This window comes from Xiphophorus hellerii, chromosome 21 (assembly GCF_003331165.1).
Source record: "Xiphophorus hellerii strain 12219 chromosome 21, Xiphophorus_hellerii-4.1, whole genome shotgun sequence".
Taxonomy (NCBI): domain Eukaryota; kingdom Metazoa; phylum Chordata; class Actinopteri; order Cyprinodontiformes; family Poeciliidae; genus Xiphophorus; species Xiphophorus hellerii.
In genome coordinates, this window is record NC_045692.1 from 764,955 (window position 1) to 909,133 (window position 144,179).

The window sequence follows — 144,179 nt, forward strand, 5'->3', positions numbered from 1 at the left end:
AACAAATTGATCAGTTGAGCTGCACAGATAAAAGAACAGTGTTTGGCTTTTATTAAGATTCAGCCACTTAGTGTCATCCACCTCTGAAATAATGGCTACATCACATTTGTAGCTTTTGTGTTCATAGACATATGTTTATTTCCCATATGAGCAACGTATACCATATTTTTATGATTAATATGTGTTATTTTAAAACAGCTAACTAATTAAATAAGCCTGGAATTCTAAAATCATCCATAGTGTTAGGGGAAAGTACTTGTGCCCCTAAAGAGCCTTTCTTCTTCTTACAAATTTGTTTCAGAATTGGAAGCATCCAAGTTTGCAAAACAACCCAAAAAAGGTTTGCCTGAAACAAGGCTAAGTTATTTCAGACAAACACAATGATAAGAAAAAAGTTGGAATAAAATATTTGTGTGAAATATACACTTGGTTTACTTTGATTTAATCCAACAAGCAACAGTAGCTGGTAGAGTTCCTTTCCTTTGCTTTACTTCATTTTCAGTCTGTGCTTAATTTTCTAGTAAATGGCTGTCTTTTCTGAGAAATGTCATGAGGACTTATTTTTATAATTAATTTTGAAGGTTACCTGCTCTCATCACAGTCCACACTGTTAATTCCAAAGAGGCTCAATAATTAATCATGTTGGCATCAAACTTCTGTTTGTTATCCTGATTTGTTTCCAGCTCTAATTTAAAACCAGTTGTAGATATTCTTGAAACGGCTGAAAAATTATCCAATCTCACAATGTCATCCATTTGTTCATGCAAACCCTTCAGTGTGTGAACGACTTTCAGCATAGTAAAGACTAAGAAATGTATGATAATAAGCACAACATGTGGGGGTGTGTGGGGGTGTTTATTCATATCCAGCTGTGTATACACTATGCATACAAATTCTATGTACAGTATCAGTAAAACATTTTTCTCTTCAAAAGTTTACTTCTAGTAGTTTCCCAATATCTGATCAAACAACTGGCTGTATGGGTTTTTTTTCTTTCTTTTAAAAAGTTATATAAGCTGGTTCGGGGACTACTGGTGGAAATTGGCACTTATAGTACATCCCTCGTCTTGCAGTTAATGTATACTGTATATTGTACCTGTTTTAAATAAAATAAATCACAAATTGTACAGTAGGGAGACGGAGTGTGTGTGTGTGTGTGTGGACGGAGGAGGCGTGTACAGTTGTGCAAAGGTTTGGATCTGGTCTTGGATTCCTTATGAACTTTATATTTCATGTTGAGCTCCTACTTCCTGCCCCTTTACAGAGATTTTCCCATCCACCCTTAGCCTCGGCCACGCCCTTATGTTATCCACCTGCATGTCATTGTGTTTTTTTTCATTTGTTTATTTATACCACACCTGGTACTTCTCTTCCGCAGCACTAGCCTTAACTCTGTCTTCCATTGATTTTAACTCTGCTGGAACAGACCACAAAGAAGACTCAGAAATTCACCACGACACAAGACTTGGCAATTAAAAGAAAATTTATTTTTTTCACAATAATAAATGTATGCTTTCAAGCTGCGATTCATCACTCACAAGACGGTGGAGAAAAAGGGCAAATCAGCAGTAAGCAGAAGACGTCACTATGGCTGCCATAGTGACGTCAGAGAGATCCAGAGAATAGTCTGAATCACTGAGGGGACTCACTGCCCCCTACCTACCCCACTACTCTTCTGTTTATACAGCGTTTCCACTAGAGAGTCACAAACATCGAAGCACTCCACACTTGGAAGCACAATCCAGAATTCAAACTTGATGGTCAAAAACAAACATAACATCTACACAGAAAAGTAGAGGTTGTTATGCATGTAGGAGGGCCAGAGGCGGTGATGCCTCTGCTTGGAGAAAGTTTTTTTCCAGACTTCAGGCTATATTAAAGTATTGTTGATTTTATGCCACTGCATTAGATCTTGCCTTCCAACAAGTAGTGTGTTGCTTTTGTACTGCTTTGCTCTAGCAGGACAGTGATCCAGTGCACAACAGCAATCAATAACCTAATATCTCAAAAAGCAAGCAAACAAATGAAAAAGCCCAAATTATTATGCTGGTTCTTAAATTTGCAATGCAATTACCACAAATCTGTGGAATGATTTCAGTAATGTATGACCTTGAGGCTCAATTAAAACAATCCTGCCAAAAAGATGGGGCCAAAATTTCTGTACAGTGGTATGCACGTCTTATTTCCAGTTAAAACAAAGAGGTGCAGCATTTATTGCTGCCAATATTTGCACCAATAGGTTTACAAGGTTTTACTGTGTTTTACAGCACCCCACATTCCTGTGGGGTGCTGTGGCGGTGCAGGGGTTAAGCAAAACCCACATATGGAGCCCTTAGTCCTTGACATGGCTGTCGCAGGTTCAATTCCCAGCCTGGTGACCATTGCCGCATGTCTTCCCCTTCTCTCATTACCCTCTTTCCTGTCAATTCACTGTCAAATAAAGGCCACTAGAGCCAATAAAACCTTTATAAAAAAATGCACATCCCAGTGACTCATTTGCACTTTTTCTCTTTTGAGAATCCCACAGACTGCACAGTCCTGATTAAAGTCTACTGACTGAGTTAATAAGCTGAACTTGAAAATAGTTTTGAGATTCAAAACAATAATTTGAGCTGCAAACTCATTTTAGCTGTTTTGATAATCAGATCATAGAATATGTTGTACAGATGAATTGAATATCAGATTCACAATAGTATTTCGATTCAGGGAGGGAGTGAAGAGCGTGAAAGAAAAATTATGCTGGCAGAAAGTCATTGAGTAACACTGGTTTAAAGTGACTGATATTTCATTTATAGGATGCATGCCAGTGTGCAGCAGATAGCCACTGCAGCTGTTTAAATTTACTGATCAGTGATTTTTAAACTTCATGCTTTTATTTGATCTTATATTGATTTTTATTATAGCAGACAACTTACCAATTGTCATTTTGTGAAAAGCAGATTGCTGCTTATGCTCTCACCCTGGTGTGAAATTTTTAGGTCTTTATATGCTCTAATTTAGTTGGCTTGTGTCCACCCCTTGCTAGGTGATGTGTAGTGTGTGCCTGGTTGGTTTTTAGAACATTACTACCCGTCAATCATTACTACCCGTTTATCACCTCTGTACCTTACGCTGATTAAGCATGTCTCCATAGGATTTTAGTTTATGTCATTTGGTATTTATTTTTTTATGTAACATTGTTTGTGCCATTTTTTGTGTTCATACTAATTTGGTTTTTATTTGCTTAAGTTTCAAATTGTTTTAGCTAATTTTGCCTTTGGTTGCAGTTTCTAATTAGGTTTTAAATTTAAATAATAGTTTATTTTTAACTATTATAGCAAAATAAATTATTTTATATTAAATATACACTGCCTGGCCAAAAAAAAGTCGCCACCAAAAAATGGTCACACTCTCTAATATTTTGTTGGACTGCCTTTAGCTTTGATTACAGCCCGCATTCGCTGTGGCATTGTTTCAATAAGCTTCTGCAGTGTCACAAGATTTATTTCCATCCAGTGTTGCATTAATCTTTCACCAAGATCTTGTACTGATGATGGGAGAGTCTGAACACTGCGCAAAGCCTTCTCCAGCACATCCCAAAGATTCTCAATGGGGTTAAGGTCTGGACTCTGTGGTGGCCAATCCATGTGTGAAAAAGATGTCTCATGCTCCCTGAACCACTCTTTCACAATGTGAGCCCGATGAATCCTGGCATTGTCATCTTGGAATATCCCCGTTCCATTTGGGAAGACAAAATCCATTGATGGAATAACCTGGTCATTCAGTATATTCAGGTAGTCAGCTGACCTCATTCTTTGGGCACACAATGTTGCTGAACCTAGACCTGACCAACTGCAGCAACCCCAGATCATAGCACTGCCCCCACAGGCTTGTACAGTAGGCACTAGGCATGATGGGTGCATCACTTCACCTGCCTCTCTTCTTACCCTGATGCGCCCATCACTCTGGAACAGGGTAAATCTGGACTCATCAGACCACATGACCCTCTTCCATTCCTCCAGAGTCCAATCTTTATGCTCCCTAGCAAACTGAAGCCTTTTTTTCTGGTTAGCCTTACTGATTAGAGGTTTTCTTACGGCTACACAGCTGTTCAATCCCAACCCCTTGAGTTCCCTTCGAATTGTGCGTGTGGAAATGCTTTTGCGTTCACAATTAAACATACTCCTAAGTTCTGCTGTTGTTTTTCTTCGATTTGATTTGACCAAACGTTTAAGTAATCGCCGATCACGATCATTCAGGATTTTTTTCCGACCATATTTCTTCCTGGAAGACGATGGTTCCCCACCATCCTTCCAGTTTTTAATGATGCGTTGGATAGTTCTTAACCCAATTCTAGTAGTTTCTGCAATCTCCTTAGATGTTTTCTCTGCTTGATGCATGCCAATGATTTGACCCTTCTTAAACAGACTAACGTCTTTTCCACGACCACAGGATGTGTCTTTTGCCATGGTTGTTTAAGAAATGAGGAGTTACTCATTGCATCAGCTGGGGTTAAATAACTTGTTGCCAGCTGAAAGATAATCGCCTATGCAGTACTTATCCAATAGGAGGCTTGTACCTATTTGCTTAGTTAAATCCAGGTGGCGACTTTTTTTTTGGCCAGGCACTGTATTTTGGTGAGTTTTTTTGCCTCTAAATTCTCGCCTGACTTGGAAGCGGAAACACTATGTATTTATCTTAAAACCAAACTTGGGCATAATGTAACATGCCAGAAAATCAGTTCTGTTAATACCAGGTATGCCTCATTCAAGGTTTCTGCCGAATGTAGTGAGGTGGCTGTCATGTACAACCCAGAGCTTTGGCCTGAGGGAACCAATATGAGAAGGTTTTATGAGACACACAAAACTATCATCGGCACAAATGCTACCCTTTCTTCCATAGACATGTGCGCGCCTATTGCTGGCGTGAGCACAAAGTCATAAATATTATGGACATTAAAGTCATCTCTTACAACTGTCATGGCCTGCACTTAGGGCAGAGAGCAGATGATAAAGCTCGCTGTTTGGTTGTCGACCAGTTGTTGCTGCACTGCGACATCTTGTGCTTGCAAGAAACATTTTTAGCCAAACAGGATTTAAAAGGACTAAACTCTATCAATGACAGTTTCCTGGGTGCTGGAGAATCTACTACTGATCTCAGTTTGGGAATTAAGAGAGGAAGGATACCAGGAGGGGTGGCTATATTATGGAAAGAAAGCCTGGACTCAGCGATAAATGTCATGAGATTAGGTGTGGATTGGTGTATTGCAGTACATGTGAAACAGCATGACAAAGAATTTATTATTTTAAGCTCCATATGAATGTCATCATAATGAAGAAGAATACCTTAGTAAACTTGCTTATATTAGCTCTTTTATGCAAAATGAGAAGCCAAAAAGTATTTATGTTATGGGTGACATGAATGCAGACACCTCAGATTAAAACTCGCTGTTTGCTAAACACCTGATTCATTTTTGTACAAACTTTAATTTAATATTGCCAAGTAAAGAACTTTTTCCAGCTGCAAGCTACACTTATACTGTATAAGTGAAGCCTGGCATACTACATCTTGGTTGGACCATTGTACCACTACAGCAGATGCTCATGCTGCTTTGATATATATTAATATCTTATACAATGTGTCCACTGTTGATCACATCCCCTTCAAGGTATCAATTAGATTTGATCATGTACCCGCAACTGTAAATGTGAACAGCATTCAAAATCAGACACATATAAACTGGTCTTCTTGAACAAATAGTCCGTTACTATGCCCAAACTGATCAATTGTTATCTACCATTAACTTATCAAGAGAGTCAGTTACTTGCACAGACTGCAACTGTTCTAATGTTGGACATAGAACCAATATAACTGGATTATATTCTGACATAATTGAAGCGCTACTGGGAGCTAGCCTGCCTTATAATAAAAGTAATGTAAAGATTAAAAATAGACCAGGTTGGAACACATATGTGTCTAAATTCCACAGTGAAGCCCACAAAGCTACTACTTCTTGGGCTCTAGCAGGTAAACCTAGGCAGGGCCCTATATTTGAACATGAAAAGTTGTCTAATGCAAAATACAAATATGCACTATGCTTCATTAAACACCTCTCCTTGGGCTGCCACCTTATCGTGGTGGAGGGGTTTGAGTGTCCCAATGATCCTAGGAGCTATGCTGTCTGGGGCTTCATGCCCCTGGTAGGGTCACCCAAGGCAGACAGGTCCTAGGTGAGGGACCAGACAAAGCGCAGCCCGAAGACCCCAATGATGAATGAAAACCTTGGACTTGGTGTTCCCTTGGTGTTCCTAACGGCTTACGGGCCGAACGACAGTTCAGATTACCCACCCTTCTTGGAGTCCTTAGAGGGGGTACTGGAGAGTGCTCCTCCTGGGGACTCCCTTGTTCTGCTGGGGGACTTCAATGCTCCCGTGGGCAATGACAGTGAGACCTGGAGGGGCGTGGTTGGGAGGAACGGTCCGCCCGATCTGAACTCGAGCGGTGTTCTGTTGTTGGACTTCTGTGCTCGTCATGGATTGTCCATAACGAACACCATGTTCAAGCATAAGGGTGTCCATATGTGCACTTGGCACCAGGACACCCTAGGCCGCAGTTCGATGATCGACTTTGCCATCGTTTCATCGGATCTGCGGCCGTATGTCTTGGACACTCGGGTGAAGAGAGGTGCGGAGCTGTCCACTGACCACTACCTGGTAGTGAGTTGGCTCCGGTGGTGGGGGAGGAAGCCGGTCAGACCTGGCAGGCCCAAACATGTTGTGAGGGTCTGCTGGGAACGTCTGGCGGAATCCCCTGTGAGACGGAGCTTTAACTCCCATCTCCAGCAAAACTTCGAACACGTCCCGGGGAAGGTGGGGGACATGGAGTCTGAGTGGACCATGTTATGTGCCTCCATTGTCGAGGCGGCCGATCGGAGCTGTGGCCGCAAGGTTGTCGGTGCCTGTCGCGGCGGCAACCCTCGAACCCGTTGGTGGACACCTTCGGTGAGGGATGCCGTCAGGCTGAAGAAGGAGTCCTATCGGGCCTTTTTGGCCTGTGGACTCCGGAAGCAGCTGATGGGTACCGGCGGGCGAAGCGACATGCGGCTCGGGTGGTTGCTGAGGCAAAAACTCGGGCGTGGGAGGAGTTTGGAGAGGCCATGGAGAAAGACTTCCGTACGGCTTCGAGGCGATTCTGGTCCACCATCCGGCGTCTCAGGGCGGGGAAGCAGTGCAGCACCAACACTGTTTATAGTGGGGATGGTGTGCTGCTGACCTCTACTCGGGACGTTGTGGGCCAGTGGGCAGAGTACTTCGAAGACCTCCTCAATCCCACCAACATGCCATCCATTGAGGAAGCTGAGCCTGGGGATACGGGCTGTCAGGTCCCTGTATGACCGGTGTCAGAGCTTAGTCTGCATTGCCGGCAGTAAGTCGGGCTCGTTTCCGGTGAGAGTTGGACTCCGCCAGGGCTGCCCTTTGTCACCGATTCTGTTCATCACTTTCATGGACAGAATTTCTAGGCGCAGCCAAGGTGTTGAGGGGATCCGATTTGGTGGCCTTAGGATCTCATCTCTGCTTTTTGCAGACGATGTGGTCCTTATGGCTTCATCAGGTCGTGATCTGCAGCTGTCGCTGGAGCGGTTCGCTGCCGAGTGTGAAGCGGCCGGGATGGGGATCAGTGCCTCCAAATCCGAGGCCATGGTCTTGAGCCGGAAAAGGGTAGAGTGCCTTCTCCGGGTCAAGGGGGGTGTCCTGCCCCAAGTGGAGGAGTTCAAGTATCTCGGGATCTTGTTCATGAATGGGGGAAGAAGGGAGCGGGAGGTCGACAGGCGGATTGGCGCAGCGTCTGCCGTTAAGCAGGCGCTGTACCGGTCCGTCGTGGTGAAGAGAGAGCTGAGCCAAAAAGCGAAGCTCTCGATTTACCGGTCGATCTACGTTCCCACCCTCATCTATGGTCATGAGCTTTGGGTCATGACCGAAAGAACGAGATCGCGGATACAAGCGGCCGAAATGGGTTTTCTCCGTAGGGTGGCTGGGCTCTCCCTTAGAGATAGGGTGAGAAGCTCAGTCATCTGGGAGGGACTCAGAGTAGAGCCGCTGCTCCTTCACATCAAGAGGAGCCAGTTGAGGTGGCTCGGGCATCTGGTCAGGATGCCTCCTGGACGCCTCCCTGGTGAGGTGTTCCGGGCACGTCCCACCGGGAGGAGGCCCCGGGCAAGACCCAGGACACGCTGGAGGGACTATGTCTCTCGGCTGGCCTGGGAACGCCTCGGGATTCCCCCGGAAGAGCTGGAAGAAGTGGCCGGGGAGAGGGAAGTCTGGGCCTCCCTTCTGAAGCTGCTACCCCCGCAACCCGACCCCGGATAAGCGGAAGAAGATGGATGGATGGATGGATGGATGGATGGATGGATGGATGGCTTCATTAAACAGAATGAGCAAACCATGAGGGCTGATTCCTTGGCAAAAAAGCTTATAGGTAAGGATACAAAAACCTTTTGGAAAGAGGTTAAAACTATCAATAATAGTAAATCCTCCCTCCCTTGCACTGTCGATGGTGTTTCTGGGGTGAATATGATTGTAGATTTTTGGCAACACCACTACAGCAAGTTATTTACCTACAGTGTACAGAGTGAACCCTTCCAGGCTGACAAGGTTAGTACTGTAGAAACTATCAAAACACACGAGGTCTCTCAAGCAATTAAAGAACTGTCTGTAAATAAATCTATAGTTATGGATCTTATTTCAACTGAACATCTCAAATTTGCCAGTTCAAAGGTCGTCCCTCTTCTTGCCTTGTGTTTCACTGGTTTTATTCCTGAAACCTTGATGAATGTTATTCTACTTCCTGTGATTAAAAACAAAGCTGGTAAAATTGGCAGCTCTGATAACTATAGACCTATAGCCCTAGCTAGTACACTGTCTAACGTCTTTGAACTAATTCTTTTGCCAAAATTTGCAAAGATAGTTATGTCCACTGACAATCAATTTGGGTTCAAGTCCAAACATGGAACTGATATGTGTATATATGGCCTAAAAGAATTACTGAAAAATTATAACAGCAAAAATTCTACAGTTTTTCTGCTTTTTAGACGCCACTAAGGCTTTTGATTGTGTAAATCATAGAAAACTATTTTTAAAATTGTGCCAACTTGGTGTGCCCAAATATATTTTCAGATGTCTGTCCTACTGGTATGCTAATCAAACTATGCAGGTGAAATGGGACAACTGTGTGTCTGCATCCTTTCATGTCAGCAATGGAGTCAGACAAGGAAGCATTTCATCTCCTATGTTGTTTAATTTTTATATGAATGACCTCTCTAAGCAGCTAAACCTGTGTAGAACTGGCTGCATGGTTGATGATACTATTATTAATCATTTAATGTATGCTGATGACATAGTGGTTTTTAGTCTAAGTTCAGCTGGTCTTCAGGAGCTGCTTAATGTCTGTTCAGCATATGGTGAATTACTTGATATAAAATTAAATCCATCAAAAAGTATCATCTTGATTTGTCGCACTAAAGAGGACAAAAATAGAGTATTTTCAAATTTCAAACTGTCTGGGACTTTATTGAATGTCTCAAATGAAGTAAAATATCTTGGCCATGTGTTGACAGACCATCTGTCTGATGATGAGGACATTTACCGTCAGGTTCGAATGTTATACACTCAGGCAAATATCCTTGTCTGTAAGTTTGGATTCTGTTCTGATGAAGTGAAACTGAACTTGTTTAGGTCATATTGTACATCACTATATACTGCACATTTGTGGTGCAATTTTAAAAAAGCCAGTCTTCAAAGATTGAAGGTGGTTTATAATGATGCACTGAGACTTTTGTTAAATAAACCCAGATGGACCAGTGCCAGTGAACTGTTTGTATCTGCTCGCGTCAGCACTTTGATGGCTGTTTTAAGAAAGCTTATGAATAAATTTATTTGTCGTTTAAACAAGTCTAATAATAGAATTATCCTACTGTTGACTAATGTTAAATATAGTGCAGTAAAATACTCATCTGTACTCTGGAGACATTGGTACGATTGCCTTCTGAATGGTTAGAAGTCGTTTTTTATTGTACTTTTTATTCTTTTATCGTCTGTTTCCTTTTTTATGTAATTTGGACTCTGAGTCTGTAATAAAATGTATCTATCTGTACACTATTTCTGTTTTTGTCTTCTGGATACTTTTTGTAGGGAGACCCTAGATCACATGTGTCAAACTCAAGGCCCGCGGGCCACATGTGGCCCGCTATGTCATTTTATGTGGCCCTCTCCCCCCTACCACCGTTTTACAGCCCCATTGATTGACTTAAAATAGGTTTTGAGCACGAATTGACTACAAACTACATATCCCATAATGCCTTCCGATTCTTACCAACCAACATTACGGCTTCTCGCCACTAGAGTGCAGCAGAGTCACCTCAAGCTGATTATTAATTTTCCCAGCGAATAAAACTGAAACATCGACAAGCTAACAAGCTAAAGAGCGAAGTCCCGTGATGTTTCAATCGAGGACTTTTACCGTCTACTGCCCCCTGATTTGATGCCACAGCTTCGACTCCATGCAGCTCGTGTTTTGTCCACGTTTGGAAGCACCTATCTGTGCGAACAGATGTTTTCAATAATGAATTTAAACAAGACCAAGCACAGATCGCGCATTACTGACGAAAACCTACACGCCGTTTTGCGGATTGCCACAGAATAGAACTAAAACCAGACATCGACGAACTGACCAGGGGAAAACGGTGCCTGACATCCGGCCAGAAAACATTGGTAAGCACAAACAAACTAAATTTAAATAGAATGAATGTAAAACCAAAACTCAGTATACTGGAATATGCATATAGTTTATTGATTTTGCTTGTGTTTTGTTTATTTACAGAACACAACACAATGAGGATGTGTGTGAGTTGGTGACAGGGTGAAGAGGGATCAGCGTTGTGTTCAAGGACAGGCAACATCACCTCATTGTTTTGTTCTTACGTGAAATGCATGTTCGTTGTGTAATAAATAACGAAAAAGTTTTGTGAATGAAGTTGAGAGTTAATATCAAAACTTGTTTTTTATTATTTGTCTGCTTATCTTTAAAGCAGACAAAGATTAATTTTCCCAGCGAATAAAACTGAAACATCGACAAGCTAACAAGCTAAAGAGCGAAGTTTAGCTGAGCAGTTTAAAAATACTGAGCATATTTTTAAACTGCTCAGTTTAAAAATACTGTAATTTTTAAACTGAGCAGTAATTTTACATCCATGCAAACTCAAATGTAATATTTAAAACTTGAATACATAAAATCAGTTATTTAACAATATGAGGTGTTGTTTAATTTATTTTTAACATTGTATTTTCATACATTTATGCTAGGGTTGACCAAGTCTAGTTTTCCAGACCTATCACTCTGCAACTTTAGATGCGTTCTTTCTCTAACACACCTGGATCATTGACTCATTCATAGGCCTCTACAGAACTGAGTTGCTGCTAATGAGGGAAGTCAACTTTTTGTCTGGGGTATGTTTTAGCAGGGACACATCTAAAAGTTGCCGTCTGGAGGACTGCACTTGGGCATTCCTGATTTATACCGTCAATGTGGCCCATTGAGGGTGGCCAATATGCTGAAGTGGCCCTTGGTGAAATTGAGTTTGACACCCCTGCCCTAGATGTTTGAGCATCATTTAAGAGGTCTACCAGGTGACTTTAGAGTCGGAGTCAGTCAAGGTCATTCACCCCGTGTTACACATGAAAGAATCAAAGCAACACTCCAGATATGTTTTTGATGAGTTAATAACATTATAAAACCACATAAAGCTCAAAAGCCTTGATTTCACTTAATGCCCAAATAATACAGTGAATTTTAATCTCTTATTGACAAAGGGAATACTTGGTAACACTTTATTTGACGGGTTGTGAATAAGACTGTCATGACACTGTTATAAACATGACATAACATCTGTCATGAACATGAGTAAGTCTTCATGAATATTTATGACTGTTGTCATAAAGTGTCATTTGGTAAATTATGATACTTTTAATACAAAGTTGACATTATTCAAAATGTCTTTGTTATGACAACTAGACATTAACCTAGACAAAAGTGTCTCTGTTATGACAACTTGACCTTGACCTAACCTAGAATCATCTTATGTCATAAATATGTCATAATAGTAGTCATAATAATGTCATTAAGTGTTATTGCACTGTCAAAATCTTTTAACAAAACAGTAATATTTCCCCCTATCTGAAATAAAGCAGAACAAGTAGGACTAACAATAAAGATTTCATTAAGCTTTATTACACTGTCAAATGATTTATTGACAGAGTCATTAATAATTCCTCTTACATCAAGTGGAACAGTTATGAAGGTGTCATTAAGTGTTATTACAGTGTCATTAATATTATCTCTTACCTCAAGTGGAACAAGTAGAAGCAGTTATGAAAATGTCATTAAGTGTCATTAATATTAACTCTTACCTCAAATAAAGTTAAACAAATTCCTGCTCCCCCTTCCCCACTTACCTGTCCCTTTACCCCCCTTCACCTGGAGAAAATAGTAACACAAAAATGACTTACCTAATTTTCTTGGGGAATATTTAATCTGCTTCTTTCTCTTTGGTCAAACAAGGATTTCTTTCTCTCTTGGCTGGTCCTCATTATCATCCTCCACACCTGTAGCATGTCTTCATTAGCCACCTTTGTCCATCCCACTCCCCACCATGTGTCCTTAGGCTAAAACGGATCTTCAAGTGGCTAAAGTTGACAAAGCAAAGAACACAAGCACATGTAACAAGTTGCAAATTAATGCACATAAAGGATAACTTTGACTAACATATTAGATTTTAATTTGTTAGATTAAAATTGGAAGGAAACAAATCTATTTGCCTGCCTTTAAAATATGTTTAAGATTAAGGGCTAACCTTACAGTAATGGAGTTTAATAACTTTAGCTAACATTAACTCACAGCAAGGTAGCATTAGCTTGAATGGCTCATAGTTAACACTATAAAGAAAGAGAACATAGTCAGTGTTATTTTCTCAAAGAAAATGTAAAGTTAATAAGAAACATACCTCATATGTATTAGGTGACAAACTTCGGCTTCGTTTTAAACAGGAGATCTGGCCGTTATAACTTGTGTTAGGTTGGCCCCACAAGATGTAAGATTTCTTCTTCACCAACACTCTGCATGCCTGTTCGTGCACTGCTGCCTCTCACTGGTGGAGATTGTGTATTGCACTACTTAAAATAGCCTGAAATAATGTTTCAATTGCAAAGTTCATAAGTGCTTTGTAGACATCTTGCTGTAAAACTTTAGATCAATTAGATCAAATGGAAATTTAATACTAAACAAAATGGCAGAGCAATATAATATTACTAGACAAAGCTACATAATTTTTAAAGTTTAATTGGTAAAACTTTTATAACCAATTTATGGCAGATCACGATTTCTTGTCAAGTTGTCATAACAAAGACTAGTAAGTCAGACCCGTTCACAGCTAATCAAGTAAATTTAATTTCTGTTTTTGTTACAAACAAAAGTATTACACAAACAAATAGTGCCTTGTTAAATATATGAGTGGTTGGAAAACATTCACTCACTGAGAGAAGAAAATCTGTCTGTCTCTGTGTTGCCCTGTGACAGACTGGTGACCTGTCCAGGGTGACCTCGCCTCTCGCCCAAAATGTCTCGCAGGAGATAAGCACCATCACCCCTCCTGACCCTAGAGGACAAGGGTGTATAGAAAATGGATGAATGGGTGGATGGAAGGAAGAAGATCTATAATTTTTTTAGATTTTTTATCTCTGCTTTGAATTGTGGCTAAATCGATTAATCAAATTAATTGCGATAAATCAATTATTGAAATAATAGTCAACTAATTTAGTCAGTAATGTCAGTAAGAGTAAAACAAAACTGTCCTGAACAAAGACAAAAAGGCCATAAAAATGTTCAGCTATTAGTTAATCAGATGACTTGGCAGACATGCCAGACTTTAGGGGCAGAGAGGCTGCTATGGCCTGGAGCCATACCGTTTAACAGATAGCAGCAGAGGATATTTAACTGGCACTGAACTGAACAGCAGTCTGGGTCCAGGACGGGGGCCAGGACTGGGCACAAGGACATGCTGAGGAAATCAAGCCAGAAGCTGTGAGCTTCCCAGAAGTACAGCAGGGGGCCTCTCTCTTTAGATGCTTGTCAGTTCCTACAGAAGTTGCCAATATGGCAGCCATAGTGTAATGGTTGCATCTTTTGTCTGTGGATTGCTTACATGACTCCAAATGAAAATGCAAAAAACTGCATTACAGTACAAAGAAAATGAAGCATTATGAATAAAAGTATTCAGTAACACTTTATTTGACAGGTTGTGAATAAGACTGACATGACAATGTCATAAACATGACATAACACCTGTCATGAACATGAGTAAGTCTTCATGAATATTTATGACTGTTGTCATAAAGTGTCATTTGGTAAATGACATTTTTAATACAAAGTTGACATTATTCAAAATGTCTTTGTTATGACAACTAGACATTAACCAAGAAATCATGATCTGTCATAAATTTGTTATAAAAGTATTACCAATTAAACTTTATAAATGATGTAGCTTTATCTAGTAATATTATATTGTTCTGCCATTTTGTTTAGTCTTAATGTCAGGATCTGTGTTTTCCTGTGTGTTTATTTAGAGTTTTTCTGTGTCCCTTAGTCTCCGTGTTGTCTTGTCTATCCCTTGATTGCTCCCTGGTGTGTCTCGTTTCCTTGATTACCCTCTCTGTATTTAACCCCACCTGTGTTCCTCGTTCCTTGTCGGGTCCTTGTCAATTCAGTGTCATATGTGTGAGCTGTTATACTGTCGTCTTTCATTGCTCCAGTGCTACTGACGTTGAGCCCTGGCTTCTGCTCAGTCATGCTGCCTGGCTGTTGGTTATTTGGTTTTGTCTGGACTGTGTCATCGTGGATCAGTATTCATCATTAAATCACCATCTGTTCTCATTTTACCTGGGTCTCAAGAGTCTGCCTCATCACCTTCCACCACACATCATGACACTTAAATTTCTAATTGATCTAATTGATCTGAAGTTCTCCATTTAAATTTCCCACATATTCTCTTTTTTATGTGTCAAATTTACAAGTCTCTAATTATTTCTTGTGCTGAGTTCATTTTTGTCTTAAGACTTGATTCCAAGTTCCCCTGTTTGTTTACTCTCCATCGACCTCTTGGCCACTCTCTCCCTCTCAGCCTGCAACCCGTCAGCTGGTCATCCCACTCTGTTGTTCCAGCATTCACTCTCCTATAAACCCTCTTCCTTTCACTCTTTGATAGATCCTCCTGTTATTTTTTGTGTTATTCTCAATTACTTTGATGTTACCTCCTCCCAGCTCCTTGTGTCCTCCCTATTGTATAGTCATTTCTTGTTTTATTATCATTTTCATTAAATAACCAACCATCTGTTCATCACCTCAGCTTGTCAGTGTTTGGGCCTCTCACCACCAGCAACACAAAATGACAGTGGATGTACTTTAAGAGGGGCTTGAGCTTGAGCCCCTGCCCCTTTTTATCTTTGATGCCCCAAGTGCCCTTTTTTTCATCTTTATTTATTTAGATTTTTTTTATTTACTTTATCTGTGCGTCAGAAGGCCTGCTTGTTCCCCTAAACAAAAGTATTTAACTAAAAATATCAATTTAGCTAAATAAATTAGTTTGGCTGCCCTCGGTCTAACAATGACTGAACGGTGCCTCAGCCTCCATGTTGTTAAGTTGCCCCAGTGCTGGTGCTACAGGCAGCCTGAGTTGGTCCCACCACTGATATCTTGATATGAAGAATGGGAACCGTGACTGTCACCACGACGTACCACCTGCTCACTGTTCGCTCTCTGCTTCACCTCAACCGAACGTTACTACCAGTCGGTTCACATCGCTGCTGACGGGATCAGGACTGGAAGTGAGCAGCTGTGAATAGAAGTTACTGCAAGAACCTCAACTGATAAAGAAAGACTCAAAATATCACACAAACACTAGTTTGTGTGATATTACTGTACTAATACTGTACTAATATTGGACTGCAGCATAAAGCCAAACATGCCACAATTAAATAAATCAAGATGTCCCAAAAGCAGGGTTGAACTGGCATATGGGGCTACCGGATGGGTTTCTTAGTGGGCCAGTGGCCGGTGGACCGTCCATGCAGCTCTGTGCCAAAGCGGACAACTTGCAACATCCTCTAGTTTTGCGTTGCCACAATACCTCAAACTGCGTCATATCAAATGCCTTTTCTACCTAGCTTCTGCTGCTCCAGTCAGATTTCAGCAGTGGCAGGCGAGTGGACCTGTAAATTAACCTTTTGTGCATTAACCAGCACAAAAGTCTAACAATGAAGAGCGGCGATGTGAAAAACCCACCCCATAAAACCAAGGCAGCCAAAACAGCCTCTGTGGCTCAACAGTCACGATACAGCAAAGCCTCGTCTGCAGGTCTGTCCCTGATAGTGCCTTATAAATTCAATCTTCCTATTGGTCCCTGGCATCCAGCAGAGACATACACAGCCCCACACATCCCACCTCTCTTCATTTAACCCCTCTGAACTTTTACAACCTTTAAAGCTGTCTGCAGGCAAGTTGTTATGGAGATTAAACAGTCAGATATTATGAGGGTTTAGTAAAATAGCAGCAAATTTGCTTATTTCATTATCAGCAAACTTTTCTCCTCTGGTCTGTTTAACAACTACAGTCTCAGATCAACACAGCCCTCCAGCTGTCAGCACCAGAAACAGAAACATTATAACTATCAGGGAAAACACTAAGTTTGCTTTGCATTGTCCACACATGATGGCAATGTTAGTATGATCCGATTAAATATTAGATTCTTGATTAAAATGGGTTGTTGCTATGGTGTTGTATGGTATTTTAAGAACTTGTTCAGTGTGCCCCTTTTTAACTTTGAGTCCCCGACCCTCCAAAGGTCTCTACACGGCCATGATCTTGAGACTGGTCACATTTAAAAGTAAAATAAATTAAGAGAAAAAAAATATATAGTGGACAATTTGTATGTTTAACTTAATATATGTAGGGTAAAAAATTCAAGCATTTCTTGTATCAAGTTTTATTTTATTTAGTAATATCTGCTGGATGGTGCAATATTTTGATTTGCTGGATTTGATCGGCTATCTATCCAAGTGAATGCAGTATATGCAAGAAATACTGGTTGAAAAAGACCTTTCTGTAACTGACTGGTGTGTTTCATTTACATTAACATTATCAAGTTCCAAGTGCTGCCAGAACACGTATTGACTGTGTGTGAGATGTAAATACACACGCCACACGTTATTCTTTATTCTCCAAGGTATATGCGCTCACTGCATGCTCAATGCAAAACTCTAAAAGAGTGACTATATGATAAATTATGTTTGGGGTTCATATTGATTATAAAAAAACTATCTAAAATAAGTAAACAAGTGACACTTAGCCTGGCTGTGGGACAACTAAAACACTAGTTTTGTTAATTGCCTTCTGCCTTTATTAACAGTTATTCATGGCCAAATAAACCTGTTGCACAACTTAAAACAGTAGGCCTGCCTAATCAGGGCGACAGTTGATCACTTGTACTGTACTTCATGAAGTTATACTTTTCCTAAGTTACAAACTCAAATTGGAAAAAAAGTTTTTGCCTCCCTTTCTTTAGATTCTAAATTTACAAAGTCGAGACCCAAAAACAAAAGTGGTATTTTCTCTTCCAGATTGTCTTCTCAATGCCCTGCTGATTTCCCAAACAGGCCCCATCTGAGTCAATGGCTTCTCTGATTTTTTTATCATCTGAGGAAATATCCTCCCTCTTTCTCCACAGGTGGTGCAGATGGTGTGATGGGAGCGAACACGGTTTCCGGCCCAGTGGGACTGTAGGCAGACGGTACATCCTGGCCGGACACTGGCTCTGCCAATCATGTAACATATGGCTCAGATGCTCTGGTAAGTGTTTGTCTGAATTGTCATTAAACTGATACCATCTAACTAAAACTCTGAACACCCATGGAGCAAAATTGGTGGTGAAGGCAATCCAAGTGGTGTAGCTGGGTTGGGTGAGTGTGATGGTCTAAGGATGTAAGGCTGAGAAGTTTCTGTTGCAGCAATGACAGATGGTCCTAATCTTTCAGTCTCCCAGGAGTGAAACGGGACAAAATAGAATAAATAGTTACTAACTAAAATGAACATGCTCATGTCTGAAGTTTGATTTTCTTCTGACTGGTTTTACAGAGCAGGATCACATTTTTAAAAAAAGCCACAGCACAGTGCATTGTGTGACTAGATAAACATAATTTATGAGTACTTTAGAAGGTAATTTTAACAGTACATTTTTATTAATTTTTATTAATTGTTATTTGTTTTTTGTTTTTTTTTACAAAAAATCTTTATCCAAAAGAGTGTGCTGCTGTTGCCTTGCAGCAAGAAGGTCCTGGGTTCCATTCCCAGCCCGGGGTCTTTCTGCATGGAGTTAGCATGTTCTCACTGTGCATGTGTGGGTTCTCTCTGTGTACTCCGGCTTCCTCCCACAGTCCAGAAACATGACTGTTAGGTTAATTGGTCTCTCTAAATACTCCTTAGGTGTGAGTGTTTGTCCTGTCTGTCTCTGTGTTGCCCTGCAATGGACAGGCGACCTGTCCAGAACCCCACCTCTCACCTGTTGACCTGTGGAGATAGGCACCAGCAGCCTTCGTGATCCCACTAGGGCTAAGAGTGTAGGATAATGGATGGATGAATTATCGAAAAGTTCTCTAAGGACTAGAAACCAGGACCATAGACCTGAGGTTTATGTTCTTTTCTTCACAACTTAGTATCAAAACCTATAAATAAGAAACTCTTCAAGAACTCCATCAACGACACTGAAAAATAGTGCAGGTCAGTGGGCTGATTTTTTTTATTATTTATTAAAATGCATGTACAATATAAATTCTAACAATTTTAAAGATTTAAATGATTTCTTTTTTTTTTTTAACCAGGAAACATAACGTTGATTTACTGGTTGTTTACAGTACTCTGTAGTATGATCATTTTATTTACCATAAGCTCATTCATGAGTTCTCTCTTTTTTTAATATGTTTATGCTTCTTTCATCTTGCTTGTTCACACAATGGAGCTGACTGTTGTTGGACTACTGTGTTTTTACTTTGAATAAAAATGTAACATTTTTGGCACTTGTGTCTGGAGACTGCATGAGCGGCCATATGCCCAATGTTTACAGCAGGGATCAGCTGCTAGCGCTCGGTATGCTGCCTCCCACTGAGCGGCCCAATACTCCCTGGGAGCTGAGAAGATGTGGAACTAGCTCTGTTATCATTCCTTACATCCAGAGAAAAAGGTACAGACGTGCCATCTCGTCCATCATCAAGGGAATGTGAGATCACATAAACATGGACAATTTTCATCTACTTATGGACTGACAGAACCAAAGCAACAGAGGAGTCGGTCTGACTGTGTTTGTGAATGACAGGTGGCATAACTTTAGGCAACAAACTACCTAAGAAAGGTTCTGAGGTAAGGACATTGAGCTGTTAGCTGTAAGCATAAGGCCATGATAGCTACCGTGAGAGTTAACATGTTTTCATAATGGTGTATGTCCCCTCTGCTAATGCTACAGCAGCCTGCTATGCTATCCACACTGCCACCAGCAGACTCCAGACATAGGAAAGTTTAAGCCCAACCCAAACCAGCTCCTATCAGTCACACATCCCAGATAGTTTGCACTTGACTCACCCTGCAGTTATAACAAGCCACAAAATGAAGATAGAAGATGCTCAACAAAAGCTAGAAACAAGGGAAGCTTCACTGCTAAATGTATGGAAATCAAAGTACTAGGTCTGGAAGTAATGTAAACTGGCAGCAGTTTAAAATAATATGTTGGATTTAAATCAAACTCAGGCCTTCAATTTGAGTTGAATAGTCAGATTGGTTTAGGCTCGAGCCAGGTTGGAGTATTTAGGCCTGATCTAAACTCTAAAAGCGCTTTTCCACTTGACCACCTCTAACCCCAGAAAGCAGTACCTCCTGTTGCAGGAGGACCCCCAAATAAAATTCTGCTTAGTGCCTGGAACAGTCCCAAGCCAGCTCTGATCAAAAATGTTCCCCTGTGTCCCTAACACATGTGTGACTCTGTGAGGTCTCAAAGTGGGCAGAGCTTTAACTGCAAATGGCTGAATGGCTGCACCAGTCAGTCAGAAGCATGGAGTCATCTTGGATTAAATGTGTTCTAGAATAAAACACAAAGCTCTTCTCTGTTTAAGAAAATTGACATGGAGTGACACAAAGATGGTGAAGTTATTGTCTGTTCAATTCCTGACAAGAACATAGTGACCTCAGGGCTCATTTGGAAGACAAGCACAGGTGCATTTCAAATATTCACAGATATTTTCCCACTTTCTCACTGGTGAAGAATTATTTTTCTTCTTGATTCAATATTGCATCAAATAGAACACTTTAGTTGGACTTTTCTTTCATTTAAAAGGCAAGTGAAAAATCTCAGTGAATGTTACTAGAGGTAACTCATGCTTTAAATGGCAAAATATGTTTTTCTTTTCTGTTGTGAAGTTTGGCTTGGGTAGAACTTCTACTCCAGAGTTTCTGGTCCATGACTGTCAATAATTCAAAGATCTGCAACCCTCAACATCCCAAGTATCCACTGTAGGAGCATGACAGCTGAAGTAGTGATGTATTCTTAATGTTATTTATGTGTCACAGCAGTGACAGTGTGAGACTTTGCCAGTCAGAATAACCGGTCTAAAAATGGTTTTGTGTTATTTTTGTATTTTTGGCCTGTATTATTTTCCCGACCCTTCGGTCAACTGCTTCTTTGCCTTTGGTGATAATTAGTTCTGAACACCTCATTTAGGTAGAAAAAAAGGTTTTTGTTTTATTTCCCCTTATATATTTCTTCCAGTGTTCAGTGTTCCAGCACCCGGGCCAATAGATGCAGTGGTGGTTCCTTTAGGAAAAATAGCATTAAATATTGATGGAGGCTGTCGGAGTGCCATTTCATTTTTGACTAATTAAAAAAAAAAAATCTGAAAAACTGTGTTGCTTTAGAACCAAACTTTGACTGTAAAGTCAGGTAAAAAAAAAAAAAAATTAGGACCATTTCATATATTCAGTTATTTCAAAACAAATGTTCTCATAGAAATGTCCAGTGTTTTCTTTACATATGTGTTTATCTCTTGAAAAGAAATAAACTTCATTACAGGCAAAGACCATTAAATAAAAGATATCTATACAAGTCTGAACTTTAACAGGCTGTGGGGGGATTTCATACCTTAACCTCCAAATAGCTACTTTTGCCCTTTTTACCTGAACTAACTTCAGCAAGCTGCTTCTTTAGCCATAAACCATCTCTGACATCAGAGGTGGAATGTTTTGTAAAAGATGCTCACTGTCATTTCGTCTAGTATTGCTTCAACTAAAATGTATTGCAATCGGTCTCAAATTTTCCTCAGGCATTCTTCAATACACATTATAATTTATTGTGGATTCTGTGATGGTGAACTCAAGAGGTTTTGAGTATTCCCAATCCACATCACCTCCTGCTTCCACAACTCCCATTAGGTAAAATAGTAGTGATGTTACGTGATGTGCCGAGGCTTCGAGGCGTGTGTCGAGTAATGGAGGGGTCGTTTCCGTAAAGCGCGTATCGAGGCTTGCTTCATTTAGGGGAGGAGCCGAAAACGATGACGTCCGAAGCCTCGCTGCCCGGCTGTACCACGTGACTGCTTCGGGAAGTGGCTCAGAGTTTGGCGCGGGGTTTGACAGCTTTAGAAACCCCACAGGCTCCATTCAAAATGTGGGTTGTTGTAGGCGAGTTGCGGTCAGTTGAGAGAGTGGATAGAGTTTTGATAGTTTGGATAGCAGAGTTTGGATAGTGGTTATTTAGTTTGAGACAGTTAGTTTGGTGTTTGGAGAGTTTAGGAGAGAGATAGATAGATAGGAGATTTAGGAGCGCGAGGACAGGATAGGAGTAGGATGGAGCCGGCGAGAAAGAGGAGGATTTCCCCTATGTGGGAACATTTTGATTTGATAAGCCCTAACAAGGTAAGGTGAACTGAACATTTGCAGATGCATTAGGTTTGCTTATGAGGAACTGTATTTTTCACTGTTTCTTATTTTCTGTAAAGGTGAGGTGTTTATTGTGCTCCAAGGAGTTGGGGTACAATAATAACACCTCATCCATGCTAAGGCACTACCGTGCCTTGCATGAGAATAGGGAGGAAACTGGAGCTTCACCCAAGGTATTCATTACTATATTACAAACACACTATCACAATTTTTGCATGCTGATGTTTGCTTGTTGTGCAAATAAAGACAGGTAACAGACACTGTATTTATTCCCTTTTAACCAGCCACCAGAAAACAAGAGCTGGATGAAACTCTAGTCTCCATGATAGTGAAGGATACCCAGCCTTTCACTATTGTGGATGACGTTGGATTCAGGACATTTGTGTCTAAGCTGGATCCCAATTATGTTCTCCCTACAAGGCAGGTATGTGTGGGTCCATACATGAAACGAATGACTACATTATTGTATGTGTCACAATTCAGCAATATTATATATATTTCTTCCTTTAGGCTCTGAAGGCCATGGTGGAGGCCAGATATGAGTCTGCTAAGGAGCACGCTAAGGCTAAAGTAGAGAAGGTGGCTGCTGTTAGCCTTACATCACATATGTGGACATCCATCAACATGGATGCCTACCTGGCAGTGACATGCCACTTTGTGGAGGAGAACGAAAAGCTGAGCTCGGTGTTGTTGGGAGTGCAGGCATTCCCCCAGTCTCACACTGCTGAACATATTGCTTGTGTGAAAGCCTCCCTGATGGAGGAATGGGGAATCTCAGGCAAGGTGACATGCATGGTCACCGATGGTGCTCCTAATATGGTGGCATGGGTGAGAGAGCTGAAGCTTCGCCACCACATTTGTGTTGCTCACACCCTCAATCTTGTGAAGAGGGTGCTTGACCAGCACCCTGTGCTCTCTGGCCTCCGGGCCAAAGCAAGAAAGCTGGTTGGCTACTTTAGAAGCAGCACCACTGCTAAGGTATGCTCTTTTCTTTTATTCCAATATATAATGTTAATAGTTTGTCTGTACTCCTACTGCAGTGACTTAACGGCCTACTCTTCTGTATCTTTAAAGGAGAAGCTTACACAAGTGCAGCTTCAGCTGGGCATGCAAGCAACCAAGCTGATGCAGGAGGTGGAAACAAGATGGAACAGCACCTACTTGATGCTGCAACGTCTGGTGGAGTTGAGGGAGCCAGTAGGAGCGGCATTGGCTGGATTACACACTGACATTCCCTTTTTCACTGCCAGTGAGTTTGACATTGTTGTAGCGTGCCTTTCTTTACTCTCTCCTTTCTATGACGCCACCACGGAGCTCTCTGCAGAAGAACACGTGTCGGCATCAAAAATTATCCCCCTCGTGAAGATGATAGAGAAAGCCCTTCAGGAGGAAGACACCAAGTCGGCACCTGCAGTAGCAGTGGAAATAGGAGAGCAGCTCATCAGACAGCTCAGGGAGAAGCTGCACATGCTCCAGTCAATGAGCATCCTGTCGCTGGCTACACTCCTGGACCCACGATTTAAACTTATAGCATTTTTCAGCAACACAAAAGCTGCTGAAGCAGTGAAGCGCTTGACTTCAGAGTGTGCCACCGTCATCCGACGGAACACAGAAGAGAACACTCATGAGATTCCCCAGACTTCCACCTCTCAAGAATTCACTGGAGGTAATCTTTTATATTACATTTTGAGATTACAACACTTACTAACATGACCTGTGGTTTCCATTTAGGTAGCAGACTTTGGCAAAGATTGGACACTAGTGTCATGGAGGCAAAGAGGACTCAAAATGTGTCAGCAGATGCCACCGTAGAGGTCCAGCGCTACCTGTCAGAGGCAAACATAAGCAGGCTGGAGAACCCCCTGGAGTACTGGGCTAATCATCGGTCACTGTACCCCAATCTGTCCAAACTTGCACTTATTTATTTATGCACCCCGGCATCATCTGTGCCATGTGAGCATGTCTTTTCAAAGGCTGGAGAAGTAGTGTCAAAAAAGAGAAATCGTTTGAAACCAAAAACTGTGGAGAAATTGTTGTTTCTTAATAAAAATGCATGAAATCATCCAAGTTACACAAGCATTAGCCTATTCACTACCCCCTCCCTAGTTCCACAAGCACTTTCACTGTCCTCTGCCTGATTAAGCCCATGCCATTTTTCTAGAGTCACAGAAAAACATTATTACACAACATGCCATATCACATGACACTACTATTTTGGGAATAATTACACACTGTCATGGAACGGTGGGGTGTCGGGGATGGTGAGGCAGACGCAGCAGACCCAGGTAAGGTAAATGGTGAATTTAATGACGGGAACACAGTCCAAACAACGAGCAGCAGGCACATGGACACACTGACAACGAACGGACTAGACATTGACGAGGACCCGACGAGCAACATGGAAAACAGGTGGAGTTAAATACATGGGAGGGTAATGACAGAACGAGACACAACTGGGAACAATCAAGGGGAGGACAGGACAACGAAGAGACTCAAGGACACAAAAAACTCTAAATGAACACAGAAAACACAGATCCTGACAGTACCCCCCCCCTCAAGGGCGGCTACCAGACGCCCACAAAAAAACAACACAACAAGGGTGGGCGGAGGGGCGCTGGACGGGGGGCCAAAGTCCAGAGAAACAAAAAACAACCCACCAACGTGGGCGGAAACACAGGAAGGGCCAAGAGTCCAAAGATAAACAAAAAACTACCCACAGGGTGGGCGGAGGCAAAAGAGGTGGGGGACCACGGAGGTGGTCCGGCGGTCGTCCGCGGCGCTGGAGGCGGGAACCACGGAGGTGGTCCGGCGGTCGTCCACGGCGCTGGAGGCGGGAACCCCGGAGGTGGTCCGGCGGCCGTGCACGGCGCTGGAGGCGGGAACCCCGGAGTCGGGAACCCCGGAGTCGGGACCCCCTGAGGCGGTCCGGCGGCCGTCCGCGGCGCTGGAGGTGGCGATGAGGAGTCCCGGGGGCCGCCCACAGACGGTGACGACGAGCCCCCCGAGGCAGGGTCTCTGGTGGAGCACAGAGAGTCGGGATCTCGGTCGGAGCACAGGGGGTCTCAGGAGGAACGCTGAGGGTCTGGGTCTTGGGAGGAACGCAGGGGGTCTGGGTCTCGGGAGGAACGCAGGGGGTCTGGGTCTCGGGAGGAACGCAGAGGGTCTGGGGTCTCAGGAGGAACGCTGAGGGTCAGGGTCTCTGGAGGAACGCAGAGGGTCAGGGTCTCGGGAGGAACGCAGAGGGTCTGGGTCTCTGGAGGAACACTGGGAGTCTCGGGAGGAACACTGGGAGTCTCGGGAGGAAGTCCAGAGCGAAGCCTCGGGGCCGGCTGCGGAGGCGGGCCGGGGCGAAGCCTCGGGGCCGGCTGCGGAGGTGAGCCGGAGTGAAGCCTCGGGGCCGGCTGCGGAGGTGAGCCAGAGCGAAGCCTCGGGGCTGGCTGTGGAGGTGGGCCGGAGCGAAGCCTCGGGGCCGGCTGCGGCTCCAGAAAGCGACGAGGGGCCGGGTGCACCGGCGGCTCACGTCGCTGTCTCCGAGCGGGCAGCGGAGGTGGCGGCTCCGGAAAGCGACGAGGGGCCGGGTCTGCCGGCGGCTCACGTCGCTGACTTCCCGGATGGAGGTATCGACGGGGGCCGAATCCAGGGGGTGCCAACACCAGCCTTGTTCCCCGGAAAAGCTCCCGCTGCAGGTCAGAGAGAGCTTCAGCCAGTGTCCTCTCCTCCCTGCCGGATCTCCGCCTCGGTCCGCTCTGCCCCTTTGGAGGGAACCTCCTTAATACAGCTGGGTCCATAATTAGCAAGCCTCACCAATCGGTCTGGTCGGGTCCTTCTGTCATGGCACGGTGGGGTGTCGGGGATGGTGAGGCAGACGCAGCAGACCCAGGTAAGGTAAATGGTGAATTTAATGATGGGAACACAGTCCAAACATATTGATCTATGACCGCCGAACTCTTTTGGATCTTCGATCCTCAGCAGAGATGAAATTTCTTTATGGAAATCCGAAAACTTTGCCTCCGGTTCTCATGGGAGTACCGGATTACCTCCTCTGCATACTGGCCACACCTATCCGGAGAAAACGCCATTGCGTCCGGGGGAGACGCAGTGGTAGGCTGGTGAGGTTGAAGTTCAGCTTATCACGGATTGCCACAACTGGAACGAATCTTTTTTGGTCCCCTCTGGATTCTGCTTATACCTGGTTGGTGCCGCTGGCTGGCTCAGAAGGACGGGTTTTTCAGCAACGGCCCCGCTACCGTATTCAGAGACGCTCTAGACAGCAGGGAGTGAACTCGATGAACCTCCAGGCTCTACGTCGGGGTGTTTACAGCGCTAAAGACCAGAACCGACCGGCCCCTGTCAGGATCGGCTTGGTAAATGCCAGATCACTTTCAAATAAAACTTATATTCTTAAGGACTTCTTCATTTCAAATCGACTAGACTTCCTGTGTGTAACAGAGACTTGGCTGAGTGTTGGTGAGCTCACTGCATTCTCTGAACTTTTACCGCCAGACTGTGTTTACTTGAATTGTCCCCGAAAGTCTGGTCGTGGAGGAGGAATAGCAACCTTGTTCCGGAATGTATACAAATGTAAGCCGCTGCCCGCGTCTTTCTCCTCCTCCAGCTCCAGCTTTGAATTGAGTATGTTTGAGTTAGGTCGCTCGTACCCAATGCTGTGCGCTGTTATTTACAGACCCCCTGGATATAATAAGGACTTTTTGAATGATTTTTCTGAACTGTTGGCATATGTTTTGCCTCTATATGATCAAGTTCTTATTGTTGGAGATTTTAATATTCATGTTTGTTGCCCGGACAAACAGATGGTAAAAGATTTTTTAAATTTAATTGATTCTTTTAATTTCACTCAGTGGGTATTTGAGCCCACACATGAAGGTGGTCATGTATTAGACCTTGTTCTATCTTTTGGGTTGTCAATTTCCCACTTGATGGTTGGTGATGCTGTGTTTTCAGATCATAAACCGGTGTTGTTCAATATTGATATGCCTAGTAACTTTGTAAAACCCTGTGTTTCTGCACGGTGCCATCGATAAGCCAGCAAACGGCTATTCGTTTTTCTGAGTTATTTGAATCAAAAATTCCTATGCCATCATTTAATGATACGGAGACCCTTACCGCTTGGCTCTATTCTACATGTCAATCGGCTCTAGATGAAGTGGCTCCAATGAAACCCAGGAAATGGAGGACTAAAATGGAACCATGGCTCAATGATAGAACTCGTGCTGCTCAACGTGAATGCAGAAAATTTGAACGAAAGTGGAAAAAAGACAAGTTACAGGTGTCGTTCCAGCTGTTGAAGGATTCCTGGCATCGATATCAGCTAATAGTGAAAGACACCAAACGGGAGCACTTGTCAAATATAATTTTACTTAATCGTCACAAGCCTCGCTTATTATTTCATATTGTTGATAGTGTTTTGAATGTTCCGCATTATACGGGCTTTGAGCCATCTCTGGAGGTATGTGAGAAATTTCGCGTTTTTTTCGAGGACAAAGTGGCTGGTGTTAGGGCCAATATTATGTGTTCAGCTTCTGACCCTTCAGTTGCTGTCAAATGCTCCACTGCTTTGTCTCAGTTTGAAGCTGTTACTTTGTCTTTAATACATGAGACTGTAGGTCATCTTAAGGCCTCAGGTTCTGCAGCTGACATTTTACCCCCACGACTTTTTAAAGAGGTTCTTCCTGTTTTAGGGATTTCTATTACGGCTATTATAAATAGTAGCCTGATCACTGGTGTGGTTCCAAAACCTTAAACAGGCATCAGTTCAACCGCTGATCAAAAAACCTGGCTTAGACCCTTTTCTGTTATCTAATTTTAGGCCTATTTCAAAGCTTCCATTTATGTCTAAAATTTTAGAGAAAGTTGTTTATAATCAATTAAAGGCCTATCTCGATGTACATAATATTCTTGAGGATTTTCAGTCTGGTTTTAAAACTTTACACAGCACCGAATCTGCATTGTTGAGGGTGTTTAATGATATCCTTTTGGCTACTGATGCTGGAGATCCAGTGATTTTAGTTCTTTTAGATTTGACTGCAGCCTTTGACACGGTGGACCATGATGTTTTACTTTCCCGTTTAGAGCATTATGTAGGTCTCAAAGGCACAGTCTTAGTGTGGCTTAGGTCGTATTTGATGGATAGGTCTTTCTGTGTTGACATAGATGATTTTAGATCATCGTCTGCTCCTTTATTGTGTGGAGTACCGCAGGGCTCGATACTTGGACCTCTTTTGTTTTCTTTATATTTGCTTCCCCTTGGGTCAATATTTAGGAAACATAATATTGCTTTTCATTGCTATGCGGATGATACACAAATTTATGTGCCTCTCAATCGTAAGGGAGTCAATACAGTACCAATTTTATTGGAGTGCCTTGATGACATAAAAACTTGGATGGCTCTGAATTTTTTGAATTTTAATGAAAGAAAGACGGAAGTTATTATTTTTGACCCTGGTACTACCTGCAAGTCCACTCCTGTGGATTTGGGTCCGCTATCACATTACGTAAAGCCATTTGTTACAAATTTGGGCTTTGTAATGGACGCAAATTTTAAGTTGGATAAACAAATCAGTGCCGTTGTGAAAACGAGCTTTTTCCATTTGAGGCGGCTTGCTAAGATTAGGAATATTGTACCAGTGGATTATTTTGAAATATTAATCCATGCTTTTATCACAACACGACTGGATTACTGTAACTCCTTATATGTGGGTGTCAGCCAGTCTTCTTTGTCCCGTCTTCAGCTGGTCCAGAATGCGGCTGCTCGGCTCTTAACTGGATCGCGGAAGAGAGAACATGTTACCCCGATTTTATATTCTCTGCACTGGCTGCCGGAACATTTCAGAGTGCATTTTAAGATTCTTTTATTTGTATTTAAATCTTTAAATGGCCTTGCTCCCTCCTATCTCTCTGAGCTGCTACATATACACTGTCCTCCTCGAGCTCTTAGATCAGCGAGCCAAATGAACCTGGAGGTGCCGAGGACTTCCAGGAGGCAGAGAGGAGACAGGGCGTTTGCTGTTGCAGCTCCCAAACTTTGGAATTCTTTACCTATGTTGATAAAACAGGCCCCCTCTTTAGCAATTTTTAAATCTGCTCTTAAGACTTACCTTTTTCGGTTGGCCTTTGATTCAGTTTGAGATGCTGCTTTTCTGTATTTATCTGGGTATGTTTATGTATTATATAGAGTGTTTTACGTCACTGCATTGTTGGTTTTTATGTGCTTTAATTTTGATTTTTATTTGTTTAATCTTGTGATTGTACAGCACTTTGGTCAGTGGTACTGTTTTAAAGTGCTATATAAATAAACTTGCCTTGCCAAACAACGAGCAGCAGGCACATGGACACACTGACAACGAACGGACTAGACACTGACGAGGACCCGACGAGGAACAAGGAACACAGGTGGAGTTAAATACATGGGAGGGTAATGACAGAACGAGACACACCTGGGAACAATCAAGGGGAGGACAGGACAACGAAGAGACTCAAGGACACAAAAAACTCTAAATGAACACAGAAAACACAGATCCTGACACACACAGAGAATACATTCAAACAATATTTTATTATACACATATGTGTATACATAATTTATGTAAACAAATGATTTCGTCCTACACCTTTTGTGAAGTCATTCCCAAGAGCCATAATAGACAAAAATTCAATGCATCACACGTGTTAAGATACAGCTGGCTGTGATTATACACCTGGCCAGTAGGTGGTTTCGTGTGCACATGAAGCTTCAAGAAATGAACCCTTTCTGAACCAGTTGGCTCAAGTGGTTCAATGCCTCATGAGGCTTCATCTCACCATCACTATAAAATAGGTAAAATTCTGTATCTCTTTCTGATTTAATGGCCAAACACTTTTTTATCAACAGCAGCAAGATCCTGATCCTGTAATGATACAAAAGAAGGCAACTGCCACCCCTGATTTACCCACTTGAATCATTCACAGCTGCAATCAGTTAACTCATCAACCCAGGTATTTCGTTCAGCATTCAACATCCCCTGTGTATAAGCTTCACATTCTCAGTCATTGCTCATTGGATTCTCTCAACTTCTGTTATTTCCTCATTTGTTCCCTGCTGTCAGCTGCCCTTAGATTTATGGTTTGTGTTCTTTTTGGATTCCTTGTTTTCTTGTGAGGTTTCATAGTTTTTTTTTCTAGGGATGCAATTAGGATGTCCCATCAGCATGCATATTATCAAAACCACCAAAAAATAAAATAAACTTGTGAAAGTGGCAGAAAGGTCAGCCTGACCTCTCCAGGATGGCTCATGAAGGGAGGTGTATCCAAAGCATAGAAAGAGTTTGTCAACCTTTCACAAGCTTGATCGTGCTTTCTCTTAAATTCTTTTGCAGTGAATGTGCAAGAAAGCTGGTGGAGATGACATTATCTCAGGAATAAACGCACATTCAATTTCCAGTGTTCCTTGGCTCTTCAGCAAGCTAAGCTATTATTTTTTCGAGTCGTACTTTACTCCAATTAGTTGGGTTGTTGACATGTGGACAGAATTTCATTTCAATGGCCCCTTTATGAATCTTTAAGAATACCTCCAAAATGCTGTCATGTCCAATACTTATTTAACATACCATGTCTAAAGAAAAACTACCACTGCACATTACCAAAATAACCCAATTACATGCAACACATGTTAGTTTAACACAATGAAAAATGATGATGGAAGCATCATGTCCCAAAGATGCTTTTCTTCAGCTGGAACTGAAGATTTAGATTTCTAAAACTTTCGGGTTTCTGCTATAAGGGAGGAGATAAAGGTGGAGTTTTATGTTTGGAGTGTTACTATGAGTCCAAACTCAGCATACCTCCACTTCAATACAATAATTATGTAATGAGAGGAAAATGTAAATCATAGAATTTAAGTCTTTAAAGCCAGTGTCCAGAAATAAACGAAAATCTGTGCAACTATCTGATGAGGGTGGTAGGCAAAATATGAATATGTCCTTCCAGTCAAAGAATAATTTTTGCAAGGCTAGACTTTTCCACTTATGAAGGATAAGTAGATGCAATGAAACCAGTCAGTACCAAAGTAAGTACAACTATTTTCAAGTAAAGATAAAAATGCCAAAAGAGTCCCTAAAAAAAATAACTGAATGCTGAATTGAAATTAAACAGTTTGTCAATAAAGGAGTGATATAAGCATCTGCACATTTGTATGTACCCAGGTCAGGTAGTAATATGTTCATTCCATTAGATGTGTGCATTTTCAATTTGAAACGTACAGAATTTAATGTGAATAGGAAATTGGGTTTGGAAATAACTCATTCTGGTCTGAAAACGCTGAAATATTAACAAGGGTTTGTTCCCTCAAACTGTATGTTATTTATCAATGATGTAAAAAGTTTGGCAGTTACAGGTTTCAGTGAGAAACAAAAGTATAAAATAATTTTTTGTTATTGTTTATATTTATATTGTTACTTTAATTATTTGGATTATTCTGCTTTCTGATTTTTTCCCTTTTGTTCTTATTCTTACTAATTTTATAAAGTGTTTCTATATGGCTAAGATGTTGTTTGATTGCAAGTGAACAATTGAGTATGTCATCTTTGGGAAGGTCTGCTGCCCAGAGTCATGATGCAGTGATCTTTGTTCTATTTCGTATAGGCTTTGCCCTTTAAGGCTATCGCTAGTGGGTTTATCCTTCACGCGCAGCACAGCATTGAAAAAAGCTTAGTCCACGCCCACCTACTGGGTGGGCCCCTGCCTGGTCTGTATAAATAACGTCAGACCGGACAAACAGCTCCCTCTTTTTCTTCAGCGCAGCGACAGTAACACTGTCTAAGAGCATTCTATTCTTGGAGTTATGACAGAATAATTGTTTTTGTTACGTGCTGACATTGTCTCACCCTTGCATGTAACACAGGGTGACATGATGTTTTTCAGTTACGATTCGTGTCTTCTGCTGTCATTGGTTAAACCTCCCAGGTTTTTCCCGTGTTGTGTCCGTTACACACTGAGTGGCCTTTTCTGCTGCGTCATAATGCATGATTCAGCTGATGTTTATTACCATTCTGTTATTTTTTCCTGTGGAGTTCTATGTCTATTTAAGCATTTGAGAACAACATGGGTGTCCAAAATGCTGTATAATAAGTTGCCTGCTCTTTTAATCGTTACATTGTTGCAGTTTGTAACCTTCGTCGTTCCTATTCGCAGCAGCAGGCCTGTTTATCTCAACCTTTCTAACCAGAAGCTATTCTTTTCTCTAGTCTTCTGCTGTATGGGAGGCCGGGAGTGCGTAATTACACACTCTAGGCTGAGACTGATTTTTGTTATATGCGAGCAGATGCTTCATGGTGGTATTGTGGATGGACCCTGTGAGGCATAGACTGCATTCTGCTTCGCAAAGCCTATACGAAATAGAACGTTGGTTACGTATTGTAACCCCAGATTCTATGAGTATAGGCGCAGCCCTATACTGAGGCTGTGGGCCTCACTCGTTCCTGAATAGCTGAAGAGAAAGCCTGTTAGGGAGCCGTTTGTCCGGTCTGACCATTATTTATACAAAGCGGGGAGGGGCTTACAATACGTAACCAACGGTCTCCTTCCTACAGCAACATTCTGTTGCAGAACATTTACTTTTTTATTAAATAACAGCCTGAAGTAAACAAAAAGAATTGTGAATGCCAGAAATAAAGGCCATGTTTGTGCAAGTGCAATGTGCATGTTATCTAACAGGTCAGCTTTAATGAGAGGTAAGAGTGTGAATGACACATCAATGAAATCGATAGTGGAATTAACACATTGACATGTTAGACTCATTTGCTTTCTGACATTTTCCTGGATGCAATTAAGCCGCTCCGATGTGCAAGCCAGATGTGATTAAAGCATTCTGCTCAGGTGCTTTCAGTTCCTTTCCAGCATAAGGAAGAAGACTTGTGAGGCAGCACAGAGGTGGAGCAGAGAAAACCAGCACATGTGCTGAAAAACCCACTAGCGATTGAATTGTTTTATCATCAACATGCATTTTGTTAGACTCAACTAGACAAATGTAAATACAGAAAGATTTATGAAACAATAAATCCAATCTTTGAGCTTTGAGTTTGGACTATGTAGGCTAAAGTTTTAAGTTCTGCAGTGAATGAATTTGCATACTAGTATACTTACATATCAGATCAAATATTATCTCAAGACCCTACAAGACAAACAGCAAATTCATACATATAAATATATATTCACATATATCCATAGTCTTTTACTTATTTAAGATTATGCCCTAGAGGGAAAAGATTAATTAGGAAATTCCTCTTCCTGCCAATGCTCTCCAACTCATTTACAGTAGAGCATCGCTGAAAAATATTATCATAGGATCCTATGATAGTTCTATGCTGCTCTTCTGGATAGTGATGGTTGTAGATGGAGACACTCGCAGAACCACATCATTTGCAAAGAGCAAAGATGAGAGAGCTATAAAACAATATCCAGGACAATGGGATGTGAGTTCGACCCACACTGGGAACAAGCTGCTTTGTGATATCAAACAGGCACTAAAGCAAGTGTCTGTGCATTCACAGACCTCTTTCTCTTTCTTCTTTAAGAAAGAGGACTGGAGTGTGTACACTATCAGGGACCAAACCTATCAGACAAATATGATCTAAATTTGCCAGGTGTTGTTCCTTTTATCAGTTAGCATTACAATCAAAGTACTCTCTGTTTATCTAGATATGTCCTAAAAGGAGGAAGAAGTTAGACTACAACTAAATTTTAGCTTCTTTTTTATTAGCAACTGAACACAACATTCAGGAACCATGAGACCCATACTTCAAGCAGCTAAAAGAAGCAAGGTTTGTTATCTTGGTTTTTAGAGAGAGGTGTCTTACCTGTCTAACCACTGAAACTCTTCTCCCATAACAAAAATCAATATTTATAATTTTACAAGATCAGAACAAATCCACTGCAATGCTGGTGTTATTACAACAATAAAAACATCCCTGAGACAGGTGTTTGCCAAGACCCCCAACTGGATTAAAGGTCCTGTTTTCTCTTTCTACCTCTCTTTACTTCTCTCTCCCTCTCCATCTTTTCCCTCCCAGCTATACAGTAAGTTTTGCTGTAAAATACTAGCTGTGGTTTTATTATCACTGCCAGTTTTTAAGTAACGGCATAAATAAAAGACTGCAATACAGGAGGTTCCTCAGAAACAGGGCTTTTCAAGTGGGCTTTATGATAGTATTTACCCATAAGATAGACCCAACGATCAAAATGAATCCAGCTAGTAAACAGGCTTTGCCTGAATGTTGGTCTGAATATTTCAAGTCATCTGATGACTTGAATGCTGAGTCAAATTTTATCGGTGTGGTAATGCCATGGAGCATTGCACTCCTGCAGAGCAGGTGCTCATTTCTGTTCAAGTAGAGAAACAGTTACAATGTAAGCTTAGTGGTAAATATTCAGCACAAGGTAAACTTTTAGCAAGATGCCTTTCAAACTATTAAGAGAAAGAACCAAGGGATGCATCATATTAGGAAACCATGAGATTGTGATATCACTACAATAATATTAAAATTATAATAATTGTAATGAACCCTGTCCCTGTAACCTAGTGGACATCTTGTTTACCAAGATCTCTAAAGCTTCCACATGTTGGTCCTCTAACAGGCCACAAATATTGCTGTAGAGCACTCTGTGAATGGCTGTCACCTGGAGTATTATGGGCTACCAAGCATTGTAATACTGAATTAACGTTGGAGGCCCTTGCAGCAAAGCACGCCTCCGGCCTTGTGGCAACTGTGGGGGTTCCAGCAACGCACGCTCTCGCCACCGCCTCTCTAGTGCAGTTCCCGCAGCCGTCCGCCAGGCGATACACACTGATGTCTTCGGCAGAGCTCCCTGACGACGCACCAAAAATCTGGTGCACATCACCTGATGTACTAGGAGACATAGCTGTTGGAATAAGCCAGGAGAAACAGTGGAGTTGAATTGCAAATTCAAGCTATTGGGCTATGTAGAGGCTAACAAAGGTCAATCCTAACAAGTTCAATGCAAATAGAATGATGCATGTATGATTTACAGCAGTCTTACTCAAACTGGACCATTTGTGATGCAAAGCCCCCCTCTAGTTGAAAGAATTATGAAACTTATGAAAAATTAGCCCCATGACTTGGGGCTGATTTTAAAAAATATTCTATTATCTTTAAAATAGTCTATTATCGCCCACCAAATATTGGACCACATTCCGGTTGGGGTAGTGGACAAGGATTGATCACAGTGAGTTTGGTGATTCCTGTTGAAAAATGGAATCTAGAGCCAAACGTATGGCATCGACGTGACCTGTCACTTCGCCACGGTCACGCCCTCCACTGAAAACTCTTGCCGCAAGAGGTCCAGAGAGTCAGAGATGGAGCTTTCCAGAAAAAAAGGCACTTCCTGTTCTGAGAGGGTGGGGCTTAGATGACGTCAGACTATGACGACATAGGATCGTCAGGCATCCAACCAGGATCACTCATGCCAAGTTTGGCAATTTAGCATTTTATGTGAAAGTTTTAGTGTTTCGTTTGTTTTTCTGCCACCCCCCCCCCCCCGAACATATATGAAAAGTCAATTTTTTTGATAACTTTTAAAGCCATATGCCTTACCTGCATTTTGACCAAGAATGTAGTCGATACGTCAAAATCCATAGGACAAGTTCGCTAAAGTTCGATGTGAGTAACAGTGAAAAATGGCCAAAATCTGACCTTTGACCCAAAATGGCAGCCTCCCTGTGCATTTTAGAGGGTATCTCCAAGAGACTTTTTTTCTTGATTCGGGGGGTGAGGGGGATCTACCTACATACCGAGTTTCAGATGTCTACGACCTACGGTTTCTCCCATCTCAAGTCAGGGGGCCATGTAGAGCAGTTTGGCCACGCCCACTTGCTAGTCCATCGGAATCCGAAAATTTTGGTTGGAGGACAATTTTGGGTCAAGTTTGGTGAGCTTTTGAATATGTTAAAGCCCCAAAAGGCCACGTAAAGTGACGGAAAAATAATAATATTAAAAAAGATAATAATAATCGAGAAATCTTGCAAATACAGTAGGCCTTCGCCAGCGCTTCGCTGCTCGGGCCTAATAATAATAATATAGGAGAAATCTTGCAATTACAATAGGCCCTGCGCCAGCGCTTCGCTGCTTAGGATTAAGTATAGAAATTGGGACTTCCCACTGATGTGAAGACATTTTTACTAACAGAGCAGGTTGGCTTACCTGTATCAAATATGTGTATGGTGAAAAAGCCAGCTCTATGGTTATTTTCATGCTCATTTAAGGATTGATTCAGTTTGATTATAAGCATAAGATGAGGTCAAATTTCACCGAAAGTAAACAGCTGTACACAAGTTTATAGTTGTGGAATTGTGGTGCAGCACAGGAAATCAAGTTGTGATGGACAAAAGTCCAGACTAATGAAAAATGAAGTTTAATAATGCAAAGTTTCAGAAAATGTGTTTATCGCGAGTTATATCTATCTACTGATTTTTACTTAGCAATTCATTTTCAGAAAGCTGTTTCTGTTTCGGGTTTTTAAACCGTGTGTGAACAATTATAGTTTGGAAGAATTTTTAACAGCTCCACCACAACAGAACAGTTTGTAACTAGGTGAGGGATACAACACCTCCTCTGGATGCAACAGTTTTGTTAGAATGATCAGCGGCTAAGTCAATTTCACCTTCCAAGCCATGAGTTGTGGAGTTGTGCCAAAAGGAGGCTAATCTGTTGCTCCAACACAAGCACTCTGCAAGCTGGGTTTTTCAGATAGCCAGAAGAGATGTACGAAGGCCACATTCAAACATGGCCCACTGGGGGGCACTGCAGTGAGCTACTACAGCAGAGATCTAAATCTGCCCAATAAACTGCAGCAGTGATAGTGGGTCTGATTCACCAAAATGTGGTGTCTATTTGGTTACAAAACTGATCACATGACAAGCACAAAATCTGATCTGTGACTGTTATGTTGATTCTATTATATTTACTCTTGACTTATTTTTCTATTTTAGTCCAATTCAAATGTATTTAATAATAAGTAAGATGTATTTATTATAAGTACATCAATAAATAAGTTTAATTAATACATTAACTAAATGAATTAATTAATACAGTAATACAAACCAACCTTCATTCTGTATCTGCAACAATCATGACATCTCCCAAATAGGGAGATGAGTAAATACTGTATATAGTCACATAATTTTATTTTATTTAGTTTAATTTTTATCATTGCACTGAACGTATGTATTACTAATCACTAACTATACACAGCAGAACACTGTGGTTTTAACAGTGAATAACTTTTTTATTTCAAAAATTTAGCATTTCTTGTTCATGTGTCATTAAAGTTTACCATTTACCATTGAAATTTAGCCAAGACAATAATACATCTTATAGATAAGTGCTAAAATGAGAATTATACACCTTTAGAATGAAAAAGAGGTAACTATTAATTTGGTCCGTGAGTGATAAGCAGTTCTGATGAATGGTAGAAATACAATGCAAGGAGTCCAGCAGCAGAGCCATTATACTTGTTGCCAGTGACCTGCTGAAAGCTACTCTCAACCCTCTTTAGGTCTCAAACCTGTCAGTTTAGTAATGCTGCATCAGACCATTCGGGCTGTCATGTCAGCCCAAAACTTGTTATCTCCACAGGAATACCTTGGCTAACAAGAGCCTAATGACTTCCCTTAACGACAAGTCTCCATGGAGATAACTGGACATCACCCACAAACCATGGCTACTATGCCTGATGGCTGGAAGGACAATTTAGGGCCATTTCACATCCACAGAATCGCACCAACTCCTGTGGCCAAAGTGTCTGTGTAAAGTAGAGACCTGCTAATACACACATTCACACAAGCACATATCTCTCCTCTCTCTTAGCTCAGTGGTAATGACCACACATTTTGCTCTGCAGACAGCCACAATTGGAACTATTTGCTCTGCTCTCTTTCTTTCTCTCTCTCAAATAATCTGTCAGCTGATATTGGAGCATAATCTGTGGAAATGAATAGCACAATGTCTTTGAATTTCAGTGTAATTTAGTATTTTCCTGTAATTGAGAGGTGACACTCTCTCACGAGTATGGCTCAGTACCCTCAGACTCATTCCCACATCACAGAAAACTAACTGTGAAGTGGCTGAACTGTGCCTGTGTCCAATGACAAATCCTTGCCTCTTATCCCAATATTTTTATAAGCCAGCGGACACCAGCTCTTCAGAGTATGGTGGCATTTTGTAGGACAGAGAGGTTTTAACCTTGTCTTCATGGAGGAAGGTATTGTTACTCAGTGTCTTATTCCTGTGCCAGTGGGAATGAAAAAACTTACATCTATAGATAAAACTATATATATACATACACTGCATAAAAGGCAAACTAGTTTATTCAGACTAACATCTTACCAAATATTATTTTCTTAATGAACTCTAGAGGGACATTCTGTTGTAAACTATGTTCTTCCCCCCTGCCAGGACATTACTGTACATACGGATAAGTTCTTACAGCTCACCTGGTTAAATTAAAAAAATGTTTTGAAGACGTGATTTGTAAATTGTAATTGTGAGAGATCAATGGCAAGAAACTGGACAAGGTTCACATTTATGTGTTTGCTGTAGTTTGCTGGCAGACCATGCCATGATGGAACAGAAAGAAAAACACAGCACTGCAGAGCACAAAGAAAAAACTATAGAAATGGGAACAAAAAACATATTTGTTAAAACTAACACTGTGTCATGACAGTATAAGTATGAGACACAGCCTCTGAAAACAAGTTCCTCTGCCTTCTCCTATGGAAATGCTGTCATCTGCACAAATACAGAACTTAATCAGAAACAGCCAATCATGGTCAGGAGGAGGGTCTTAGTGCTGTTAATCATTATTCTCACAAGCCCCCCCTCCCTCCGTCTCTCTCTGTTACAGCTACATCACCACAACACATCCTGCTATGAATGCTCAGGTTAGAAACCAAGATCACTGATGAGAGCAGATAATACAGGTTTTCCACAAAAGTAAGTTGTTTCACCACCATTAGCACATTAAACAGCGAGTACATGAGGTTGACTGACAGCGCTGATACCCTCCTCCTGACTCTGAAAGGTTATTTAGAATCTATATTTTTGGACTGATTGAATTTACTTTAAATTTTCTGTATGGACTGGAGGTATCAGTGCATTCAGAAGATAAGTTTTGTGAATTGGTGCTATATAAATAAAAATGATTCAAATAAAATCAAACTCCATCCATCCATCCATTCATTTTCTTCCGCTTTATCCAGGGTCGGGTCGCGGGGGTAGCAGCTTCAGAAGGGAAGCCCAGACTTCCCTCTCCCCGGCCACTTCTTCCAGCTCTTCCAGGGGAATCCCAAGGCATTCCCAGGCCAGCCGAGAAACACAGTCCCTCCAGCGTGTCCTGGGTCTTCCCCGGGGCCTCCTCCCAGTGGGACATGCCCGGAACACCTCACCGAGGAGGCATCCTGACCAGATGCCTGACCCAACTCAACAGGATCCTCTCGATGTGAAGGAGCAGCAGCTCTACTCTGAGTCCCTCCCAGATGACTGAGCTTCTCACCCTACCTCTAAGGGACAGCCCAGACACCCTACGGCAACCTACCCTAACCCTGACCCCGTCCCCAGAGATTGGAGAACCCAACTCAGAGTCCCCAGGCTCAGCTTTCTCAATGGAAGGCATGTTGCTGGGATTGAGGAGGTCTTCGAAGTATTCTGCCCACCGGCCCACAACATCCCGAGTTGAGGTCAGCAGCACACCATATGGCCGCAGATCCGATGAAACAATGACAAAGTAGCTCATCAAACTGCGGCTTAGGGTGTCCTGGTGCCAAGAGCACATATGGACACCCTTATGCCTGAAAATGGTGTTCGTTTTGGACAATCCGTGACGAGCACAGAAGTCCAGCAACAGAACACCACTCGAGTTCAGATCGAGGGGGCCGTTCCTCTCAACCACGGTCCTCCAGGTCTCACTGTCATTGCCCACGTGAGTGTTGAAGTCTCCCAGCAGAACAAGGGAGTCCCCAGGAGGGGCACTGTCCAGTACCCCCTCTAAGGACTCCAAGAAGGGTGGGTAATCTGAACTGCCGTTTGGCCCATAAGCACAAACAACAGTCAGGACCTGTCCCCCCACTTACAGGTGGGGGGAGGCTACCCTCTTATTCACCGGGGTAAACCCCAACGTACAGGCGCCGAGATGGGGAGCAACAAGTTTGCCCACTCTTGCCTGATGCCTCTCACCGTGGGCAATTCCAGAGTGTAAGTATGTCCAGCCCCTCTCAAGAAGACTGGTTCCAGAACCAGAGCCATGCGTCGAGGTGAGGCCGACTATTTCTAGCCAGAACCTCTCAACCTCACACACTAGCTCCGGCTCCTTCCCCACCAGAGAGGTGACATTCCACGTTCCAAGAGCCAGCTTCTGCAACCGAGGATCAGACCACCAGTGATCCCTCCCTTGGCCGCCACCTATCACACAATGCACCCTACTCCTTTGGCCCCTCTCATAGGTGGTGGGCCCATGGACCCATGTTTCCTCTTCGGGCTGAGCCTGGCCGGGCTCTATGGGAAAAAGCCCGGCCACCAGGCGCTCGCCATCGTGCCCCCCCTCCAGGCCTGGCTCCAGAGTGGGGCCCCTGTGACCCGCGTCCGGGCGAGGGAACACCAAGTCCAAAGTTTCCGTTCATCATCGGGGTCTTTGGGCTGCGCTTTGTGTGGTCCCTCACCTAGGACCTGTCTGCCTTGGGTGACCCTACCATGAAGCCCCAGACAGCATAGCTCCTAGGATCGTTGGGGCACTCAAACCCCTCCACCTTGATAAGGTGGCAGCCCAAGGAGAGGAACATCAAACTCAGTTGTCTAAAATGAGGTTAACTACAGACAATTCAGTTAACGGAGTGGATAACTTTATAAGATAGACAAGGTTGGTTTGGTAAGATGAATGAAGCCAAATTTTAAATGTCTGTTTTGTATTCACTCAGGTAATTCTTTCTGAACATTTCTGATGATCTGAATTATTTAGGGATGACTAAAAAGCAAAAATGTAACAAAAATTCTTTAGAGTTGAAATACTTTCTCGTAGCATTGTATGAATCTGAAAATAAATTGAAGCAATGTAACTTCTCACAAAAATACCAGTGGAAGAAATAAAGTCAGACAGAACATACACAAAATAAGCTAAAATATTTTATTTATTAAAGAAAAACAAAAATTTTAAAAAATGTATAAACTCCATCTTTTGGAGTTCAGAAATATGCCATGATCTGACGTATCCCAGTATAAAACAAAGGACTTGAGATCAGACATAAACTTGTCAGTGATTTGGACTCCCTGTGCTGTAAAAGCCAGATGCACAGACACTTCCTGCCCTTCCCCTCCCCCTGGAGGTATGAGGCAGTGAAAGCTGTGTATGGAGCTTCCACAGACTCACACACACACCTCAGGTTTATTGTGTTCAAATGAGACACATCGAAAGGCTATTAATTTACAAGGAAACGGTGCATCCAGCTTTTTGTCCTCTTTCTATTAGCATTGTATGAGAAGGTGGCAGTGAAGAGGAGAAGGCTGATTTGAAAAGCACAGCTCTTTCATGTCTTCAGTTGGACTAAATAGCACTTTCACAGCTCAAGTAAATGGTAGATATCCCAGACATTATATTGGTGACAGTCATTAACAGCAGACAACCAAGAGGAAAAAAAATACATTTGTTCTTAGATCCAGTCGCTCATCTAACTTCAGAAAGAGTAGAACAACAAATCAAGGTTCAGACATGCCATTTAAATGTTCTTTTGTCCTTTAGTTTGGCCATGTTTGAACTAAAATTTAGTAGGATTAGCACTGAAAGTATTTTCATTCAGGAAGTGAATACAAAAATCATCACACTGTAGCTTTTATAATTACTGAAAATTAACTAGGCTCACACTTTAACCATGACCGTGTGTATGCTTGCACCATGATACTGGAGACACTCATAGTAACAGGAACTAAGAGTGCATTCACATCAGCCCTGTTGAATCCATTTTAATCTAACTCTAGTTCATTTGCCTCTAAAGTCCGGTTTGTTTAGAGAGGTGGGAATGCGTAATCGAACTTCAATGTGGACTTAAAAACTGAACTCTAGTCCACCTACAAACTAGGGTAGGGTGGGTAGACTTACCCTAGTCTAGGTTTAGTTGAAGTGAAATTTGGTGTGGGTTTAATGCACATGTGGATGCAAGTGGACCAAAGACTGCTCCAAAAGCAGAAAGTAAATTATAGCACAAGGCATTCTGGGTAAATACAACCAAAGTAAACACATGAGTCTAGTGCTAGCGTGAGAAATGGTTTGTCGTCTTTTACCAAAGACAAAAGAGAAATCCCATAGCCACTAATATTTGACACCACTCCACTTTTGTTTACATTTTGTAAAAAAGGAAGTTGTGCTCTGTGTCTTCTTACAAGGTTTTGATGTCTGTTTCTTTGGTAGTTCTTGGTGCAGCACCCCCACAGGCGAGTGGGGAACAGGTTGCTCAAAAGGGTTCGGTTGGTTTGACAGTGCAATGTATAAGTGAACTGCACCATGAAAATGTAAATTTGGTCCCAAATCAAAGAGTATACTGAACTATCAGGAGGGGAAATACCCTCTCTTGACAGAAATCCCTGCATCTCTTTTTAACAGGTCAGTAAAGACCTCATAGATAAAGTAACTCCACCTGACATTTGAACAAAAATAGAGAATTAAGCTGTTCTCTAGTGGAGCTGTTAAACAGGCCAGCAAATAATGTCTGCAATTTCTTTATCACCCAGAGCTGCAGTGCATTTTACAGTATGTAGGGCTGTGGTAAGTGAGACAAGGTGTAACCTGTCCCTTTTCAGTTCCATCATCTGCTGGTCACTGAACACCCATTTGGAATGGAGCTAAGTGGAAGCTACGGTTCTCCCCACCCATCTAGTGAAACAGCCGAGGACCAACAAGTTTCCCCTTTTTTACTCCATTCTGTCCCGATCTTGTTGACTCAGCTGGATTATATTACACTTAATTTTGTGTGGTGGGGCACACTGGACAAAAGACAGATTTCCAGGCCTGTGAACACCTGTGGATATTGTCAATTCCAGGCAATGAACATCTGTTTATAAGCTGCAGCGTTCGTATTTGACTATGCCAGAAACTGTTGTTAATGAATCATAGGGAGAGTGTGACAGGGGAACAATTCACATTGTGAAGGTTCTAATTAGCATTTGAATCACATAAAACCTGAACACCCCTTTACAAGAAAAAATTGAAATTGGCTGGATCTGTGTCTGTGTATATTTATTCATGACAGGACAGTAAATTTGGTAGTAAACAGTAAACTCTGGTTCATTATTATGCAGGTCTGTGTAAATCTCCACCCTGCTGCTTATAATGCTGTCCTCACATTTCCCACAATCAAATAAGACAGAAACTAATTTCCACAAAGCTATTGATCTCTAATGATCTTAATTGAATGTGATCACTTTGCAGGATGTACTTAGATGTTTACATAACACAAGAAACATACTAAAATTTATAAATTCTAAATTATGACAGTATTTCCATTCTCTCTGCAAATAAATGTCTTTTTTCTTTTATTTGGAAGGAAGCGGTCTGTCAGACTTAGATTCCTAGTGATGTGTTTGGACAGGCATTCAGTCTGCTTTGCACATAATCAACTGCAATATATTACTTTCCACCCCCTATGTCAGAACCAAATATATATATATATATATATATATATATATATATATATATATATATATTTATTTGGTAAAGCAAAGTATTTTACTCAGTTCCATTTGAAATCATATCTATAAAGAGTAAAAATAAAACATAAGAAAACACCAGAACAAACAACTTTGATCTTTCGTCTGGGTTTGTATTGAAATCAGTTGTATGAATTGGAAGACAGAGGAGAAAGCAAAACCCATCAGGTTTAGTTGAAGTCAACTTCTCCTTGCTGTACGAAGGCATCAGTTTAGTTGTAGGTATGACAAAGACAGTAGCTTTATCATACATTGTAAATTTGAATAATATTTTAACCATAATTGTCAGTTATATCTGGCAGAGGTGTGACCAAGTCACTGTGTTGCAAGTCTCAAGTAAGTCTCAAGTCTCTGTCCTCAAGTCTGAGTCAAGTCTCAAGTAAAGACACGCAAAAGTCGAGTCAAGTCTCAAGTCAGGAACCTTTAATTTCAAGTCATTTCGAGTCGTTTTTATTTTTATTTTTTTAATAATTTGCAATTATACATAAAATTCAAATATTAGACCATTTGTTCTTTTTAAAATATGTATTTGAGGTTCATTTGTGATCCTCTTATTCATCTGGTATTCTTCAAATCTGTCAGAAATAAACAGATGTCAGAAAATAAATTACAGCCTTTCATGAATTACATTTGACTTCAGTTTACTCCTTCTATTCATAAATAAACATCAACACTACAACAATCATAGTTTTCAAAAAATGAAATAAGTATAAATGAAGTTATCACAAGTAAACTCAGGAAGGTCTGGTGCATTCATTTTTCTGCTTTTATTTCTAAGTATGTTAGTTTCAGTCCTCCGTAAATATGGGACAGATATTCTAAACACAAAATTTATTTGGGACAGTCACTGTATTTGGTCTTTTTTTTTTTTTTCCCAGCAAAGCTATACTACTTGGAAATGGGTTCTGTGCGACATGTGACAGTCATGCCGGTCAGTGCATTAAGTCAAAAACAGTTGACTTAATGCACTGACTGCAGTAAACAATATATTGTCAATATAATTTCCCAACGTAGATGTCTTCAAATACACCAACCATCCTTAGATGATACTAGACCCGGCTCATCATCATGATGGGACAGAGAGACTCTGTTCCCTGTGTTCAGGTCCAGAATCTGCTTTCTGTTCCGGAGCCCCGCTCACTATCCACCGGCTTCCTGAGCTAACACGGTGCACATTATTTGTGGAGGCATTTGAAGGACCGGATTTATGGTAAATCATCACCAATTTAACCCGGAGTACACATGCTAACACGAAGTTAGCTAAAGTCAACTATCTTACAGCAAAAGAAAAGTGCCACCTACCGATCTCTGTGAAGCTTCAAATGCCGGACAAAGTTGGACGTCGTGGCATCTCCATCCGATATTCTCTTCTTGCATGTTTTACAAGTTGCAGTTCGTTTTTTAGTCGAAAGTTCATAACCTACGTAGCCAAAAGAAATTACTCGCGGAAGCATATTCGAGCGGTTATTTCGTATTTCGTTCCCTGAGCTCTGTAGCTTTGCTGCGTTTTTTTAAACGTCCGAATCCTGTTAATTTGATTGGTTGTGCTGCAGCTACGTACACATACATACATAAGGAGAGAGGAAAAACATAGTGACGGTCTGCGCATATTGATACGGAATGAGTGAAATTAATTAATGACGCCACTTTATAAATAATGTGTTTTAAATTTTAAGACTTTGAGTAAAAAATATCAAGTCTTTTCAAGTAAACAGCTTCAAGTCGAGTCAAGTCCCAAGTCAATGGCATGAAAGTCAAAGTCAAGTCCGAGTCTTTGAGCATTTTTTCAAGTCAAGTCTCAAGTCGTGATTTTAACGACTCGAGTCTGACTCGAGTCCAAGTCATGTGACTCGAGTCCCCACCTCTGATATCTGGTACTTGTGATTAAAATTTGTATTGACTAAAGCTGAAAACAGAAAATCACCTGCTTGGTTTGGAGTCAATCATTTAAAACTATTAAATAGAAGGGACAGTAGAATATTGGACAAATGGCTTTTTCTTCCTAAGAACTGCTTGGTTCTGAAACAACATAAAACAGAACTCGATACTCTGCTTGTTTTTAATTATGACATTTTGTAACAAGCAGGCAGATGTTAAACAGAGTAGTGAACGTTTTGAAGGCTGGCTGTTGACGAAAGCTATGAGCTCTGGGGGCTGGAGAGGGAGAAGCTCCAGCAAACAGCACTTTCATTTCAGAAACATTTCGGAATGAGAAAAAAAGCTACTTATAAACTGATTGTTGTGTTTTAGACTATTGCTAGCAGATATATTCTGACTCAAAGTGCAGCCATTCTTCCAGTACTGAGTACAGGTGCAGTCTTTTAGTGGTATGCAGTACTGAAGCGTACTGGCTTACTTTCAGCCCTGCGTGTGGATATATTTTGGTAAACATATGCATACAGCTTCTGCACACAAACGGGACAGTCTGCTGTGTGTAGGCAACACTCAAAGTGTTTATGCTGCTTTATCTTCTCCAGCCAGGTCTCTAATCCTCAGCAGCACATTGAGTCATTTTTAGACAACAATGCATGGAGGGAATATTAATCCTAGACTTACACACTTTCACTAACCTATATGCAAATATACATAAACAGACCCAGACCATGTTTCATATTACAGTCAGTTGAATAGCATCTCAAGGTGGAAGAATGATTTCTCCAACATGTAGTGATCAAACTAAAAAGAAAGTACTCCCTCTGTCAGTTCTTGGGTTTTAATATTCTATAAATGATTTGATTGTAACCAGTTTTTAAGCTTGTCCGAAGAACACTCCTCAGTCAGAACTGATGAAGCCTCCTCTCACTCTGAAGTTAGAGTGCTATCCTTTTTACTGCAACTTTCTCATCAACATTCGTCCTTCCAGTCTGTTCGTTATTACGCAATAGTCAGCCCCGCCCACTCCTCACAACTCCTCTGGGTTGACTACTGTCCAGTTCTCTGTCTAACAGGTCCAGAATATCTCTAAGACCTGGGTCTTACCCTAAAGGAGGTCTATGAGAGATAATCATTCTAAACTGGTGGCCAGAGAGGCTCGTCTAGCTCCAACTACCTTCAATCCAGAAGTTACGACCCTCTAAAGTTAAGAAACAGTCAACTGAGTAGCCCTCACAGCTGCGTAGCTCCAATAACCACTTCTGTTAACGGTAGCCCTCTCTCTAAAATAACCTGCACTTGGAAACGGCTAGATTAGATTTAGTGACTTAGATTCAAGTCCCAGGGTCGTTATTTTTATACTCACTAAAGGAAAGTCCAAAGCCACCACTTTACTAGAACCATGTACACTAATTTTACTTTAACTGGAGAAACTAAAATAATTAATGACTCAATTAATTTCAATGTCCACCAACTCCTACAGAATTTTAAAAAGTATATTTATTAAGCAAGCTTTAGCAGGGGCGAGTGACATACAGATTAATTATTAGTGATTACAATACTATAGTAGAATGATAGAAATCAACATAAATCAACCACACTATCCTAACTTCTCTCTCTGACCTATGTCACTAATTAACTGAGTGAGGCTTTTGGGGAGCAGTTCAACTCATACCCAGATGGCAGTTGATCTCGGCAACAAAAATCTTCAATTCCTTGGTCAGAATCTTTGTCCTTGTGTGGTAAAATCCTCTTTAGAATAGAAGCAAAGCAGAATGGGTCATTATCCTTCGAACGCCCAATTCTTTATCCCTCCAGGACCTTTGTCTTTTCTCCAAGTCTGTTGCAGTGGGTTTGAGATCGTTGGGTTGAGGCAGAGTCGGCGGCAGAATCAGGAGCCAGGGCTGGGGGCTGAAGGATCTTGTCCCTTTTTGGCGGTGCGAAGTCTCAACCTCCCCGTGGCTCCAGGGTGCGGTCCTCTGCTGGTCTTTTCTCTGTGTCCTCCTGTTGACTCGTCTTCAGCGCCGCGGACTAAGAACAGTTTGTTCCTCTTTCTGCCATCTTTTATACTATCTCGACCCATGGTTGTGTATGGGGAGATGGTGTACTTGCCCTCTTGAACGTTCGATGAGACAATGGAAAGTCCCAACCTTCCCCAACCGTCAGCTCTTGCGTAACTTACAGCGTTAAACATCATATGACCTTCCTCTTTTCTGCTGGCCATCTGGTTATCTTTCTGGTTATCTTCCATAATCTTATTTCCTTGAACCTCCCCTGCTCCCCCGCTCTGCTCAGCTTGCCTATTGCGACACAGCCTGAGAACAGGACCTCACTCATTACTTTAACTCCATCCTTTTAAATCATCACATTTCTGTAATGCATTATAAATCATTAACACAATCATCTTGTCATTTACATCCACCATTACAGATCAAGATACAAAAATACATTTCAGAAAATCATTCAGTGTTTAAATGTGCACATACATATTTCTCCTTAATTATAATTAAATCAAACTGCAAGATTACTTTATTTCTCTCAGGCCTTTATGCTCTGTTTTCTGCGTGTACCTGGACAGATCTCACAACCCTATGCCAGTTTTCACGACAAATGTCTCAATATTCATCCCACATTCCATGTTTCCCAGATCAAGCCCGTACAGACCAGCTTTGTTTTCCTTTTGGCTTCTTCCCTTCAGAGTGACCTTTCAGCCAAGCAGTGAACAGAACTTGTCTCAATGGGATTGTCATTATTCACAATGAAATCCTGCTTAGCAAGCATCTTCAAACCAGTTCTTATCTGGGACACAGAACCAGTTTCATTCATATAATGTTCGTCCTTATGAATAACAGTTAAACAGATAAACGTGGCATCTGGGAATTTTATGAAAGGATAAACCAGAACTGTTGAGACATGACGTGGTTGATTTCAATCATTTTAACTGATGTCACACAATGACATTGTGTGTTTGAGATGTTTTCCAGGTTTGAGTCCACATTGTGTGACTCCAGCTAATTTAGATATTGTAACTTGACCTATTACAACTTTATAAACCATGACATCATCATCTTGCTTTTCCATAGGCATAGTAGTCATTAGGACTCTAACAAGTCTAACAATTCAACTCTAACAATGATCCGAGTACCTTGATTATTAAAATTCCGCAATGAAAATTTATCTGCCTTGAAGCTTCATTAAATTATGTTTTATTATTTGGCGCACTATGTTCCTGCCGGATCATTATTTGTGTTGGGCATCGCTCTCACTACCGCCTTTGAGTTGTTATAAGTGCAAGCAGCATAACGTCAAATGTTCTGGGTTTTCATTGTATTTTGTGGGTCCAATAAGCATTCATAAATTGACTAGCGTGATGCTTTGAGTACGACAGCCTTTCTCCTCATGGAACTAAGTGGTAACCATTTCAAAGCGAATGGTGGGAAGAGTGCTGCTTTATACAGGTGAGTGGATAAACAGAAAAGAGAGATTTTTTTGAGTACTCACTTAATCGTAAAAATAATCGATAGACTACTCGATTACCAGAATATTCTTTTTCAACAACCTTAGTACTCATAATCTAATCCTTATCCTTATTGACTAAAACAAGCAAGTACAGTCTGATGTAATGACAGACTTCAAAAACAGGCTATATGTTTTTTTAAACTAGTATCTAGATTCAAGTACTCATGACACTAATTTTCCAAAAGTTTGACTCTGGGACTTGGCATTGTCCCAGACACACTCAGGTGTCTAAAGTCTTTATCAGGATATTCCTACATATATACTGTATGTAATAATGTTACAGGCAGTTATTTCTAACCTGAGTTATACCTTTTAGCCATTTGCTTCATTTACCAAAGAGTTTGCTTTGAATCCTGGCACTAGCTGCTCAGTATTTTTGCATTATTACCATCCAACAGATTGTAGCCATTTGTCACTACTCCACGTTTGGCTCCCTTGTCCAGGATTTCCTGACACTATTCTTCTTTGCTTTCTGCAGCCAGTTCTCCCCTCACAGTCTCTTCCTCCATCTCTTTGCCTCTAAGTGATCAGGGGAGGTCAGCATTACACTGAAGTGAAGAGCAGATAATCCTAGTTATTATAGCCTGTAAAAGCTGCTAATTCCAAATCAAATAGTTAAGTATTCAAAGTCAGCCAGGGAAGGCTGACTGCCTGTGATCCCTATCACAGTCAGAAAAGACGGCCAAGCTGCATGCAGGGGCATTATAAGTGTTGCAATGATAACATAGATCCAACACATAGAGCATTGTGACTGCTTAAAACACTTTAATAATATTATTTGCATTTTTCTCTAAACTGTTACCAGGCGAAGTTTAGATTGGACCAAAGATTTTTCCGGGTAAATATCAAATAAACAGCTAATCCGCTGGTGTGGATATTGTTTAATTAAAGTTTAGGTGAAGAAGTTCCCATAAGAATATTCTTAATATGTTTGCTCATCAGTGAGCAAAGCAAAAGAATTCACCTGTAACACGACTGAATTTCCTAATTTTAGGCTAACCTCCTTTGTTCTTTCATTGACCGCTTCGTGAAATCACAAGAATTTTATTATGCTGCAGCTGGTTTAGAACTTGAAATAAGCCATGCAAAGAAATTATCAAATTGTTAGGCTTAATTTTAAAACTTTCAGAACAAATACTGTACAGTGGTTCACCTTAATTAAAATAATTTATGCCTTCCAAAGGTGAATTAAAGGGGCGATATTTTGTATATTCTAGGGCTGTTGTAAACAATTATTTTAATAATCGAGTATTCTATCAATTAATTAATCGAACAAATATTTGATTTAAAAAATATTGGTAAATTCTACCATAACAGCAGTATTACTATCGGATATCACCATCGCCTCAAATTTTTATTTGTGCATGATCCCTACAATTACTTTTCTGTAGTTTAGAAAATTTGCCTGTAACTATAATACCTCACATTTTCAGTTAACCTGGACAAAATTATACAAAAATCGGAAATTATATACAATTTAATAATAGAGGTAGAGTCACAAAGACACTTATAAAAATGTCTTTACTCCAGTCTTTAAGTATTCATCTTCAGTCAGTTTAATTGATGAACTTTCAACTTGCCCAGCCATTTATAGCTTTGTGTCCATGTAAATGAGTGGATTTTGCTCCTTTGTCACAAACAGAAACACATCCACCAGCTATGTACCCTCACAATGCGCTCCGCCACCCATTTGTTGTGACGAGGATGGTGGGAAATTAATTTTGCAGTTTGTCCGTGAAACTACACTTACGTTAAGCATCAACTATAGCTCAGAAGCCCGCCATGTTTAGTCTATCCACTCACCTGTATAAATACACTTGTCACACTCTCACCCGCTGTTTGCTCTTCACCGGCACCAGACAGGAGCTCTGTGGGGAGAACGGCTGCTGTACTCCAGGTATCACACCAGTCAAAATAAGGATGCTTATTGGTCCCCCAAAAAATTTTTGATTGATTTATCAAAAATTGATAAATCAATCAATTGAGGGGAGAACTGGCTGCAGAAAGCAAAGAAGAATAGTGTCAGGAAATCCTGGACAAGGGAGCCAACTAGAAAATTGGATGTTATGCTGCTAGCACTTAGCTTTCGTCAATAACTCGTATGCGGAAATAAGAGTTTTGCGCAACATAAATAATCACCAGGACGGAACACGGTGTGCTAAATAATAAAACATAATATAACGAAGTTTCTAGGCAGGTAATTTTTCTCGAGGAATTTTAATAATTGTAGTTAGTTGAATCATTCGAGGAATCACTACAACCCTAGTATATTCCAGGAACAATGTCATAATGTGCAATCAAGTAACTATGTTACAAAAATGCTGTATATATCAAGTATGACTTAAAAGAAATTTGACTTAGGTTAGGTTAGGTTAAACTTTATTATAATCCCATAGGGAAATTGAGGTTATCTTCATAATTTATTGCCTTGAAATTGGGCCACAGTGGGAGCAGCGGTGGTGCAGGTTTAAAGCGCAATCCATTGAAGCAGACGTTGCGCAGTCGAGTCCAGACTCGATGCAGGTCTGCCCTCTTTCTCATAGTCCACCTTCCTGTCTGACAACTGCAAAATAAAGACCACGAGAGTCAACAAAAAATTGTTTTTTAAAAATGGGCCTCTGTCTCTTTAAGAAGCTCCTGCTCTGCAAGACACTCCATCTTCAGCATGTCATCACATCAACAGCCCTCTATGAAGCCATTAATGTTTTTTATCAGCATTTCAGTGAGAAGTAGCTTGTATAATAATAATAATAATAATAATAATAATACATTTTATTTCAAAGGCGCCTTTCTGGCACTCAAGGACACCGTACAAAGAGCAAAAGTAACAGAAACAATAAAATGTAGCAATTAAAAATAGATAAAATAAATACACAACAATGTATCTATATGAAATCTATATATAAATCTATGTAAAAAATCTATATAAAGAATCAAGCAAACCAGTTGTGTCATATTGAAAAAGCAGATCTAAAAAAATAATGACATCAACAGATACACAGTTCCACCAGGTGTTTGCTAATTGCTGCTGCTGCTGCTAGTCTGGAGGAACTGATTAGGGGAGAGGAGCTGTGTGAGGCAGAAGGTCGGCTTGGAGACTGCAGCTTTGGGGTGGAGCTTCGTAGAAAAGGCAGCACTCTTTTTCTGCACCCAGAATAGTTGCCGTGGGAGACCAAAAGACTTCCCAAACATCCTTGAAAGTACCAAAGCACCATTCCAGGTATGATGAGAAAAATGTTATAACATGTTTTAAAGCTGGAAAAAGTCAATTTTACATGAGACTGCCCCTTTAATAGTTGATGTAACTGTATCACAATTCAACCAGACAGAGAAAATTTTAAAGGTGCAACCTGTATGTAACCCAAGTGAAATGTTGAGTTCCATTTTTTTGGTTCGCTACTATTGCCCTCCAAAATCTCGCGGTAGTTGATTATATAACTGCAATTCTCGCGAGATTTACTAAACAGCCAATCATTGTTGAGCGTCGGAGTCACATGTACCACCGTCAGCTCATTTGTTGGGTATATTAGCTGGAGCAAAAAGCATGGAGGATTAGAACAAGTTTGGGAGAGCAGAGCTGCAGGTCGGTTAAGCGCAACATTCTGTTTTTCTTTAATCTTGTATGATGCTGATAAAATTGTACTAACTTTAGGAGTCTCCGGTCGTAAGCTGAGGGATAAGAGAAACACAAAACCGCTTGTATGCCTTATGAACTGCGGAATTGGTGAGTCATTTTATGAAGACTTGGCGTTAATTGATATCAATTCGGATGCTCTATTGCGACTCTGAACAAACAAATTGGAGAACAATGAGATGCCTTAAATATTAAAAGTATTTGCTTATCTAGATGATTTTTGCATTGTTTGTTGTTTGTATGGAGCATATTTATTGACTTTTTATGAATAAGATTTATCTAGAAAATTTGTACTTGGAAATGCATTGATTAGGATTATTCATAGTGCAATGAGTGCCGATTATATTTTTTGTGTGCACACTGGAATGTTTGATTATATATATATATTTGAGACTGGTCCTGCTTTATTGTACAGGCCAGGTTCGATGGCGAGCTGAAGAATCAGGTCCAAGAGCCTAAAGGATTTCACCTGTGGTGTTAAGATTTGGTTTCCCCACCAGGCTGGTGGGAGGCTTCCTGCAGCCCATGAACAAAATTGTTTCCACTCTGATCTGACTTTTGTCAGCATATGAACTGTAACAGGCGCTCTAAACTCACCTGACCCTGTTGAACCGCCTCAGTTCAGTTTTCAGGAGTTTTATGAACTGAATGGTGTGGCTTGTTACTGGAACTGTGGAACTGATTTGTTTTTTTTTATTTGTTAATTTAATTTGTTTTCTTTGTGTATTTCCTTTTATTTTAATATGGCCATTTAAATGTTTTTTTTTCTTTCTTATTGTAATGTAAATAATTAATCACTGTGAATACAAGGCACTCACATCTGCAACTTCTAGTCTGTCTACTCCTTCCTGAGCCGTATCTAGACTTCTAAGAACTAGCCCATTGACTTTGTTGGTCATGATCTATGTTTAATTATCTAGAAATATAGTATACTGGTTACACAGATATGCTACATGTAGGTATCAGGAAACCTCATGAGAGATCGCAAGTAACTCTGCAGTGCGAAAGTACAGGTTAGTGACTACAAAGGAGATGGAGAAGTGACAGGGAATGAAACAAAAGCCAGTTTCCTTTCTGGATTTGTGGCAGCACATTGACCCAGGTGATTGACCTCTTTGGGAATTCTTTCTTTCCAGACTGACTGAACTATTATTCCTCTTCAGCCCTCAGGAGGGAAACCAGGAAACCACAGACCAAGGAAATCCACTGATAGTGACAAAGAGAAGCTGGGAAATTGTGTCTACTTTTTTTCTGTATTTTGGATTTATTTAGTAATTTTTTATTTAATGCCACTGTTTTTATCATAATATACTTTCTCCTCAATGTCTGAGAATTAGTCCAATAACGTCCAATAATAATGGACATTTAAGTAAACCCTTTCTCTGTGTTCTCTGGTCTGCCTTCCTACCTGAGTTAACTGGATTTTCCGCCTGTTGACCTCCCAGCAACACGTAGTGTGGATGCCTTCGGTTTGGTCCAAGCCACTCTGGTTCCAATACTTACCTGTCTGCCTGCTCTCTGAACCTCCATCTCTCTCTCTGTGAGTAATCCTCAAATTCTCACACTGGTCTCAGATATAAGCTGGATTCTTCCTGCCAAACTATTCAACCTAATCCACAGCAGAACCCAACTTCAAACAACTTTCTAGAATATTCTCTAGAACATTCTAGAAAACTTATCTGTGATCCTCCAGTGTCTACACCAGTCTCCCTTTCAAAACCTGCTGAATTGTACATTTCATTTATTTGTACATATAGTAAATAACTTTATTACCTTTCATCCTGTGTTCATTGTATGATTCTGTATGTGGGTTAAAAGATTTTCCCTTATGATAAAGACAAAAGTCACTCGAGAAAGATTTTTCCTTTATTTCATCCCCCATGTAAAAAAATCCTGGATCTTCAGCTCGCCGACTTGTTTGGTTGTTGTTGTTCAACTGTTTGTCTGGTTGTATTGGAAATTGTTGTTTCTGACTTATTGTATTAATCATTGATTTTGAATATTGTTCTGATAAAATAAAGTCTTTGTTCAAAAAAAAAAAAGATTTTCCCAAAACTTTATATTGTCTGTTTATTTACAGATTTCATTTTTCTATTGCTGATGATTTTTTATTATTATTTCCTTTATTTAACCAGATAAACCCTGTTTAGATCTAGATCTCATTTTCAAGAGGGACCTGGGCAGAAGTCTCCAATACATAGCCATCTGGTTACAAAACCAGTTCTTTTCCGTTTTCTTTTGACACTTTATAGGAGTTAAAAAGAAAAGGGAAGGGAAAGGAGCCAGGCGGGCAAAGTTTCAGTCAGGTAAAGTGATAAAAGGTAATAGGAAGAGAGTGAGGAGTAGGGCAGCGTCTCTCCTATTGGTTAACATCAAGATCCAAGCACTGTGTGCTGAGGGAGTCTGTGTCAGAGCTGTTGAGAGAAGCCAATAGATTAGTAGAGCTGGATGACACTAAGTTCTGCTCAATGTAATCTAATACTAATATTCTACTAATATTACTCCTTCCTCTAATGAATGGGGAATACTAAAGGAAAAAAATAAATAAATCGAGTATCTCCAGTAGCAGTCATTCTTACAATCAATGTGAATAGCATTACAGGGCCCTTCAAATTACAGGGGAATAAAGATTGTCATTGCTGAGCTGAAACCCATTGCTCTGCTGTTAATTTTAATCAGTCCTCTTCCTTTAACGCATTTAAAAATCTAATGATAAAATAGGTAAAAAAGCAAACAGATGCAAAAATCTTAGGGCAGAATGGAGCAACACTCTAACATTCTGTAATCCATTTTTGTTGTTGGCTTTTCAAATGCAGTCACCTGTTAAACAGCAGACTACATGTTTTTTCCCATTACATAGGATGATATGTCTGTCTTTTATTTCCAAAGATTTAAATTCACAGTATTAGAGAAATGAGAGCTTGTAGGTCCCATAATCACACAGAGTGGCCCCAAAGTCCAGACATTAATCACTATAAGCAGCGATGACAACAAAATCAAAGACTTGGCCCCTATAGCTCAGCTCTTTCCTTTCCTGGCCCCAGTGGACCCCAGATGCTCCAGCTTACTATTTGTAGACTCCAATATCATGTAGGAAGAAAAAGACAGACAGAGGCGTCACACAGCAGCAGATTCTGGGATTTAAGAACCCCATTCATCTTTGTCAACTGTACATGTTCCAGCACCTGTGCCATCATTAAATGATGATACATACTGCTCTGTATCAGTATGTACAGAACACATATATAGCGTTTTATGAAATATTAGGATGCATGTCAAAAATAGAACAAATGGGTACGTGGCTTTAAAAGATTCTAGAGGCCTGAGAATCAAATGCTTTTTGTGAATTACTTCCAGCAAAACATTAATCCATTGAGATTTTAGCCATGCCTACATTTAGGTAATTTTTATGCAACATATGGGGACATTGTCTGGTTTATGTGACTTATGAGGGCAATAACCTCACACACAATTATTTCAGATCTAAGTGAATTGTGAGACCCGATACAGAGTATTTTCCAGTGCGAGTGACTTATAAAGACTAGATAAGTGTCAGTATTTGTAACAGGCCTGTTTGAAATATGTGCATAATAAGCATAGCTGGGTATTCATCACACTCATCTGCAAAGTAACATACAAATAAATCACATGTTCTTGTTATTACAAGACAGTAAAACTGATCTGTTCAGGGGCTTTAAAGAGACGTAGTCAAAGAATACGGTAATTCTACAGTTTAATCCTCATTGTATAGCATTTCTGAATTTTGCTGATGGCATTCATGTGGAAAGAGAAAAAAACAGAACACTGACTTTCTTGAGTATTTTTTCTTTTTTTAATTGCTGGCAAGAAATTTAAATTGAAGTAATGTGATTCCTTGAACATTGTGCTATTCAAAAACATTAATGAATTAAATAAAATAAATAAATAAAAGCTTCCACTATGAAACTGAAAAATATGTTTAGACGGTTGTGTTATATTTACTCAAATTAAAGTAATGATTACCATTACGGAGGATTTGTTGATAAAAGCCCAAAAAACACATTCACAAACATCTAGTCAAGTTTAACACTTAGTTAATAATTAACCGTTTTTCCACATGCCATTCTTTTATTTAAGACTAAGCGAATAGTCTGAATTTCTATTGAACAATGTTTTCTGACAGAAATTAGAGCAGATGTAAATAAAACCACCTGGAAAAATATTTTATTTTTTTTCTCCGAAGAGTTTTTGCGGCACTAGTGGCTCGTATTTTTTCGACAGTGGGCAGACAGGAAGGAGGGTGAGGAGAGGGGGGAAGACATGCAGCAAAGGTCGTCGGGACCGGGAGTCGAATCCGCGACGTCCGCATCGAGGACTAAGACCTCCAAAGGTGGGGCGTGCTAACCCCCTGCGCCACCACAGCACGCCCCGGAAAAATATATTTTTGCATAAACACAAAATCAAATTTGACAAAACTGAGAACCTTACAAAAGCAGAGAATGAAAATAAAATTTCCTATCACTGATAAAATTGCACCTTTGTGAATTTTAAGATTGAATAGTTCTATTTATTCATCCTCCTTTTTAATGATAAAATTCTGTTGTGAATGTGGTATTTGACTGCAGCCCAGTCTCTGTGTTTTAGAGCTACTGGTTTTGCCTGGAGGGATGCATCACTTTTACCTGGTATTTCTCAGCTTGTTATAAAATGCAACATGCTGTTTGACTCTTTGCACCACATTGGTTTGCAAACTTGCAAAGGCAGTCAGAGTCTCTGTAATGGGAAAGTGGACCTGGACTTGCAAATAAGTACACATTCTATGTGGGGACTTCACACTCATTCCTGTTTTCCATGAATATGTTCATTGCTGTGATCACGTCAGGTGTCAGAAGAACAGCCACCATTCTTGTCCTTTTACCACAAATCTCAATATCGAAGTGATTTGCCAGCTTCCTCTCTAACAGCTCTGTGCAATTCCAGAATGTAAAAGATTGGATCTCCATTTGTAAACCTTCCCCCTGTTATTTTCTGTTAATTAGTACAACCTATGTTAAAGTTACCTTGGCAAGATTTCCAAAGTTAGTGTAGTTTTTCCACCACATCCTTCGTCCATTTAGCACACTCAGCAGCGAAACGTCCTGTGTAAGTCACAAACTGCTTAGCTGACTTAGCAACCTGATGGCACTGTGCCATGAAATCACTGCACATTTCCTGCAACTTTGCCTAACTGTGCCCCAATTTTAGAGACTAGGATGGGACTTTATGCATTTGCTTTCCAAGTCATAACCAGCTCTGACTGCTTGTGTCACGTGAGGAAAGTTGCTGGACATAACAAGGTCTTTCTCTCCTCTTCAAAGATGTCTTAGCTCTATCTACTATCAACAGCATTGCTATCACTCTCATTTTCTCATTTTGTATGTAATCGTTCCTTCTTTCAGGTGGTTTCTTGCTGCAGTAGAGTGATTCACCAAGGCGAAGAATGTCTCTTTCACTTTTTACAACCAAGGAAATGTTGTCCTGGTTCATTTCACAAGCACAGCTTCATGAACTTGATTGGACTTTGGCAAGTCAAACTGTACCCAACTTTCATCCAGTGGGAGAGTCTCCTTCAGCAGACTTCACCTTCTCACATGTCTCCAAAGGCTTTCTCTTGCATATAGTTCTTGACTAAATTTGCAATGATTGTATTCATTGAATTGCAAAACAATCAGACGACTACCGGATTCTCTAGCTCCTTGGACTGCCACAGTAGCATTATGTTCAAAGTTTCCCCTCTTTTTAAGATGTTACAGCTCTCTTCTTTTCAATCAATCAATCAATCAATCAAATTTTATTTGTATAGCACATTTCAGCAGCAAGGCATTTCAAAGTGCTTTACATCATTACAAACACAGAATCACAATGCAATATAGAATCAATCATTAAGTAAAGTTCCATCAATAAATTTGTAATTGATTACGTTTCAAATACAATCCTAAACAGGTGGGTTTTCAGTTGAGATTTAAAAGAAGTCAGTGTTTCAGCTGTTTTACAGTTTTCTGGAAGTTTGTTCCAAATTTGTGGTGCATAGATGCTGAAAGCTTCTTCTCCTTGTTTGGTTCTGGTTCTGGGGATGCAGAGACCAGAACCGGAACCTGAGAGGTCTGGAAGGTTGATACAACAACAGCAGATCTTTAATGTTTTGTGGTGCTAAGCCATTCAGTGATTTATAAACTAACAACAGTATTTTAAAGTCTATTCTTTGAGCTACAGGGAGCCAGTGTAGGGACTTTAAAACTTGTGTTATGTGCTCTATCTTCCTGGTTTTAGTGAGAACCTGAGCAGCAGCATTCTGGATCAGCTGCAGCTGTTTGATTGATTTGTTGGACAGACCTGTGAAGACGTTGTTGCAATAATCAATGCGACTGAAGATAAACACATGGATGAGTTTCTCTAGATCTGGCTGAGACATTAGTCCTTTAATCCTGGAAATGTTCTTCAGGTGATAGAAGGCCGACTTTGTAACTGTCTTTATGTGGCTCTGGAGGTTCAGGTCAGAGTCCATCACTACTCCCAGGTTTCGGGCTGATCGCTGGTTTTCAGTTGTAATAACTGAAGCTGTGCATTGACTCTAGATCGTTCCTCTTTAGGTCCAAAGATGATAACTTCAGTTTTGTTTCTGTTCAGCTGGAGAAAGTTTTGGCACATCCACACATTTATCTGTTCTAAGCATCTGTTCAGTGATTGGATGGGCTCTGAGTCACCTGGTGACATCGTAATGTAGAGCTGTGAATCATCTGCATAGTTATGGTAGCTAATATTATTTCCTGTTATAACCTGAGCTAGTGGGAGTATATAAATATTGAATAAAAGGGGCCCTAGGATTGAACCTTGGGGTACCCCACATGTGACCTTTGACCTCTTTGATGAAAAGTTTTCAATTGAAACAAAGAAATCCCTGTTTTTTATGTAAGATTCAAACCAGTTTAGCACTGGACCAGAGAGTCTGACCCAACTCTCCAGTCGATTCAGTAATATGTCATGGTCAACAGTGTCAAAAGCTGCACTGAGGTCCAGCAGAACCAGCACTGTGGTTCTGCCACAGTCCGTATTTATATGGATGTCATTGAACACTTTGACTAGGCCAGTCTCTGTGCTGTGGTGAGCACGAAAACCAGACTGGAAAGAGGTTGGTTATAGTTAGGAAACTATTTAATTGTTTACACACAGCTTTTTCAATAACTTTGCTGATGAATGGGAGGTTGGAGATCGGCCTGTAATTCTGCAGTAGTGATTTGTCCAGATTGTTCTTTTTTATAAGTGGTTTGATTACTGCTGTTTTCAAAGCCTGGGGGAAAACGCCTGATGAGAGCGATGAGTTTACTATTTGGATCAGATCAGCAGCAATAACAGGCAGAACTTTCTTAAAGAAATGTGTGGGTAAAACATCCAGACAGCAGGAACTGGAGCTTAGTTGACTTATAATTTCCTCTAGGATTTTATAATTAAGTAGTTGAAATTGGGTCATTTTTCCAGTATTTGTTTTGTTTGGGCACAGCATTGGTACTGGCTTTATAGTGGATGTACAGATTAATCATCTGATTTTTTAAATTTTCTCTGAAAAGAAACTGGAAAACTGGTTGCAGGCAGCAATACATTGGAATTCAGGCGGTAACGTCACAAGAGGGTTTGTGAGCCTGTCAACTGTTGCAAATAAAGCTCGAGCATTATTAATGTTTTTGTTTATGACATCTGCAAAGAAAGCCTCTCTTGCATGTTTTAGTGTTAAATGATAGTTACGTAGTCTTTCTTTATAGATGTCATAGTGAACGTGGAGTTGAGTTTTACGACATTTTCGTTCTGCCCTACAGCAGAGTTGTCTTGCAGATCTAACTGTTTGTGCATTTCTCCATGGAGATTTCTTCCTATCAGACACAACCTTCATTTTAATTGGGGCAATGGAATCAATAATATCTGAGACTTTAGACTGAAAATCATTTACCAACTTATCTACATCATTACAGATTAAGGGCGAGGAAGAAGAGTAAATTTGATTAAAAGTTTCTGCTGTGTTTTCAGTGAGAGAACGTTTTGTGATGGTTGCTGTTTGTCCAAGTGAGTTTCAAAGATAACAGGAAGTGATGCGACAGGCGACATCAGTTACAGAGACATTGGAAATATTCACACCCTTACTGATAACCAGGTCCAGTGTGTGTCCTTGAGTGTGTGTTGCTTGTTTGACATGTTGTGTTAGACCAAAAGTCTCTAAAATATTAGCAAGCTTTTTTGCCCCTGTCTTGGGGGTTGTCAACATGAATGTTGAAATCACCGACAATTAATAAACAATCATAATCAATACATATAAGAGATAGAAGTTCATTCAAGTCAATAAAGAAATTTTCCACAAAAGTTGGAGTTTTGTATAGAGTTACTGTCAAAGTTCATTTGTGGCCTTTAACCTCAATTCCAAGATACTCAAAAGAGGTGAAGAGACCCAAAGAGATTTTACTACAATTTATGGTATTCTTAAATATTGAAGCCACGCCTCCTCTTTTTTTATGTTTTCTATTCTCACTGAAGAAATTGTAGTTAGGAGGCGCAGATTCAATTAGTACGATCGATTCATTATTATCATTCAACCATGTTTCTGTCAGAAACATAACATCGATGATGAAATCATTAATTAATAGAGCTTTAGCACAGAGAGATCTTGTATTTAAAAGAGCTAGTTTAAGTGACTTGGAGGCCAAGAGTTCTTCAGTCTGAGGTTCCTTTAGGCAGGGGAACAGTCTGATGTTTGAATTAGGTCCCCTGTATTTTATGTTTCTGTTTCTTGTAAATTTTCTTGTAGTGATCCAGACAGGTAATGTCCTGTTCTGCAGTGCCGGGGGGCCAGACACATTCTGGAGCAAGAAGGGTGTAAAGATAAAGTCTGGACCCCGGCCTCAGACCTCAGAAACGCAGAGTGATGGATCCTCTGGGAAGTTAGAGTCAGGTGGCTTAAATGAAGTGAGGTCTGCTACGTGAGCGCTAAGGAGCGACGTCCCAAGTACAACCTGTTGATTCATTCCATCTGTAAATTTAAGAAACTCCGGTCCAGAAGACATTTCTCCATGTGTATCTTGTGAATCCTGTGAATGAGTGGGTGAGCAGAGAGGGAGGGAAGTAGGAGGAAGGGAACCAGTCGCTCCGTCTCCAGTCGATGTCGTATCAGCTTGTTTATGTTCCTGATAAGGTTTCTTCCTAGTCAGAAATCCTTGAGCCTGTTCTTCTGAAGCGATGATCATGTTGCTGTCCTTGTTGATAAAGTGAAAAAGATTTGCAGTGAGTAGCTTTATCCCATGTTTATTAAGATTGCGTCCGCTTCTTCCAAAAAGGTGAAAGCACTGCCAATAGATCCAGAGGTTATCGATGAAGGTCACTGAGCTGGCAGAGCAGCTTTTAATCAGCCGTTTGTTTATCATGTCCAGCCTGGAGTGTTTTTCGTCTCCCCATTGAGGTGATGGAATTGGACCACTGAGAAATAACTTCATTTTTAACTTTCCCATAGTGTTCAGAAGAATATTAAAGTCAGTTTTCAGAATCTCACATTTCTGCTTTGCCACATCGTTGGCTCCAACATGCCTAAGGACTCAATATCTGGCTGATCAGCGGTTAGCAAAAGAACTTTACGAGTTAAATCAGATACAGTGTCACCAGGAAAAGAAATCACTCTCGTTTTCTTGGGATTGCAAACATGACTGATTCCATTTACTGCCTCATCTCCAACAATAAGCACTCTTGGCATACCTTTCGTTTTCCTGGTAGTAGCTTTGTCCTTTGGAGCTTTGGGGGGTGGATGTGTTGGACTTGCCTCATTGTTGATATTTGAAGGCGAGGTTTCACTCAGAGGCTCAGGCTGGAGTACAGAAAATCTGTTTTTCAGTGGGATTCCCACAGAGTCAGAATATTTTGAGGCTCGGGCTGGTCGCTCTGTCCTTGGGAGCGGGGTCGGTGGAACCGTTTTGGTTGCAGCTGCTTGTTTGTTTTTCTTTGGTGGAGCAGGTGTTGAGGTTGAAGGTGGGTTTCGGCTCAGAGCCGGCCACGCTGATTCGTCCAGGTGAGGGGTTCTCCCTGTCAGTCGCCTCATCGGATCTGCGGTGTGAGACTTTTGCTTTGGCTTGGCACCCAGAGCGTTCCAGGGTGAGCTGCTTGATGCGAGGCGTACAACCTCTCCGTTGATTTGAGGAAGAGTTGTCTGATTTCCACAGTTAGCGTTGATTTCAAAGTTCACCTCCAGCTGTTTGATCTTCATTTCTATAGACTGAAGTCGTTGTATAATACTGCTAATGTCCTTGGGGTCGGCCGGAGGCATTTTGTCCTGGTTCAACTTGGAGATTAAGAAAAGTAACGTAAAAATAAAAGTAAGAAAATCCCCCAGTCCTTAGGTTTGTAGTAATCCAGTTATGATGTTGAAAATGTGAATATAACTATAAAAACTGTCACTTTAAAAATAGCTCAGGCAAAGTTATCAGTAAAGACAGGAGAGAGCAGGACAAGCTGTTCCTCCTTCAGCTGCCAGCGCACACAAAGATTCTTTTGTGGAATCTTTTAGTAAAACTGAAAGCCTTTGCAACATCAGGCTGGTTACTGTTGCAAGAAGCAATATTGTCAGTATTACAATACTGACAATATTGCTTCTTGTTGTTCTTGCTCTCCCATCCTCTTTTTGTCAATGCTGTGACTTTAACAGAGCTGCTATTGTGAGACCTGCTCACTGTTGAATCAGCACTGCATCTTATCACTTAAGAACTATGAGAATCAGTAATCTCCACACTGTGTGCTGTAGCTATCCCCAATGAAATGTCATGTAACTGGTTTTTTTGGAGCATTGTCTTGCACTCACTTCCTTACTATGTGTCTGAGGAGTTGTTACTTGAGTCTGGTGCATTGTCAATATTGTCGGTTAGAGTAAATATTTCCACTCAGGTCCTGTAATCCAGCGGTCCCCAACCTTTTTAGTCGCACGGACCGGTCAGCCCTTCACAATTTTGCTGCAGACGGGGTGAGGGGAGGGTGCACGCAGTACCCCAATGTTGTTTTGTTACTCATTCTGCTGCAAGTTGGCTTAATTTTGATGCACAAGACGTAACTGGTAAAATCCGGTTTAGGATTTTCAAAATAAAACATCCGGAAGTAGTTCATTATTTCTTGCGCGGCCCGGTACCAATTGGTCCGCGGCCCGGTGGTTGGGGACCACTGCTGTAATCCATTGTCCCTATGTCTCCTGTGTTCTACTTTACTCTTTTCAGTTTTTTCTGTCTTCTAGACACTTTGTACAAAACTCCCTTGATTAAAGGCACATGCATTTCCCTCCCTATGATTAGTGAATGACGTTAGCTTCCTTATTTATGTAAACGTCCCCGGATTCTATTGGGGACAATTTGATATACATTTCAATAATCCAAATCAATCAACGGGCTCCTGAGACATTGTGTAATGTACAATGTCTGAGTGGAGAACTGAATAGACACAGCACCTGAACCTGGGAATCTCCATCCTCCTCTTGTGGATCACATGGGCAGGCTTTGCTTTCCTGTCTTTATTAATTTGTAAAATTTGAATTTAAAGCGGATTAGATCATGCACATTACGGAAATATGGCCTGTATTTGTGTGGACTAGGTTTGTGCTATTTTATTGTGACATGCACATGATGCGCATAACGTGTTGGGAAAGTGGTTGTGCATTGATAGTATTGTGCGTACCCTGCGATAATATCCTGCAGGTGCCTCTCTGTCTACAGTTTAAGGCAGAGAAAAAGGGATATTTTTTAGTAACAAGGGATATTTAAATTCTCTTTAAACTCATTCTCACCTTACCTGTGAAACACGCCACAGAGCCGAATATCAAAAGTACTGTATGAGCCAAGGTAAAAGGAAGTTTAGTTTATCTAACGCTCTGATATTCATATCATATTTTCTCCATCAATTTCGAGACTTTGTAAAATAATTCCATACTGACAAATCCTACATGTAAAGTTATAAGATTACTATTGAACTTCTTTGTGTTGAAATCTGTTAGCCAGTCACCTAGCCTTTGGCTAAGTGGCTAAGTGAATGCCCAATCAGAGGCATCATTGCTGAATTTAGGAACAACCAGAAAGTTGTGTGATAGCAAAGTTCATATCAAATGCAAAAGAATGTCTAACACCTCAAGATGTATTCCTCTGCATAATTAATTTGATAGTTGTAAATATCAAAATATAAAATCCCCAAATACAAATTGACTAACTCCAATTTTTTCAGATTTTCCTTTGCAATTAAAGAACATTCTACAGAAAACAGTGCACATATACATATACAGCTCTGGAAAACATTACGAGACCACTGCACTGAACCCCATTGAAAACCTCATGGTTATTTCACCCCATTTTGATTTCTGTACTACTCCTGAGTTAAAACAATAGCATTGTTGTTTCTAAATGAGTATGAACTTGTTTTCTTTGTATTATTTGAGGTCTGAAAGAACTACATCTTTTTTGTTATTTTGACCATTTCTCATTTTCTGGAAATAAATACTAAATGTTTGCTTCATAGAATTTTTTGTTCTATGAAGAACAAAAAATTCTTCATAGAATACTCATTGTTCTTTTGAGTAAAAGAACAATGTTCATTTTACTCAAACATATACCTATAAAAAGTAAAACCAGAGAAACTGATCACTTTAAGTGGTCTCTTAATTTTGTTCAGAACTGTATATATATGTACTTCACGTATGTGCATATATCCACATACGCACATATGTGGATATACGCTATTTAGCATTTTCTACAAATTCAAAAGACAGTCTGGAGAGTCATGGAAAAGTCATTGTTTTTTTAAAATCCCAGTGGGAACCCTGAAAATTAGGAATGGAAAAAAAAACATCTACAGGAAGAAATATGGGGACAGTTGCAGCAGAGCAACATCATTCACCCCTACACTTCAGAGGACTTCATTCCACAACCCCTCTTCTCCACCATTGTCTTGTCCTTTTCAACACATCAGGTGAGGAATGAGCTATGAAAGATAAAGATGCGAAAGGCTACAAGTCCAGATGGCATCAGCCTCAGGCTCCTGAAGTGCTGCACACATCAAATGTGGCATCCTGGGATACATGTTCAACCAGAGCCTGAAGCAGGGGAAAGTAGTTCAGTAGTAGCTCCTGTGTGGTACTGATAGCAAAGACCAAACATCTAATGGTCTTCAGCCAGTGGCTTGTAGCTGCAGGCTCTTCCTCCTCAGCAGGCAGAATCTGTTCTGACCCTTTCTATAAAAACCATCAGCGTTGTGAGTCCACTCCAGTTTATTGTCCAGGTGGACATCCAGGTACTTAAGAAAGCCTGCTATTTCAATATCCGCTCCCTGGATGTTCACTGATGTCACTGAGATGGGTCTACACCAGCAGAAATCCACCACCAGCTCGTTGTTTTCAGCAACGTTGATCAGAGGACTGGTACCTGTCCACAAAATCCTGAGTCCACTCACTGTACTCCGAGTTGTCCTCACCTGTGATGAGGCTGACTATGGTAGAGTCATCAGAGAACTTCTGAAAGTGGCAGCATGGGGCGTTGATGGAGAAGTCTGAAGTGTAGAGGGTGAAGAGGAACGGTGTCAGCACAGAAATTCACAGTCACATAGAAAATGTTTTGGAGGTAGATTCCTTTATATGTGTTATAATATATCTGGAATATAAATGAAAAAAACAAACAGTTTTAATCTACATAAGATAAAAAGAACAAACGCTATTACGAGCTAATGTCACAAAGCTGACATAAAACAAAAACAGTTTAGTCTCTTAATGAAAAACGTAAAATGCCCATGAAATGAAGCAGAAGCATCTCTTTGTCACTGAGGTACATCTGACTGATCTCAGAACAAACTTCTAGATAAAGGTGCAGTTGATCACATAAGCAGTGAATAGACTGTGGTTAGCTGGCCTTTCAGCTGGGAGCTAATCACAAACATTTTACTCTACCAATTAGGTGTATTTAGAAATAGCAAACATGTAAGTAAAGCGCTAATGAGCCCACTGTTTAGACTCTCTGCCCTCTCTTTCTGTCCACAAGCAGGATAAACTGAAGTCCTAATTTGACAGATAAATATGAACTGCTGAAGTGTGACATTAAAACTTCAGAACAGACTCAGCTGGCCTGTTATTGAATGATCTCTTCTCTTCACTGCTGACCTAATTTAGCGATCAAACAACAGTAAAGATGAAGCAAAAATCTGTTCACACAATTGAATCAACACTCAGATGTTTGGAAACTTTAGAGAAACTGCCTGCACTAACCATTATTTTCACACATGAATGCTGGAGGATTTGGATAGTATATCATAAAGCAGAAAAATCATCAGCCAACAGAGTTTTGGTGCTCTGTTGTTAAGTACTGTTGACTAAAAGCAAGGCTGTTAGAAAAAATGGGTTTGCGGAATTGATTGGTACAAAAATGTTTATGTTAGAAAAACTTATTGCAAAATGCTATGTAGCGCAAACCTAATTGGTTATTAAAATGTAGTCAACATTCCCTTTAAATCCTGCCATATGTAGCACAACGACATCAAAATGAAATAAAAATTGGCAAAAATTAAACAATTCAAACAAACTTTAGTATACATAAAACTGGCGTAAGAGCAACTATACAAAACAAATTACACAACACAAAATAAAATAAAATCATCAACTCCTGTAATGTCAAAGGCCAGAGCAAAGAGACAAGTTTTAAGACGTGATAAAAACAACAGACATGAAAGAAGTCTGTCTAATTTGCAGCGACGGTTCATTCCACAATTTAGAACATTCAATCGAAAAGGTGCATTGTCCCTATTGTGTAGGCTTTGGTACACAGGAGCAGCTTATCTGTTGCCATAGATGTGGGTAGTAACTAGCTTCATTTACATAGTTACTTTTCTTTGACATTATGATGAAGTATCATAAATTTGAGTCTTAAACAGTGGAAATAAATAGGATGTTTTTAATATGGAGCCAGGAGTGATGAGGAAGAAAGTGAGCCCAAAGCATTAGCCCTGAGGGACACCACAGAGAAAGAGCGGTTGACTAAAATACCTGGTTTCCAAGGCTCTAACACAGGAAGTTTGATCTGCCAGGTAAGATCTGTTCTGCAGTTTCTCAGGATCTTTTTGTTCTAACTAATAGGTTTGATTCCTGTTGAGTGAAGTATATAAACTAGATGTTCCTGTTCTGGGTTGCAGGATAAGTATAAGTACTCCATAATTTATAAGCTAGAAGGAGTTTATCTGAATAATAATCTAAAAAGTATAATAAACTAGACAGACAGGGCAAAGAAATAACACATCAGGACAAATAAGCACATGTAGCAAGTTTTGAGTACAAGCATTACAAGTTTTGAGAAGAAAGACATGAAGTCCTGCTTTCAAACTGAAAATGTGTGCTCTTGACTTAAAATTCCCCCTTCAATGCAATTAGTATGTTGGGAATTGAAAAAATCTATAGTTTAAATAAAACACAGTAATTGCCAGACAGAACTTATCAGAATAGAGCATACTTTTCAATGTTACAGCTGCCTACAGTCCTCAGACATCTGCATCTGGTGTTTGTATTTGTGCTCAGGCATGAGTTTGATGGCACTCATGCCTGACAGTTTGAGTTGTGTTGTTCATCGGCCTGGACTAGGCAGAGTGAAATCAGAAGCTCCTTAGTTGTGTTTCACACAGATTCTGGAACAGAAACTTCTTGGATTATTTCTTCCATGACTGCAGTGCCTGAGCCTGCAGTCCAGTGGCCTGCATCACTCCCTGTCCTTGCTTGGCCTGGCAGCTGCTGTTCCTGTGAGAACCTATCTCCACGTTGGTCAAACTAGGAAATTTTCACAGTTATGCACCTCAAGTTGACCTATTCGCACTAACTCCTATTCCACACACGCACACACATGCAGACACACTCATGCCTAATGGTTAGAGTGGCCATTTCACCTAACATTGGTAGAAAGTCAGAGTAAAGGACAAGAACAGCACCCAAAATCCACAATGGCTGGGATTCAAACCCAGGACCTTCTCTCTGTTAGCCAAAAGTGAGAACAACTGCTATGCCCAGCAGCCACAGCAAAACTACAAAGTCATACAAAACTTGCACCCCTCCCTGGAAGGAAGGGTGCAAGAGAAGGTCATTTTCAACCTAGCTAGAGAGGATGCCTTCCCATTTTAAAAAATCTTCAAGAAATTATGTATTCAGTAAATGTGACAACTGCACATTTCTAAATTATTTGGTAAATGTTTTAGATACAACTAAATCATTTACCAAACCACTACAAGGGGGAAAAGAACAAAAAGTATAATTTTTTTTCCCATGTTCACCATGGTGAATTATTTAGATGTAATACACAGGAGTTTCTTAAGTGGATCTTAATACGTGCATTTGGGCATGAGTGGTGGTGTATGTGTGCTTAAATAGATGTGAGCTCCCCTCTCCGTATACAGCTCATCTAATTCCTCATTGTGTTTCATACAATAGAGGCTCGTGTCTTGTTCTATCATCTGGGCTTTGTGAAGGTTACTTACGCCTACGTACCTCCTAAACTTCATATCCCTTAGAAACAAACCTAATTAGTAGGAAGTGATGTTTGCAGTATGAGCTGTGCTGAGCTGTTGAGGGGGGTTACAAAGCTGGCAAACAGATGCTGATTATCACATTATATTTTTATAATCATTAAAGGGGGAGGAGTTGGGTATGAATTGCTAACAGATAACATTGTGTATGCCAAAAGTCACTTTTCCAAATGGATTATATTCACACATGACCTCAAGGCTATTATTATTAAAAGTAGCAAAGAAACTTCAATAACTTGTAGGGCTTTACTATTCTTAAATGAACTGAAGACAAGTGGACAAACCAGGAGTTGCAAATTACTTTCAGTGACAAAGCTTACAGATGCTTTCAAAAGTATTTATATGCCTTAAACCTTTTCATATTTTGTCACATTGCAACCACAAACTGAATATATTTCATTGGAATTTATGTAAAAAACCACACCATACTTTTCACACTACACTTTTCAGTTTTTTTATTTGCAAAAACATGTCTCGGATTATGTATAATTGTCTTTATACTTTACAATTGTATACCACTCTGTGTTGATCTTTCACCTAAAATTCACATAAAATGGAAAGGTTCATACGTTTGCAAGTCACTTTAAGTGTTTGTAATCTTCACAAAGTTCAAGTGAGTTCCTTTTCTCTAGTCTAATTCTTTAAACTCTTGAAATCTGGGAGAGTTCACATATTTAATACTGCAGCATTCTCTCTGGATGGAGATGGTGAGCCTGTGCCCAGAGAAGAGCCAACAACTCATTGAAGAACTTATTTTCACATTTTTTCTCCAGCATCAACACAGCGGTAAAAAACAGACCACTGGATGAAAAAAGGAAATGAACAAAAACAAACATCGGTAAGGTGCGGCTTGGCCACTCCATGCGTAACACCATATAGTGAGCTTTTACAATATCTGTTCTGTTCCTTGCTATTGTGGGAGGGACGTAAGCAGCAGCAGCTGTGGTCAACTCTCTGCTGATGTTTGCAGACACTCAGCAACGAAGAACCTCAAGGTTTTGGTTCTGATGGACTAAAATAAACCCAGATATTTCATTTTGCCTTATAGAAATTCCTTGCTTCATTATGGCAACAAAGTGCCATAATGAAAAAGGCCCTGATCAGCTCATTGTATCAATAAAAGTACATTCTGGCACTTTGTTTTTTAAAATGTGCAACCTTTTGGATTTTTGTAAGCAGTTAAAAGATGTAGACCAATAGCCACGCATAAATGTTAGTATTTTTAATCCAAATGAAAAATAAAATTCACATCACAAGGTAATATTATGTAGTTCTGGCGTTTCACACTGTCGACTGCAGCTCCATCAGAAAGTTGATCACATCTGGTCGGTTTTTCTCTTTTATATCACTGTCTACATTTTAGAGAGATGAGCTGCTAGCAGCGCTACTAATTCACGGTCATTCTGCTGCAAAAGTTACCGCATGTGTTGGTGGTGCGGCTCCTGATTAAACTCATAAATAAACTCCTCCATACTGAGTAGCTCTCTGACAGACGGCAGGTCCGCGGTCCACAGCTAAATCTTAAATGTTGTTTGCCGTTTTCAGTGACATAGATCACGAGCCAATCAGTAAATGCGGTCAGCTGTTAATCAAATGATTTCGGTGCTATACCCTACTCAGTGTTGCTAGTACTATTCCTGAAGTAGGTAGTAACATCTGAGAACAGCCGGACTGAGCCGCGCTAGATTTACTAATGGAAAACAAATCTAGCTGAGGCGGACCGAGAGACGGGATAGTCGAAAAGCGCCTTATGATGCCAACGTCCCACCTAAGGGGAGCAGAGCTCCTCCTTCACCATCTTTGGCTTGAGATGGGGTTTCTACTTTGCTTCTTAGCCTGAAATCCATAAACATTATGTTTGAATGGATTTGTAAAGGACATACAACTCTTTGTGTGAATAACAAGGTTCTGGTGACTGTCAGAGTAAGTACAAGTAGCAACATCCACGTAGGCAACATGCCCATCTTAGCTTGCAGATAAAAGCTAATTATGATATTTTGGTCTATACCGTTGCCAACAGTCCCACAAAAAATGAAATTATCTGAATTTCGGAAAAAAAGTATTGAGCTGAAACAGGATGCACTTTGTCCCGTATTATCGTCAGAATTTAAAAAAATATGTATCAATGTCAATATAGTTATTAAATGATGGAACACTCCATTTGCATCTTTACAGTAAATTAACTACTAGCCCTTAGTAGTTAGTCTACTAACTACTAGTGATGCACAGAGCATCACTGTGACCAGAGTGTACACACAAAACTACTTCTGTACTTGACCCACACAAGCACAACCACATCCTCAACACGCATCATGTGCATGGTGCACAAAACCAGCACCACAAAAACAGTGGATCTGGTTTATACAAGGACCAATGTGTGCAATGCAACACATGCACACACACACACGTATGTGCCTGAATATGCCTACTTTTATTAAAATTCAACTAAATAATAAAGACAGGAAAGAAAAGCTTACTGTGTGATCCATGGATGGAGGAGGATAGAGATTTCCAGGTTTAGGTGGTAAGTCTGAGACTTCCATCCAGAGGAGAAGGTGAAACAACATTGTTTGCTTAATTTCCACTCTTTCTGGCAAACATTTTGACAAGTTTAACTGTTTAACTCTTCCCTGGTCTTAGCTCAGGAAGAGCTTGGCAGATGTCACAGTCGATCATCGGAGAAGCGATGGGCGTGTCCCGCTCTTCAGTTTCAGAAACTATATAAAAAAACAACTTGCTAGAACTGCGGGAGGGATAAAAATAGGCTTATTAATTTCCGTGACTGCATTGTCACATTTAGCTAATGGAGTGCCAAACTGCCAAATCAACAAAAGTAAATTGACCAATAACATTTGGGTTTAGGAAGTACATGTTCCTAAGCCCCCACAGATGCACACAGATGTGGGCTACATACAGGATGTTTTGACACAAGACCTTTTTTTTTCTCCACAATTCGGTTAATTGTAAAGGTGGAAATTAATAAAAATATCCAACAACTACAATTTTTTTTTATCAGGAAAATCTCAAGGTACACATGGTGTGTACAGCTGTACACCTGCAGGTGCTACTGGAGTTGACAGTAGAAGGTTACTAAAGCGGGATAAACGGGGTTTACTTGGTGTGTCAGGGCTGCAGCTGGTCAGAGTGAAGCGAGCTGACAGCGAACTTCAGAGCATCTGCATGAGGGCGTAGTGTGCGATCCTGCAAGCTACAGGGCTTGAATTGACGTACAGGTGTTGTGCCAAACTAGTTATCCCTGGGGAATACAACAGACAACAGGCACAACAAACCCTGCTTTCCCTTGTAAGTGAGGAGGGAGTTAAGATATGGTCATGTACTCTTCGGAGATGAGATTTGTTAGATCAAGATCTGTGGGTTGTGTTGTGTTTAAGGTGAGAATGTGTCTTATGGTTTATGAGACTGATGGTGTGTTCCATTAATATTCTGTTACTCAGTATGGTGTGTCTTAGTTTTATTAGGGACATTGCTTTTATATTTTATACTCAGGATTTTCCACTCTGATGGTCACTTGGTTTTTCACCTGCTTTTTGTCACAGAAGTATCTCAAGAAAAGTCTACTCAATAAACTAGGAAAAACAGCTTTCCTCAGCAATAACATTTTAATCAACTTTTTGACCTTCTTCCCCTGCTACTCCTAAAGGCTTTGACTTCATTGTTTGGTTCTTGAAGTTTAGGCGCTTTGTGGACAACTGTCGGCACAGCATTTGTTTTTAGCTCGTAAAGGTAACAGTCACCTGTTAAGAGTCTTTGTCATTTTTTCTTGTACAAATGACTCAAAGTCTTCTGGAGAGAAATGCTAACAGCACAAATGTAGGTCCTTCAGGTGTTCAGGTCACTCTCACTGCGTTCTTTTTTTTCATGTGGGTTTTAAATTACAGTCTACATAGTGGAATTATTTACAATTACACCACTCAAATGCAATATAATAAAAAAAAACCCAACTCAGATAAAGTTAACCTTCCTGTGTTTATTCTGTAGATTGCAGTACAGAACGAACCCATCTGCGTTATCAACACAGCAGGTGAAAAAATGGCGACTTCCATGGGTGAAAAATGGAACAAAAGATATAAATTTTTTGAAGTGATTATGAGTTTTGGCATATCACAAACAGCAATTTTTAGTTAATAGAAAAACTACAGCAAATTTAGACCAATATGTTAAATTAATTTTGGATCCCTTCAAAATTAATGGAAATCTGATGCATTTGATTGACGTCTATAGTGTCATAGCAAAGGTTGTGAGTAGTTTTACCTATTAAGTTATTTTTGATTGTAAATTTAGAAAAAAGTCAGAAAACATTATTTATTTTTTGCAATGAGCTATTCTGTGACAGTTAAAAAAAGGAAAACTAGTTTTAGAAATGGCCTAAAAGTAACAAAAACCTGTAAGAGCAAATAGGTGTATTGTATGTACTTTCTGGTGTCACTGTAGCTTTAACACAGCCTTTTCACTTTATGCCTAACTATGCGGTATCCTTTAAAAAGAAACTTCTCTTTAAATGCAAGAATATCAGTGCTGTCATAACTAAACACACACACACACGCTAAAAGAAGCATATTACCTTGTAGTCATAAACAGATGGAATTTACAAACGCTCCTATCGGGAAGAATTTGGCCAGTCCTGTGCTGTTTCTTGTTAAAAGTAAATAGCATCAGTGGGACCTGGAGGTGAAATTACACTATATCATGGTTGAGAGCTCATTAAAAATGGATATGAGTGGTTGACTAACAGTGGCTCCCAGGCTAGAAACTGTCAATGGACCCGCCACTTCCCTTCCATGTTGTAAAAAATTCAAGCTGATGTGACACAGCGGGCACGTTGGTGCCAGACATTCACCATGATTTATGCTTCTCATTTCCAGCAGAGAACATTTTAAGTGAAAACAGAGGGAATTTGGCAGTTTTATACCAAGGCACTGCAAAAGAAAAAGTGGAACATTGTCTACTAAAAGAGATTCTCAGCACTGGTAGCATAAAGAGAGAGATGGCTGTATGGGGCATAAAAGCAAAACACCAAGAGGATAATATGGAGCCATCTGTGTTGAATGTTCTGCAACACAACAAACATGATAAAATACTATTGGGTGAACAGAACTTACAGCAGTCACCATTGTGATCACAATGCTGCTTTTGTCTAATCACTAAAACTAGGATTCATTTTTCAAAAATTCTTGCAAGCTTGGGTTTCAGAATTTTTTATAAAACTAGAAAGTGTGCATTTCCTATGAAAATGCAAGCACGACTGCTTAGTGCTTTTGGTAAAAATGGCAGAAAGTGTTTGAAGCCGAGAAGTTAAAACAGTAATGATAGAATCGCGGCTATCACTAGCATGTTGAATCACAGTAAAATATTCCATGCAATGTGAAAAAACCCACGTAAAAGCTAAAATTAGATAAAAAGCTAAAGCTAGCAAAATAATTAATGTTAGCATCTAGGCTACCGCTAGCATGTTGACCTACAGTGACTTAGTCCATGCTGAGTCAAAAAACCCATGTAAAAGCTAAAACTAACTGTAAAACCCAAATAACAGTTTATATTGTAATTCTCAACTTTGCCACAGGAGGGCGCTGTTCCTGTTTTTCCATTAATTTCTACAGGGATGAAAAATTCATAAAAAGCTGAATATTATAAAAAGTATGCCTACAGCATTCACACTAACAAGATGCATGTGTGATTCATGAAATGTATTTATTGTAAGTTGTCACACTGAACTAAAAGTGGTAGCTGGGAACTAAAGCTAGTCTGTTCCGGAATCGCCAAACCTAGGTGCTGACGCCGTTCTTCACGGTCTCCATTAACCTGGGTTATGTGAGTTATATTGCTGTTTGCTACTTGCAAATAAGGCACATTGGCAGACTTATTAAAAAAAATCAAACTTCTATGATTTGGTTGAAACAGTTTCCAGTTAGCAGACTCACCAGACTTATGGAAGCAATGTCTGGTGGCACTCGCAGCTCAGCACTGGTGCGGCATGTGGTGACTGTGGGTGATGACCTTGGTGCCAAAGGTAATGCTGTAATACATTCTGCACATCTAGAGTAGGCAGTGCATTTGGCATACCTTCCAAAATCACCTTTGGACCCCTTCACTATAAGTCCAGGTGTTAGAAGTTTGGCTGAAACCTGACCTTCCAGACAGGAGTTACCATCGATGGCAAAAACCTGCCGAAGACTTAATTAAGCAAACAATGTTGTTTCACCTTCTCCTCTGGCCTGTGTTTTTCAACCCTGGGCCTCAAGGCACACTGCCCTGTGTGTTTTAGGTGTTTCCTTGCTTCAGCCCAGGTGATTTCAATTGACAGGTGTTTGCTGAACTGCAGTCGGCTGAATCAGGCAGAAATCAAGAAACATCTAAAATATGCAGGGCAGTGTGCCCTGAGGACCAGGATTGGAAAACACTGCAGTAGGCTTCGGAACTCTATAATCATTTATGATTATAGAGTGTTAAGCCTCTTCTCTATAGTAAAGTCTCACCCTTTTAGTGATTGGTTGTTCTTGAACCTTTCGGTTTTTTGAGCCGGCTCTTTGAAGTGAACTACGGACTCGACTCCTCACTGAGAGCCATTCTTCATTATAAGAAGTGCAGGAGAGAGAGAGAGAAAGAAAGAGACAGACAGACAGACAGACAGAGACAGACGTCTCCCCATTTCTTTTCCCTTTGAATGCTCTGCTCATGGCGCAAATTTGTTTCTATTAATATGGGAGCCTTGTGGCCAATCATATGTGAGGATTAAGAGTCATGCCATTATGGGAAAACAGAGAGGGGGACAGACGCAACAGTCAGGTTAGTCCATCCCCTCTGTAAATAGACAGTGGTGAGGAGAGTGCATTGCAAAAACCGTAAATACAAGTGATACTTGTAAGAGAAACAGTATCTGGCTAAAGATTAAAGATATTTTACAATAATAAATTATTATGGATCCTTTTGGTAGATTTGTTTGTTTGAGCCAAGTCACAAGAGCCTGTTCGGTCAAAAGAGCTGAAATCCTCATTGCTAACCCTAAACCTTCTACCTCTTTGACTGCTGCAATACATTGCAAGCAGGCATAACCTAACATACATACATATCACACCAACATTCTATTGTCTGAATGTTACATGAATGTTACATACATTTACTCTTGACTAAAGAGTCAAGAGTAAATGTCTTACAATCTGACAACACTGCACTTTGTTTTTTTTTAAATTTCTAATAACAGTTGACTCAGGAATTTGATTTTCACTTTTTTATTGTTCACTGAGTCTCAGTAGAATTTTTGTTTAAGTTCTGTCTGGTCTTATACTACATGCCAGGCTTTCGGGGCAGCACTGTGGAGAACCCTCTCATACCTTTTGGAATGAACAGTTAAAGGGTAACAGTCAGTTAGACAGCTGATTAAAGTGTTCTTCCATCTTAAGCTTAAATCAGGAAACAGTGCCCTTTTCTGGTTTCCTCAATGTCTACTCATTTAGCCACTGCACCAGCAAATAATTTGCATATCAGTCAAAGCTCAGGCTGACATTTAAAAAGCTTGTAAAAGCACTGGTTGGAAGTCATGGACAATAAGAATTGAGCCAACATTTTCATATTAAAATATAGGAATATTTTAAGACGACATGGCGTATTAAATATCCTAACTTCATTTGTGTGTGTTTGAGTTATTAACTTTGTAGTGAGGTCTTTGTAGTGTAGTGGTTGAAAAACAGCATCTGTTTTCCAACCACCAGATGCTGCTTGTTTGCCTCTGGATGGTTGAAAACAACATGATGCCACACTTTGTCACTGAATTCAGATTTATTGCTTTCATAATGCCTTTATTTTGTTTGTGTCATTTCCTCTAAAGCTTTCACTTTTTAACCTTCTCGTCTCTTGTTTGTCACCTGGGGAGAATGTGTCTGCCTTTTTAAACACCAATAAAAAAATGGTGTCTTCATTCATTTTTTGCCTTTTCTCTGTTAAAATTATGCTGATTTTTTTGTCAAACACCTTTTTATTGGTTTTAAACACTAATAAAAAGGCATACACATGACCTATGCAAGTAAAAATGAAATAGACTAAAAAAGATTCTACCTGAAAGGTGGAAAAAGTCCTTTAACAAAGAGTCTTAGTTTCCTTGCTGCTTATATAGGTCTACAGATTGATTACACAACTGTGTAACGTAAAATCCTAATACATTGTAGTTTATAAGGTAAAGCTAAGACCATTTCTACACCAATTGGATACAAAAATTAAGTATCCACTGGGACGTTGATGGCAGAAATGATGTTGATGAAATAATTCTACTGTGTTCTTTCTCCAAGTGTTTGTTGGTAAGACCACAAGAATATAATCTGCTGATGACTTATTCCAGTTGAGGTGCTATCTATGTAAGCTCCTTTTCTGCATTTATCCAGTGTGGCAGGATCTGTCAGCATCCTTGTTGTAATGTTCCATGAAACGGATCATGTACATGACCTTTCTACCTATTTGTTGGATGTTATTGTCTACTTGGCGAAGAGAGTGCAGAGTCTGGTTTGTCGAAAAGAATTTCCCCTTAGGGACAATAAAGTCTAAAAGTCTGACCTGTTTTCTACCTCACATATTGTAGATCTGTTCTTTCCTATCATTCTCTGTATCATTTGGTTTGTAATACAACTGGCTGCTATTCGCGTCTCTAATTTTGCTTATCATCATTGATTTTTGTTGTTTACGCTGTCGCCTTGCCAACATCCTAGTTGCTTTTGGTCATAAATCATAATGACTTTGTTTCAAAAATCTTGCTCTCTTCTCAATTTCTTTCCTAAAGATCTCATTGATTTATTTTTTTATTTTTTCCATTTGTTTTAGGATTGATTGGCTTCCTGTTTGTTTGGTTTGCAATCTTCCTCAAGGCAAGTTTTCAAGTTTTCTGTTTTATTTATATGTGGTAATTCTAACATGATTTTGAGACGTTGTAAGAGTAATTATGCTCTTACAATTCCTCAATGAAAAAAAAGAATAATTGTGCTTTAGCCTCTCCTGTTCCAGCGGTCGTCTTACAAAATGTCTCAATACAGAGCAAATGGAGAGTATCTAATTGTGTTTCATGTTATTTTGCTCAATTAAAACAACACGACACACCTCCAGAACAACCGCTTATCAACTTGTAACCGTAGACTTCACTGGTGTTGAATGATAGATAGTGCATGGCACACGCATCTTCTTCCAAAAGATAGTGCTTGATGATTGGATGGGTACATTTGATTTATGGACTGGGGCATTTTATATAGGTGACATAAAAACTACCACCTGTATGGAAGTAAATATGTGCCATCAGGATTTGAATAAAAAATGCCTCTGAAATTTGAATGTTGTATATTAGTGCTTACTTTTTCAGTGTTAAAATAAATTCAGAATGTATTTTTAACCTAAAAAACATTCTGTGTCATTATTTGTACATGTCATAATTTGAGGCTAATCTTTTGACCCACATGCAGAATACACTTCAGGATACAGAGAATGTCAGTTAAATAAAGTTTATTGTAAAAAGAGTTTAAAAGCATCTTCTTTGCCCGGGGTATGGGACGGCTGGAGATCTGGATTCTGAGGACGGAGTAGATGAGAGGTGAGTAAGTAGTACTGAAGGTGAAAGAGAGAATAATTAGGAGACCTTACTAGTGAAATGGAACTGATCCACCAGGGGGAGGTATTCTGCTGGTGCTGGAACCTGGTTTCTAGGGTGAGTGCCGGGTCCAGGTGGGGTTGGAACTGAAGCCAGGAGATCCAGAGAGAATGGGCGGCGATGATGGTTTGTTAGTTGTACTTCATTGGAGGGCGGACAGGTTGTAGCACAGACTTGAACAGCCAGAAGAACCAGTCGTAGGGATTTATGAACCAGGGGTTTCTTTATGAAGAATCTTGGAGGTGAAACGATAAAACTCATAAGGCACAAAGGTAACAGCCGCTGAGAACCTACAAGGAAAACACAAGGGAGGCTTGAGTTAAACACTTAGAAAACTCAGCGAGAGTACACACTGAGGGGCACAGAGTACCATGAACCGCAACACTCAGGCATCAAAGGACTGGTGACTGGCTTCTCTGAAACACTAGCTGATGACAGATAGGCTGCAGGTGTGACGGCTGAACACCTGAGACCACCCTCTGGACAACACAGCTTCCTGGCTCCATCTAGTGGATAACTAGAGACAAGAAAAGCAGCCCCACAGAAACCAAAACTCCAGCTTCCCAACAGTACCCCCCCCCTCAACGGCCGCCACCTGGCGGCCCAAAAGAGCAAGAAGGAAGTGATGCACGGTAGTCAGAGATGAGTTCCGGGTCTAAAATGAAAGAACCGGGCACCCAAGACCGTTCCTCCGGGCCGTAGCCCTCCCAGTCAACGAGGTACTGCCACCCACGACCTCGGACGGGAGTCCACGACCCGGCGAACAGTGAAAGCTGGGTGCCCATCAATGTCCCGGGCGGGGGGTGGGGGCTCGGAAGGAGGGCACAATGTACTGGTCTGGACAGGTTTGACTTGGGACACATGAAACGTGGGATGGATGCGTAAAGTGGACGGAAGACGGAGACGGACTGCAGTGGGGCTGATGACTGATTCGATCTCATATGGGCCAATGAATCTGGGGGAAAGTTTCTTACACATAGATTTAAGAGAAATATCTCGAGCCGAGAGCCAAACCTTCTGTCCAGGTGTGTAGTGGGGAGCGGGGATCCTTTTGCGGTCTGCAAAGCGTCGGTTCTGTTCGGCAGTGCGGTTGAGTGCGATGACGGTCTTGTCCCAGATGTCTTTACAGCGGCGGATGTGGTGTTGAACAGAAGTAATGGAGATTTCTTTCTCATGGGATTGAAATAGTGGGGGTTGATATCCCAGAGAGACCTCAAATGGAGAAAAACCAGTGGCAGCAAAAACATGAATGTTGTGAGCATACTCTACCCAGGGTAGAAATTTATTCCAGTCAGATGGATTGGTGGATGTGAAACATCTGAGGGTTGGGGATTGGGGATGATAGCCGGATGTTAAGGTGACCTTGGCATCTAGAGCAGAGCAGAAGTGTTTCCAAACCTGAGAAGTAAACTGAGGACCGCGATCAGACAGGATCTCCTGGGGAATTCCATGCAGGCGAAAGACATGTTTTATCAGGAGCTGAGCAGTTTGAAAAGCTGTGGGAAGTTTTCTGAGGGGAATGAGATGACATGATTTAGAGAAGCGGTCTATTATAGTAAAGATGGTGGTCATACCTCTAGATGGTGGAAGTCCAGTTACAAAATCAATGGAAATATGCGACCACGGGCGCTTGGGGATGGAGAGAGGTTGAAGAAATCCGGATGGAGGTTGGTGAGATGACTTATTGCGGGCACAAGTGGAACAGGCGAGGACGTATTCCTTGACATCTTTATGTACAGAAGGCCACCAGAATCGACGGTTGATGAGTGCTATGGTACGACTGATTCCTGGATGGGCTGAAAATTTGGCTGAATGAATCCAATGAATGAGTTTGGCTCTGGCTGTGGTTGGTACATACGTCTCGTTAGTGGGTCCGGTGCCGGGATCAGGTTCAGACTGTTGGGCTTGACGAATGATGCTTTCAATGTCCCATGTAACGGTGGCCACGGTGCAGCTAGGCGGTAGTATGGGGGCTGGGGTCTTATTTGAGTCGTCAGGAGCATAAATCCGGGAGAGCGCATCAGGCTTGATGTTCCTGGAACCTGGGCAATATGAAATTGACAGGTTAAACCGAGAGAAAAACAAAGACCAGCGGGACTGAAGGGGGTTAAGTCGTTTGGCTGACTGGACGTATGACAGGTTCTTGTGATCAGTCCAGACCAGTACAGGATGTTCTGCACCCTCCAACCAGTGCCGCCACTCCTCCAAGGCAAGCTTGATGGCCAACAGTTCTCGGTCACCAACATCGTAGTTCCGTTCCGCAGGTGAGAGTCTACGGGAAAAGGAGGCACAAGGGTGAGTTTTGTTATCAGAGTCTGACTGTTGGGAAAGCACAGCGCCGACCCCAGTCTCAGAAGCATCCACCTCCACAATGAATTGTTTGCTGGGGTCGGGCTGGATAAGAACTGGGGCATTGGCGAACAGGTTCTTGAGACTGAGGAAAGCTGCTTCAGCTTCTGGGGTCCAGTTAAAAGATATTTTGGAGGAGGTGAGTGCTGTCAGGGGTAGAGCTGTTTGACTGTAGTTGCGGATGAATCTTCTATAAAAATTGGCAAAGCCTAGAAATCTTTGAAGCTGTTTGCGTGTCTGAGGAGTGGGCCAATCTAGAACTGCTTTAATCTTATCAGGTGTTGGTGCTACTTGTCCACCCTCCAGAACGAAACCCAAGAATGAAACAGATGGTTTGTGGAATTCGCACTTTTCAGCCTTAACATATAATCTGTTCTCAAGGAGGCGTTGGAGCACCATGCGGACATGTTCCTTATGTTCTGATATGGTTTTGGAATAAATGAGAATGTCGTCCAGATATACAAGCACGAATAAGTTCAGGAAATCTCGGAGCACATCATTTACTAAGGCTTGAAAAAATGCCGGCGCGTTGGAAAGGCCAAAAGGCATGACTAAATACTCGAAGTGTCCTATGGGTGTTTTAAAAGCGGTCTTCCATTCATCCCCCTGGCGGATACGGAGCAAATGATAAGCATTGCGGAGGTCGAGCTTAGAAAAAATTGTGGTGCCGTGAACTGGTTCTAGGGCTGAAGAAATGAGGGGTAATGGATACTTGTTCTTAACAGTTATTTGATTTAACCCCCTATAATCGATGCACGGGCGTAATGAACCATCTTTCTTTCCGACAAAAAAGAATCCTGCGCCTAGAGGAGATGAAGAGGGGCGAATGAGACCTGCGGCTAATGAATCGTTGATGTATGTTTCCATGGCTGCTCGTTCGGGACGAGAGATGTTGTACAGACGGCTAGATGGCAATGGGGCTCCAGGAAGAAGGTCTATGGCACAGTCATACGGGCGGTGAGGAGGTAGTGAGAGGGCTTTACTTTTGCTGAACACTTGAGCTAAATCATGATAATCAGATGGAACGAGTGACAGGTCGGGAGGGTCTGCCTCCTGTGGAGATGCTGGAGATGAACTTTGGGGAACTGTGGACCGGAGACGAGATGAGTGACATTCATATGACCAAGATTCAATATGTAACTCTGACCAGTTGATATGAGGGTTGTGCTTCTGTAACCAGTCAAATCCTAGAACTATGGATGAATTGAAGGTGGGAAATACGTAGAATGAGGTCTGTTCGAAATGGTTACCGGAGATGAGTAACTGCAGTGGTCTGGTCATGTGAGTTATCCGAGGTAGAGCCCTTCCATCCAGAGCGGTAACACGGAGAGGAGATGGCAATGGAACTGTTTCAATGAAGGACTGTTGAACGAAAACAGCATCAATGAGATTACGTTCACACCCTGAATCAATCAAGACAGACAAGTTCAGAGAATCATTGTTGAAAAATAATGTAGCTGGAAGTAGGAGTTGAGGAGAAGTCTTTTGTCTTTCTTTTAGATGACCCGCCAGCCTTCCTGAGTCTGCTGACGGGCCCAGATTCATTGGCCAAACTGGACAGGCGGCTATGTAGTGACCCGGGGACCCGCAGTAGAGAAAGAGGTTAGAGTCCATTCTTTTTTGTCGTTCCTCAGGGGTTAAACGGGTCCGACCGATTTGTATGGGTCCTGGTTGGCTCTGTGAAGAAGAGGTGAGATGAGAACTGGGGACAGACGGTGATGGTAATGACTTCACGGTAGACCCTCTGTTCAGTTTTTCTTTATTGCGGTCTCTTAGGCGGTTATCTAGGCGAATGGCAAGGGAAATTAGTTCATTAAGAGTTCTAGGTGCATCTAAGGTAGCAAGCTTGTCTTTAAGGGAATCATTAAGGGCATGAAAAAATGCGCTTTTAACTGCTGGGTCATTCCAGCCTGAAGCAGCAGCTCTGATTCTGAAATCAACTGCAAAATCAGCTACAGATCTTTGTCCTTGTCTGATTGTCCATAAATTTCTTGAATTGGCAGTGAGATCAGATTCTTGACAAAATGTTAGTTTGAACTCAGCCAAAAATTCGTCAAAAGAACAGCGAAAGTCAGAGGGGTTTTTAAATCGTGCTTCAGCCCACTCAAGAGCTCTTCCAGATAAAAGTGATATTACATAGGAAATCTTAGCACCGTCATGAGAGAAGCTCTGAGGGGAGTGATTAAAAACCAAAGAACATTGTAACAAAAAGCCACCACGACGTTTCACATCACCTGAGAATTTATCCGGAGTAGGAGGACTGATGGAGTTGGCTGGCAAGGACGCAGGAAATGGAGCGGAAGTCTGTTGAAGACCTTCTTGTAATAGATTAGTCAAATGATCCAATCGTTGATTAGTTAACCCTTGTTGATCACAAAGAGTTCTTAGTGTACAATCATGGGATTGAATGAGGTTATTTTGTTGTGCCAGAGTCATCCTAAGTGCATCTGTGGGGTCTGATTCCGGGCCTGAGTGTTCTGTCATAATTTGAGGCTAATCTTTTGACCCACATGCAGAATACACTTCAGGATACAGAGAATGTCAGTTAAATAAAGTTTATTGTAAAAAGAGTTTAAATGCATCTTCTTTGCCCGGGGTATGGGACGGCTGGAGATCTGGATTCTGAGGACGGAGTAGATGAGAGGTGAGTAAGTAGTACTGAAGGTGAAAGAGAGAATAATTAGGAGACCTTACTAGTGAAATGGAACTGATCCACCAGGGGGAGGTATTCTGCTGGTGCTGGAACCTGGTTTCTAGGGTGAGTGCCGGGTCCAGGTGGGGTTGGAACTGAAGCCAGGAGATCCAGAGAGAATGGGCGGCGATGATGGTTTGTTAGTTGTACTTCATTGGAGGGCGGACAGGTTGTAGCACAGACTTGAACAGCCAGAAGAACCAGTCGTAGGGATTTATGAACCAGGGGTTTCTTTATGAAGAATCTTGGAGGTGAAACGATAAAACTCATAAGGCACAAAGGTAACAGCCGCTGAGAACCTACAAGGAAAACACAAGGGAGGCTTGAGTTAAACACTTAGAAAACTCAGCGAGAGCACACACTGAGGGGCACAGAGTACCATGAACCGCAACACTCAGGCATCGAAGGACTGGTGACAGGCTTCTCTTAAACACTGGCTGATGACAGATAGGCTGCAGGTGTGACGGCTGAACACCTGAGACCACCCTCTGGACAACACAGCTTCCTGGCTCCATCTAGTGGATAACTAGAGACAAGAAAAGCAGCCCCACAGAAACCAATACTCCAGTTTCCCAACAGTACATGAAAATAAATTCAGTGTCATTATTTGTACATGCTTGCAATTTTCATTTGTTAAAAAAATTCACATTCCTATTTCAAAGTGATCAAATTTTCAATATACATATTTTTTTCAGTTTAAATTTTCAGTGTTAAAAAATTCAGCATATAAAAAAATTCAACTTTTAAAAATTCAAATGCAATATTTTCATTGTCCTCCAATTCAACTTGCTCAAACTCGCTGTCTCAAATTCAGCGTCTAAAAATTCGCTGTAAACATGGCAAAGTTACTTCAGGTCACAGACATTAGCAATGGATGTCAGATTCCAGCTCCCAGCTAATCACGTGACACAACCGTCATATTGAAGAAATACCAGTTGAGTTTAATGCTTTCATATTTCTGTATTATATTTTATTTTGCGCATGAAGTTTGATACATTATCTTAAATCTTGATTTAAAACACGGGTTTGGGCCGTTGTTAATCTTACACCATGTAGTGCTAGCATATTACTTCTCGCTACCTCCTAGCCCCCCAGCCCCTCCCCGCTCTCCCACACCCAATTTACCTGTTTTATTTCAAAAAGAAATACCACTTGCGCCAAGTCTAGAATCTTGAAAGAGAACTGATGGGTGGCGACTTTCTGGGTTGTTTGATGTTGTCTTAGGTGAGACTGAGACAGGCAGTCTTAGTAAAGTCATAATTTTTCAGGAGATGCTACCGCTAATGTACTAAGCTAATATGGCTGCCTTGTATGCTTCAAGGAGGGGCTGTGAACACTTCCGACATTAATTATAACCACAACCCCATTCTGTTCAGCTACTGTATTGTTCAGGTGACTTCATTTATGAATTAATTAATAAATTTATTGTCAGTATAACATCATCCAAAACACTGCTTCTCTTGATATACAATATTAATTTACATTATTTTCTTTCTTGCTTTTTTCCCCTCTGAGTCATTTGTGATGTCTTTTGCAGCTCGAAGGAGAATCCAGGCTCTCTGATACTCAAATGGAAAGAGTACAGAGCTTGGCATATTCATGGGACCTTCTTTGCCCCACAGAGAACAATAGGAAGTGGCTTTTTGAGAAGCTGTTACTTCATGCAGTGAGTCAGCATTCATTTCTACTGCATGTATTTTTTTTTTTAACTTATGTTTTAAATCACATTTTATTTAAAATTCAATTTTGATACACAGAAGGATAAAGAATTGTGCAGGTTTACCATTGTTTTAACATTTTTGAAATAGTCTGGCACCAATTTATCTTAAGTGTTTTCTATAAAAATAATCAAAGGTAAGAGGTAGAATCTTTTGAAGAAGATTCTACCTCTTGTCTGTCTGTGGAGATTTCAATTTCTTTTGATTGCCTCAGACAAATGACAGCTTTTTAAGCTTAAGCTCCTATCCTGAGGAACAGTCTCATACTTTCTCTGAGGTCTTGCAAAACTCAAGTGATTCACTTTTAAAGATTAATCTTTTTACATTAGTTGTTAATTGTAAAGATTGTCATATCTTCAGTGTCACATGAATTACATTTTTTTTATACACATTGTGTTTTACTGTATACTGCTTTGATCCCTGTTATTAGTTTCGATTACCAGAGCAGCACAATGACTGTAATGAAATGAGTTGTTTAGAAATAAACTATTACCATTTTCTAAAATAGGTTCTTGGACGTGTCGCAAGACAAATAAAGCAGCTTAGACGAGGCTTGAAAGAAACCCCAATATGGTCACTGGTAACTCGGCGGCCTGTTGCTGTACTGCTGCTTTTTCCAAGGGAGGAAACCTCCCTGTGTCCAGAGGTATATTTAAATAACTGGAATTATGGTGTTGCATCTGTTATTGTTTTAATGAAATGCCTTTTATATAAAACATTTTCTTTGAAAACTTCTGTTAAACACAACACAATTAGTTTTTTCTACTAAACTTAGGTGGTACTTCAGCATATCACTTGGCCAGAAACAGATGACGGAAGTGATGAAGATGACGACTGCTCAAAGGAAACCAGATGCCGCATTTCAGGATATCTGAAACAGTTAATTGCAAATGGTAATGTTACCAGTGTCTGATTGGAGATTTTCAGATAACTTTTCAATGAAGCATTCCTGTAGGAGAATTCTTTTCTTAGTTGCTTGCAGTGGTACCTCACAATTCAGTTTTAATCTTAGCTCAAAATTCAAACAGTTGAATTGCATGTATGTTTGTGTGTTCTCTCTGTGTAGTCTAGCTCTATCTCAACATGTGGTTCCAGAACTGATGTGGATTTTAATAAAAAGTAAAACTGTTTTGAATATTTCCAGGTACTTTAGTCTTACAAACATACAAAGTTATCCATAAGTTGCGGACGTATGGTAAATTAGAATTGAAAATGGGATTGTGGCTTTGTTCTCTTCCAAAGCCACACCACCTGAACTGAAAGAAATGATGAAATTCTGGACCGGATGGGAAAATCTGCCATCAAGTCTGTCTGTGGAGATTGTTCATGGAAACTACCCAACAGCTGCCACTTGCTATGAAACATTAAGAATTAATTGTCACTACAGGAATTACAAATCTTTCAGTGATTATTTTTTTAGCATGCATTTCCTCTACGCAAACTTTGGCTTTCTTAGAATGATCGACCTGTTAAAAAAAAAAAAATCTACATTTAAACTGTAGCAGTTCTTTGTTTGTGAAGCAGCTTTGTTAAAATGAAACAGTTTTGTTGAAATGTAGAATCAATTCAATTTTCTGATTTTGTCAGATTACAAGTTCAATACATATGATTATATGTAATCATATGCATTACTCATTAGAGTAACAACATTGTTGTGTTACTCTAATTCCTCTAGTTTTGTCACATTCAAAACTACAGGAAGTAGAATGACACAATGTTAAGAGTAGATATTTCATTTCTCTGAGTCAGTACTGTTTATACAGGCAGTTTTAAATATCAAACTGAAATTGTTTTTTTATGCAAAATTTTATTGAATGTACTTAGATGAGTTCGTATATACTTGAAGTATTAGAAAATAAATTACATAAGACAAACAAAACTTTTTTCTGATTCTTATAATGCAAGAAATTTAAAGTCCTAGAACAATGTACAAATGTACCTACCAGGTTCCTTTTGAGTAAAGAAAAAAAATCTAATTACAAATTTAGAACATTTTCGTTCTTTAACATGTCTACCATAAAAGTACTAAAATTCACCTTTGTGGTAACATGATCAGCATTTTGCTTTACATTTCATAAATGCTGAATTTTGAAACTGGTACGGAAGCTTATTGCAAGAAAGAAAATTTGAGCGCTATCACGTTTTAACGTCATACGTATCTTGTTAAAACTTGATAGTTATTTTGTTAAAACGTGATACGTATCTTATATAAACGTGATAATTTTATGTCCAGGAAGTGGCGGTATTATGCTAGGCTAGTACAGTGGCTAACTGGAGTTGGAAACGTCAGTCCGGTCCTCTAGCTGTGGCGACGATCCTAACTGACTGTATGGGTAGAAGCTAAGTTGGCTTCCAATTGTAGCTAAAGAGAAGTTGGCTTCCCTTTAGCCATTTCTGATTCGGGAAATGGCTAAACATTTTATGTTCAGCAAATACATCTGAGCCTCCGTTATAATCGCCCTTTAGCCATTTCCCGAATCAGAAGCTACAATCGGAAGCCAACTTCAGCTTCTATCCAGTCAGTTAGCATCGCCGCCACAGCTAGAGGATCGGAATGACGTTTCCTTCTGTGCAGTCCCGTTCTGTTTAGGATCCTGCTCAGAGTGTGCATGCTATTATTGGTTTCAACCACAGTGCAAAGCAGCATCCGTATCTTTCCATGATTTAGACCAAACATGAAAGGAAACTCGACCAACTCCAGTTAGCCACTGTACTAGCCTAGCATAATATCGGCACTTCCTGGACATAAAATTATCACCATCCATCCATCCATCCATCCATCTTCTTCCGCTTATCCGAGGTCGGGTCGCGGGGGTAGCAGCTTCAGAAGGGAGGCCCAGACTTCCCTCTCCCCAGCCACTTCTTCTAGCTCCTCCGGGGGAATCCCGAGGCGTTCCCAGGCCAGCCGAGAGACATAGTCCCTCCAGCGTGTCCTGGGTCTTCCCCGGGGCCTCCTCCCGGTGGGACGTGCCCGGAACACCTCACCAGGGAGGCGTCTAGGAGGCATCCTGACCAGATGCCCGAGCCACCTCAACTGGCTCCTCTCGATGTGAAGGAGCAGCGGCTCTACTCTGAGTCCCTCCCGGATGACTGAGCTTCTCACCCTATCTCTAAGGGAGAGCCCAGCCACCCTACGGAGAAAACCCATTTCGGCCGCTTGTATCCGCGATCTCGTTCTTTCGGTCATGACCCAAAGCTCATGACCATAGATGAGGGTGGGAACGTAGATCGACCGGTAAATCGAGAGCTTCGCTTTTTGGCTCAGCTCTCTCTTCACCACGACGGACCGGTACAGCGCCCGCTTGACAGCAGACGCTGCGCCAATCCGCCTGTCGATCTCCCGCTCCCTTCTTCCCCCATTCGTGAACAAGATCCCGAGATACTTAAACTCCTCCACTTGGGGCAGGACACCCCCCCTGACCCGGAGAAGGCACTCTACCCTTTTCCGGCTCAAGACCATGGCCTCGGATTTGGAGGCACTGATCCTCATCCCGGCCGCGTCACACTCGGCTGCGAACCGCTCCAGCGAGAGCTGCAGATCACGATCTGATGAAGCCAAAAGGACCACATCGTCTGCAAAAAGCAGAGATGAGATCCTAAGGCCACCAAATCGGATCCCCTCAACACCTTGGCTGCGCCTAGAAATTCTGTCCATGAAAGTGATGAACAGAATCGGTGACAAAGGGCAGCCCTGGCGGAGTCCAACTCTCACCGGAAACGAGCCCGACTTACTGCCGGCAATGCGGACCAGACTCTGACACCGGTCATACAGGGACCTGACAGCCCGTATCAAAGGGCCCGGTACCCCATACTCCCGGAGAACCCCCCACAGGGCTCCCCGAGGGACACGGTCGAACGCCTTCTCCAGGTCCACAAAACACATGTAGACTGGTTGGGCGAACTCCCATGCACCCTCCAGGACCCTGCCGAGGGTGTAGAGCTGGTCCAGCGTTCCACGACCAGGACGAAAACCACACTGCTCTTCCTGAATCCGAGGTTCGACTATCCGACGGACCCTCCTCTCCAGGACCCCTGAATAGACCTTGCCAGGGAGGCTTAAGAGTGTGACCCCTCTATAATTGGAGCACACCCTCCGGTCCCCCTTTTTGAACAGGGGGACCACCACCCCAGTCTGCCAATCCAGGGGAACTGCCCCCGATGTCCATGCGACATTGCAGAGTCGCGTCAACCAACACAACCCTACAACATCCAGAGCCTTAAGAAACTCCGGGCGGATCTCATCCACCCCCGGGGCCCTGCCACCGAGGAGCTTTTTAACCACCTCGGCGACCTCGTCCCCAGAGATTGGAGAGCCCAACCCAGAGTCCCCAGGCTCCGCTTCCTCAGTGGAAGGCATGTTGGTGGGATTGAGGAGGTCTTCGAAGTACTCTGCCCACCGGCCCACAACGTCCCGAGTAGAGGTCAGCAGCACACCATCCCCACTATAAACAGTGTTGGTGCTGCACCGCTTCCCCCCCCTGAGACGCCGGATGGTGGACCAGAATCGCCTCGAAGCCGTACGGAAGTCTTTCTCCATGGCCTCTCCAAACTCCTCCCACGCCCGGGTTTTTGCCTCAGCAACCGCCCGAGCCGCATGCCGCTTCGCCCGCCGGTACCCATCAGCTGCTTCCGGAGTCCCACAGGCCAAAAAGGCCCGATAGGACTCCTTCTTCAGCCTGACGGCATCCCTCACCGAAGGTGTCCACCAGCGGGTTCGAGGGTTGCCGCCGCGACAGGCACCGACAACCTTGCGGCCACAGCTCCGATCGGCCGCCTCGACAATGGAGGCACGGAACACGGTCCACTCAGACTCCATGTCCCCCACCTCCCCCGGGACGTGTTCGAAGTTTTGCCGGAGATGGGAGTTAAAGCTCCGTCTCACAGGGGATTCCGCCAGACGTTCCCAGCAGACCCTCACAACACGTTTGGGCCTGCCAGGTCTGACCGGCTTTCGCCCCCACCACCGGAGCCAACTCACCACCAGGTAGTGGTCAGTGGACAGCTCCGCACCTCTCTTCACCCGAGTGTCCAAGACATACGGCCGCAGATCCGATGAAACGATGACAAAGTCGATCATCGAACTGCGGCCTAGGGTGTCCTGGTGCCAAGTGCACATATGGACACCCTTATGCTTGAACATGGTGTTCGTTATGGACAATCCATGGCGAGCACAGAAGTCCAGCAGCAGAACACCGCTCGAGTTCAGGTCGGGCGGGCCGTTCCTCCCAACCACGCCCCTCCAGGTCTCACTGTCATTGCCCACGTGAGCGTTGAAGTCCCCCAGCAGAACAAGGGAGTCCCCAGGAGGAGCACTCTCCAGTACCCCCTCTAAGGACTCCAAAAAGGGTGGGTAATCTGAACTGTCGTTCGGCCCGTAAGCACAAACGACAGTCAGAACCCGTCCCCCCACCCGTAGGCGGAGGGATGCTACCCTCTCGTTCACCGGGGTAAACCCCAACGTACAGGCGCCGAGATGGGGAGCAACAAGTATGCCCACTCCTGCCCGACGCCTCTCACCTTGGGCAACTCCAGAGTGGAAGTATGTCCAGCCCCTCTCAAGGAGACTGGTTCCAGAACCAGAGCTGTGCGTCGAGGTGAGACCGACTATTTCTAGCCGGAACCTCTCGACCTCACGCGTGATAAAATTATCACGTTTATACAAAATAAGTATCATGTTTTAACAAGATAACTATCATGTCTCAATGTGTTAGCGCTCGAATTTTTCCCCCTGCTTGACAGCGATACGCTTCCTTAAACTGGACAACTTTTACATAGTAAAAAACTGCTCGCAAAACTGAACTGCAGCAATATAAATGTCACATCCAGAAGACAGTGATGTGCCTTTTGGGTTTAATGCATTTCTTAAGGCTGCCACTGCTGGTATTGACATTTGACTCTTTGTGAAAAGGAAGCCCGCTGTCCTCCCACTCAATTTCAGGAATCTGTACACCCTGGAAAACACAAAGAAGGGATCATGAAAACTCAAAATTTACTTAGTAAGACATTGTAGATTACTATTTTACAAATTAAGTGAATGATAGTATACATGCTACACATTAAATTGTCCAATTAAAATGTACCTCTGTCAAGGCACAATGGGGTTCAGAAATTGGATGAAGTGTACGACCAAGAACCCAGAGCTGGTTAGGAGTCATGTTACTTTCAGTTCGAAGTGGGTGATTGTCCCAGCCACTGCGGAAAGTATCCAGATCATCCAAGAAAGCCAGTGTGGTAGATGCCAGGTTGTTGGGAGCTGTACCAAGATGCATTATCTGCACAACACAGCAAAAATGTAACAGTAAATTTCATAGCTTATGAAATTCTGCATTTATGTATTTATAGAAGATAGTGCACATTTCGAGAAAAACCATCAATGCCACCAAAGATAACAATGTTGTACCTAAAAAAACAGAAAATATCATTATCATTAAATATCGTCACTAAAAAGGCTTGCTTCTCTTACATTACGCATGTCTGTAAGAATGGACAGAGCAAATTGGACTTATTGAGGAAGTTAAGTTCCTTCAAGGTTTGCAGGAAGATGCTGCAGATCTTCTATCAGTCTGTTGTTGAGAGCTTCATCTCTTCAGCCATCATCTGTTGGGGCAGTAGCATCAGAACCAGAGACCTAAAAAGGCTCAACAGCCTGATAAAGAAGTCTGGTTCTGTTCTGGGGACAAATGTCTTCTTTGCATAAGTATCTGGAGATACTTATGCAAAGAAGGATTCTTCATAAAAAGAAAATGCTGGGCAACCCTGATCCTGACAACATCTTCATGAGACTATCCTGAGAAAATAAGAGTATTTTCAGTCAAACGGTTTTTTAGATTGACTGTAATACAGAACACTACTAAAGATCTTTCCTGCCATCACCATCTGCAATAACTCTTTGAATAACCTAAATTAATGAGTTACAACATTTAATTTCCCTTTGGAATAAGGAAAGTTTTTATTTTAATTTAATTTGAAGCGAGGTCTGCAGAGGAAGATCAGGTACTGCTTATGTTTGGCTATGTTGAAGCACAACATGCAGGACACTGGCTGTTGTGGACATACTTTATACACCAATGTATATAATACTGAAAAAAGCTGTGCTTTTATTTCCAAAAGGTATACGACAGGCTATGAAAGAAAAAAAAAGCAACATAAGCTATTATTTGTTATCTATTATAATCGATTATTTGTTAAATAATCTATTTAACAAGCATACTTCAAAGTTAGAAGCCCCTCACTGAAAAAAATAAATGATTAGCCGTATTAATTTGTGATTGGTATCAATGTGTTGATATTGTATATCAACACTTGTCAGATAAGAGAAGCAGTATTTTGGATGATGTTATACTGACAATAAATTTATTAATTAATTCATAAATGAAGTCACCTGAACAATACAGTAGCTGAACAGAATGGGGTTGTGGTTATAATTAATGTCGGAAGTGTTCACAGCCCCTCCTTGAAGCATACAAGGCAGCCATATTAGCTTAGTACATTAGCGGTAGCATCTCCTGAAAAATTATGACTTTACTAAGACTGCCTGTCTCAGTCTCACCTAAGACAACATCAAACAACCCAGAAAGTCGCCACCCATCAGTTCTCTTTCAAGATTCTAGACTTGGCGCAAGTGGTATTTCTTTTTGAAATAAAACAGGTAAATTGGGTGTGGGAGAGCGGGGAGGGGCTGGGGGGCTAGGAGGTAGCGAGAAGTAATATGCTAGCACTACATGGTGTAAGATTAACAACGGCCCAAACCCGTGTTTTAAATCAAGATTTAAGATAATGTATCAAACTTCATGCGCAAAATAAAATATAATACAGAAATATGAAAGCATTAAACTCACCTTTGGGTTTGCGGTCGCCTCCATGGTCGCCAGCCTGGGTGATGCTGGTATTTCTTCAATATGATTATGACAATATGATTAGCTGGGTGTTGGAATCTGACATCCATTGCTAATGTCTGTGACCTGAAGTAACTTTGCCATGTTTACAGCAAATTTTTAGACGCTGAATTTGAGACAGCGAATTTGAGCAAGTTGAATTGGAGGACAATGAAAATATTGCATTTGAATTTTTAAAAGTTGAATTATTTTATATGCTGAATTTTTTAACACTGAAAATTTAAACTGAAACAAATATGTATACTGAAAATTTGATCACTTTGAAATAGGAATGTGAATTTTTTTAACAAATGAAAATTGCAAGCATGTACAAATAATGACACTGAATTTATTTTCATGTACAAATAATGACACTGAATTTATTTTCATGTACAAATAATGACACTGAATTTTTTTTAGGTTAAAATACATTCTGAATTTATTTTAACACTGAAAAAGTAAGCACTAATATACAACATTCAAATTTCAGAGGCATTTTTTATTCAAATTCTGATGGCACATATTTACTTCCATACACCTGCACTGGGACAATATATAGCTAATTTATAGACTTTAATTTAAAACCGGGAAAACACAGCGGGACAGTGAATTCTTAATTAAAACAAAATCAAAATTTGATAAAAGTGCAGTAAAGTGCAGTAAACAATAACTAACTTGTTGAAAAGAAAATACTGTGATGCTGAAGATGCAAAGTTACTACAGCTGCTACAAGATAAAATTGCTTATAAACATGCCAGCAGAGATCGAAAGAGTACAAAATTTATGCTACTATAGTTCTTCCCAGGACTTGCAATCTGATGTGTTTTTGTGCTTAACCTGTTAACCTCTTTTCCATGTTGCACACATGATACAATGTACAATACTGTCATTTGTACGTACATGAATTTTTTCATTTATGGAAAAAACAAATCTATGAGCATGTGTTATTGATAATCTCATCCCAAAGGTAAGTACTCAAAAGATTAATATTTACAATTACAGCTTTCTCATTATACCATTTGACCTTCAAGCTGTGCCTCTTTCTATCGATCGTGCTAACCACTACTGACACTGACCTTTCAATGGAGATTGCTCACTACCACCCAAATAAGAAAATTAAGCAAATTTAGCATAGTTAGAACATAATCATCCTTAGAACAATGCCAGGGGAATAGTCTGAGGTCTGACAGGTTGCAAAGTCAGTGTTTCCCAGAGGGACTAGATTTTGGGGGAGTTGGGAGGAGGGGTTGTTTTTAGGATGCATAGATTTATTGCCTCCGATTTCTTTAATTTTGGGTGATCGATGGTTGGGCAATACATGGGAAAGTGATCTTACCTACTCAATTTTTTCTACAACGACAAGGGTCCACGAGGGGTATGCGCTTAACAATACTCAGCCTACTGTTGCCAACTTTGCAACTTTTTGGCAACAAATTGGTACAGGCCAAAATCAGTCAGGCTTTTTAAATATTGGAGATTCGATAGGAAACTGAAATTGGTGCACCCTTACTTTCTTTTAATAACAGCAGTCAGTCTGTAGAATTGAGTAAAGACAATTAAAACAAACAAATAATATTTAACTATTGAAGTACTAGAATATGTCTTATGTCTACCTATGTATCTTCCACAACCTGTTTATATATCCTTTCAATGTTGGTCTACTGCATCTTTTTCTTGCCCTCTCTAACTATCGCATCATGTATGTATTTCCTTACCAAGGTTAGTATTATACAGCCAGGAGGTGGGGGAGTATTTTCCCTCTGACATCCAAACCAGGTCAAGAACTTTTATTTGGTTATGACTACATTTTTTCGTGTTTGTCAAGGGCAGGGCATTACACACCTTGTACCAGGAGGAGTAGGAGAGTTACTCCTGCTGCTACTTGCAGAAGAGCAAACTGCTGACATTGATATTAAGTTCAACAAGTTTTTAAAAAATGCTGATATCATTGCCTGCTCTGTGCAAGGTCAATTGACTGAGTGTGTCTGAGCGTTCATGACACAGAGTAGAAGCACGTTTTCGTCAATGAGCTCGCACAAACGTTGTAGTTTGTTGCATGCACCCTTGCGCAGCTCATTGTGTGGTCACTATTTACCAAGCTTGAGAGAGAGAGAGCTGATACTAGACAAATGACCACATAGGGATGGAAATAGCTCAATAGTGATTTGACTTCATTTGGATAAGCTAATAAAAACAGGAATATTAACTGTGGCTGTAAAATTCTTACTCTTACACTTCTAATAAAACAGTGCATGTGTGTGATGATAGACTGGACTGATGTACTGTAACTTCTGGATAAATAGAGTAGTAGTCAATCACCAGAAGAAAGTGCTTTCCATCCAAAATAAATCAGTGTCTACCTTTTGCCAGCGCCCAGTGGGTAGGTCTGTTATCAGCATTGGCTATGTTGTTTGCGTATAGTGATGTTTGAGACATGTTTCACATTTCCTCATCACATCTTCAATATCCCTGTTGATGCCTGACCAGTAAACTACTTCTCTTGCTTTCCTTTTACATGTATCCATACCAAGATGTCCTTCATAGATATGGTGAAGCATGTTCTCCCACATGGATTGGTGGATGTAGGGAGTAAAACCCTGGACAGACCCCTTTGACAGACCAGGTCAAAGGGACCCTTTGACCCTAAAGGGTCACAACCTGTGACTGTACTTACAGTTTGGCCAGTGTGCATTATCAGTCATCATAGCACTATCCAATATCAATTATTTTTTCCTCCTACATATGGCGACCTTAAAGAGGGATGTGAAGGGTGCCCTCCTTAAACATTGGTAGGGGAAATGCTTGAGAAAAAAAGCCCAACACTACTGGCTCAGTTACAACAGCAATGCACCATGTTATGCACCAGCAGTTGCACCTAAAATATTAAAACCCATACTGCATTTTTCTTTTTGTCAAAATTAGCAGTAAATATTATAAACAAAGTAAATAAGAACAATTGAAATTGCTCAGTACAACTAATATTATAACAATTTCTTCAAATTCTATGGAAATACCACATATAATGAAAACTGCAGTCTTTAAAGTATTAAATCCCTTCATGGCAAGCATCTTTAGGACAAAGTAGAGCTGTTTTGCTGTTGTGGCCTGCAGCAAAAGTGATTAATTATGAGTCACCAGTTTTTTACATATTTTTTCATACCCAAGCACAGAAGATAAGAATAAACTGTCAGTGTGTTAGCTCACACAAGTTAATTCTGTGGAAGTTCATAGGTATAAAAAATACACAACTGACATGACCACCAGATTATCAAAGTCATAAATTATTAGTTTCTAGTAAAATATCCTAACCAAATTTATTCTTCAGGTTTTGTTTAGTAATATTACCTGACTTTCAGTGATATTAAAATTGTTAATAAATATCCCTGTGACACTCAGGCTCTCATAGGTTGTCCTAATTGTGACGCTAATTAAGGCTGGGCACCTGACTACAGCCAAATATGGTAATAGGCAGTCACAAAGGTTTGGCTGAGGAGCCCGTGTGTGTGAATAAAACACCAACAGACAGGTAGTAAGTTTAAGTTATTGTATTCAAACTTATACTTTTGCATATATTTAAGGAGGTATCAATCAATCAATCAATCAATCAGCTTTATTGTCAATTCCTCTTACATGTCCAGACATACAAGGGAATCGAAATGACGTTTCTCACTATCCCACAGTGATACAAGACAGAGCGTTACTAACATTGAGTAACAATAAGAGACACAGTCTAACTAAAATTATCCTAAACAATTAATAAATAGATGTACAATAACTAGACATATAGCGTAAAAAGTTTTACAACTGAGAATGTATATGTTTATATATAAGTATATGGAGATATACAGATAAAAAAAAGTGGCAGAAGTGCAGAGTTTAAATGCCGAATTTGCCCTCTATGTTAGGAGGAAGGGCAGTTGTGCAAGGTTCTGGGTTTTCTTCTTCTTCTTCTTCTTCATCTTCTTGGCCGCTTTGATGCTGAGGGGAGGGAATTCAGCATCCTCACAGCCTGATGGATGAAACTGTTGGAGAGTCTGGTGGTGCGGGAGCAGAGGCTTCTATATCTTTTCCCAGAGGGCAGGACACTGAACAGTTTGTGGGCAGGATGATTTACATCTCCCACAATCGTGACCGCTTTCTGGGTGAGTCGGGTGGTGTACAGGTCTTGCAGGGCGGGGAGTGGGGCACCAATGATCTTGGAGGCTGTTTTCACAATGCGCTGCAGGGCTTTTCTGTTCTGTTCTGTGCAGCTTCCGCCCCACACTGTGATGCAGCTAGTCAGGGTGCTTTCTATGGTGCCTCTGTAGAAAGTGGTCAAGATGGGTGGTGAAGCACTTGCCTTCTTGAGCTTGCGTAGGAAGTAGAGGCGTTGTTGGGCCTTCTTCACAAGTGATGTGGTGTTGGTGGTCCAGGAGAGGTCTTCACAGATGTGCACCCCAAGGAATTTTGTGCTGCCTACTCTCTCTACTGCAGCGCCATCTATGGTCAGTGGTGGGTGTTCGATATGGCCCTTCCTGAAGTCCATAACAATCTCCTTGGTTTTGCTGACATTTAGCAAGAGGTTGTTGTTGCTGCACCACTTGGTCAAAAGATGGACCTCCTCCCTGTAGTGGGTTTCATCGCCCTTGGTGATGAGGCCCACAAGAGTTGTGTCGTCTGCAAACTTTACTATATGGTTGGAGGTGTGGGTTGTTGTGCAGTCATGTGTCAGCAGGGTGAAGAGCAGAGGACTGAGCACACAGCCCTGGGGGGGCGCCTGTGTTCAGGGTAATACTGCGCGAGGTTAAGTTGCCAACCCGTACTGCTTGAGGCCTCTGAGTGAGGAAATCTAGCAGCCAGTTGCAGAGGGAGGTGCTAATCCCCAGCTTGTCCAGTTTGCAGATAAGTTGTTGTGGTATTATGGTATTGAATGCTGAACTGAAGTCAATGAACAGCATTCTCACATAAGAGTCCTTTTTGTCCAGGTGGGTGAGGGCAGGGTGGAGGGCAGAGCAGATTGCATCCTCTGTGGATCGTTTTGCTCTGTATGCAAACTGAAAAGGGTCCAGGGTAATGGGAAGGTTGCACTTGACGTGGGCCATGACTAGCCGTTCAAAGCACTTCATGATAATGGATGTCAGTGCCACTGGACGGTAGTCATTGAAGCAGGATGGAGAGGATTTCTTTGGCACTGGTATAATGGTTGCGGTTTTGAAAAGTGATGGAACAATGGCTTGTTCCAGGGAGATGTTAAAGACATCGGTGAAGACATCTTTTAGCTCCTCTGCACAGTCTTTCAACACACGACCTGGGATGTTGTCTGGTCCTGCTGCTTTCCGGGGGTTCATTCTGGCCAGTGTCCTCTTCACCATGTCGGCTGAGAGGCGAAGGATATGGTCATGAGGGGTGGGGGAGGGGTTCTTCTCTGGGCATGTGTTGTTTTGTGCTTCAAAGCGTGCGAAGAAGCTGTTCAGATTGTTCAGCAGAGAGATGTTGCTGTCACAGCTCCGTGGGGAAGGCTTATAGTCCGTGATGGCCTGAATACCTCGCCATAGGCTCTGTGCATCTCTGCTGTCCTTAAAGTGTGTACTTATCTTGTTTGCGTACTCTCGTTTTGCCTTCTTGATGCCACGGGACAGGTTGGCTCTTGCTGTTTTTAAGCCCTGTTCATCCTCAGCTCTGAAGGCTTTATTCCTGGCTCTCAGCAGCTTGTGGACATCACCTGTTAGCCATGGTTTGCAGTTTGCCCGGGTGATGATGGTTTTTGTGTCAGTCACATCGTCAATGCATTTTGTGATGAAGGAGGTATTCAATAATAATAATAATAATAATAATAATATTTTCCTATAAGTATAAACAACCAACAACAGGAAGACAACAATAACAAAAATAAATAAATAAAATAAACCCTGATAACACCCAAGAGTTTTTTCCCCTCTTAATCAAGTCTGTTATTTTGTTTGCAGGGTGATTAATGGTCCATCAATCAATAATCCGACTGTTTTTAGTCTATGACCCAAGGCAATAGGTTCAAAAAATTAAGTAGTTTGGTTCAATTAAGTCCTACCGTAAAGCTGCAGTGATCCGGTAGCTCGCCATCCTGGGTTGAAACAGGGGGTGGAAAAAAAACCTCACCTAAACAAGGCCATTAATAAGGCCATCTTTTATTTTGAAAATTTTACCGGTTACGTCTTGCGCGTCAAAATTGAGCCAACTTGCAGCAGAATGAGTAACAAAACAACATCGGAGTACTGCGGCACACCCCCCCGCCCTGGTCTGCAGCAAAATTGCGAAGGGCTGACCGGTCCGCGCAACTAAAAAGGTTGGGGACCGCTGCCTTAAAGGACAAATTTAGAAAACTCAAAGGGCTTATTTAATACTTTGAGGATCTTCTATTCGGTCCCAAAATCAACAAACAGAGAATGATCTTTTAAGCTACAAGACCATTTTAAGACGCCAATACATAGATTTTAAGTGGGAATGTCGCCACCGCATTTCTAGTATAAAAAAAAACAAAAGACTAAAATAAACGACTCACCGTCGAGTGGTTGCCAGAAAACACCCAATGTAATCCTTCGTCTATATTAATTAGGCTTGATTCAACAATATTCTTCAGCGATTTTGAAAAACGCCAACACAAGCAGCTAGCCACAGCGACAGCAGCAACAACAATGGAGGAGATCAGAGTTCACCTCTAACCCAGAACTTAAAGTGTGCTGTCAGTTTGACCCGCCAAAATAAAATACGAGTTGATTATTTTGTGCAGGTTACACTCTCCCCTCTTGATCCCATGTACATCCTCATACATGTACCAGGCTGGCAGCAAATAGGTGGCTGGTTGGGGTATGGAGCAATCAACTGTTCTTCTTAGTCTTCTTGGAGGGCAAAGGAGAAAGCAGAACTCAGCCCATGGAGCAAAGTCTGGATGCTTTTCAATAATTGTTTGCCAGGTTTAAAATACTGCAGCTGCTCAGGTGGATTTCTTGTACGGCTGGAACGTCTCAGGGTTTGGTCCTCAGTATCCAGAGCTACTGATTCCACTGGTGAATGAGGTTCTTCAGCATAGCTGGAAATGTCTGGCACTTCAGGCTCTCGTGTATCAAGTCCTGCATTGTCAGACTCTGGAGTATCAGGATCTAGAGAGAGACTTCCTTCAACTCTGGAGACTTCTGCAGGATTGATTTGTTCAGAGTCAATTTCAGGTTCCTCACTGTCCATTGCTAGTTGTTCCTCTTTAGCAGTTGTGGGTTCCCTTTCCACAGGTTTGGGTTCGTCTTCCTCAGCATCACTGTACTCTTCAGTGACAGGGTACTGGAGATTGTGTGAGGGGGACAGACTGCTCGGCAGGAGGTAGGAAACAATGTCAATCATAAATTTGATAGGTTCGTTGAGTATATTGTTTTAGAGGAACACCCTTTCTTAAATGTGAGGCAACCACTTCAAAAGAAAAGGGACACAGAGGATCAGGGTGCAGAGTAAATACATGATTTATGGCCAGAAACTGAACCATTTATTTGGAAAGCAACTAAGGATTATGTGGACCTGAAGTCCTTCACAGTCATCCAGATGACTACATGGACTGTACCGGCCCCTGAACCTCGTAGGACTTTGAGAACAAGTGCAGGGTTTCATTCAAACCCCCATCATGACCCTAGGTCAGCATGCAATGTAGCTTCAGATAGGCCAGAAGTGCAATGAAAGAAAACTTAAGTCATCGAGGACGTTGACTGTTTTAGCAGGGGAGTATGTAGCCGAGTGGAAAAGCATGGCTTCATAATGACCACCAGAGGGAGCTGTGTGTAGATCTCCTTTGCCCTCCATCAAAGATGATGAAATGTGCAGAGGTGGATTGATAAGTTCATCCTCTGATGGATCCTCTTCATCATAAGCAGATACTGGAGAAGACACAGGAGATTTCTTTTTATATCTGGTAGGTACTGTATTTCTTCCTCAGGAACAGATTAGTACCCACGTGGCAATAAATGGTCTCGATGCAAAATTTCTCTTAGTGGTTTGCTCTGGCCTTCTGGTCTGACTGTGTACACAGGAAGATTGCCGGCTTTCTTCACAACAATATACACAGATGACTCCCACTTATCTGCAAACTTGTGTTTCCCTCTTATTCGCACATTCCTCACCAAAACTCTGTCTCCAATGTTCAGTTCTGATGCAGTAACTTTTCGGTCAAATTGGGTCTTGTTACGTAGCATCACCTTAGCTGAGATCCTCTGGCCAGTTTGTAACTTTCCTCCGGGTGGGATTTTAACTTCTGCACATATTGTGTGTGGGAGGTATATCCATCCTTACTTAATGGTAGTCCAAAGGCTAAGTCCACTGGTAGGTGAGGTTGGCGTCCAAACATTAGCTCATATGGTGAGTATCCTGTAACATCGTTTTTTGTGCAATTGTAGGCATGCACTAGCGGTTTTACAAAGTCTCTCCAATTAATTTTTTCCTTTTCAGTTAACGTTCCCAGCATGTCCAGCAGTGTTTGATTAAAGCGTTCGGCGGGATTTCCTCTTGAATGGTATGGAGTGGTTCTTATTTTTTGGATGTTGGCCATTTTGCAGAACTCTCAAATGGTTCGTGATGCAAAATCTGAACCCTGATCACTGTGCAACTTTTCCGGAATGCCACAAGGAAATTGTTACACAAACACTTAGCAACAGTCCTGGCTTTTTGGTTTGAAGTAGGCACAGCAATGGCATAGTTTGTGAAGTGGTCTTTTATGACAAGAATGTCTTTGACTCTGTGATCCGGTTCTACAGAGAGGAAATCTATACACACCAACTCCAAAGGATGAGTGGATTTAATGTTGACCAAAGGTGCAGCTCGCTTAGGTAATGATTTGCATCTCGCACACCTTTCACAGTTTCTGACTTTGTTGACAACATCGATGAACATTCTAGGTCAGTAGAAACGGGAACCGGCTAAGTCGAGAGTTCTTTCAATTTCCATATGGCCCATTTGGTTATGCAGTTGGTGCAGCACAACAGCTTGATAATTCTCAGGTAATACTACAGTAGTTGGTATGTTGGTTCACTTCCCACTTGTCTCCTCTTAACGAGAAGATTGTTTTGGAGCTCCATTTTGTTTACTCCTCACAGTAGAAGGGGCAGTTCAGGAAGTTCTTCCCTCACCGATGGTGAGGATGACTCTCCTCGTTCAAGCTGAGCTGTGACATGGCAGATAACCGGGTCGTCATGCTGCCCTGCTGCGATGTCATCTGCTGAGAATTGAGGAAGAAAAGAGGAGCTGAACTGTTCGTCAGTAAAACTGTCAGGTAGACTGTTGACATGGGCAGACATAGACAACACCAGAGTATGGTCAAGATGTACACCTGCCCTGTACACCATGTGATGAGCACAAACTGCTGTGATGGTGTGCTGGTCGATGGAGACATTTTAATAACATAAAAGTAGACAAAGCTGAAACTCGTAGCATCTAGTTTTGCTGAGGACAACAGGTAAGTTGGTGGATTGCTGTCTGTGACAACAGTGAACTGAGCACCATAGAGATAATCATTATATTTCTTCGTCACTGCCCATTTTAGAGCAAGAAACTAATTTATGAGCAGGGTATTTGGACTCACTTCGCAAGAGACCTCTGCTGGCATATGCCACAACTATGTTCTTTCCGCCCTGCTCCTGAAGACCGGTGGAACTGGCGTCGGTGTGGAGTGTGTAGGGCTTTTGTAGATCAGCAAATGCCAGTACAGGAGCAGAAAATAGTTTCTCAATGATGGTTTCAAAGGCCTGCTGGCACACTGGTGTCCACCGTCCTCCAAATGGTACTTTGGGGTTCAGGTAATTCTCTGGTTTTACAGTTGATCTCAGTTTCTTCTGGGATGGTAGATAACCAGCAGTCAGGTCATGCAGTGGCTTAACTATGGCTGAATATCCTTGGACAAAACGGAGGTAATATCCAGAGAAACCAAGGAAAGATCTCAATTCTTTCAGGTTCTTGGGCACTGGCCAGGAGGCAAGTGTTTTGATCTTATCGGGATCTGTCTCAACACTATTCTGGGACACCACATGCCCAAGATATTTCACAGATGTTTGGAAAAATACACATTCCTCAACTGACAATTTTAACCCAAAGTCTAAGTTTATTGAGAACTTTCATCAGGTGTTCTTCATATTCCTCCAAGGTAGGTGCAAAAATGATCAAATCATCACTGAAAACCAAAACTTCTTTTAGATATAATTCTCCCATGCATCTTTCCATCAACCGTTGGAATGTGCTTGGTGACCCCTTGTGTCATGCGGTTAAATTCCCAAAACCCCAATAGACAGACAAAGGCAATCTTGGATTTACCCTTTTCCTCCATCTCAATCTGGTAATAACCCAACTTGAGGTCTAACACAGTGAACCACTTTGATCCAGAAAGGGCAGAAAATGTGTCTTCGAGCTTTGGTAGAGCATAGGCGTCCTTTATTGTTTGGAGATTTAGTTTTCTGTAGTCAATACAGAGGTGTACACTGCCATTCTTCTTGCGTACAACCACAATTGGAGAAGCAAATGGCGAATCACTCTCGCATGACTCCTGAATCAGAAAGTTCTTGCAAGTGCTTTCTTACAGTGTTGACATTCTGAGGGTGGATTTTTCTTGGCCTTTGTTTAAAAGGAGTGGGATCAGACAACTTGATTTGATGTTTAACTTCGTCTGTCCGGCCAAAGTCCAGGTCGTGCTTTGCAAATACCTCAGGAATACTGTTGAGTTTCTGGATGACTCGCTGCTTCCATTCTGGAGATAAAGGTGAGTCTCCAAAGTTGTTTGTGGTTGAGACGATTGTAGCAACTCTGTAAGACTGGGTTGAATTCTGGACTTTTTGCTCTTGTGAGATCACACTCTGGAAAGTGCTGATTTCTGCTATGACTGCTCATGCTGGAATGTGAATCTCATGGTCAGACTCATTGCTAACAAGAACTGACAGATGGCAAGGCCGATGTTGAGGCAAGTCAATGAGGCAGGTTTTTACCATGAGCCCACCAGGGAGGTCATAGGAACTTGGATGTTCAAGGAGGACTTGTTTTTCATCTTGCCATAGTCTTGCAGCTAAGCATCCTTCTACAACTGTGGTTTGGCCAGCAGTAATAATCTGAGGCTGATTAGACTGCAGGGTGACAGTTGCAGTATGGTCATCCAAACTCTGAGTGCAGTGGTGCTGGAGTATCTTGTACACTGCTATATAACCAGAGATTATGGGTTGAAATGACTGGTCAGGATGAGTATCAAAATGTTTGCTGTAAGCAACATCTAGGGTGTTGGTGCCAATGAGAATTAGATTGTTGAGATGGTTTAATATCAGGCACTACAAGAGCAAGTGTGTCGACTTCAACAGGTAAACCAAAAAATTCAGGCGGGAAAGTTATGTTGACCTCTACATATCCCAGGTAAGGCACAATTTGTCCATTTGCTCCTTCTATTTCCAATAGGTTGTTTATTGGTTCATGATCCGTGAGGTAAGTATTGTAGAAAAAGTAGGGGATAGTAGTAACTTGTGAGCCGGAATCAAGGAGGCAGTTGAACTGGTCTCCTTTTATTTGAACTTGACCTGTGCTCTTTGTGTCAACAAGACTTCGTGGCAGTGTTCTTATCTTGCTTTATTTGGGACTGTCCATATACACAGCTTCTGTGTCCCACAACAGAAGCCGTTTCTAGTTTAATGATTTTGAATTCTTGGCATCCCATGCTTGCTGCTTTTGGCGTAACAGTTTCGTTTTCTGCTCAACAAAACTGGGGTTTGCTTGATTTGTGCAGGAGGAGGAAAGATGGCCATCTTCTCCACAATTAAAACAGTACCAAAGCTTGGGCTTAGTTTTTAACTGAGGTGAAGGAGAGTAGGATTTGTTCTGTCTTGACATGGACTTGAATTCAGCTGAACTCTTCCTGGACAGAAGTTGCGACATTTGCTGCTGTAATTTCTGAAGTTGTTTTTTAATTTCTTTCAGCTCTTCATTGGACGTAGAATGTTCACAAGGGCAGGCACTTAGGGACTGGATGTGAACTTTCTGTTTTGATGTGCATAAGTGATTCTTTAGCATGTTGTCTGTCTTCTTCTGTCTTCAGTAGCAACAACATATCAGAAAAAGATGGTGGGTTATCTTTCTTTTGTTCCCGCTGTAACTTGGTTATGACAATGTTGTCCCAACACCCACGACAAAATTTTTTCAGTAAATGTTTATTAACGTCAGCAGGTGAAAATCCTCCTGCTTCACAACAGTGTTGAGAGTGAGCGGAAGCCTTGTGGAAGGTAAGTGCACAGTCGTTTTCCTGGATTCTGGAGAATGTTTAAGTATTGGGCATACAATTCTTTGCCATCCTGCACTGTTCCAAAGGCAGAATCCAGTATATTTAGCAAAACTTTTGGTAATGTGTTGGGGCTCAAACCTTTGACCAAATCAGCTGCAGGTGATGACAGGCTCTCTGTGATTCATCTGGTGACATGCAGCACTGGAAGGTTGGGGTCAGCAAGCAGAGACTCAATGCCAAGACTCAAAATCAGCTTCATTACTCGGCTTAGGAAGCCTTCCAGAAAAAGTACGGAGACGAAGCGAGGTTGAACCAGTCAAATCAGTATTTCTGACTACATGTTCAATAACAACCCGTTGCATTTGAGGTGGATTGAGGTCATTGGTGGACATTGACAGCCTTGGAGCTGGTCCCATTTGCCTTCAACAGGGTTGTGCTCCCTGGTACGTGAAAGAATGAACAGGAGAAAGTGAGGATAATGACCCTGATTTCGGCCCTGTTTGCACTGGCTGTGCAGCAGTGAATTCCTCTTTTACCTTTATTCCATTCTCCTCCTCATCATCGTTATGATCACCTCCAAAATTTTCATCTGCTCCAGCTGGATGCAAATGTTGGCCTATCTGGCTCATTACTGTCTTCAGGACATCTTCAAAATTATGGCCGCTTTGATCAGCAGTTTTCTTAAGTTCAGCAACGTAGTTGAGCTGATGGCTGCTGCTATCCTCTGTGGCTGCGTACTCGAGTGCCCAAGCAGTGACAGGGAATACAAGGTCAGTATTAGTTTGAGAGTAGTAAGTATAAGGTAGAAGCGGTTGTAACTCCGAAAAAGCAGTTAAATCCACAAACTCAATGATCAGGTTTTTTTTTTAAATGCTTGAGGAATAAGTTGCATACAAAGTGCGATAAGTTTACCATAGCTATTCAAGCAACCAAGCCTTGGTGCTACTGACTGTGATACATTCATGCCAGATTGCGCAGCAAAATCCATCTTTGATTGTTTTATTTATTTTGAATATTTTACTCAAGATTTTCTTCCCCAAGACTGAAATAAATATTCAAAATGTAAATAAGTAACAAAGAAAATATTCACACCCACAGACTCCTGGCTAGCTCGCCAGGAGCCTGTGTGTGTGAATATCTGGCCATATTTGGCCATAGTCAGGCCAAATATGGCCTGACTACAGCCAACACTACACTATGGCCTGTAGTCAGGCCATATTTGGCCTGACTACAGCCAAATATGGTAATAGGCAGTCAGAAAGGTTCAGCTGAGGAGCCCGTGTGTGTTGGTGTGTGGGTGTGTGTGGGTGGGCGTGTGTGGGTGTGTGTGAATAAAACACCGACAGGTAGTAAGTTTAAGTTATTGTATTTGTAATGTCTTAATAAACAGAGGAGGCTCAGACTATATTTGTATCTCTTTATTGTTGTGCTATCCTACTGGTAACTACAGAGAGAGAGCTTGCACGTCACAGAATACAAGAACTGTACCAACTCAGGTAATCACAGGGGTAAATACACCACATCATCCCCCTTTTAGATGGAAATAACAATTTCATCTACATTAACTAAAATAAACTAAAGGTCACTCATTCCAGCTTAAGTGCATTTTCATGTAGAACCAAACAATGACCCAAATGTATATTTACTTGATACTCAAGACATTTTTCCTTTCTGCTCTGCATCTAACTCAGATATAACCCTTAATGCAACATGAATAATAACAGAACATAACATGCATAACTGTTATGCCTAGATAAACACAAGGCTATTCAAAATATCGTTTTGGCGTCTTCCGTGGTCATGTGGAATGCCTCACAACCACTGAAGGATCTGGGGAAACAGGAGGGTGCACCCCAGAGTCCAGAGCACTTTGTTCTGGTGTAATGTTTACATCATTTTGCTCTTGTGTTGGTGTTTCAATGTCCTCAATATCTGGTTCAGCTACAGCTTGGGTACGAAGCTGATCCCCTTGTCGTCTGTGCACAGTCTTCGAGTACCGCTCTTTTACTTCATAAGAGACTGGACCAGTTTGTCTTACAACCTGTCCAGGTATCCACTTGTGAACTCCTTCCCCTGTGTTGTGAAGATAAACATCATCATCAACAGAAAAGGAACGGTCCACGGCTGTGAAGTCATGTTGAGCCTTTTGTCGATACTGCTTCCTGCGAACAGTCTCCTTGGTGTTAGGTTTGATGAAATCCAGTCTGGTGCGGATGTGTCTGTGCAAGAACAATTCAGCTGGAGACTGGCCTGTCGTGCAGTTTGGCGTAATGGCACTGTAGCAAAAACAATGAAAGTTGGTCCTCAATGCTGACTGATCAGCTGGCAAGCTTTTTCATGCCTACTTTAAATGTCTGCACATATCTTTCAGCCAAACCGTTTGTGGCAGGGTGTCCTGGTGCACTTGTGTGCAAAATGCCATTTTGTGTCACAAACGTTTGGAACTCTGCAGATGTAAAAGTGGTGGCATTGTCTGTGAATATTTGTTCAGGAAGTCCATAAGAAGCAAACAGTCTCTTCAACTTTGTAATCGTGGCTTGTGATGTGATGTGTGGCATACGAAATACCTCCAACCACTTCGAATATGGATCAACCACAATCATGAACATGCTTTCGAGGAAAGGTCCAGCAAAGTCGATATGCAGTCTCTTCCAGGATTCGCCAGGGAACTCCCAGGGATGCAATGGAACATGCTGCGGCACCTTCTGTTCCAGCTGACATGTTTCACATGTTTTGCAAACCTGTTCCAGGTCATGATCCAGATTTGGCCACCAGACATATTTGCAAGCTAAGGCCTTGGATTTTACGATGCCTTGGTGACCAGAGTGAATCTCATTTAACACAGCCGTCCTCATTTTAGAGGGTATAATCACTCTGGTTTCCCACAAAACACAACCCCTCTCAGTTGAAAGCTCATTTCCTCTTGTTGTGATAAGCCTTTAAACTCTCATCTGTAACAGTGGGCCAACCTTCCATGACATACTGGTAAACCTTTGACAAGTCCATGTCTGTGCGTGTGGCCCGAGTGACCTGGGTCGCATTTAGTGGAGCTTCTTCCATATGCGCAATTAACAGTGAGTGTACTGCTGCTGAACTCAATGCTGTTCCAGTGTCGCTTGTTTCCAGCAGAGGACAGTGAGAGAGCCCATCTGCATTGCTGTGTTCTGCTGATTTTTTTAATACAATGTGGTAATCATATGCTGACAATATGATAGCCCACCTTTGAATGCATGCTACAGCTAGGGTAGGTAGGTTCTTGTGCTCACCAAAAAGAGTCAGCAGGGGGCGATGGTCTGTTGCTAAGGTGAAATGCCTGCCCCAAAGGCACTGGTGAAACCTTTTTACTCCATAAATCAGACCAAGAGCCTCTTTTTCTATTTCAGAGTACTTTTTTTCTGCTGGGGACAGTGTTCGGGAAGCGTATGCTATTGGTCGCTCCTCCCCACTTGGCATTGTGTGCTGTATTACCGCACCGACGCCATATGCAGAAGCATCACACGCTAAGGTGAGGGGCAGGTTGGAGTCATAATGCGCTAGCAGCTGATCACTTGTCAGCAGACCTTTGCACCTATCAAACGCTGCCTGCTCTGGGTCAGTCCATCTCCAAGTCACACTGTCTTTTAGTAACATGTAAAGTGGAGCCAGGGCCATGCTTTGCATTGGCACAAATCTCCCATAATAGTTAACAAGTCCCAGGAACACTTGAAGTTCTTTCACATTAGTAGGAGCAGGAGCATCCTGTATTGCCCTCACCTTTTCTTCTGAAGGGTGGACTCCGTGTTCATACAGGACGTGTCCCAGATATTCAATTTGTGGCTTGTTAAACTCACACTTGGGATGTTTTACTCACAGACCATTCTCCTGAAGGAATTGCAGGACCTTCTCCAGGTTGCTCAGATGTTCTGCTTTTGAGCATCCAGTGATGAGCAAGTCATCCAGGTAGACCACCACTGGTAACTCTTTCATTATGTTTTCCATAATGCGCTGAAAAATCGATGGAGCTGTGCTGATTCCAAAAGGGAGCCTGTTGTAAACGAACAGTACTTTATGAGTATTGATAGTTGTGTACTTCTTGGAATCCTCATTCAATAGTACTTGTTGATAGGCTGCTGCCAGATCTATCTTTGAGAAGTACTTTCCCCCCCTGAGTGTTGCCAATAGTTCCTCCAAACGTGGTAGAGGGTACGTATCTGCCTCAAAGGGCTTGGTTCACTGACAGTTTGTAATCCCCACATAAGCGAATAGAAGCGTCGCTCTTTAGCACCGGCACTATAGGTGCTGACCACTCGCTGTGTCTCACAGGTGTAATAATGTTACACTTTTCCAGTCTTTCGAGTTCTTTTTCCACCTTTTCCTTCATTGTGAATGGAAGAGGCCTGTGTTTATTAAATTTGGGCAGCATCTCAGTTTTGACCATGATGGTAGCTTTAATGTCTTTCAATGTGCCTAACTCCTCCTTGAATACATCACCGTAAGTATTCAAAAGCTCATTGAGTGATAGGTGTTTTGGCTCACCCACGTACTTAATCTGCTGCCAGTTAAGCCAAAGTTTTGTCAACCAGTTCCTTCCACACAGTGATGCACCATGTCCCTTAACAACCAACAGTGGCAAATCCGCAGCTTGGTCTTCATACACCACTTTTGCTACAAGCTGTCCCAAAACACAAATGCATCCTCCATTCTAAGCTTTGAGCTTCACTTTAGCTGGCTGCAAAGGCAGGTGAGAGAACTTTTTCAAGTATGTAGGATGTGAAATGACACTTTGTGCTGCGTCTGTGTCAATTTCCATTTCCAAAGCAACACTGTCTATTGCAAATGTTGCTTTATATCGTTCATCATCCTCACCATTAACAGTCAAAATGGCTAACTCCTCTTTTGGGTCTTCCTCAGCTGTCACATACTTTGTTTCTCTGCTGCCCCTGCTTGGCACACTCTTTTCATGACCCTTTTGCACTTTAGTTCAACATGCTTTTCTAATGTTTCCAATCTTCCCACAATTATGGCATTTAGTCTCTTTGAAATGACATTCATTTGCATTGTGATTTTTTCCTTTGCATCTGTAGTACATATTTGTTTTTACTGGCCTCACCTTGTGAATGTTTGCCTCACTAGTCCATTCACCCTCTGCGCCTCTAAGCTGTCGAGTGTCTCTGTCTGTAGTCTCCATATTGAGTGCAATCTCAAAAGCTTTGGCGAAAGTCAGTCGGTCCTCTGAAAGTAACCTCCTCTGGCACGCTTCGTTTTTAATTCCGCTTACGAAGCGGTACTTCAGTGCAGAATCCAGCGACGCACCAAAATCACAGTTAGCTTCTTGTTGTTTTATCTCTGCGACATACTGGGCAACAGTCTGACTCGTCTCTTGGTTGCATCTATTAACACGGAAACGTTCAGCAACTAATATGGGCTTGGGTTCATAATCTTTCAAAATGTCCACAATCTCACCAAATGTCTTGTCTTTTGGTTTTTCAGGCTGTACTAAGTTTCATAAAAGTCCGTATGCTTTAGCACCCATTACACTTAGCAACACCGAAACGTGCTTTTCTTCGTCAATGTCGTTAGCTTCCAGGTACTGCTCCAGACGCTCGATATAAGCTGTCCATGGCTCAACCTCTGGTCTGAAGTCATCTATTTTGCCAACCTGAGCCATTGTACTCACTAGTACTGATACCTGACGTCTTCTCTCCTCCGAAAAGTATCCTCGTCGCCAGTGGTAATGTCTTAATAAACAGAGGAGGCTCAGACTATATTCATATCTCTTTATTGTCGTGCTATCCTACTTGTAACTACAGAGAGAGAGCTTGCACGTCACAGAATACAAGGACTGTACCAACTCAGGTAATCACAGGGGTAAATACACCACAGTATTCAAACTTATACTTTTGCATATATTTAGGGAGGTATTCAATAATAATAATATTTTCCTATAAATATAAACAATAAACACAACAGGAAGACAACAATAACAAAAATAAATAAATAAATAAACCCTGATAACACCCAAGAGTTTTTTTTCCTTTTAATCAAGTCTGTTCTTTTGTTTGCAGGGTGAATAATGGTCCATCAATCAATAATCCTACTGTTTTTAGTCTATGATCCAAGGCAATAGGTTCAAAAAATGAAGTAGTTTGGTTCAATTAAGTCCTACCGTAAAGCTGCAGTGATCCAGTAGCTCGCCATCCTGGGTTGAAACAGGGTGGGAAAAAAACCTCACCTAAACAAGGCCATAAATAAAAACAAAAATTTGCATTTAAACAGGCTTAACCTGCTATCCAAAACAACTAAACATTCATAAAAAATAGCTATATTCCATAAAGTATTTGTCAGGAATAATTAAAATGAATTTTAAGTTAAAGATCACATAAATGTTACAAATCCAAGTAAAGTCACAGATCAAAGTAAAGTGCACTTTCAAGCTATATCTAAGTTTAATTGACATTAAGGTCAATTAAACTTAATTGACTTGCATATTGTTTCAATAAACAAAAAATTGGTTTTTTGTTTTGTTTTGTTGTGCAACTCCAAAGAAATGAACCAATTCCAGAGTTCTATAGGCCGTCAACAAAATCAATAAAAAGTAACTAAAAGTATCCTTAAAGGACAAATTTAGAAAAATCAAATGGCTTATTTAATACTTTAAGGATCTTCTATTCGGCCACAAAATCAACAAACAGAGAATGATCTTTTAAGCTAGAAGACCATTTTAAGACGCCAATACATAGATTTTAAGTGGGCATGTCGCCACAGCATTTCTAGTATAAAAAAAAACAAAAGACGTAAAATAAACGACTCACTAGTGATGTTACGTGATGTGCCGAGGCTTCGAGGCGTGTGTTGAGTAATGGAGGGGGCGTTTCCGTAAAGCGCGTATCGAGGCTTGCTTCATTTAGGGGAGGAGCCGAAAACGATGACGTCCGAAGCCTCGCTGCCTGGCTGTACCACGTGACTGCTTCGGGAAGTGGCTCAGAGTTTGGCGCGGGGTTTGACAGCTTTAGAAACCCCACAGGCTCCATTCAAAATGTGGGTTGTTGTAGGCGAGTTGCGGTCAGTTGAGAGAGTGGATAGAGTTTTGATAGTTTGGATAGCAGAGTTTGGATAGTGGTTATTTAGTTTGAGACAGTTAGTTTGGTGTTTGGAGAGTTTAGGAGAAAGATAGATAGATAGATAGGAGATTTAGGAGCGCGAGGACAGGATAGGAGTAGGATGGAGCCGGCGAGAAAGAGGAGGATTTCCCCTATGTGGGAACATTTTGATTTGATAAACCCTAACAAGGTAAGGTGAACTGAACATTTGCAGATGCATTAGGTTTGCTTATGAGGAACTGTATTTTTCACTGTTTCTTATTTTCTGTAAAGGTGAGGTGTTTATTGTGCTCCAAGGAGTTGGGGTACAATAATAACACCTCATCCATGTAGTGTCAAAAAAGAGAAATCGTTTGAAACCAAAAACTGTGGAGAAATTGTTGTTTCTTAATAAAAATGCATGAAATCATCCAAGTTACACAAGCATTAGCCTATTCACTACCCCTCCCTAGTTCCACAAGCACTTTCACTGTCCTCTGCCTGATTAAGCCCAGGCCATTTTTCTAGAGTCACAGAAAAACTTTATTACACAACATGCCATATCACATGACACTACTATTTTGGGAATAATTACACACAGAGGATACATTCAAACAATATTTTATTATACACATATGTGTATACATAATTTATGTAGACAAATGATTTCATCCTACACCTTTTGTGAAGTCATTCCCAAGAGCCATAATAGACAAAAATTCAATGCATCACATGTGTTAAGATACAGCTGGCTGTGATTATACACCTGGCCAGTAGGTGGTTTCGTGTGCACATGAAGCCTCAAGAAATGAACCCTTTCTGAACCAGTTGGCTCAAGTGGTTCAATGCCTCATGAGGCTTCATCTCACCATCACTACGACTCACCGTTGAGTGGTTGCCAGAAAACACCCAATGTAATCCTTCGTCTATATTAATTAGGCTTGATTCAACAATATTCTTCAGCGATTTTGAAAAACGCCAACACAAGCAGCTAGCCACAGCGACAGCAGCAACAACAATGGAGGAGATCAGCGTTCACCTCTGACCAGGAACTTAAAGTGTGCTGTCAGTTTGACCCGCCAAAATAAAATACGGGTTGATTATGTTGTGCAGGTTACGTAATTCACAAATTTGTTCTTTTCTCAATAATCCTTGATAAATTAAAAACTGTGCAGTCAATTCTTTTTTTGAATAATAACTTTGTATATCCTGCCTGGAATTACAAGCTTTAATTTAGATTTCTACAATACAAAGAACAACTACGTATATTATAAAGGAAAATGTGCATTTGACTTCTAATGTATATTTTTCTATTCCATTCACAATATTTATCCAGTTAGATCTGTATTTGGTATTTTGTTTCACAATATTCTAGTCTTACATTAATAAACAGGCCATTTGTGTCTTGGTTACTTTATATTCATTTTAATCAGTAGATAAATTATTTTTGTTAAATACACCTTATAGTTTGCATACAATAATATTAGAAGCATTCTGTTATGTCATGTAGTTGCTAAATATGCTGTGCCCACCCGCTGGGTGTATGATGAGGGGAAAAATTAAAGCACATATTCTCCTTCTACCACACATTAATTGGCTGTCCTCATTTCCACTCTCTCAGAGGTAACAATTCTTTTAGCCTCTGTCTTCAAGTTTCCAGATACTAATAGGCTTAGAACAGGCATGTCCAAAGTCCGGCCCGGGGGCCAATCATGGCCCGCGGTCAGATTTCATACGGCCCGCAGCTTCAGTCTTATAATGTATTATTTATGGCCCGCCTGCACTGTCAAACAGAATAAATAAATCATAAAACTTGAAACTGTAATTCCTCCTTTCACCAAATGGTGGCAGTACCACTTTAATACTATCAGTCTGCCTTCGTGCAGCGAACCCCTCTCCACTCATTTCTGCCATGGCCACTGCAAAGAAAACAAGTTAACAGTGAGGGCCGCCGCTTTCAAGAGAGATGGGAATTACAATACTTCTTCACTGAAAATCAAGGCAATTGTGCTTGTCTAATTTGTGAGACGGTTGCCTTGTTTAAGGATTTCAACGTAAAGAGACACTACCAGACTAAACATGCTAACTCATACAACAAGCTAACAGGGAGTGACCGTGCTGAAAAAGTGAAGCAGCTCCAAGCTGCACTGGCATCACAACAGCAATTCTTCACGCAGGCCTGAGTCAAAAGAAAATACCACCAAAGCAAGCTACGAAGTGGCCATGTTAATAGCTAAACATGGCAAACCTTTTACTGAAGATACTTTTATCAAAGACTGTGTTATGAAAATGGTGGAGAACATTTGCCCTGAGAAGAAGCAAGAATTTGCGAATGTTTGCCTGGCACGTAACAGTGTGGCACGGAGAGTTGAGGACATGAAATTGAGTATTTTGAACGATAACATCTGTCACTATCAACAGTGAAAAGCCAAAAGAACATTTATGCACTTGGATTTATGGCACTTATTTTTATTAAACTCTTGAGTAAGATTTGGTTATTACTGTTGATGTTATGAACCTGTAGATGTGACACAAACTATTACTTTCTGAAAGATATTGTAAATGACAAGAGCAAAATTAACTTGTTTTAAGATTTAATAATAACAGACAACTTTGCATTACTTATAACTCCTGTTTAAAATGTTCTTGAGGCAAAGATATTTTTAAACTCATGTAAATTTAAGGTATTTCATACAGTTTGTTCAATGTTATCTGACTCTCCAGATATGAAAGAATTGCAGAATTTGTGTTTTTAGAGTTGTTCTCATCTGCCTGAGTGGCTTATATTTGTTTTTTTTGTCATTTGAAAGATAAAGATAATTGTGACAATGAAAATAGTTTTATAACAGAGTGTATTTGCATGAAACTTTTGTAGTTAAAAAATGTCCGAACAAACTATTGGCCCCCGGGCATCTTCACTTGATCAAATCTGGCCCTCTTTGCAAAAAGTTTGGACACCCCTGGCTTAGAAGCTACTAGGAGTGGATTTAGAGAAGGAAGAGAGGCGAGTCACCTTGCTGTGTTCTGTTCTCGTTTTTCTCTTGAATAAAGGGAGGCACAGGCTTCATCTGTGGCTTGGCTGGAAGGGGACATGGGCTCCTTGGCTGTTCATTTGAAGAAGGTGACATGCAGTGATCTAGTTCATCTTCTCAAGTCTGTCTAATTACAGGCTTGATCATCAGACTGACCTTTTACATTCAGGCTGGACAGAAAACAGTGCCAGAGCTTGATAACAAGAGTGCGGTGACTGGGGGGGATGTGAGCCACATAGGGAAATGGAGATGGGGACAAAAAGAGAGGTGATGTGTTTTTTTAAACATTTCTTTTTATGCATTCCCTTTATTTTCCCCATTTTTCTCACAATCCAATTATTAATACACCATACAACCTAGATCACACATAGTTACAGACAGATAAACATGTCTTGAAGATTGAAAGAGTTGAATGATGACTCAGATGTGGAAGTGAAGTTTAGAGCGTGTACCTGTTGGTCTTTATCTAAGGTAACATGGTTTCTGACAATGTTTCCAGAACAAATTGTGCAGCTGTAAATAAAAACATAAAAAATAACCTATTATATTGTATAATTATTCTGCATTATACCATGTTAACTAAGGTGTACATGGATGAATGACGCTAAAACAATCATTAAAAAAATTTACTCAAAAATAAAATTAGGACACAAAATATACATCAGCCCTGATTGCTTAAGGCCTAGTTCACAGGGCATGATTTTTGTCCTGATTGTCCTCTTCTGATTATCTTAAAATGCTTCATGTTCTAAGATTATCATTTCAGGTAATCGTAACCGATATTCCTGGCATGTGTGATGTGTTAAGACTGATCTTGTTCAGTTGGTAGAACGCCGGACCGCTCCAATCTAAAATCAGGGACATGTTGCATAGTCTTGACCTGATATCGCAGCTTGTGTGTGTAATTTCCCCTAACTAGGAACAAAAATACAGCCTGTTGAATGTGACAGGTATCATAAAAACGTAGTGACGTAAGCACCGAGTGGAATCCCAAACAAAGAATAGCTAACATGATGCAACCAAGAGTCCAGTGGACATCAGACATGGAGGACTGTTTAGTGGAAATGTGGAAAGAATGAGAATATTTATGTAACATTTGTCAAATAAATATAACAAGAATTACAAGGAGAGGAGTTGGAGCAAAATTGCTACAGCAATTGATGTACCCGGTAACTTCTCAGCTACGCATCATTAATTGACATAAGTTGTTTATAACAGTAAGTTTACTCATTCAGCCAGGGGGTAACACTGTCAGAATTTACTGGTTCACATGACAAGATTTTAAAATTGGTAAATTTATCAAATTTATAAATGTATTTATTCTGTATATCAACTGAATTTTCTTTCTAGATGCAAGCTTCTAAAACTGAAACTCAGTGCAAGTAGGGAAAAAACGCTCACGGGCAAACAACAATGGCTCATGAAGTCATTGTTGTTTCTTTGGAAACATGTCACACAATGTGCTACAGAAAGCAGCGTTTGTAGCTCTGATTGTTAATTGCCCCTCAGTAATTCAGTTTTATATTAACTAAATCATTCATATAATTTTTGAGCTATTATTGATCCTTTGGATGTGACATCACACTCTTCAGAACTCTGCCATGACGAACGTCTAAACAACCAATGCGCTCCTGTAAAGCCTGTCAAAAAACTGACATCTGGCAGCCTAACATGGCTTGATTTAATTGATTTCACCTTAAAAAATAGTCATGGGATGTTCTGCGGTCGGCTGCATAGACTGAAAACCAAACTTGTCATTTTATTGTATAACTTTTAAAGAGGACCGCTTCTGCAGTAAGTGCATCTTTAATTGATTGTTGCAGCTATTGACCCTTTGCAGCTACATCACTTAATCATTTGAGGCACACATGATGCATAAATGTGCATCATTTATTTTTATATAATGTTGATATCTATTCAACCTACAACAGTTATTACTAATACCTGTTAACCCATAAGGAACAAGAACATAAATGTTTTTATTAAATTGTTTATATCCTCAACTGAATAATAAACTCAGATTTATTTATCCAAAGAGACCCATGTCAGACCTGTTCATTGTCAGTTTCCTGTGTATGTTTCACAATTTTAATACAGACAAGTAAAAAACTATAGTATTCACCGAACTATACATTTATCAATGAAGAAAAAAAAGAAATGATGTGAAAACACAGATGTTTTCACATCATTTCAGATGTTACTGTGTTACATCTGTGTAGATGTAACACAGTAACTCTTCAGCTTACCTCTCTCTTGGTTAGCTGTTGCATGGTCTTCCAGGTTAAAGAGGGAGCATGTCTCCCAGACCATCCCTTCTCCATGTACCCCCCCACAACCTTCTGGTCACTGTCTTCTGAATCCATCAGAGCTGATGGATGTGTGAGATCAGATCGGATCTCACACAAATAATTATTTAAACATATACTAGCTAAGGTAACCTTTTGTTCCTTCTGCATTAAACATTATGATGGGGAGGAATACACTGCACCTATTGGCAAGTATTCTAAATCCATTTTGCACCACTCATCATCCTTGAAAAAGCCTGTAATTGAACACTCTCTGCTCATAGTTCATCTGACAAAGGGAGTATGGCTTCATAAGATCTGTGTGCAAAGGATAAACATCGCCACCACCGGTGAGTGTTTGTTCGATCATGTAAGGGTACATGATCGAACTACATGAAGGTACTTTCAGAAAGCCCCCATCTAGTTCTTGCCTGAAATCTGATTCAGTGAACACACCAGCTCTACCCTGTGCCCCAAGCCTGGCATACAGAAACTGAAACTCGGCATCAACAAGAGCCATCATCAGCACAGAAAACCACCCCTTTTAATTTCAGAAGATACTTCCACTGTGAGCTCAGGGTAGAATGTTAATGTGCTTTCCGTCTACAGCATCAAGAACTGCTACTTCTGATGTAAATCTTGTGCAATTTATAGCCACTCCTCTGTAATTTGGGGTCTGACATGACATTTCATACATAAGTGCAAATATCTTAACTGAACTTCCAGTTTAAAGGACAACTTAATTTGTTGTAACATGAAGGATTTGTTAAATATAAATTTAAGATTGCATTGCATTTTATTACAATTCTTCACAAAGAAGACATATAGCAAAAAATAGACTGCATGCATGTATGAAGCAGTTAATTACATTTATTAAACAAGAAATACTTTATACCTGCTATAATTAACCCACTCAGAACACTGAATGTTAAACTATAGATTTGATTTGATTGCTTTCATTTGATTGCTTTCTAATTCAACTGCTTGGATTTTTATCTAAATTTGGTCTTGGATGGAAATGCGGTTTATCAGCTTTTATCCAAGATTCTGATGTTTCTGTGCATAGCAAATGTTTATCTTTCTCTAAGTGCAACTACCATAATTAATGTAAAGGGAAGTGATCTGGTAAGGTCAGATTACAGGAGGATTTATTTTAGACACTTTTTGGAGGGACTACTGCATGAGCAGATACATGTTGTTATTGTTTTAACATTTTGAGGTGTGTATTTTGCATTGGCTGTGTGTGTGAGCTACCACAATATCCACACATACTAGTAACAAGAAAAAGCCTCCCTTTCATACGGCATTCTTTGTGCTCACTTTGCGGCCTTTACATTTCAACCAACTTCTAAGCTGTTTTACATTGGGACGTCATCAATTTTCAAGATTATTGGTATTGTAGATGCTGCTATTCTAAGTTTGTACTCCGTTTGTCTGACCTCTTATCTGTGCTTATGAATATTAATGGAATTAATGTGTTAACTTAAGTTCGGAAGTAGGGCCACGTCCCAAATCACACCTCTAATTTTCCATATAGCCTATTTATACCCTGCTCGTCTATTCATTTCGGTCTGTTACAGCCCATGTACCTCTTTACAGTTCTTGGGCATCACTCTCCATTCTTCATCCTTCCAAGCACCTCTACCACCCAAGAAGATTAATCGAATCACCTTACTACTGTCGAACTTCCTGCTCACCAACAGATGTTCCAAACAGCAGCTGCTTACTCTTCTTGGCCATTCGAATCATTCCTCAGGGCAAATCTTTCATTTCTAATCTTCTGTCAAAAGCAGCCAGCATCCCTTCTCTTCAAGGTTCTATCATTCTTGATCGCTCCTGCAAGATGGAAATGTGTCTCTGGCATAATTTTCTTTTTTCTTGGAATGGTATATCTTTCTTTTGCAATGACTTTCTCACTCATCCTGACGACATTCAACTTTACACAGATGCGCTCCCTCTATTGGTTTTGGTGGCTATGACAGAGGCAAGTGGTTTGCAGTCAAGTGGCCCGAAGAATTCGAGTCTCTTGAGAACAAATCGATCACACCCTCATCTGCACTTTATGAACTTTACCTCATCATTGCAGCAATCCTTTGGGACACGAATGGTCAAAAAAGTCTATTCTCATCTACTCAGACAATATGGCAGTTGTAGAAATTATCAATAAAGGTCAATCTTGCTCCCGAGAAATCATGCAGTTCATTCGCAGACTTACTTTGGTCTCTCTCCGATACAAGTTTTTGTTACAAACAGCTCATATTCCGGGATCTCAGAATAACATTACTAATGCTCTTTTTCACTTTTCCTTTCAGAAATTCAGACACTTGGCTTCAGACTCAGAAGCTCATCCTACTCCAGTTCTTCCATATTCTTCAACGATATTCAACTGACTTCCTAGTTATTTGACCTCCTCAGTGCTTCTCAGAAACTAATCCTCAGTTGCTTAGCTCCTTGCGCCCTTTCGGCGTATTTGTCAGGTTGGAATCGCTTTAATCTTTTCATATAGCCTATCAACTCCAATTTCTGTCTTTTGACGTCTCAACCCTCTGTCTAATCATTACCTACTCTTATTCAGTCCTAAAGATTTTTACTTCTACCATCCAGAATTACCCGCCTGGTATTAATTTTTTCTTCAAGCTTTTAATGTGTCCCTCCATTTCTCACAGCTACATACCCATGCTTCTCAAAGGGTGCAAGAGGCAAGAACCTACAGGCATTACTCGGCGACTGCCACTTACACAGCAGGTCTCCTCAGCAGATGCATCCTCACTTTGCTCTCCAGTTATTTATCCACCTCTATAGACCGGACTTTAGAATCCATGTTCCTTTTAGCCTTTTTCGGCTTTCTTTGTTGTTCAGAATTTGCTCCAACTTCATCCAAGCATTACCTTTCATTCATCCATGTTTTTCTGACATCTCCATCTACAGACACGACATTATGATTTTCACTCTCCGAAGAAGTAAAACCGATCAGTTTGCCATCTCTTGTTCTATTTATCTTTTCCATCTTAATTCCTTAACCTCATCTCTTAATTCTTCATCCTTTCAATGTCAGGAACCGGGGTTTTGTCCCTTTTTGTGGGTTCTGTTTTTGTTCCACTTTTTCTACTCACCTTCCGTCCACTAGATGACGCCAGACCCACCTTTTTCCGGAGGGTGTGCCATCACCTTCCGCACCAGTACTCAATCAGCTCATCAGTCCTGGAGTACAAGAGGGCCACACTACCAATACTTCGACGCTGGAGTGTTAGCCTACCATGGTGCTCTGAGCCCCGATGTGAGCCATCTGAGATTCTTTCCTTGAAAGACCTTGTGAGTAATTCCACGTTGTCCTTCCTTTGTTTCAGCGTCTCCAGTTTACTCCGACGGGCAGTCATACTTCTCGTCAGTCCTCCTTCATGCCCGAACCTACCTGTCCGCCCTCCACCTCTCCTCCACGTCAATTCCCGGATCCTCCTCCGCCAAGACCCTGGATCACCTGGAACCACAACAAGATCGAGACTTCGGACCTCCTGAGAAAACCCAGACAAGTTCCCTTCTCCACAAGTAAGATTGATCCATTACTGCTATCAACATCCCCGTTTCTGATTACCGTGAACTCACCACCTCCCTTGCCGTTTTTCCTTAGTGTGCCAATTGTTTCCTGAGCCATAACACCCCCCCCCCCGGAACTGGACCGTTTCCACCTATCATTTATTTTCCAATAAACTGCCTTTACTGATTTCGTCTCCCCTGTGTAGTGTTCTGCATGTGGGCAAAACAAATTGAACCAAACATGACATTCAATCAATAAATCTTTAAATCTATATCTTTGTGGCATGGTCCTTGCTACTGAAATGAGTAGATGTGATGTCATTCATGATCAATTACCCTCCTTTTTCCAGCTTAAACAAGAAAAGCTTTAGAAACATGTTTCTCAGGTTATCAAGTAAATATTTGTGCCATGCAAATGTAAAAGAAGCTCACTACTGATTGAAGTCATGATTTATGGGGTAGCACTCTTTGTACCAAAGTTGATTTTGAAGAGTGTGGTGCTATTTGAACATTCACCATTTCCACTGACACCATTTGAAGAAAAACAAGACTATTTGCTTTCTTTAATAACAGGTTCAAATGTAAGTGCTGTGATTCCTTTGTAGCTTTTCAGAAAATCCCTTTGAAAGTCATACTTGTGTTTCTGGAAATTTGGATGCAGATAAAGAGAAGACACCGAAATGGAGTCAAAGGCACTGAATCAAATTCACACTTCTATATGCACATGATCATAAATAACATGTGAACTAGGTTTGACATTTTCATTTAATTAGCAGTTACTATGCAACAACATAAAGCTCTCAAGCACTCTGGCAGCAAGCAGTACTCTGATTACCTTTTTAAGCTGCACCATGAGACACACAAACACTGACTCCATTATATGTCATTATTCAAAAGCATGTAGCCTGACACAAAGGAGTTAGTGTCAGTGATAATCATCCAAGGGAACATTCATCCTGACCCATGGAAGTTGTCAATCTGCTGTGATCAGACATTAGCATCTCTTTTATCTGTTGGTCGGACTCTGCGCTACACTTAAACTCTTCTCCTCTGGACAATACAGTAGGAGCTGTTCCACCTTTATTATTATTATTTTTTGACATTTTATTTCTATAGTACATTAAAGAGGTACTTTAGTGAAATACAGAAGTACACATTCATTAAATTAAGAATTATTACTCACTTTAACATGGTGTTTAGTCCAAAAGGGGCACAACATATTTGAGGACAAGGAGGCAAGAATGAGGGTTCAAAAATGATTTTATTTAAAAATTCACTTGAACTTTTCTTTTGGTGCAGCTGCTTTGATTTTCTGTGAAGAAAAACGAGCGAGTTAAATACCCTCAGTCACCCGTGTTCCAAAAAAATAGAAAAACAAAACCCCACAAGTATTAACAGAAAGTTGGACCTGGTGAGCCGATCAAAAAGAACAAATCGGTACAGCAGGAAGCGACCCTATACAGGGTTGTCGAAGCCCCTAGTAATACCAGACTAAAGCAAAAAAGAATCTACTGCAAAAGAAAGATCGAAAACAGGACAACCGGTCCCACCAGGCCAAAATCACAACGAAAAAGCAAACAAAGAAAGGCTAACAGAACTACCACATGACAGGCTGGAGACGTCAGCTGCAGCATACAGCTACTGGAGACGAGCGCGCACCGCGTCAGGACACATCCCCGGTGGTAGTGGTGGAGCGAGCGGAAGGGCGGGTCTCTCACATACATCGAAACCCAGCCTATTTATAAGCGGACCAACAGCCACAACTTAACGTAATCAAATCAATTACAAAAAAGAAATTATCCAAACTCCAAAAATATATATAAAAAAACAAAAAGTCATTCATTAAAGTCTATAAACAAAACAATTTAGAAAAATAGACAAAAATAATTATAATGTGCCCGAAGCACATAAGACATGGTGATGGAAAACTCTGAAGGCCGACTGTCATTTTGACAAATTACAGTTCACACACCTAATCAGTTGATGCAGGCACACAGACTTTTTTTTTAACATTAGCACAAATTATATCACAGAGCTAACTAACTAAATCAATCAATTAATCAATCGAACAAAAAAAAAAAGAGATTTCCATTTCAACATAATTTCTGATGGGGAGCTGACAGTGAGTTGTTGAGCTATGGAGGATTTGGAGAGTGTGACTACAGGTCACAGACTGGTGCAGCTGAACCTCTGGAATTTTCGTGGGATCAGAAAACCCCTTGTTCAGTGAGTCTTGACTTTTGATCACACTTCTAATGGCACAATGTGCGTTTGCTGTTCAGCTTGATCAGACTGAATATTATTTAATAAAACCAATAGTTAACTGCAATTGATTATATGTTTATATTATTATTTTGGAAATCGATGGGTAAAAGTAGAGATGGGAATATTTCTTTTATCATGTCAGTCAAAATAACAGAAATCAAACATGTTCAGCGCAACATATACTGGACACCCATGCTCTAGTAAGTCAACAATATATAGTTGTTGATATTTTGTCCTTATAGTTGTTGATGTCTTACAGTGACATAAGTAAAATCTTCCATAATATCCACAAAACCACTGACGCACTACAGTGTGTTGCAGATATGGAGACATGTCCCTCTTGAAGACCTTAATGGGGTTTTACCTTGTTAAATAAAGGAAATAAAAATAAAGAAAGAAAACAATGCAACCACGACAAACATATACACATGTCAATCATGTGTGTGCACATTTGTGTATTTAAAAACCAATGTAGGAGGAGAATTGAAAGGTGGCTAAACTCTTAAATATATAGGTAAAGAAATAATGGACAGAGACTCAGTTCTGCTGCTAGGCCATGGCGAGTTGGGAGATTTATTACACACACACACGTCTTACAGCTTCATCAGTACAAAAACCAAAATCTGCCCGTATTCCTAACTTCACCATTTTTTATGCAATCTCATCTTTAATGTTGCGAGTTGGGAAGTTTTGACCAATAGCAATACTACCCTTGATTTACGTAAGGATCCTGGCAGCCCCTAGACTGTGTGTTAGATTTCCTTGAAAATATCCGGGACCTCTTGACCTCAACATCTGCTCCATTTCAGAATTGCCAAATAAGCCAATTCGTTACAGGTTGTTGTTCTTATCTGTCCTAACAGCATCCTTCCCAAGTCATATTTGGTCCAACTTTGCGCTTCACATGCAAGGAAAGAGAGAGTGTCAGGTCAGTTTGACCCAAAGAGGTGCCAAGAATCCTTTCGCAAAAACAACTCCATAAATAGTATTTCCTCTCTTACACGAACAGCAAGCAGTTCACCGTCCAGGCTACAGAGAACTTTCTCTGTTTTGTGTAAGTCTAACTTTACTTCACATCAACCAGTGGAATCCTCCCTCCTTTCCTCTTACTGTTGTTAGAATCCACTTGAACAACACCGACATACTGTCATACAGTTGTCCAGGGTATGCAAGTGAAGCTACATCTCCAGGGAAACAGAAGAAACTGCATTCCCACTGGGCCTTAATAATTGTGGTAAATTTGTTTGTCTTACTCCCAGGCGACCTCACATTCACAGTAACAATTTTGGAAAACCAGGTCTATAGATAATGCCCTTTCCTTTCAGCCATGAATCCCTAGAGTTAAAGCCTCGTCCCTGGTTGCAGCGTAGGACAACTTAGAGCAATCACCTAAGAGACATGCTCCTGGTCCTCTAAAGTCAGAAGTAATTCAAGTAATCTAAAAATTGACAGAAAAGTTCTGTAACAAGATGCTATTTTCACAAGTTACAGAGAAGTGCAAGTAGAAAGCAAAAAAGCAGGAAAAACAGGCTAAATTTCTAATAACAGAAGATAGAAAAAAACAAAAGCATAACTCAGAGTAGGACTGTTGTAAATAATTATTTTATTAATCGAGTATTCTATTGATTATTCTAACAATTAATTGAGTAATCAGATAAAAACTTGATCAAATAAAATATTGGTAAATAATGCCATACCAGCAATATTACTATCAAATATCAACATAGGCTTAAATTTTCATATATTTGTTCTTCCTTGCAATCATTTATCTGTACTTTAGAAAATTAACCTGTAAGAATAATTACTCACTTTTTAAGTTAACCTGGACAAAAATTACACAAAAATCTTAAATTATATTTAATTTAATAATAAAGAGGCACGCTCACAAAGACACTTCTGTCCAAATGTCTGTACTCTAAGTCTTTAATTTAAGTATTCATCTTCAGTCAATTTAGTAGATGAACTCTCACTTGTCCAGCAATTAATAGCTTTGTGTCCATGTTAGCGACTGGATTTGGTTCCTACGTTATAGACAGAAACACATTTACCAGATATATACCGCCACAATGCGCTCCGCCACCACTTTGTTGAGACCAGGATGGTGGTAAATTAGTTTTGTGGTTTGTCCGTAAAGCTACACTTATGCTAAGCATCAACTACAGAACAGCAATCCGCAGTGTTGTTTGTCCACACACATATATGAATACACCCACCACACTCTTCCCTACTGTTCGCTCTTCACCGCCACCAGGCAGCAACTCTGGGAGGAGAATGGCTGTCATACTCCAGGCATCACACCAGTCAATTTAAGGACACTTATTGGTCCCCCAAAAATTATAAAAATCTGGACATTATCATAACTTGATAAAATCCCCCCAGACTGAACTTGATAATTGGACGTTATGCTGCTAGCACTTAGCTTTTGTCAACAACTCATATGCAGAAGAGCGTTGCAAAACATAAATAATCACCCAGCTGGGACACAATGCACTAAACAATAAAAGCTAATTTAACAAAGCTTCGAAGCAGGTAATTTTCCTCAAGGAATTTTAATTGAGGTACTTGGGTCATTTGAGGAATCGTCACATCCCTAACTCAGAGGTAATGCAACAAAAATATACATAAACAAAATTACTTTATTTGACTACAATAAGTAGATTTTACTTCAAGTAGTTTAATTTCATATTTAAATAACAGACTGACACTAACTTAATAAAGTATTTACATATATTTTACTTGGCATGTTAGTTCAAATCTTTTTGATCACAAAATTGTATTTTTACAGTGTGGGATGATTTTCAGAGAGATTTGATTTAGTCCAGAAATCATCTGTTAATTATTAGGACTATGCTCAGGGACACATATGTCCACGCATATGTGCACACGCACGCACGTATATCAGGCAATGCCCTCTTTAGGGCGGAGCTTAGACAGAGGCCTAGAAAGGAATCAGAAACTGTTAGGCGCCATTTTCTGTTTCCCATGAGGAAGCATGGCGATGGACCAGCTCTGAAACACTAAGCTATTTCTCTATTGTTCCAAAACAATGTTATCACTTAATAGGCTTCAATATGTTGGGCTGATGATTTCAACTCTATTTTCAAGGTAATTTGAGATGATCCCTCCCAAAAAAGAGTCTGGGGCAACAAATGAAGTTGACTCCATGCTTTTTTACCCACAGTAGTCTGATGTTAACTGGGATATCCAACATTTTTAGCCAAACGGAAGTGTCCCGTACGGTACGCTCTTTCTACCGTATTTTGACTTCAGTCTGCAATTTGTTTTTACAAACACTAGAGGGCACTCCTCTCCTTACTTAACATGACCTAGATGTAGAATTTGTGTGGAAGTACAAAGTATGACATAGCTGCACTAATGAGTCTTCCAGTCAGAAATCACAGCTAACTAGAATAAGTTATTTTTTAAACATATAGAGAAATCCGCAAAGAAAAACATACCTTAAATCTTCAAGAGAATCTGTAGATTAAATCTGTCAGTGGTGACGTGAATAAAGTTTTTCAGTAGTTTGTTGCACAATTGGACATGTGAGAACGACTTATCTCAGATGCTTAATTCAAGTTTAATGATAAATAAGTACAATATTTTTCAAGTTGGTATTTCATTAGTTTTTAATTATATATATATGTCATAATGTCTGCTTAAAGTTGCAGTTTTGGTTTAAAACAATATCCTTATATCTACTGAGGCCATCACCAGCTAAAAAGGTGTAAGGTTTGATTAAATTAATCTTTTAATCATATTACATGCAAAAGGACATTTTGTGCTATGATGTCACAATAGACGGTCTTCTGCATTTCAGAGATGCTGAGTTGGCAAGCCTACATCCATCGGAAATCTGTTCATAGTAGGTGTGGTACCTTTGCAGTAATATTAGTGGCTATAAATAACTTTAAATGTTTTGGGTATTTTTATTGTGCTTAGGGTAGGGTGCTAGATCTGCATCCATATGGAGTATGTCGGGTGTACTATCGTCAAAGCTAACTATTGTTTACATTTTCTCCAAAAAAATAAACAGTTTTGTAACCCGGGTGTAAATTTTAACCTTTATTTCCTCCTCCGATTTTCCAGTCTTTTAACCTTTTTATATCTCAAACCCCGCGATGCTTTTAATAGAGTGATTGGCGATTCTCGCGAGACTATTAATTAGCCAATTGCGATTGAGTATTGGGGTCACGTGTACCGCTGCAGCGTTACCTGCTAGGTATATTAGCTGGAGCGGGGAGGCATGAAGGTTAGAACACGTTGGCAGGAGCAGAGCTGCAGGAGCCAACTGGTGTGAACCAGAAGGGAGATGGAAAAAATAAACCCCGGTAGAGTGAGATAAAACGGCGGAACTGGCCAGGTTGATGGCGAACTAGAAGACCGGCATAGAGCCAAAGAAAGAATTCACTCTTTTTGGGTGATCGAAGACTTCAGTTTCCTACCAGGATTTGAACCAAGCAAAGCATAATTATCTTGAGAGACCTAATTGATCCCAATTTGGGATGAATGGACTAACAGGTGTGGCCTCTCAATTGTGAAACTTTGGGAACAACTGATTGATTTAGTTTCCTTTTGTTAGGTTGGGGTTCTTTTTCCTGTTTTGCTTTTTTTTTCCTCTTCTGTTCTGTTCTGGCTTTTCTGGGAAGCTGCCCTTTCCTTTCACAGCCACCAGATGTCACCATTGAGCGGAGCCCCTGGAGAAGTGTGGCGGCCAACCTGTAGACGCACCTGTGTCTAATTTTCGAGAGCTGCGGAGGTGCTTCATAAGGACCGCCTAGCTGACACTCCAGTGCCTGAGTGTTTGCCTCATCTGGTAGACGTTTTCCTTAGAGAAAAGCCTCCTAGATTGATCTCGTGTTCTGATCGCTCCTTGTGTTCTTCCTGTCAGGATTCCTCGTGGCCATCCTGAGACCCCTCGAGGTGGACAAGCGTTCCCGTCTGGATTTCCCTTTGGTTTTTCTGCGCCTCGCCACAGACTGGGCCTGCCGGCGCTTCATGTCCCGGGAGCGAATCATCGTAGTTCCCCGCTCGGAGGTCAGCTCGCTCCCCTCTTCAGCTACAAGGCTTACCTGCTCGCTCTCCAACGGTAATCCATCTCTCCAGCCGCCGCCACCGACAAGACTTAGCTCCGCCTTCAAGTAAGCACGCTCTGAAAGATTCTCGGAATTATTTCCTTAGATCTGTCCCGTGTCTCACCTCACCTTTCTCCTACAGTCCGACGACCAGTTTTCCTCCATTCCCAGGTTCCAGGACTGTTTCCCCAAACCCCCCACTACCTCTCCCCAAATAAATATAATTGTGATCATACCGCCTCTCAGTGTGTTCTTGCATGTGGGTAACCCGGCTAGCACCCAACATGACACCTTTGTTGTTGTGTTCTTTATTTATTTTTTTCCCTTATGTTAAGGGCCATTTGGATGATGATATTGTAAATATGTATATATATTATTCACATTGCAAATATAAACCAACTTGCAACTGCAATTTCCAGCCTATCTGCTCTTTTTGAGTCGTACTTACTTATCTTCTGAGGAAAAAACTAGCCATTTACCTTATTGGTCAAAATCCAATTATATTGAATAGCAATATAGAATATTGTTCTTCTTATAAATATGCTACAGTTTGTTTCTAAACAAAAGCATCCCTTAAGGGCTTTAGAGCAAACAAAAAAGTTCAATCTCTTACGCCACCCACTGGCTAACGAAGGAAAAACCTTCGATGTCTGGAACCGTCCCGAAATGGTGACGATCTCCAACCAGAAGGTCTGGAGGACGATGGTGAAGGAGGGGAAACCCCTGGCGAGGGCCTGGTGGGCAGTGGCAACGAACGAGCCTGAGGGAGAGTGGTAAAACCAGCCCATGGAGAAAGGAAAAAGGTGAAATCCCCTGAAAGGATTCACCCGATGGCGGTGGATGACTTTCGTGGAACAGTGCAGGTCTGAAGAGCTGCCAATGGCGGTTCCTCTGGGGATCACCCTGATCTCTGGATTGAAGAGGTTGAGGCAGACCGGTCGGCTCAGGCACACCGCAGATGGAGTGGCCGTGTCTGCTGATGGCTGTGGAAAACTGGCACACTCAGAGGATGCGCCGGCTGATGGCTGTGGAGAGCCGGTAAGGAGGTCAGGTAGGCTCAGGGACTCGGAACAACTGGCAGTTAATTCTGGGGGGCTTGGAGACTCTTTAGAAACAGATGGCCGTATAGAGCCGGAAAGAAGCTCTGGAGAGGCTCGGAGACTCGGGAGAAGCAGCAGTAAGCTCTGGGGGGTTTGAAGGAGGGTGAGGCGAGGGAAGGCTACATGGAACCAGCAGAGGCGGCGGAGCGGTGAGGCGTCGTGGAGCGTCAGATGGCAAACTGCCAGCGAAGGTCCAACTGGGGAACCTCTCCTTCTAGACTTGAAGGAGAAGTTCCTTCAAGTCTAGAAGGAACGTGAAGCCCTCTCGTCCCTAGCAGGAGGAATGCAAGGCGACGCGGACGTTCCACCGATCTTGCTGGAAGCGGAGAGGCCTAGTCCCAGGCATGGGCAACGCCAATCTCATTTCCGCCAAGATCGCCCGGGGCTATGCACAGTCCCCCCGGCCTGGCATTCACTCCCTTGCGCCAAACGGGCAAAGTATTGGAAGAGAGTAATTACACATTCACCTGCTGCTTTCTTCCCCATATGGGCGGATTCTTCTGTCAGGAAACGGTTTGCAGATAGGGAAGAAACCAGTTTGAGCAGGTTAAGTTGTCGTTTAATAGGCGAAACTCTCTGTTTTTGCCTATTAAATAAATAAACCCCCTTAATAACACCACCAGCTCCACCCTGAGCCATTGATAAAAGGCAGGATGGGTCCAGGTTTAAGAAATGACAAATCCACTGCCCTTTCTAAGCCATGGAGTTTCCTCTGCCTTAAGGTACAAAGGATAGGATTGCTCAAAGTTTTCATGCAAATAAAAAATGATTGAATATGTCAGTTTTATTAAAGAGATGGAAAGCTAACCCATGAATGCTGCAAACAAATGATCTTTGTCTCAGTATTCAATTCAACATTTTTCTTAAATATGGCAGTTATATCTAATATCAGATGAAGCAATGTTAACTGAATTGCTCCTTATGTGAATGATAATGAGTTTCCTACTTAAATCCAATTTTAAGAGCCTCTAATGGCTCCGTAATGTTGGCTCACTCGGCAAATTAACAGTCACACATGGCACTGTGGTGCAAATAGAGACACTTTTCTCACTAAACTTGATGATTTTCTTCTCTCAAGAAATATTAAAAGCCAAAGGGTTTGAAGATAATGGAAATTGGAGCAAAAATACTAAAGAAAAGTGCTATTATGGTTCCTATTTTTCCACATGCTTTTAGGTTTACTACAACTGGCAATAGATATTTGTCACACCCTTAGGAGTGGTGTCGGGTATAAATCATTAATACCAGACCGGTTCTATACTACTCAGGGATTTAAAAATTTCTTGCAGTTTCCATTTACTTTAATCTATTGCACTTCTTAACATGGCCAGCACACTGAGACCTTGTAATAATTCACTATCTTTAGAGATGCTGCATGATATGTCTAAAGAAAAAAACCACTAATGGCAATACAGAACTGATGGAGGTGGCATATTGGTTACCACTAACAGTCCAATATAATGAGATGAATTGGGTGAAGCAAGAAGGCTAGCTAATTAGATATTCATGCTCAGACAAAATGAATGAACTCCTTTGTAATGAGACAGCAGGAGGAGTGTGTTGGTGTGTAATGGAACAGAGGTAATGGTGGGATGAGGAATGGAACTAAGTATGGAATTTTAAGAGAAAAACCCTGTATAACCTTTTGGGTTCCCAGGAATACATATGTGTAGTTATTTTCAAAAATAACAAATTAAATGTATGGGAGTTATTGCTATGCAAATAGGAGGTAATAATTTGCAATTTCTTTTGGGAAGAATTTAATTGAATTAAAGCTGCAAGCAGCGTTGCAGACCCATCGTTACACATCAGATTGTTGACAATGTTTCATTGATTATCTCTCAAGAACAACTCTTAACAGGTGGATTTTAGTCTAGATTTAAAGGAAGTCAGTGTTTCAGCTGTTGTTCGCGTTTCCGGAAGTTTATTACAGATTTGTGGTGCATAGAAGCTGAAAGCTGATTCTCCATGTTTGGTTCCGATTCTGTTGATGCAGAGCAGAACCAGAACTAAAAGACCTGAAAGTTCTGGAAGGTTGATACAACAGTAGCAGATCTTTAATGTATAGTGGTGTAAAGCTGTTCAGTGATTTATAAACTAACAGATATTTTAAAATCTATTCACAATTTCAAATAGGATGTGTGTTTATTTAATTTGGTATTCCAAATTATTATGTTATCAATGCAGATACATTAAGAATCTATTTTCAAAGAGTTTTGGATTCTTTTTTAGTCAGAATTTAATAAACTTCCCAAACATAATTTCTAGATTTTTAATTAGAACATACACAACACACCATTGTCGTGGAAAAAAAATACTATTTCCAAGCATTGTTCAGGTGAAATCACTCAATCCGGTTTATTCATATATTGTGCACAATACAGAGAGCTTCTAGGACAATCAGTAATGAAGCAGGTCTGGATGAAAAGCTCTGTCAGGCAGAGACAACACATGAGTTTTATACCAAAGATAAAGAATTAACAACAAAGGGTGAGACAGTCTGGTTCTGATGCAGCTGTAGAAAACAACTTCCAACCTTCTACATGTAACCCAAATAGTTCTTTTGGTGAGAGTTCACAATCATTTCATATAACATGACTAGCAGATGTGACCTTAATGTAATTTTTCCATCACACCATCACAAAGCAAAATTGAATTACTATGGTCATTATTTTGTAACCTGCACTAGAATAATATTGTTTGGCTTAGTGATTTTGATCTAAGCTGCTAGTTTTATTACTGATCTTTTATGCATAAGCTGTATAACTTTGCTTTCACTAGTTCTAATTTTGAGAAGGAATGCTCCACAGTATCACATATACATTTTTATTAATACTGTCATGAAGTTTTGTCTGGAATTTTTCTTGGCCAACAATTTTGTAACAGGCAAAGTTTTGGGGGGAATTGACCCAATTATCAGGGACAGAAAGGCAGTAAAGGACATTTGAAATGTCCCTTGTAGCATTATCTCTTCTCTAAATATGCTTGTAGAAATCGTGTCATGGAGCCTAAAAAAATATACTGTACTGTAGCATGGCAGAACTCCTGCAAGGTGTGGAAAACAGTAATTTCTGTACTGACAGCTTAAAGCTTTGCTGGCACTTTCCTCTTCTGTGATTTCTGATGAGGGCTTCAACTACACAGATGCAGCCTTCTCTGTTGCTTTCCTATATTTTTTTCTGATCTGCAGTGGGCCAGCTTTTGTAAATTCCTGTCACAAATGTGGCAGGTAATATTTTTTTCTACTGCCATGCATCTGAAGCAACAGCAATTACTTGAAAGATGGGGCAAGTAACTTCCAGACAAAAAGAATTCAGAATTAATGTTCTTCAGAAGGATGGCTGCATCACTAGCTGAGAGGTCGGGGGGACTTTACTGGGTCATATCCCCCAAAAGCTTCATGACAACTATAAGAACTTTATTGAGAGACTTGAAAGCAGTTTCTCTGCAGGCCCATTGAGCTTTTGCTCAACTGGGTGCAGGTGGTTTCTGGTTTCTGTCTTAGTTTCCTTTAATATAATTTTTTTTACTTCATTTTTAAATTACGTTAATTAATTACTGTACTGTTTGATAAGTAGGATAAATTATAACGTATGTGATTGTATAGAAATGATTTTTGTGAAGTGTTCTGAGACAACATTTGCTTTGAAACATTAAAACAATGTCATAATCAACTGTGTTATTTTCTCTCACTTCATTGTCCTGACCACAGCCCCGTGATCTCCTCTCAGCTACTCAGCCCGCCCAGAAATGTGGAGCTTAACTCCAAGAATAATGACACTGCCACTACTACAGCATAATTGGTCAAAAGCAGAAAACAACATAATCTAAATGTCAAACAACAAGGGATCATGACAGTATCTGGAGTTTTAACATGAATATGTGTTTTGTTGCACCCCTAAAGTCCATTTCCAGTGTGCATTTCCACTGTGGGCTCCACACAGCTTCACTGGTCGGTCTTGCCTTGTCTCAGTAGAGTAACTCAACGGGTTCGTCTGGAGGAACACTCTTCTTAAACCGATCAGGTGTGGACGAGATTATTTTATGAAATAAATGTTTTAAATGGACCCGGCTACAAGTGAACAAGGCCTTAGACCACAGGTGTCAAACTCCAGTCCTCAAGGGCCAGTGTCCTGCAGTTTTTAGATGTGCCACAGGTACAAAACACTGGAATGAAATGGCTTAATTACCTCCTCCTTGTGTAGATCAGTTCTCCAGAGTCTTAATGACCTAATTATTCTATTCAGGTGTGGTGCAGCAGAGGCACATCTAAAAGTTGCCGGACACCGGCCCTTGAGGACTGGAGTTCAACACTGTCTGTTATTGCGCAATAGCCAGCCCCACCCTTTCCTCACAACTCTCCTGGGCTGACTACTGACCAGTTCTCTGTCTAACAGGTCCGGAAAATCTCTAAGACCTGGGTATTACCCTAGAGGAGATCTATGAGAGATAATCTGTTCAAACTGGTGGCGAAAGCGATTCGTCTAGCTCTAATTACCTCCAATCCAGAAGCTACGACCCTTTGCAATTAAGAAACAATCAGCTGAGTAGCCCTCGCAGCTGCATAATTCCAATAACCACTTCTGTTAACGGTAGCTCGCTTCCTATCATATAACTCGCTCTTGGAACCGGCTAGGTTAGATTTAGTGACTTGGATGTAAGTCCCAGGGTCATTATTTACACTCACCAAAGGAAATTATGAAGCCTCCTACTTACTGGAATCATGTACATTAGTTTTACCTTAATCAAAAGAACTGATAACCAATTAAATGACTCAATTAATTCCAATGTCCACCAACCTCATTAGAATTTTATAGTATAAATTTATTAAGCAAGCTTAAGCAGGGATATGCGACATACAGATTAATAATCAATTGTATATAATTCAAGAGCAGTATAATAAGGTCGACATGTATAACCATTATATCCGGTCTCTTTCCCTAACCTATGTCGCAGGTTCTGTGGTAGATTTTTAGGGAGCAGATTCAACTCACACCCAGTTGGAGATGGATCTTTGGCAACAGAAATGTCTCGAATCTTGGTCAGAGTCTTCGTCCTTTAATGGAAAATTCCTCCTTAGAATAGATGCAAAGCAGAGCGGGTCCAAATCCTTCGAAAACCCAGCTCTTTTATCCCTCCGGGACCTTTGTCTTTTCTCCAAGTCTGTTGCATAGTTAGCGATCGGTGGGTGGGGGCAGGGTCGACAGTCGAATCAGGAATCCGGGGCTGTGGCAATCGGGTCTTGTCCTTTCTTGGCGGCGCTGAGTCTTGACTTCCCCGTGGTTCTGAGCTGCGGACCTCTGCTGTCTCTGCTCCTCTGTGTTGTCTCTCTTTCGACGCCGTGGAACAAGAACCGATGCTTCTCCTTTTCCGTCTGCTTTTATGCACTTTTCCACCATGCATGTGTATGGGGTTTGGTGGTTTCCTGAACATCTGCTGAGTTTCACGGAAAACCCCGACGGCCCCTCCTGTCTGCTGAATAGTGTGGAAAGTCCCGTCCTTCCCCAAACCTGTTGATCTTAGCCAACCTCACCGTACCACCCATCCTGTGCGCCCTGGCCATCTGTTCAGAACTGCTTGCGACATTTCCTGTTATCAGGACCTCACCCATAAATTCCTCTTCTTTCTCTAACTCACTATATTATCTGTTACTATTCATTAGACACATTCAACCTGTATTACTATGAAATTGATTTCAAATCATCACAGCTTTTGATATTCATTAACAATAAATCACATCTTTCACTTATTATAAATCATCAGACATAATCATTTCATTGTTGTTGCCGTTACAGATCATTATTCAGACATACATTTCAGAATGTTATTCAGTGATTACTTATACCCATATCATACATATAATTTCAATTATTATTATAATCAAATCACAAGACTGCTGTATTTCTCTCAGGCCTTTCTGCACCTTTTCTGCGTGTACCTGGAAAGATCTCACCACCCCATGCCAGTTTTCTTGACAACACCCCTGCCTTAGACTCTCTGGAACTGTAGCCCTGTTCCATTTTAGTTCCCTAGAGGGCCTTCCATCATACTGCTGGACGCAGACAGAAAGGACAAGAAGAAAAGAGGACTTACAGTTACCATAAGACAGCCAGAGGTTAGCTTTTTTAAGGCTGTATAATGGCCTACAGCTGAGGTCAAAGGTGAGACTGTGGAGCTGTAGCTGCTCTAAGGTCATGGTGGGTATGCTGAGCCTTGAAGCAAACACCATTCTGCCATTATGCTCTATCCACTCTTCAATCAATCTGACTCTTGCGGTTCCTAACAGGAAATTGAAGTTTAAAAATATGTATAATGGATTGTTTAAAGAAAACTGTCAGCAACCATGAAAGACATTTTAAAAAGAGCAATGTCAAATTGTTTTCAAAATGTTCCAACATTCCTACGAAGGTTATTCAAATGACAAAGCTTATGAAAGCTAAAGCAAATCCGTGCCACTATACTGGGGTATTTTCTTCTTTTTTGTAGTTTCTGAAACGTCTGCCATCTCTCCAGGTTCATTTTTATTAACTTCATGTCTTGTTGATAATCTTGCAAGTTTTTACTGACAATATGGATTACTTTCTGTGCTTATAGCAAGTATGTTACTGTATACGGTGCTATTCAAAATAATGGAAGTAGTTTTTGTTTCATGAAAGTTTAACGTTTCAAATCATACAGATAGCTGAGTAAAAATAAAAGCACTTCTAAAATTATTCATTTATTAAGGGAGCAACACTGTGCCAACCAACATGGGTCTTTGTAAAAACATTACTTCCCCTAAATCTAGTTGCCATCTATATTAAGCATGAAAGCAGCACTAAACAGATGAGATGGTCTAAGGTTTCACCTTTCTAAGACCTTTAGCACCCAAACCTGCTGTAACCATTTTTTGGACAGATTTAGTGTCATTCACACCTTAGGAGATGTGATCAAAACAATTCACAAGGCATTTTTATTGACATTTTTGGATCATCAAGTGGCAATGACCCATAGGGACTCATGTGGCTTTATTAGTTACTATCAGTAAGTATGTCAACTTTGATCAGTGTCTCTGATCAAAGTCACTAATCAAAAGCAGAAAACATTTCTGCACTAATTAATTGTGAAGCAAACTAACGATGGTGTTGAGGGCCACACTACAAAGCTTATGGTTGAACCTGATGTTAGGATTCTGGGTCTTTGGAGTTTGGATTTGTTTTTTCTGTTTGTCAGTACTCTGGCGTTGTTTGAGTTGGGTTTTTGGATTTTTGTCATTTTGGGTGTTCCTTTGTTTTTTTTCTATTTACTTTTGTTTGTTCTTGATTATTGATTCTAGTTAGTTTATCTAGTCTTTTTTGGTTATTATTGTTCGAATATTCTGTGTCCCTTAGTCCTTATTATACCGTTTTAGTTTCTGTTCACATTCTCCTTATGTCTTTGTTTCTCTAGTTTATTGTTTCTTTAGTGTTAGAATTATTTTGTGCTCCCTTGTGTTCACTTCTGTGTATTCCAGCTTCCCTGTGCCACTTTCTCCTCTCCACTCAGCTGGCCCCTGCTCCAACTATTAACACCTGTCACAATTAGCTCATCTACCCTGGTCCATTGTTCTCACACACTACCTCCTCAGTATTTAAGCTTCTCTGTCTCAGCCACTAGTTGCTAGTTCATGTTGTTACTTTCATTACCAGTTACCTAAGTCTCTCCTCCCAGGGTTTCTCCTCATGTCTTCTGTCGGTTTATTTGAATTTTTGTTCCATGAACTTAGTTTTGTAAGTTGACTTTTTCCTTATGAAAACATCAACTCCACTCATCATATGTCCTCTGCCTGCTGCATTTAGGTCCGGATTCCTACATACCAATCATCACATTTAGGGAATCTTATCTGTCTGACGAGTGTTTCCAAACCAATTCAAGGACACTTCTTTATGCAATGATTGGTTTATTCTGTTTCAAATTTCCATGCTTTAACATTAAACAGATTAACTAGGTCCAAACAATGCATGGGTGCTTGGCTTAATTCTCTATGGCACCATAAGATACAGTTAACAGAAAATATGACAACCCAGCTGTACCCAACTGCCTCATCCATACAAAAGCTAGAACGTTAGTAAAGCTTGCCATTCATACCTGATGTGGGTCAGTCAGCCCACATCAACACTCCACCCACATATTAAAGCTGCGCACTCACATGTCACCTCATCAGCATCAGTTGCTTACTTCATTCATATGTTTCTTACAATAATGCTTCTGCTGCCATGTTTTACTATGATTTGGTTATTTTTTGGCATTTTGTGTGTCTAAGGGTTCAGGTTTTGCATTTCACTGTATTACTTTGTGTCATGATGTGTTTAGATGAGGACCCAAATGCAGCAGGCAAGAGACAGAGTGAAGATGTGGAAATTTCATTTAGAAAGATGCCAACTTACAAAACATATTAAAATCCATAGAAACTCAAAAGTAATACAAAAAAGCTAACCAGGAGACACCAGGAGATCACAGGGAAGAAACTTGAGTTAACGAGATGAACTGCCGAGTAGTGATGGGCCATCTGAAGCCAGGCTTTGAGGCTGAAGGTTATCCTGCAATAGTCAGCCCCGCCCACTCCTCACTACTCCACAGGGCTGCCTACTGACCAGTTCTCCGTCTAACAGGTCCGGAAAATCTCTGAGACCTGGGTATTACCCTAAAAGTACTCTATAAGAGATAATCTATTTAAACTGGTGGCGAAAGTGATTCGTCTAGCTCTAACTACCTCCAATCCAGAAGTTATGACCCTTTACAGTTAAGAAACAATCAGCTGAGTAGCCCTCGCAGCTGCATAATTCCAATAACCACTTCTGTTAACGGTAGCCCACTTTCTAAATCATAACTTGCACTTGGAACCGGCTAGATTACGTTTAGTGACTTAGATGTAAGTCCCAGGGTCATTATTTACTCTCACCAAAGGAAATTATGAAGCCTCCTATTTTCTGGAATCATGTACATTAGTTTTACCTTAATTAAAAGAACTGGACAAAGATTAAATGACTCTATTAATTCCAATGTCCACCAACCTCATTAGAATTTTATAATATAAATTTATTAAGCAAGCTTAAGCAGGGATATGCGACATACAAATCAATAATCAATCGTATATAATTCATAAACAGGGTAATAAGATTTACATGTACAATCATACCACCCTATCTCCTTTCCCTAATTTAAGTCGCACGTTCTGAAATGGAATTTCAATGAGCAGATTCAACTCATACCCCGATGATGGTGGATCTTTTGGCAACAGGAATTTCTTGCGTCCTTGGTTGAGGTCTTTGCCTGGTGTGGAAAAACCCTCCTCAGAAAGGAAACAAAGCAGAAAGGGTCTGAATCCTTTTGCAAAACCCAGTTCTTTATCCCTGAGGGACCTTTGTCCTTCCTCCAAGTCTTGTTGCAGAGTTTGAAATTGCTGGGTTGAGACGAGACCAGCAGTCGAATAAAGAACCAGAGATGGGGCAATGGGACCCAGTCCTTTCTTAGCGGTGTGAAGTCCGAGCTCCCCCGTGGTTCTGAAGTGCGGTCCGTTGCTCAATCTGCTCCTGCAGGTTGTCTCATCTTCTGCGCCGCCGGACTGGGAACAACTGGTTCCTCTTTTCAGCCCCTTTTTATACATTTCTCCACCCTGTGTGTGTATGGGAGGATTTGGTCTACGTGACTTTCTTCACATCTGCTGTCTCTCATGAAAAAGCCCCTACATTTCCCAACCTGTTTTTGCTGACCATAGTGGAAGTTCCCGTACTTCCTCTTTTTCCGTTGCCTCAGCCAAACTCACCGCACCACCCATCCTGTGCGCTTTGGCCATCTGTTCAGAACTGCTTGCGACATTTCCTGTTTCAGGGCTGTACTGCATTCCTCTCTGTCTATAACTCACTATCCTTTATTATAACTCATTGAACATATTCAACCTATCGTTAAACCTGTGAATTGATTTCAAATGTTCACAACTTCACATTCACTGACAATAAATCACATCTCTTTCTTATTGTTAATCAGTAACATAATCATTACATAGTTAAATCATTACAGATCATTAATCAGAGATTCTTTGCAGAAGGTTACTGAGTGATTACTTATACTCATATTATTCAGACATATTCAACTTAATTATACTCATATTATTCAGACATATTCAACTTAATTAACTTTTAATCAAACCACAGGATCACTTTATTTCTTCCAAGCCATTATGCACCTTTTTCTGCGTGTGCCTGGAAAGATCTCATACCCTTATGCCAGTTTTCTTGACAAGGCGTGTACAGTAAAAAGGGGGTGTGTCAGATGAAGCTCCGCTTTGATGCTTGTGTCGTCTTGCTGAAAACCACGTGACTGACAACAAACGATGCCTCGCATTGCATGGGTCACGTGACTGCTTCATTTTGCGTGTCGGTTTTCAAAATAAAAGCGTGATGAGCCGTGCCGCTTCATGGGTTAATGTATTTGATCACGCATCAGAGGAATATTTGTTTTCAGCAGTGGCCAAAATAAAAGGAACCTTGACCAACATAGTTCATGTGTATTAATGATTTTGATGATGGGACTCATCAAAATATAATGTTTGTTACCGGTTTTCTCAATTGTTGATTATGGTGTATTTTATGACTTTTTATTTGTGTTTTTATTATGTAAAGCACTCTGAAACTGCATTGTTGCTGCAATGTGCTACACAAATAAACTTGATTGAAATGGAGCCAGCAAGAAGAAAAAATCTGACATGTGGGAAGACTTCGAGATGATCACTCACAAGATTCTTAAATAAAAATAAGTCTTGCACAGCAGAAACAGACTTAATGCTGTTGGAAGAGTAAAATGTTGGCCTGATAAGTACAAATACAAGGGATCAGAGAGCCAATAGAAATCCAAGAAAAAGAGAATTTTTGAGGAATTTTAGTTTTTCAGGAGGCAAATCAAATCTCAACGAATACTGTCTGCCCCAACAAACACTGTACTCTGAATACACTAAAACAAATGTCTATTGTCAAATCAGTCGATGACAAAAGAAAACAGCCACTGACAGTCAACATATACCAGGATTGACTACAAATAATTTTAATAACTAAAGATTAGTTAAATAGGTTTTAACTGACTCTCCTGTTACTAAACATGAGTTTGACAAAAGCTTTGTGACAAAATTGCATTTACTAATTTTTTAAGTATATCTGAGTGCCAAAGTTGCCACAGTTTCAACAGCAGATGTCACTAGTGAGATATGAATGGACCACCGAGTGATGAACCTTTGGGTGAAGCAATCGGCTGGGACGCTTCATTGCTTCACGAGGCTTCATTTGGCCATCACTACCGGCGAGTAGTGCTGAGGTATTGATGTATTTAATAAATGTTTCTTTCTGATCGGCCACAAATGTGGAGTGAAAATGCACAGGGTGAAACAGAAAGTACCATGCCTTACTGATAGGGGGCAGTGCTAAGCCCCATAGACACAACTATGGCACAAGGAACAACAGATTTTAGGTTGCTGCTATCAACAGATCTTACTGAAAGCAGCCAGGGCTTTGGATGCCAGATTTTTGAAAATGAAAAGAAAATGAGAAACAAGATTTTTTTTTTACAACAAAATAGAAGCTTTAATTGGCTATGATCAAAATTAAAATATATTGTATAATGTAAAACAAAGTTTGCTAATGATTATTTACCATTATTTTGGCATTTCACTAGTACAAATATTTTTTGTTAACCCAACAAAAAGATGGAAATCTGAGTAGGATTTATTATCAGACAGTGGGAACACTAAAAATCTGATGGCTTTGTTGTCAAGGATTTTGCAAATATCTTGTTTCAACTGTATGTGTGAATCATGGTCAGCTTGCCTTATTTAAACTTGTATAGCAACTAGTTCCCATTTTCTTTTAAATATACCTCATCTCTCCATTTAAATTTGCCCTTTGTTATAGCACTTCTTTATCTCAGTAGTTAGTATGGGAACATTGAAAGTGGTTTAAAAATGTAAATTCTAGCAGTGCTGGTTATAGAAGCCATTTACAGTGCAGCCCTGTTGGAGGTTGTCCTTGTAACTATGATTATAGTGCAGGAAAATAATCTCTCTATTGAAACAATGAGGGCCGCATTTTTACTCTCCACATGAGACCTGCCTTAGTAATTCTGAAGAAAAAGAAAAAGCATTGGGAGCTTTTATAAAGATTGGCACAAAAAATAGAATTTAGATTAGAACCGAGATTTTTCCCAGAAAATGTCTTTAAGTAGTAGGGGAAGGTTTTCACCTGGACAATAAGCTGGACTGGACTCAACAATGATGCTCTTTACAAGGAGGGTCGGAGCTGATTCTACCTGCTGAGGAGGCAGAGATCATCTGGACAGCAGGGGTCTGAAGAACTTATTTGGCTATGGCAGCCAGCCATCTACTATGGTATTGTCTGTTAGAGAAGCAGATTCTCTATAGCAGAGAGAAAGAAGCTAGATCAGCTCATCAGGAAGGCAAGTTCTGTGTTAGGATGACCTTTGACCCAGTGCAGGTGGTGGGAGACAAAAAGGCTCTCTCTTGTAAAATAACATCACTGGTGGATAGTGTCTCCCACCATGTATGAAGCTGTTACCAAACTGTAGAGTTCCTTGGTGCACAAAGGAGTGTTGCAGGAGATCCTTCCTCCCAGCAGCTGTTAGACTCCAGAACCATCACTGCTCCCAACAAAAGTGTTTACATTCCTACTGGTGTTTGGAACAATCTACTCTGTTCTTACTCACTTTTAAATAACATTTCTGCTGTTATTGCACATCTGTTTTTTGTACTGATGTACTTTATTTTGTGTTCTCTGCTGTATTTACACGTAAAGCCGTCTGCTCCTGGAGAATCCCCCCACCTCCCTTGACCTATCTCCTAGTAGCGCTACTTAGTCAAAATAAGCTGTTTCTATATTTCAACAATATTTATTTAATCTATTTCTTCAATTCTATATGAATGTTTATTTTGTAAAATGCCTTAAGACAAAAATTTGTTGTGAATTAAAAACTAATCAAACACATTTACTCAATTTTTGTGCTGTCAAATTCATATAGACTACTGTATACATAATCTTAACTGCTATACAGCAGTTAAGATTACTAAAAGTGGTATTACAATGTCAAAGCAGAAATCGGCAAAACAAATCCCGATTGATGTATTTCTTCTGATAGGATAAAGTTGTTATAAAACTCAGAATTACCATTACCACACTATGACACATTCCAACTTTTTGACCAAAAGTAGATCATATGAGGTTTTTTAAAGTTTCAATTATAAGTCAGTCTAGTTTGACTAGGGGGGTTCTACCTGTTCCTCAATTTTTTCACTATTTCATCTGAAACAGAGGTTGTTCAAGCTTTACCTCTCCAGTTCTTCACAACTTGAAGCAGCACTCCGCCACATCACCATTAGAGGTGTCTCTCTACAGTAGCTCTGCTATGTACTGACACATGGTGTAGAACTTTCACTGATCCAGACTGAGTATGGTTAAGGGGCATGGTATGATCCTCATTACAAAGTCCTTTGATTGTGGGCAGAGGTCATCTGTTTTTTCAAACAACACTACTCTCCAGCACTGGTGACCAAGATTGTATCTGTTTGTTGCTATACAGCTGTATGCAATATACCCATGGAAATCACACACACCACACCTAAAATCCTATATGGTGTTTATCTGAGCAGGTCTCTAAGTACATGTGTGAAGTCTCTTTGCATTGCTCCACACACACCGACATTCACAGATTAGCTGAAGTCACACACAGCCCTGAGCACTGAGAAGAGGTTAATGAGGCCTGTCAGCACCTCGCTCTGTCCCAGGTTTACATGCTGCCACCAGCAGTGTTGTGCTGATACTCGTACTATGACACACATTGACATTCATTTTGAGATTTGGTAATTAGACTGCTCTGATACACACAAACACTCAGCTCTATTGCCAT

The 144,179-nt window shown here is 40.9% G+C and overlaps 5 long non-coding RNA genes across 5 annotated transcripts; 3 read left to right on the plus strand and 2 right to left on the minus strand.

Moving 5' to 3' along the window:
* The first annotated feature begins 1,142 nt into the window (after nucleotides 1–1,142).
* LOC116711512 (uncharacterized) lies at nucleotides 1,143–18,681 on the plus strand. The gene is made up of 3 exons (XR_004337256.1): nucleotides 1,143–1,158; nucleotides 17,816–17,820; nucleotides 18,569–18,681. It is a non-coding gene; the product is annotated as an uncharacterized LOC116711512 (long non-coding RNA).
* A 32,550-nt stretch (nucleotides 18,682–51,231) lies between these two features.
* On the minus strand, nucleotides 51,232–74,938 carry LOC116711425 (uncharacterized). Its single transcript, XR_004337224.1, has 3 exons — nucleotides 74,928–74,938; nucleotides 67,720–67,723; nucleotides 51,232–51,613 (listed from the first exon to the last, which is right to left on the minus strand). It is a non-coding gene; the product is annotated as an uncharacterized LOC116711425 (long non-coding RNA).
* Nucleotides 52,698–54,834, plus strand: LOC116711424 (uncharacterized). Its single transcript, XR_004337223.1, has 3 exons — nucleotides 52,698–52,785; nucleotides 52,855–52,926; nucleotides 53,252–54,834. It is a non-coding gene; the product is annotated as an uncharacterized LOC116711424 (long non-coding RNA).
* A 3,978-nt stretch (nucleotides 74,939–78,916) lies between the features above and the next one.
* On the minus strand, nucleotides 78,917–79,443 carry LOC116711954 (uncharacterized). The gene is made up of 3 exons (XR_004337365.1): nucleotides 79,410–79,443; nucleotides 79,033–79,329; nucleotides 78,917–78,960 (listed from the first exon to the last, which is right to left on the minus strand). It is a non-coding gene; the product is annotated as an uncharacterized LOC116711954 (long non-coding RNA).
* A 5,761-nt stretch (nucleotides 79,444–85,204) lies between these two features.
* Nucleotides 85,205–87,155, plus strand: LOC116711608 (uncharacterized). The gene is made up of 4 exons (XR_004337283.1): nucleotides 85,205–85,746; nucleotides 86,307–86,444; nucleotides 86,574–86,691; nucleotides 87,041–87,155. It is a non-coding gene; the product is annotated as an uncharacterized LOC116711608 (long non-coding RNA).
* Nucleotides 87,156–144,179: the final 57,024 nt, after the last annotated feature.